Source organism: Rana temporaria, chromosome 3 (assembly GCF_905171775.1).
Source record: "Rana temporaria chromosome 3, aRanTem1.1, whole genome shotgun sequence".
Taxonomy (NCBI): Eukaryota; Metazoa; Chordata; class Amphibia; order Anura; family Ranidae; genus Rana; species Rana temporaria.
Genome location: NC_053491.1, coordinates 120,910,406 through 121,043,874, shown reverse-complemented (window position 1 = coordinate 121,043,874; position 133,469 = coordinate 120,910,406). Strand labels below are relative to the sequence as shown.

The window sequence follows — 133,469 nt, the reverse complement described above, 5'->3', positions numbered from 1 at the left end:
TTCTCCGGGCCCCCGATGGCACGGGAGAGCCCGGAGAAGCACCAGATGGCGGCGGGAGGGGGGGAAGTCCCCTCCCGCCACCTATAAGGAGAGAAGACAGCGGCTCCTCTTCATTCATTAACTGAGACATCGTAATCACAGGAGGTTTCGATGTTTCAGTTATGTGAATGGACAGAGTCAGTGAACACTAACTCTGTCCATTCAGAAAACAAAGGCTCCTACCTACGCTCTCCATCCTGAGATACAGAGGGGGACAGCAGCATGGAGGGGTAGAAGAGAGGGGGACAGATGCACGGAGGGGGGCACGGAGAAGAGAAGGGGACAGATGCACGGAAGGGGACACGGAGGAGAGAGGGGGACAGATACAGGGTGATCAGAGCTTGTAACTCCTCAACAGCACTGATCACCCTGACTGCCCAGGTATTGGGTGAAGCATCGGAGCATTTGACGGTTGGCAAATCTGACGGTTGGTTTACTAGACCGTCAGATTACTCGACCGTCGCGTTAGGCCTCGTACACACCACCGAGTTTCTCGGCAAAAACCAGCAAGTTTTTTTTTCCAAAGAAATCGGTCGTGTATACATTTTTCGACAAGGAAACTGTCGAGGAACTCGTCCAGCCAAAAAGAGAGCATGTTCTCTATTTCCTTGACGGGAATGGAGAAAATTGGCTTATCGAGTTCCTCGACAGCCTAACAAGGAACTCGACGAGCAAAACGATGTGTTTCGTTTTCGCCCGTCAAGTTCCTCGGTCGTGTGTACGAGGCCTCAGCCAACTCGACGGTTGGTTAATCTGACGGTTGGCTAAACTATTTATGAGTTAGCAAACTGTCGAGTTTAAAACCTCTTTGTTTCTTTTTTCTTTTTTTTCTTATATTATAATTATATTATATTATATTATTATGGTAATCTGTGCGATTACCTCAGCAGAAACTACTTTAAAGCAAGTAAACTTTTGTTAACGTGACAATGACATTTTCACAGGTTAGCAATTGGCTAAAATTCTGAATGACATTGTACTAGTTTACATGAACACTGGACTCTCACGCAGCAACCATCATCTGGAGCAGTGTTTCTCAACCTTTTTTTCAGTTAAAGTACCCTTTAAAATTATGGACAGTCCCGAGGCACCCCATTCTAAAATGTAAAATACTATTCTAATGGCTTTACACAATGCAGCAACAGCGACACGTAGGACACCATGGGTTAAAGGTGATTTATTCTTCCAAAGCAAATACACTTTTGCACATGTACTGACTAAGTAATCCAATGTTTCTCTTCTCCCTGAATTAATGTCACACTTAGGCCGAGTACTCACGAGCAAACATGTCCGTTCGAAATGTCCGACGGGCTGTTTCCGGCGTACAAGGCTGTTTTTTCATTTGGCCCGCTGGCTTGTACACACCAGCGGACGATATTTCCCTGCGGACCTGAACGCGTGCACGTAATCCACGTTTGACGTCACTATAAAGGGAAAGGCCAAAGTCAATGGCGACGCCCTCTGTTCCGCTTTTGCTAGTTACGGCTTTGCTCGTGTTAGTGAAGGTTTGGTTAGAGCTGATTCGCGCTTCTCGGTCTCCAGGCTTTAGCAGGTAGTATTTTCTCGTTCAGTGCGTGTGCTTGTGGGTACGTAGTTGGCATTCGGGTACAGGCGTGCAGTTCGTTCTGCTTAGCAGATTCGTACTGTGCGTTCGTATCTGTGTGTCGTGCGTTCTTTGCAGGTACCGCTGGATTTGATTGTGCTTTCTGTTGGAGTGTGTTCTTGACTGACCAGCCGGCCGGTTTGAAGCCATGATGGAGCAGCAGCGTCAATTTTCGCGAGTTGGTGCTGTTTATGGGATGGCTGCTGGATATGTTCATTATTCCAGTACTTTGGCCAGAAACAGGGGGCGGAGGCGTTTCTGGACCAAGAATTGGTTGTGCCAGCGTGACCAGTTCTCACATATGCCTCTGCTTAGGGAACTCCAGGAGAATAATCCTAATGACTATAGGAATTTTCTCCGCATGACGGACCCCGTATTCAACAGTCTGCTGGATCTTCTGTCCCCCTATATCACGAGGCAGGACACTGTGATGCGCCAAGCCATCACGGCCGAGCAGAGGCTTATTGCCACGTTGCGGTACCTGGCGACTGGGAGGAGCCTGCAGGACCTCAAGTTCTCGACAGGCATCTCTCCGCAGGCGCTTGGGGTCATCATACCGGACACGTGTGCTGCCATCATTAAAGTTATGCACGAGGAGTATATGAAGGTAAGTTTCCTCATTTTAACCTCACAATGTGTCTTTAATAATGTGGCAAACTAACTTTTTATTTTATTTCCCAGATATGCTGTGTGTTTAACTAACGTTCCCTTTTCTCACTATGCATGTTGATATCAGCTTTTACATGTTCTTTTTATTTTGGCCTACCTGCATATTTTGATCTTACCCAATATTAACCTGTCCAGCATGCTATCTTCGGGCCAACCCCCACCATGCCACTTTTTTTTTTTTTTTTCTAAAAACAGTTTTAACACCCCCCACCCCCCCTTCAAAGTGTTTTTGTCCCCATCAGAGGGCTGTGGAGTCTCTTATTAATTAAGTGGGCCTATATATTTGTGCCCCGAAATTCTCCCTTCATAATTTGCAAATGCTATTTTAAAAATGTAAAGTTGCACAAGGATGCTTGTAGGATTATGTTTGCAATGTTTATGTGCCAAAGTACTAAATCTCTTTTTTTGTTTGTCCCCACAGCTACCCTCCACACCACAGGAATGGCAGTCTGTGGCTTCCCAATTTGCCGAGCGGTGGGATTTTCCTAACTGCGGTGGAGCAATAGATGGGAAACACGTCCGCATTGTGCCCCCACCCCACTCGGGGTCCTACTATTATAATTACAAGGGTTATCATAGTATCGTGTTGATGGCGGTGGTGTCGGCACAGTATGAGTTTCTATATGTGGACGTGGGGAAGAACGGCCGGATGTCAGATGGGGGAGTGTTCGCACGGACTGATTTCTATGATCGTCTCCAAACTGGTGGTCTGGCATTGCCACCAGATGAAGATAATGTGGAAGGACTTCCGTTTGTGTTCCTAGCGGACGAGGCTTTCGGCCTTGGACCTCACCTAATGCGGCCTTTTCCCCAGAGGACCCTCACCTTAGAGAGGAGTGTGTTTAATTTTCGGTTGTCCAGGGCTCGGAGGGTAGTCGAGAATGCCTTTGGGATCCTCAGCAACCGGTTCCGCCTGTTCCTGACATCGATACATTTGGCGGAATATAAATTGAACACCATTATATTTGCCTGCTGCATTTTGCACAATTTTCTACGCAGGCACTCCCAGACGTACCTAGCCTCCATGGGCTCTGAGGCAGGACTACCCTCAGAGAACATTCCTGGCCTGGACACTGGTCGCGCTGGCTTGGCCCCCCAATCTGCTCGTGAGGTACGCGACAAATATGTTGAGTACTTCATGGGTCGGGGGGCCATTGCTATGCCAGATCATATTTCTTTCTAATTCGGCCCCCAAAGAAAGGAATATTCTCACAACTAATAAATAATTAGACCATTGGACTTTATACAGTTGTTTGTCATTACTGCTTTTTCTCTATTTTTCTGTCTTCCAGGTTATCTCCAAAAATCGTGCACTTCTAGTGCCAAATTTACTTACTCAGATGTATTAACTAACCACATTTGCACATTATTCACTCATCTACAAACTGGGTATTCAGTCTAGAAATAAGAAGCCACTCATTTTTCTGCTTTTGATGTCTCATATTTTTTTTTTTAGTTTATTCATTTTTTAACAAGAAATGTGTATTTTTAGGCAGAAAACATTTCCTGCAAATTCTTGAGACAAAATATTGGCTTTTAATTATTTATTTTTTTGTCTTTATTGACAGTGATTATCAATAATAATGATCGAAACACAATGTAAGAATAATTTCACTGAAACTATACGCAAGAATTTTTGGGCTTGTCATTTGTTTGTGTCTAATTTTTTCAACAAGATTTTAACACAACACAAAAATTTTTGAATTTTTTACCAAAATTAGTTAACTTCTTTCTTTAGGTGAGATTTATTGTTCGTTTTGTGATCTGAAACTGGAAACATTTACAAACCAAAAAAGATCAACACCAAACAAAAATTAAAAAAAATAACAGCAGTCAGTCATATGGATGGTGTGCTTTCACACTGGAACACGCCAAAATTTCTAAATGCACACATTCAGTGCAAACTCGCCAAATGTCATTGGTTAAACAGACAAATGGCCACATGTGCTATCTGACATCATGGGTGATCAATGTCTGTGTTTTGTGGGAGCAAACCCTTCCTCTCAACTACTTGAGGATCGAGGAGGGGTTTGTACCCACAAAGCACAGACAATAGATAGTCTGTGATGGCAGCTAGCACATATTGGCACACTGTGTGTGCATTTAGAAATTTTGGCGTATTATAAAGTACAAAAATTAAAAAGGGTTTTGTGGGCGGGGGATGGGCGGGGGATGGGCTTCTGTGGTTCAGTCTTTGACACGGCCCATCATGTCCATGATATTTTTGTAATTTTGGTTGATGACTAGCATCCTTTGTCGCATGTTCTCCATTTCCGTGCTACACTCTGAAATGACATTTCGCACATTCTGCTCCATGACTAGCATCCTTTCCTGCATAATGTCCATTTCCGTGCTGCACTCCATTAGTTGCTGTATAATGATAGAAGCACTTGCACGTGAAAAATGTGCTACTCCATCTTCATCCCCTAAAAAGAAACAAATTGGCATTCAAAATATGTAAATAATTTCCAGCCTATCTGCATATGTTTGGCCCTATTAATATAGGGGTGACACTGACCTGATGGCCTGATAATTTCCACATCCCCAATTTCTTCATCTTCTATCACTCCTCCTTCTTCCACCACCTCCCCATCATCTTCTATCACTCCTCCTTCTTCCACCACCTCCCCATCATCTTCGACTCCTCCTTCATCCATCAATCCACCTTCTTGCAATTCGCCAAATTGTTCTTCCGCCACTTGCCCTTCATCTGATATAAATTCTAAGTCCAAAATAACTTCTTCCTCCTCTCTTCCTTCCTCCTTTCTTCCTTCCTCTTCTCCTTCCACATCCTCTTCTCCTTCCACATCCTCTTCTCCTTCCACATCCTCTTCTCCTTCCACATCCTCTTCTCCTTCCACATCCTCCTCTCTTCCTTCCCCAGCCTCCTCCTGCTCAACATGTGGAGGTGTTTGATTTTCCGGGTGTCTGGCCCTCTCTGCCTCCTCCAATTGCTGGCGTCTTCTTTCCCCTATAAGAAATAATAAAAAACAAAAGGTATACTCATCAGCACACAGATATTGGATATCATAAATCGCACACATTGCATAGACGATACATTTATGATGATTTTTGGTTGTTTATTCTTTCAGCAATCCTCCATTTTTGGCGTAGTTCTAGGCCAAGCTCTGATCCTGCCCCTTTTTTGCAAAGAAGTGACACAAATGGATGTCACCCCAAAACATTAATTCTCGTCGACCCTCCAAATAAATATACTTAGATTTTTGAGACACAGGTGCTTTGCATTTCAAGATGTTAAAACATCAGCTTTATTTGCATTTTGGAGAATGAATCTTGTTTGCCTGTCACATTCACTCAATTTAATTTCTGTGATTTTGCTAGTCAACAATGTTGGAAAACCAAGTTTGGGGCCAGTCAGCCATGTCCAGGTGTGTTGTTCCTGGAGTAACGTCACATTTTTGCTAAACAATGTCATATTACGCGTGTTTACTATTTCACAAAATTTGTTTAAGGTTGTTATTTGACATAAACACAATACAGTATCTACACGTGTTCAAAAGTACAAGCAGGCCAAGGAGGCAGATGTGAAAAAATACATGTCAACACATTATTGCAGACATTTCCCCCCCCCCCTTAAATAATATGGACTTACTTTTACGCAGAATTTTTAGTATCTTCTTCATGTGATGTGGCTCCCTCAATTTTAAATCGGACCAACGCTTCCGTAGTTGCTCCTTTGACCTGGTGACACCAAACATTCTCCTCATTCTCCTTGCCACCTTGTCCATTATGTGTGACTTCCTACGGTTCGGTGTTTTGTAGGGCCCACATTCACCATCATAATCCTTCCTCCTCATGATGTAAACCAACTCCACCATTTCTTCGAACGCCATATTAGTGGCTTTATATCTTTTAGGCCTGGATCGGGACGGTCCAGCCTCTGTCCCTTCACTTGCGCCATGAGAGCTCCGTGCCCGCTCGTGTGACATCGCCATCTTTCCTTCCCACAGAGATTAGGGGCGTGGAAACGAGGAAATGTCCCGTCAGGGGCGGAGATGAGGGCGGGGATTATTGCATATGCGGAGTGTCGCGAATGCCAACAACGTATTGACGTACGTTACGCGGAGAATATTCGCGCGATTCCAGAACCTACACAGTTAACGCCATATTTACTTTTTCAATTGATTAGGGGCATGGCAAAGGTGACGAGGGCGGCGTTTCATACATACGCGGAGTGTATAAAAGGCGCTTGACGTGATTACGTAGGTTACGTGTTAATTCAGCGAGCGGAAGAAACGAGGATTGTGAGAGAGGCAGGTAAGAAATTTAAACATGGGATCAGCAGCGGGCTCTAAAATGTAGAGCAATGGGATGGGGGTTTGGTCTGTTGGTTGCACAGTTTTATTAAGCTATTATGTCTCTTGGATACCAGAATGTGATTTTCATACCCAAATGCTTTTGTAGACATCACAAAATAGAGAGATCAAAAATGCTGTGACTCATTATCAATTATGTAGGGTGTATTCAGATCAGGCCAAGTATTGTTCTGTGTTGGTTGGACAGAGGTCATTAGGAAGTTTCTTTCATGTAATCAATGCTGAGGGGCAGGATATCTACACATGCAATAGTGGCTTGATGAATGCTGTCATTTGTAATAATTGTGTATGGTTGTAGATTTATATTATTTCCTGCAATGTAACCAAAGGGGCGGCATGTATAAAAAAAATGTTATCTAAAACCAACCAATGGGGCAGAGCTGGCCAGCATTTTCTAAACAAGAGACACTGTGTTTGTATTTCTATATAGGTACTACTTTTTAAACAACATATTCTATCAATGTAAATGCTGAGGCTTTTTTTAATTGTGTTTTTGGTTTCTTTTTATTTTTTCAATCTAGAAAAAAAAAGAGTAAATCCTAATTTCCCAATGGATCTCCTGCAGAGCCAAGACATTATCCAGCATTTGCTGGATAAATTCAGGGAAATGCCCATCCTGTGGGATTCAAAGCAGGACCATTATCATAACAAGGACGTACGAGCGGCAGCACTTGAACAGCTAGCAGCATACATGAGGACATGGGTGCCAGAATGCAGTGCCAACATGGTGAAGGATAAACTTGCCAACCTCAGGGGCACATATAGGAGAGCGTACAAAGCTCACCAAAAGCAGCTAAGATCTGGAGCAGCAGCAAGACCACCAAAGGAACCCAAGCTGTGGTATTACAACCAGATGTCATTTTTGCGGGATCAACTGGAAGGCAGGGCATCAATGTCAAGTCTGAATCCCAATCTTTCCTCCACGCTACCTCCCAGCGGGACTTCCCCAGATCACCACAGCCCTGCAGAGTCGGATGAAGAGGGCCTGGCTGACAGAGAGGCAGATCTGCGCCTCTACGATGATGAGGTATAGTAGTTTCATAACTAGTTATGTAATAATCTTAATTATTGTTTGATTCTTGACTTGATATTGGTTAATAAAATACAAGCTGGGAAGTAAAAATCTAAAATCGTGGGCAAACAAATAGGTGTCAGGGATGACAACTGCAGGGGTCAGAGGGTGAGTCTGTTTTCAAGTTTAAATTCAAGGCAAAAAATAAGATTCAAGCATGAAAATGTGAGTGAGTATATTCCTAAATATATTACAACATGTCCCTTTTTTTTACACAGGAAGAAGAGACCAGCCAGGAGGTGGCAGATCCTCTCCTCACTGTCAGCCAGGACGAAGGGGTCAGTGGCAGCCAGGAGGAGGCCGGGCCCAGTGGCGTTCAGCAGCTCCCCAGGACAAGCACCACCAGCCAGGCTCCTCCCCTTTATATTAGGCCACCAGGCCGTAAGAAGAAATTGGGGGCAGTGGAGGAAGCCAGCCTGAAAATGATTCAGGAGGCGAGTGCCATCATGAGGGCCCCCCTCAACCCCACTGAGGCCTACAGTGCCTCCGTGGCACATGACCTCAATAAAGGCACGGAGGAGCAGAGGCAATTGGCCAAGGGCATCATCAACCAGGCCCTTTGGTGGATGCAGAGGGAGCTGCTGACCCCAGACACTGGGCTATGTGACCCGGCCCGGCTTGCTGAACATCATACTCCTGCTGCCACATCATCCCCACCTGCAAGGGCCCAGGGAAGACCCGCTGGAAGGCAGCCTGGAAGGAAGGTTGCAAGGAAGAGGAGACGTTGATGCCCTGCCTTCCATTTGATCCCCCACAAATGGCATCTTGTTTGGACTACCACAGCTTGGGTTCCTTTGGTTATGTGCTGCTGCTTCAGATTTTATTTTGTGTGCTTCCTGAGGTTGGCTAGTTTATCCTTCACCATGTTTGAAATGCAAGTTTGCATGTATGTTGCTAGCTGTTCAAGTGCTGCCATTCTGTTTTTGATCCTTTTTATAATTTGCTCAAATAAAAGCCTTTTTGTTGATTTGAAAAACGTGCCTATTGTTTGTAATACTGTGGGTATTATTTTAGGCATCAAACATTACAAACAAATAAAATGTTTAATCTAAACTATTCACTAACTCATGTGGGGGGGGGGGGGTCATTTGGTGTGCCAACATGGTAGACAATTTAAACAACCTTCAAAAAAATCATGTTAAATATACAAACAAAAGCTAAATCAAAACTATTTCCTATTAAAATATTCTAAATGGTGACATAACTATAAACACCTAAAGAAAGTGGGAAAGATAACCATTAAACATTAAAAGCAAAAAATTTGAAATGTGGAGGACCACTAAAAATATGATACGTCGGGCCAATAAAAGTTTGCAAAAATCTTACTACATCACAGCTAACAAATGTCACTTTTCAGTATGGAACAACTCAGTTGAAATAACATGAGCTAAATAACTGATTAGTTATAGCAAGAGAAGAATGAATAAAACGACGGCATCAAGCATTGGTTATTGTGTGTTTTGCTTCAGTGTTCTATTGCTAGAATTAATCTTTCTATTGACGAATGTGCCATATCCCAAAGAAACGTGAGTTTTACCTGAACGAGCGCTCCCGTGGCCTCATTTAGTCTGAGCATGCGCGGGGTTTTTGTACGTTGGTTTTGTGTACTCACCACCAAACATGTACGTTCGGACAGGATTTGAGCGGACGGTTTTAAAACAAGTTTGGAAATAAATGTCTGCTGAAAAACGGCCCGGCGGGCAAATGTACGGTGAAATTCTGTACGCTCGTAACTACACACGACCAAACATGTATGCTGAAACTGGTCCGCGGGCCAGTTTCAGCAAACATGTTTGGTCGTGAGTATGGGGCCTTAGGGAGAGGGGCACAGGAGGGTGAAACAAAGAAGCTGCGGAGGCAACAGACATCCTCCTTATTAACTGATGACGCTATTGGTTGTTAGGATGCCAGTTTCTAAAAAGTCATAACGAAAATCCGTGGCTTTGTATAACTGAAAGACAGGCTTGATCCACCTGGTGGCTTGTATACAATTTCTAAAACATTTTTAGGCATTTGGCAAGTGTCCCTTACCAGAATAAGAAAAGTGGGGGACAATACCAATATAACAAACCATGCTAAAGAAGTGTCTTTGTGAGCAGTGTATGCAGAAGAGGAGTATGGCAAGTATAACAGTAGGCGGTCTGTGCCAAAAAGTGTGGAGGGTATGACAGGGGCAGTATATTTGTAGAAGAGGAGTGTGGGAGAGTATGACAGGAGGTAGTATGTGTAAGAGAGGAGTGTGATGGGTATGACAGAGGGCATTATATGCAGTAGACGATATAGCATACATTATGACTAGGGGCAGTTTGCAGTGCCATCAATTGTCACCACTGTGCCATGCCATCAAACACAGCAACTGTGCCATCAATTGTCACCACTGTGCCATGCCATCAAACACAGCAACTGTGCCATCAATTGTCACCACTGTGCCATGCCATCAAACGCAGGCACTGTGCCATCAATTGTCACCACTGTGCCATGCCATCAAACGCAGGCACTGTGCCATCAATTGTCACCACTGTGCCATGCCATCAAACGCAGCCACTGTGCCATCAATTGTCACCACTGTGCCATGCAACACAGCAACTGTGCCATCAATTGTCACCACTGTGCCATGCCATCAAACGCAGCCACTGTGCCATCAATTGTCACCACGGTGCCATACCATCAAACGCAGTCACTGTGCCATCAATTGTCACCACTGTGCCATGCCATCAAACGCAGCCACTGTGCCCCTCAACTGTTGCCACTGTGCCAATTGTCACCACTGTGCCCTTTAATTGTCACCACTGTGCCCCATGATGCCACTGTGCCCATTGTCACCACTGTGCCCCATGATGCCACTGTGCCCATTGTCACCACTGTGCCCCATGATGCCACTGTGCCCATTGTCACTCACCACTGTGCCCCATGATGCCACTGTGCCAATTGTCACCTCTGTGCCCTTTGTCACCACTGTGCCCCATGATGCCACTGTGCCAATTGTCACCACTGTGCCCCATGATGTCACTGTGCCCCTTTCCCTGTAAAAAGCACTTACCTGAGGATTCCATGTGCTCCCTCGATGTCTTCTGCCGCTGTGGTGAAGCTTCAGCCAATCAGGTTCCTGATAACCAGAATCCGGGAACCTGATTGGCTGAAACGGCCGTTTGTCTTATACAATGAGCGCAGATTGCCTGCGCTCAGAGTATAGACAGCTGAGAGCCGGAGAAAAGCCTATCAGAGCCGCTGGCTTTGATAGGCAGTTCCCCTCAGCCAACCAGCTGCCGCTATTCGGGTAACCGGCGTCCCGCATCCGGTTATCTGAATAGACCAGGCAGCGCTGGCAACCAACAATAACATACATTTGTGCATTTATGCACGGATGTGTGTTATTTGCGAGAGGGGGTGGCGCTGCAGCGCCCTCTATAGACGGCCGCCAGAACTGCGGCTAAAATGTCAAAATGACATTTTAGCTGAATAAAAGTTCTTAAAGGGCCCGTTTTTTTTTTTTTTTTTTTTTTTGTGACTGTGGGAGGGGGGGCGGCACCCGTGCGTCCCTATGGACGGGCCGCCACTGGCAGTTTGTGTAGGAGGAGTGCGGAGGGCATGAAAATAGACAGTTTGTGAGGGGAGAGAAGTACAGAGGATTAGCCCAAGGCTAGTATGTTCAGAAGAGGTTTGTGGATTGTATGATAGGAGGCAGTGTGTGCAGTAGACAAGTGCAGTGGGTATTGCATGAGGCTATTGTATGCAGAAGGAGAATGTGCAGTGTATAACAGCAAACCCTATGTGCAGAGGGTATTGCAGGAGAGGTAAGTATATGGGGGTACAACAGTGGGCAGCATGTGCCTAAGAGGAGTTTGGAGGGTATCGGTGAGAAAAAGACGTTCATATTTTGACTCAAAAATATGGCTTACTGATCTTTCTACTGTTAATAATGAAATCACTTAAAACTATGGTCATAGCCATGTAGCCTATGTCCAGTCTAATATTCAGCGGCTGTATATCAGAAGCAGTGGGAGGAGTGGACCCCTCTCTGCGTGCACTTTGAGCTGCATCAGTCAGGGGCAGGAAAATACCAGACTCCTGAGATTTTTAAGCATAGCAGCCCTCCGCCCCCCTAGTGATATGACACCACTACTTATACAACCAACCTGTAAAAAAAATCCCATACACAGTCAACATGGTCTCCCCTTCAGCTAGTCGCGTGGCTGCTTAGTTATAGAAGTGCTCAGAGACAACAGATGCACACTCAGTGGCATCGCTAGGGGGTGGCTACCCCCTGGGTCATGGCCAGGCTTCTGTATGCTGATACAGAAGCCAGGCCATGACCCAGATGATAAAAGACTGCCACTGCCACTTACTACTGCGCTGTCTGACCCCAGGGCATCCGACTCCCTCACTGTACAGATCAATAGTGCCAATGTCAGCGTGAAGGAGGTGGGCGGGAACCAGCCGCACAGCTTCTCATATACAGCCGCTGAATATTAGACTGGCTTTTGTGTGTGGGAGGTGGTTTTCCAAGATCGCTCTGCAGGGTCTTGCTGACCCCTGCCCTAGAGACTCAGGGCTGTAGGCCCTAGATTTGGGGCTATAGCCCCAGTAGCCACCCCCTAGCGACGCCTCTGGCGCAGAGTATTGTTCACTGAGGGGTTAACGCACATGAGCTGGGGCACAGCGCTAAGGAGTTAATGTCTATATGCTGGGGGGACAGGTCACTGAGAAGGTAAAAAGTTTCTTAAAGATTGTACTTACTGTACCTGCTCTGTGCAACCTTTTACCTCCTCTTTGGTGAACCCCCCCCCCGCTGGCACTGTCCTCCCTTCCTGCAGGTGCCCCCATAGCAAGACGAGTGCTATGGGAGCACCCGTGCTGGCACTCTCCCACGCTTGGCTGTGTTCATCCATAGATACACACAGCACAGGTCAGCCGCTCCTCCCGCACCCTCCTCACAGGATTTGACTGACTGTGTATGACTGCTTGTGTCTTCTGTGAGATCAGGAAATGGAGGAGTGATGCTGCAGATGGGGACAGTTCTGGATTGTGATAGGAGGACAGATAAATGTTTAAAAATGGTAGTAAGGCCCATTTGTTGTTGTGGCCACTGGATTCCTGCAACAAGAATCTAGATTCTTGCTGCTGGAATGGCCAGGTTTTGCAATCAGCAGTTGGCGCTCAACCCATTTAAACTAATGGTGGGCTGTGCATTAGGTATAAAGCAGCTAGACTTTAGAATCACTTTAAGGTACAAACAATAAGTATATAAATATTCATCACTTAGCATTTGATACACATGCTTTTAAGAACGTCCTCAGGAGGCCTCCTGAGGACGTTCATAACGAAACGTACGTCAGGGCGGTACCCAACCACGCACGCAACTTTCGTCACTTCCTGCAACGCTGGCTCTCATCACCGTCGAGGTGGAACGCACGCTCTAAATATCAGAGCGGTACACAGCGCCCAGGTTTCGATACCCAGTTCCAATGCGACCAAGCCTCAGTGCCGGGTTCAAGGCACCACATATGGTAGGCGGCCACTTGGCTCCCTCTGTCTACATTTTTTAACTCATAATAAACGTAATACATTATGTTTGGCACCGTTCTATTTTTCATGCATTTCTCGGGTTATCCATGATTGCAACAATCATCACTGCCAGGACGTATTTAACCATACAGGTGATCCTGTCAAAAGCTTTAAATGTCCCCTTCTTTGATATCAAACTAAGGGGCACATTTATCTGGTAAGGAGCCATCTCATTTACTCACATCGGGTGATTGTTTAACTGGTGAAGGTGGAGCATCATCACATCTGTTTGGAAACATATACACTTTCTGCACATTTGAGGACTTCTCATGAGGACTCTTCCTTATTTTCATTATTTGGTTTAAGCACTAATTGGACTTATTCATAGGAGTTCAGTTTGCACTATTTGTTTGGTCCATCACTCAGAGCAACCATTACCACCACCTATTTACGGACTTTTTTTTACTAGATCATCTAGTATTGAAAGGTGTTTCAGTGATATATATATTTGTTTGTTTATTTTATAGATCCAAATATGTATTGATAGCGCACCCATCCCCCACATATTTTCATTGCACATACAGTGCAGAATGACCATTGATTATTGCACATACATTGCAGACTGGTCACTGTTGGGTTAGTGCTCTTACTCTGGTGGAGTAAAACAGGCTAGAGAGCGCTGTGGACTGCAGGGCTATCTTACAGATGGTATGGATACTGGGGGGTGTTCCATACCAGTGCACAAAAAAATCTTGAACTACACAGTGGGAAGCAATGAGAAACTGTATTTCTGCAGTATGTATGGAGTGTGACTGCAGACTGAGCAACCTTTAAATAGGAGAAGCTGGAGTGTATTATTGGCTCACTGACAGCAGCGGAGCCAATGGTACTGCGCTGCTATCTCAGCTAATGAGGAGGGAGAGTCCCAGGCAGCCAAGACTCCTGCAACATCGTTTGATCCAGATGGGCACAGATAAGTATGGGGGGGCTGCTGCATACAGAAGGTTTTTATCGTAATGCATAGAATGCATTGGGATAAAAAGAAACCAGTTTAATTGGTCTCAGGACATTCACTGTATCCTCACGGCTGAACAGTCCACATCTACTTCCAAAGTGACTTAATACTAAAGCCTGGTACACACGGGCAGAATATCAGGCGGTTCAACAGAAACTGGGCAACACTCGGCCAGTATGTACCGCAGCCTGTTTGGCTTATGTCAAACAGGCATGGTGGAGAAACTGCAGCCAACCCGCATCTGATCAGCGCCAATGGCCACCAGTGCTGACTGGGGAGTCCCCCATCAGAACACAATAGCTTAGCGGGGAGATCGCTGTACTAACATTGCCAAAGTACCGCAAGCTCCTCAGTTTGTACGGTGTGTGTTCCCCATGCCAAGCTGCATGCAGTACATTTATTTTTTTCAGTGCACACTACTGGGGCCACACTTGGAATTGCGCTGGGCAAGGTTGTCCAGTATAGTCCCATAGAATCTGGTGTGAACAAGCCCTAATGGGCAGTATTCAATTAAAGTGTATGTATAGCCAAAAGCATTAAAGAACTTATGAGTTTTGTGTTTTCCATAGGTCAAAATTAAAGATGGAAGACATCAAAGAGGTTAACAAAACTCTTAAGGTATGGTAAAAGGGCAGTACATTTTTACTTTCTGGTTTCAGTGTTAGGCAAATGGTATTTTTTTCCCCCCTAGTATTAATTTTTCAATTTTTATTTTCTATACCCCCTAGCCAGAAATATATGATCAAACTTGACTTGGTTGCACCTATTATTTTATTTGTCAAACTTTACACACTTAAAGCGGAGTTCCATTGATTTAAAAGTCAGCAGCTACAAAAAGTGTAGCTGCTGACTTTTAATAATCAGACACTCACCTGTCTCACCATGCAGGCTCACAAAGCCCCGCTCCTCTCCCCCTCCTCTCCGAGGCGCCGACACTCTAAGGCCGCATTCACACCAGAGCGTAGCGTTTTCGGTATTTTTTTCCGGCGTTTTGTCGCACGTTTTGTCGTGCATATTCACACGTATTCGCGCGTTTGCATACAGCGATGTCTGACGTTTTTGAACTTCCTATTAGCCAATAGGAAAAATGATCATCTCTTTCATCACTTGCTGCTATGTTTGTAGATTTTTTTGATCTTCTTCCTGGGTGAATGTTCTATTTCACAGAACAGATTAAAGCGACAAAACGCCCGTAGAAATGCTTGTTGTTGCGCTAGACGCTTGAATCGAGTATTTTCTATTAGTTTCTATGGGAATACAAACGTTCAAAAACGCCCAAATCCGCCCGATTCGAGCTTCAGGCGTTCTGTGTTTTGGAGTGGAGATGTGAACCATCTCCATAGGGAATAATGTATTTTTTCCCCTCGTTTAGCGTTTTATAGCTTCAGGCTTTAGGCTACAAAACGCTCAGGTGTGAATGCAGCCTAACTGTGGGCGCCCAGCTGTGGCCTTGCAGCCAGGCGCGCACTGCACATGAGCGAGCCATGTGCTGTGAATGGTCGGCAATCTTCTGAGACCTGTAACTCATTTAAGTACCACAAAGACCTCTCCAAAGGCCCCCAAAATACATAGCAGCCAGCAAAGAAGTATAATTTCCCAGCAATTTGAAACACTTTTTTTATTTTTAAATATTGCAGCAGTTTTTGTACATCACAGAGATAAACCCCATTCACAGATGGAATTAGGGCACCCCAGGCATGTTATTTAAAGAAATTGAGCATATTTAAAGTGTTACTAAACCCACAACAGTAAAATCAGTCTGTATATGCAGTACAGCATGCTTGTTATGCTCACTGTGGAACCTAAGGGGTTAATCCTCTGCATTGTGTAAAAAGGCTGTTTAATCCTGGCTTCTCTGATCCTCCCCTCCTTCCACTGTCCACTGATAATTTAATGATAACAAAGAGCCTATGGAGTCAGGCTGCACACGCTCAGTTTGGTGTGTATTGCTAGAGAGGTTTTCTTTTTATCTTGGGAGAGTGCATGTGATCAGCACAGGGCCAATCCGCACTGTCCAGGCAGAGAGTCAGGGATCTTGCAGTCTCATAGGGCAGTCAGAAAACTTCTCCTACAAGCTTTAACCAGTGCTTGGCTGGACACTGCTAGAAGTTACGATATACTGCTAATGAAAAAGGGTATTTAGCAGTTTATATTTATGAAAATAATTGCATCCCTGTGTTCTGTGTACTATGGGAGACCAGATATAGTGAATGCAGGGTCCTGGGTTAAGTAACACTTTAACACATAAAAAAAAATCACTGCTCCTAGCTAGGGTTGAGCGAACCCGAACTGTAAAGTTCGGGTTCGGTACGGACTTTGGGTTTTTCCCGAACCCGGACCCGAACCCGAATAATTGGAAAAAGTTTGGGTCCGGGATCGGAGTTCGGGAAAAAAAATGCGCGGAGGTCCCGGCAAATTCAATAACCAGACCCTTTAGGTCTGGTATGGATATTAAGGAGAACCCCGCTGTCAATTTAAAAAAAAAAATTACATGCGGTTCCCCCTAAATATCCATAACCAGACCCTTCAGGTCTGGTATGGATATTAAGGGGAATCCCGCCGTCAATTTAAAACAAAAATGACGTGCGGTTCCCCCTAAATATCCATAACCAGACCTGTTATCCGAGCACGTTGACCTGGCCGGCCGCAGAAAAGAGGGGGGGACAGAGTGCGCCCCCCCCTCTCCTGAACCGCACCAGGCCACATGCCCTCAACATGGGGAGGATGTCCCCATGTTGATGGGGACAAGGGTCTCATCCCCACAACCCTTGCCCGGTGGTTGTGGGGGTATGCGGGCGGGAGGCTTATCAGAATCTGGAAGACCCCTTTAACAAAGGGGACCCCCAGATCCTGACCCCCCCCCCCTGTGTGAAATGGTAATGGGGTACACTGTACCCCTACCATTTCACGAAGGAAGTGTAAAGTCTTGTAAAAAAAACACACACACACACACCGTAGAATAAAGTCCTTTATTAATAATTAAAAAAAAAACTCCAGAGGTGATAATCCACTCGTTCCCGGCTTCCTGCTCCAACGTTGTCCCGATCCTGCGAAGGCTGCGGGCGATCGCCAGCAATGAGAAGATCGAGCGACAGCCGGGTGATCTTCGCTCCAGCGATGAGAAGATCCACCCGGCTTCCCTCTTCCTGGGCTTCCCCAGTGACGTAGCAGAGGGTACGTCAGAGGGTGTGGGGTCACATGACGGGTGGCCCTGCCTCCTCTATATAAGTAATGTCACAGCTCCAGCACGTCATTCGCTGGGCTGTGTCCAGCGCTGAGAGGAGGTCGGGGATGCTGCGCTCCGGATGGATCTTCTCATCGCTGGAGCAGAGATCACCCGGCCTTCGCAGGATCTTCTCATCGCTGGAGATCACCCGCAGCCGTCGCAGGATCGGGACAACGTTGGAGCAGGAAGCCGGGAACGAGTGGATTATCACCGCTGGAGTTTTTTTTTTATTATTAATAAAGGACTTTATTCTACGGTGTGTGTGTTTTTTTTACAAGACTTTACACTTCCTTCGTGAAATGGTAGGGGTACAGTGTACCCCATTACCATTTCACACAGGGGGGGGGGGTCAGGATCTGGGGGTCCCCTTTGTTAAAGGGGTCTTCCAGATTCTGATAAGCCTCCCGCCTCCATACCCCCACAACCACCGGGCAAGGGTTGTGGGGATGAGACCCTTGTCCCCATCAACATGGGGACATCCTCCCCATGTTGAGGGCATGTGGCCTGGTGCGGTTCAGGAGAGGGGGGGCCGCACTCTGTCCCCCCCTCTTTTCTGCGGCCGGCCAGGTCAACGTGCTCGGATAACGGGTCTGGTTATGGATATTTAGGGGGAACCGCACGTCATTTTTTTTTTTAAATTGACGGCAGGGTTCCCCTTAATATCCATACCAGACCTAAAGGGTCTGGTTATTGAATTTGCGGGGACCTCCACACATTTTTTTTTCTAAAAGTCCGTGTCCCATTTACTACAATGGGGTTTGGAGTTCGGGTTTGGGTTTTTAAGTTCGTGTTCGGACCCGAACCCGAACATCCAGGTGTCCGCTCAACTCTACTCCTAGCCTGATTTAGTTTTTTTTTAGCCTTAGTACATGTTCCCTAGAGCAGTGTGGGAATTTCATAATATTGAAAATGTATTTCAGAGATTTATGGGGTCACAGCTGTAATACGTAATGCAGAACAAAACTAGCTGTTCAAGATGAGGTAACACTGACACTGACATTCACATTGCTCCTTTCTTGGGCGGTACAACGCTAGCCAGCTGCTTAAAATCTGTATTTAGTAAATAGGATGACATGCTCAAAGGGCTGAATTCTGTTTCAATAAATATCCATTGTCAGAAATGCAAAATACAAATTGAAACACAAAAATAGTAAAACGCAAGTGACAGTAATAAATATTTGAAATGTAGGATGATCAGCCAGGGTTGCAGACTTTTGCATAGTTTGTGCCAAAGTTTTAAAGCAGATCTGTAAAAGGCTGTACATAAATACACGGCACACACCCATGCATCCTCCTCTAGTCTGATTTCCTGGTGACTACACTTTGTTTGGGAATATTTGACGGTGCTTGTTTGGTGCAGAGAACATTGATGAGAGGCTGGGGTGAGGTGTGGGAGGGCTGGGAGTGCCTGCCTCTTTCTCCAGGCTCTTAGAGCCATCTGAGCCAGCTGCATACTGGCAGCTCACCCACCCTGCATCTACAATCCCAGCGCTGCTGGAAAGGACATCAGTCTTCCCTGGGAAAATTACATCACCCATAGGATTTAAACATGATTTTTCTCCTTGGATTCTGTTTTTGTGTTTCCACTTCCCTGGGAGATAAAATGACTGACAGCAACTTAATAGAGTTTTCATTAGTAAATGGCATAGAGGGAAAAGTGAGTACTCCACGCTTTGTTATTTCTTATCTTAACTTTTGCCATGAGAATTAAAGACCTGTTATGATACCTGTTATGATCATTCAGTCAATCATTGAATGTGACTAAGACCCAATACACTATATTAGATTTTTGTCTCCAGATTTACAAAAAACAAGGGCATGCCTGATTGCATACAAATCAAAACTCTTAAGGTTTGACCTCATATTAGATGGTTTTGGTAAATCTGAAGACAAAAATCTGCAGAAAATCTAATAGTGTGTATGGGACTTAAAGCGGGAGTTCACCCGAATTTTTTTTTTTAACCTTAGATGCTCATTTTGTCAAGGGGAATCGGGTATTTTTTTTAAAATCAAAGCCGTACTTACCGTTTTAGAGAGCGATCTTCTCCGCCGCTTCCGGGTATGGTCTTCTGGACTGGGCGTTCCTATTTGATTGACAGGCTTCCGACGGTCGCATACATCGCGTCACGAGTAGCCAAAAGAAGCCGAACGTTGGTGCGGCTCTATACGGCGCCTGCGCACCTGACGTTCGGCTACTTTCAGAAAATCGTGAGGCGATAGATGCGACCGTCGGAAGCCTGTCAATCAAATAGGAACGCCCAGTCCCGCAGCCCATACCCGCAATCGGCGGAGAAGATCGCTCTCTAAAACGGTAAGTACTGCTTCGATTTTAAAAAAAATACCCGATTCCCCTTGACAAAATGAGCATCAATCTAATGTTAAAAATTTACTTTTCGGGTGAACCTCCACTTTAAACCGATCAAATCAAATAAAAAAAATCACAAACCAAAGACCCTCTGATCAATTTGGAAACTCTTAATTGATTGTGACTCATTGATCAGCTATAGCTGACTTTTCTCAATGACTTTTGATCGCCCAAACAAATAATTCTGTGTGTGTGCTGCAAAACCAGATGCAATTTAGTTAAATTATACGATAGATTTTCATTAATTGTTACATTTATCACTTAAAAATCTTTTTTTTGGATTGATATTTTTAGCTAATCACAAGTGTGGAACAATACTGTTAGATATTTTAATTGACAATGGATTGCTTGTTTGCAATTGGTTATACCAAGATCAATTGCACATCACTATGGGGGTAATTTACAAAAGCCAAAGTCACTTTGCACTTCAAGTGCAAAGTATACTTGAAATTGAAGTGCAGTCGCTGTAAATCTGAGGGGTAGATCTGAAATGAGGGGAAGCTCTGCTGATTTTATCATACAACCATGTGCAATCTAAAATTGTTTTTTTATCATCCTTGCAAACTACAGCGACTGCACTTCCAAGCACTTGTAGTGCAAAGTGGATTTGCCTTTAGTAGATAACCCCCTATGTGTAGGGACAGCATTAAAGTTTACAGTTTAGTACCTGGCCAACCAATAATAAAAATGCAATGAGTTGAAATTCAAACTTTTTGTTGTAAGGTGTTCTGTAATGGATCAAAGCTGTGTTAGTTACTCATGAAATTACTTTGTTTCCTAAGGTGATATTTTATGATGATAAGTATTTGGAGGTGATGTTGGAAGTGGTCATTGCACAGACTTGTATGCGCTTATGTAACAGTCATGATTCATTAGAAGGAAGGAATGAATGCAGAATAATGTATTCTTTGCTGTGTGCTCTGTTGGTGTTTTACTTAGATCAAGAGCTTTCTCTGCAATGTATGGGGCAAACTTTCATCCAATGTACTTGCATACTGGACTGGGAACCTACTTATGCAAATAGTAGTAGTGGTTAACAGATGTGTCTGAATGGAAATTGTTTTTGAGTTCCATAACATATTCTTTACTTGCTTACTAGCACTAGGAATATACCTGCTGGGATGTGAAATGCAGGCTGCTATGAGCCACATAGACAGGATCCACTATTGTGCCTGGTATCAGACTCCAGAAACTGTCTAGTTTATTGCAATTATTTCCCCTTTACTAAATGTATCCTATTTTATATTGTGTACATCTGTTAATTATTTTTGCAAACCATATTACCTTATATGATGCAGCACTTAGATGTGCAATCTAGACAAACATGGAATATGTACTAAGTTGATTTGAGGAACACAACATATCTATTGCATAGCTGTCATTTTAATTTCATACCTGATTACCTGATCATTGCAGCTGCCAGTATCGTTATCCTTGTTTTCTGAGGGAAAGTGGATCTTTTTCTGAGGGAAAGTGGATCTGAGGCTGTCAAAATGCATGCATTGTGTGTACTGGTTCATGTACTGCCTTACTTTCAATTCCACCACAGTCTATCACATATAACTGAACATGAGAATCATATTAGAAGTGGCTGCACTCTGTACAGAAGCATATTTGAAAAGCTTACTGTGTGTGGCTTTTAGGCAGTGTGTATATCTATCTATCTATCTATCTATCTATCTATCTATCTATCTATCTATCTATCTATCTATCTATCTATCTATCTATCTATCTACCTATCTATCTATATATATACAGTATATATCTATAGATATATATATCTATAGATATATATATCCATATATATATATATGGACACCCACCTTTACACACATGTGAACTTTAATGGCATCCCAGTCTTAGTCCATAGGGTTTAATATTGAGTTGGCCCACCCTTTGCAGCTATAACAGCTTCAACTTTTCTGGGAAGGCTGTCCACAAGGTTTAGGCGTGTGTCTATGGGAATGTTTGACCATTCTTCCAGAAGTGCATTTGTGAGGTATGGTACTGATGTTGGACCAGAAGGCCTGGCTCGCAGTCTCTGCTCTAATTCATCCCAAAGATGTTCTATCGGGTTGAGGTTAGGTCAGTCAATTTCCTCCACCCCAAACTCGCTCATCCACGTCTTTATAGACCTTGCTTTGTGCACTGGTATGCAGTCATGTTGGAACAGGAAGGAGCCATCTCAAACTGTTCCCACAAAGTTGAGAACATGAAATTGGTATGCTGACACCTTAAGTATTCCCTTCACTGGAACTAAGGGGCCAAGCCCAACCCCTGAAAAACAACTCCACACCATAATTCCCGCCTTCACCAAATGATTTGTACCAGTGCACAAAGCAAGGTTCATAAAGACATGGATGAGCGAGTTTGGGGTGGAGGAACTTGACTGGCCTGTACACCAATTTTCTTCGGGAAGAATGGTCAAACATTCCCATAGACACACTCCTAAACCTTGTGGACAGTCTTCCCAGAAGAGTTGAAGCTGTTATAGCTGCAAAGGGTGGGCCAACTCAACCCAATATTGATCCCTATGGACTAAGACTGGGATGCCATTAAAGTGCATGTGCGTGTAAAGGCAGGCGTCCCAATACCTTTGGTAATAGTGTGTGTGTGTATATATATATATATATGCATGCTATTTTGCCTCAGCGTGGTGTGCACCATTTCAGTGCCTGGTGAGCTCTTCCCTATAATACCCTACATGTGTTTCAAACCTCTAATATATGCTTCATTAAATTACAGCAGTAAATCATCAAGGGAAAGGTAGTTTGGTCTATATGCAGTGGGATGTCAACCTGACCCATAGGCAATGTAAATGGAATATATAGAACTGAATGGCTCAGAAGAGTGACATATCCTACATCTATCTCCTTTCCAATCTGCCTGTTCACAGGCTCCCTGTGAAGTTTCAATTACAGAAAGGAAGTCTAAAAGTAAACAATTTCTGATTTCTGCTGTGATCACTCTTTGGAAACTGATAACAATGTTCTCTAAGTCCTGTGTCAAAAGTGAACCCTGTTTGTTTGTAAAATAAACACGTTTAGAGTAGATTATATACAGGCCTCATTAACATTGGTTCTGGTCAAGAATGCACCCGTGCGGGGGGGGGGGGGGCAGGTTTGCCTGCAGAGTAATGCACAGGTCTTCCTTGCATCCCGGTGCAGACAGTCCCATTTATGTCTGTTGGTACAAAGTGGTTGCATAGACACAGCTGCTGCTCCCGAACGGGCAGCCATGTGGATGTCCATGCCGGTGCTTGTCTCTAAACGTACACTGTTGGCATTTGGGGACACGCACCCGCACCATGGATGTTAGGCTGGCCAAACATTATACAATTTTCTTATTCAATTTCCTTTATATTTACCTTCAACTTTGTAGTGTTTACCTTCAACTATGTGGCTGATTGCATACAAATTTTAAGTATTTAGGATTGACCTCATTTTATATGATTTTGATAAATCTAAAGGAAAATTGGACAGGACAATTGTATAATGTATGGCCAGCCTTAGATTGGGAGCATCGGCTGTGTCCATACAGCCACTGTGTACCCACTGACATAAATGGGATTCCCTGCACAGGGAATAATGTATAATGTATGGCCAGCCTTAGATTGGGAGCATCGGCTGTGTCCATGCAGCCACTGTGTACCCACTGACATAAATGGGATTCCCTGCACAGGGATGCATGGAACACCTGTACCTCCCTGTGAGGAAAAACATGGCCCTGGCATGAGTGTATACTTATGTATGCCTGTATGAACGAGATCCTATATTATCCATTTAAAAATGTAAAAAAAAAAAATGAAATAACATATATATTTAAAATCATTACAATATCTCTGTAGTATGTAGAGGTATGGAGGCTGCCAATACAGACCTCCTGTTTTTAAATAAACTAGATTCTTGGCAGTCATTAAAGATGAGCTTCAGTCAACTCAGTCAGGCCCTTGTGTTTTTTTTTAAATCTTTATTGGTTTTCCATTTACACATGTCATAAAAACTTAATACATAACATATCAAAAAGATTATTAATATAAATGTGTCTTATAAAGTATAAAATATCCCACGTTTCCCTCCCCTCCCCGACCTCAACCTTCTTGTATATCACCGACTTCCATAATTCTCTCTTAGTTATATACTTCTCTCCTCCTACTTTCTCTTCTACCTTCTTTATTTTAGATTTATTTATAATATCCTGTGCCCTGTCAAATTATATAGATTATATGGGCAATAGAATACCCTACATTACCCTTCAATAACACTACATCATGCCGTTAAATATTAAGTTATGCTCCCATCACTTCTGCATATCCCATTGTATACTTATACCCTGTCCATTCCTTCCACTTTTCTTCAAAATCCTCCCTTTCATCTCCCTTGCTATACCCCAGGTATTCCAAATTGTAAATTTCATCTACTTTGTTGCACCACCCCCCTCAATGTAGGACTCTCCAGTTCCTGACAATGTATGGACATTTGGCTCTTTGCAGCATTCAGGAGCTGTGGGAGTAATGTCTTCAGGTAGTATTTAGTTGGCATTCGAGATCCATGTAGCACAGATACCCACGGGTCATCTGGGAGTTCAATATTTATTATTTCTCAGATTTTTTGTCTCAGTCAGGCCCTTGTCCTTATCAACATGGAAACTAGGGCCCAGATTCTCAAAGGGCTTACGACGGCGCAACACAATGTACGCCGTCGTAAGTCCTAATCTGGGCCGTAGTATCTATGCGACTGATTCTTAGAATCAGTTACGCATAGATAACCATTAGATCCGACAGGCCTAAGGCTCTTACGCTGTCGGATCTTAAATGCAATTTTTTTTTTCGCCGCTAGGTGTCGCCTCCATCGTTTTCCCTGGGCCAATGTGTTTTTCCAAGGGAGTCCCACATATTAAGGGTATGAAGCCTGGTATGGTTTTAGGGGGGGGGAGCTCCACCCCAATCTTTCCTGGTCTGTTGAACTTCATGATTGGATAAGGACCTCATTTTTTTGGGGGGGGGACCCCACTCTTTTTTCTTGCTTTTTACATGAGGATCCCCCTTTTAATTAAGACCCAAAGGGTTTGGTATGGAATTTGAGGAAGCCTATGCATTTCTTTTAGGTGGGATCCCCCTTGACATCAGTACTAGACCCTCATTGACGGTAAGGGTCTGGTATGTATTTTTAGAGGGAACCCCACTACTGTATATCAGACTCTCATCTATGATAAGGTTCTGGTATAGATGAAGAAAAGAGAAAATTACCCCTAGGGGCTTTGTGCTGCAGCAAGGAATGGAAACGTACCAAAAGATATATAAAAGTATAAATTTATTTAAATATGTTGTACGGAAAAAGCCCCAAACAGTAGGGACTCAAGATATGAACTTGGTAAAAAAACATAAGTCATACATGGCAAATAATAACACAGGGTAGAACAAGTACAGACATAGCATAACAGTACTGTAAGTATACAAATACTATGGGCGAAAAACACCCCTACGCGTTTCGACCTTTTATAAGTAGCGGTCTTCTTCAGGGAGTATTAGTTAGACGCTGCCATAGGTTCTGTAAAAAAGAAAATACATACAAAGGAAGATACATATAGATAAGTGGGACATAATAACAGAAGAACACAAAGAGGGCCCGCCACCCACAGCCATATAAGTAGATGGCAGGATGCGGGTAAACCTCCTACAAAAGTGGACTAGTGTAGAAAATCCCACTGCCACTCACCCAAGACGTCCAATGGAAGGCGTAGACCCGGACCAGATGAACCACTGCCGCACCATCAAACTCCCCCGGGGGGTACCAGAGGGGTGGAAAAAGGGGAGAGGAGCTCCCCTGGGTCAGTGTAGAAAAGGACTCCAAATTCAGGTGCACCACCAAGAGAGGTACCGCCCGGGCCTACGAGAGGTCACCAGAGCCGAGGCGGGCCGGAGGGGGGGGCGGCAGGCAAAAAGGGGGGGAAGGAGGGCAAACCGAGGTGGGGAAGGAGCACAGGGAGGGGGGGGGGGCAACGGGGCCGGGGATGGCGGATAAGGCCAAGCAGGTGGGGACGAGCACACGCGCCTGGCTGAGTCACAGGGGGGCCCGACACCACCGTGTACACCGGGATGGGTAAGTTGGGGTGCGGGGGAGCACTCCCCTCCTAAGGTTGCGGTGAAGACCCTGTAATGTAAATACACGTATATGTATAAGACTGGGAAACATGTCTAGAGAATAAAAATGGTAAATATATGAGTACACGCCAGGCTGAACAAGAAGCCTGATGTGTAGGCATGGAAATTGCGTGAGGGAGATGCACAGGGGAGAAAAAGAGATGTGGGAATGAGGGGAAACAACAAAACAACAATAGGACACAGAGTGAAAACAAACCAAAAATAATGAGCATGGTAAAAGTACATAAAACAAAACAAAGAAGGTGTGTAAGTGACTGAATGAATAACAATGAAGAATGCAGTGTGTGGTCTAGTGAGAAATGTGGAAGTGTATGTGAAAGGGATGTGGTAGAGCAGCAGTGTGAGGTGGGAAAGCAAAAGAAAATTGGAAAACAACAAGGGAAGAAGAGAAAAAGGATGACAGGGGAACAGGAAATATGGGGAATGTTACAGTGAAAAAGAGAAGAAAAAGGAATACAAATGAAAATAAAAATGATAATAAAAATGCTGATAGTAATCATGTGACTATAAGTGTATGAGTAATCTATGGGTGTGTGTGCATGTGAATGAAATTATGAAAACAAGTGAATAAGAGGAGGGTGGGAAAAGAAACTGCAAGGGAAAGGGGCTAGTATGGACACAAATGAAAAGGTGAAAAAATACCTGTGCTATCTGTAAAGCTCACAGAAGTAAGATGGTCAGATGGTAAAATGGTTGAAGCTGTAGCCTTCCTGTTAAGGAGGGATGTTGAGACACCTATTGAAGGAGGTGCTGACGTCTGTTGAAAAGTAAATGAAGTAGAAGAGTAAGATAATAATGGGGATACCGGGGTGGATGGCAGGTTTGCAGGAAATGGAAAAGAGAGCCAAGGCTCCCACTTACCTTCCTGCAGCCCAAATCTGTCATAACCACCAAACACAGTCGCCGTGGGATCTGGATTTGTCCCAATGAGGCTGGCTGCTTATATAAGGTATATCTTGAACAGGTGAGGGAGTGCACTCCCTCTACACCTGTAGCAACCCCACCCTATGATGCAGTAGGGGGCGGGCCCGGATGGACCCAACCCTGCCCGGGAACCACACCCACCGGTGTGGCAGGTGTAAACATCGCCGAAGATCCCCCCCACCACACACACCCCCCCCACCCCACAGGGAAACCCCCCCATCCACGGGAACGCCACACCCACCCCCCCCACACGGCCAAACCCCCGACACCCCCACCCACCCACCGCGCACGCAGCAATACAGCGCGCCCAGGCCGCCATGAGGCGGCAAGTGGTGGCCTCCCCGGCGTTCCAGAAGGGACTGTTGAGTCCCCGGTGTACCAACTCCATCCTCCTCGTCCAAGGACGGCAATGCGCAGGCACGCAGGTGGTGTGAGCCGCGCGCGGTCACGCGAGGCGTCGGCGCCATGACGCCATCGCGACCCCGCGCGCTCGGCAAGGGCGCGTGCTGGCCGCTAGGGACCTGGGACGCCGCCGGCAGGCGCAGAAACTCCCCCCAATGGCCAGCGGGAAGAAGGCCACCAGAGAAAAAGCACAAGAACCGGGGCCAGCCCGGATATGTGCAGAGTCCCCGCCTGCCGTGAGGCCCAGGGAAGGAAAAATCTACTGCTGGCTACCGAACCATGTGCACCCATGGAGCCCCCAGGGGAAAGATGATGATGGAAGGATGCGGATGTGGTGACGGTCCAGGCCCGGAATCCAAGGAATCGACGTCCATGGGGGGTGGTAAAAATCTGAAAAAATATTATTAAAGTATATGTTAAATGCAGATTGCTGTGCGATCATATTTGGGTAAATGCTCCGCATCAGAAACAGATGCAAAGTACATTTGTATCGTGTAAGAAATTAATATACCAAATGGACATATTAGTCTGAAACAAACAAAATAATGTATATAAGAACAGAACAAAGAAATGATAATAAAATCATAACTAAATTGGAGAGCTGAGCATATTGTAAATAAACATACACACTTGGAAAGGGGATCCAAAAGGGGAAAAAATGTATTTATTATTTTTGGTTTGTTTTCACTCTGTGTCCTATTGTTGTTTTGTTGTTTCCCCTCATTCCCACATCTCTTTTTCTCCCCTGTGCATCTCCCTCACGCAATTTCCATGCCTACACATCAGGCTTCTTGTTCAGCCTGGCGTGTACTCATATATTTACCATTTTTATTCTCTAGACATGTTTCCCAGTCTTATACATATACGTGTATTTACATTACAGGGTCTTCACCGCAACCTTAGGAGGGAAGGTTGCTCCCCCGCACACCAACTTACCCATCCCGGTGTACACGGTGGTGTCGGGCCCCCCTGTGACTCAGCCAGGCGCGTGTGCTCGTCCCCACCTGCTTGGCCTTATCCGCCATCCCTGGCCCCGTTTCCCCCCCCTCCCTGTGCTCCTTCCCCACCTCGGTTTGCCCTCCTTCCCCCCCTTTTTGCCTGCCGCCCCCCCCCTCCGGCCCGCCTCGGGGCGCGGCTTTGGCGCGCTATCTGGTGACCTCTCGTAGGCCCGGGCGGTACCTCTCTTGGTGGTGCACCTGAATTTGGAGTCCTTTTCTACACTGACCCAGGGGAGCTCCTCTCCCCTTTTTCCACCCCTCTGGTACCCCCCGGGGGAGTTTGATGGTGCGGCAGTGGTTCATCTGGTCCGGGTCTACGCCTTCCATTGGACGTCTTGGGTGAGTGGCAGTGGGATTTTCTACACTAGTCCACTTTTGTAGGAGGTTTACCCGCATCCTGCCATCTACTTATATGGCTGTGGGTGGCGGGCCCTCTTTGTGTTCTTCTGTTATTATGTCCCACTTATCTATATGTATCTCCCTTTGTATGTATTTTCTTTTTTACAGAACCTATGGCAGCGTCTAACTAATACTCCCTGAAGAAGACCGCTACTTATAAAAGGTCGAAACGCGTAGGGGTGTTTTTCGCCCATAGTATTTGTATACTTACAGTACTGTTATGCTATGTCTGTACTTGTTCTACCCTGTGTTTTTATTTGCCATGTATGACTTATGTTTTTTTACCAAGTTCATATCTTGAGTCCCTACTGTTTGGGGCTTTTTCCGTACAACATATTTAAATAAATTTATACTTTTATATATCTTTTGGTACGTTTCCATTCCTTGCTGCAGCACAAAGCCCCTAGGGGTAATTTTCTCTTTTCTCAAGACATATCAGGGGTGTGCAGCACTCTCTATCCATGGGTTCCAATACCCTTTCCTCGCTGGTATAGATGAAGGGAATCCCTGGCTATTTGTTAACAAACAGAAGTAAAGTAGCCAATGCTGTCATTTGGCAACAACTTTTTTCTTTGTCAGTTTTTCTGTGATAGGTTATATACACCGTACAGATGCTCAACTTGATCAAATATGTCCATGTTGATATTTGGTCAGTTATGTTAGCTATCCCTGCCCCATCCTTTTTTTTATATTTCAGTTGTCAGCAGAGAATCCCTGGCTGACAGCTCAATGGACAAAATGTCATGTTTTTTAGGAAGCTGGCGGCCATGCCTTCCCAGGTGCCCTGTGGAATCTGTCCTATTTAGTAGCAGGAGTAATACTGTTACTGTGGAAGCTGTCATATTTTTATTGTCAGTAAAAATCTTTATTGGGGTTGCAAACAGAATATGGGTCAAGCACAACAGAATACATTGAGTAAATATTGAAGCTGTCATATTTAGTAGCGATAATAATACCGCTTTTAGACTGGATTTTTCTGCCCAGCTGAAGGTTTGAGGCCCTGGCAAACGACAACCATCCTATTAGTTTGGCTATTTATTGAAACTTAAAACTTTTAATATTGAGAGGTGGAGACCTTTTGGAAACTCAAAATATCCCCACTATTTGAAACTTAGAGTCGGTTCACACTAGGGCGACACGACTTCCAGCGCGACTTTCAGAGGCGACTCCGACACGACTTGAGCATGAACCACAGGGCGATCTGGGGCGATTTACAACACGACTTGAAGTCGTCTCCAGGACAGGAGACTTTCCAGTGGCCAATCAAACAACAATCAGCTCTAGGGGAGGGAGAGGTTTGCCTGAGAAATGTTTGTTATCTTCCTGGAAAGTCGCTTCAGTTAAGACAGTGATCAGACTTGGATCAGACTTGGAGGTGACTTCCATTGAAATCAATGGGTACAAATCGCCTACAAGTCGGATTGAAGTAGTACAGGAACTTCTTTTGAAGTCGGAGCGACTCGAGTCGTGTGTATTAACACCGCTCCTATTCACTTGCATTGTTTTTCTCGACAGCGCGACTTGGGACGACTTGAGGCGACTTCAAGTCAGATCCCAAGTCGCCCCAGTGTGAACCGGCTCACTGTTCATAAATACTAAACTAGAAGCTTAGGAAACTGAAGAAATTAGCAATTGTTTACAAAATGGAAAAGATCCAAGGCTTACTGCAGAATTCTTATATTGTTATTATCCTGTGTTTCCATTCCCTTAGTAATATATTTAATGACAAATGATCACAATTACAATATTAATTTAATTCCATAACCTATTCAGGTGTGTTTAGGGAGGTATTGGGATTGATTTACTAAAGGCAAATAGGCTGTTCATGTTGCAAGGGAAGTTTTTTGTGTTTAAGAGATTTTTCTCTTAGCTTAGTGAATGAGGTGAAGCTCTGATGACTTTCATCATCCAATCATGTGCAAGCAAAAATACATATATATATTTTTTTCCTTGCATATAATTAAAGGATCACTAAAGATATATATATATATATATATATATATATATATATATATATATATATATATATATATTTTTTAAAAGCGTTTACCATTACAACCCCTTTAAATATTCTTTGCAGGGTGATTTTCAACGCATTCACAGAGCTAAGGGAAAATTCTATTAGAAAATGAACAGCCTTTTTGCCTTCAGGAAATCTACCCCATTATGTCTAAACGTAGTCCAGCCAATTTGGATAGTGCTGGGTGCATGGATGTCTTATCCTACAACAGTACAGTAAAAACAACTTTCTTTTGTGAACATAGTTATATTAACACTGCCAGTCCCTATAAATAGAAGAGGATCCCAGAAAGGTAGGACTGATAGGGTGCCCTTTGTGCTACCCTGCCATTGGTTGTTTCAGTAAGGACGATGACACACTAACGATTTAGGATTGCTAAGAGGTACAGAGAAGCTGTTTACCTGTTTCTATACGTTACTCCCTTACCTTACCCTGACCCAAAACACTGCAGAATGTCACTTTCCTGTGGAGATGCTTCGCTTTAAAGCAGTACCACAAATGGTGGCCGTACATGATTAGATAAACAATCAATTTTTTTTCCAACCAATCTCTTCTGATAGGAATAAATGATCTATAGTTGGCAACCCATTTGATCAATATGCCACATGCGGGAAAGTTGATTTTAATAGGATAAGATAGGATTTTCTGAAAATCTCTGTTTTTACCATGTAATCTCATAATATGAATGGTTGAAATATGATAATTTTAATGAACAAAGGGGCAGATTCACATACAAATAGATGGGCGCAGCGTATCAGAGATACGCTACGCCGCTGTAACTTACTTTTGGCCGGTTCGAATCCCCAAAGAATTTGCGACGTAAGTTACGGCGGCGTAGTGTATCTCTGGCGGCGGAATTCAAATCGCTGATTAGGGGGCGTGTTTCATTTAAATGAAGCGCGTCCCCGCGCCGAATGAACTGCGCATGCTCCGTTTCTAAATTTCCCGCCGTGCATTGCGCTAAATGACGTCGCAACGACGTCATTTTTTTAACTTAGTTGTGAATTACGTCCATCCCGATTCACGGACGACTTACGCAAAAAAAAAAAATTCAAATTTCGACACGGGAACGACGGCCATACTTAACATGGCAAATCTAACTATACACCACAAAATACCAGCTTTAACTATACGCCGGAAAAAGCCGACTAGAGACGCCGTAAAAAAAATGCGCCGGCCGCTCGTACGTTCATGGATCGACGGAAATAACTAATTTGCATACCTGACGCGGAAAACGACGTGAACGCCACCCAGCGGACGCCGAAGTATTGCATCGTAGATCCGAAAGGTGTACAAGGACGTATACCTGTCGGATCTAACCCAGATGCCGTCGTATCTTGGTTTGAGGATTCAAACCAAAGATACGACGCAGGTAATTTGAAAGTACGCCGGCGTATCAGTAGATACGCCGGCGTACTCTGTCTGTGGATCTGCCCCAAAGTATCTGCCAATCGATGTAAAACATTGTGCCAATCGAGTAAGCACATGTGCTCATGTCCCAGCATAGAAGAGCTGATATACTTACTGTACATCATCCTTTTGTAGACTGGAAAATCTTTAACTTCTGGAAACACAGGGATTCATTGAAAGTAAATCAACTTATGTGTAGACAATTTAGAATTTAACATTTTCATTTTTTAACGTAATTTTAGAACTTCTGCATAGCGTGAAAGGCTGGATGCTAAATATATAAGCTCAAGTCCTGGCATTAAACAATTATGTATATATTGTATATAATTTAGTGTTCATACACCATATTAATACAATCCCTGCTGCCATTGTGTTGAACTTCTGATACAGAGAAGATGCACATTTGTTGTTTTTTCCACTTCATTTAGTAGCAGTAGTTGGAAATCCTTTTTTTATCCGTCTGTGGTTATCCAGTGTCTATGGATAGCAAGCTGCCAAAGCTTTTATCTGCATACACAAAGACAGGTTGCTTTGGTTTGGTGCCCTTAAGTCTGATAGCAAGGTCTTAATGCTACATAAAAGAATGACATTTACCAACAAACTTCTATTATAAACTTAAATGACAATACGTGACAGTATTGAGCTCCCATTATTTCTATTTTAAAGTCTTTAATGGTTTGTTGTTTTGTTTTTATAGTATACAGAAAGATTTTAGAAGAGAAGGGTGGGAAATAACAAAAAACAAATGCACATACTTGTATGAGAAAGGCAAGGTGCGCCAAAAACTAAGTGCAGCAGAAGATGCAATGAATGGTATATTTAATAAAAATCAGCCAAATGGCTACTTACACTTTTATAAAAGTCACTAGGCATATAACAGTATAATACTGGGGTCACTCAGTGGGTCCGCGGTGGATGGTGGTGTGTAGATGTTGACATGAGAGGAGATGAACAACTGTCCAGACATCCGTCTCATCGTCTTGGAACCAGCATGGAACACACTTGCGTAACCATTTGGCTAATTTTAATTAAATATACCATTTGCATCTTCTGCTGCACTTTTGGCTCACCTTACCTTTCTCCTATTTGTATACTTCCTGGATTTTATAGACTTTTAGTTTGTTTTTAGTTGTTTAAGTGTGTTTCAGTACCCTCTTGGGCGCCATTCTGCTTTGTCTTGTCATATTCACTTTTATGGCTACAGCATCAGTCCAATGTTTCAGCTGTCCCCTGCTGGCTCTTAAGCCTCGTACACACGGCCGAGGAACTCGACGTGCCAAACACATCGAGTTCCTCGGCCAGTTCAGCCCTGAAGCCGCCGAGGAGCTCGGCGGGACGAGAGCTCCCATAGAACAACGAGGAAATAGAGAACATGTTCTCTATTTCCTCGCCGAGCTCCTCGTCGGCTTCCTCGGCCGAAAGTGTACACACGACCAGTTTCCTCGGCAGAATTCAGCCAGAAACTCAGTCGGAAGCTGAATTCTGCCGAGGAAACTGGTCGTGTGTACGGGGCCTGAGTCTGAGAACTGAGTGATAAGAGGACTGTTGACAGAGCAGCCCTGATCCTCTTCTTTTTGGGTCCCCGACTGGCGATCCTGGCTCTTCACCTCTGCTGAGTGCCCCCAATAGCAAGCATCTTCATATGGGGGCACTCAAGTAGAATTGCTGTCAAGCCACACTCCTGTGAATGAACATTGTCCATTCACACACAGTCAATGAAGAGAGAGTTAGGCCCCGTACACACGATAGAATCCATCCGCTGAAAAATCTCAGCGGATCGGTTTCAGCGGACAGATTCTATGGTGTGTACATTCCTGCGGATATTTATCCGCGGAAATTTCCCAATTCCAGCAGATAAAAATTTGTAGACATGTCTACAAATCTATCCGCTTGAATTGGCTCCCGCGGATCGATCCGGTGGTCTGTACAGACTCACCGGATCGATCCGTCCGCAGGGATCCCCCGCATGCGTCGTAATGATTCGACGCATGCGTGGAATTCCTTATATGACAGCGTCGCGCTCGTCGCCGCGTCATCATCGCGGCGACGGCGTGACACGTCATCGCGAGGGGATTTCGGCGCGGATTTCGATCCTATGGTGAGTACACTGCATCGGATCCAAATCCGCTGAAATCCTCGAGAGGATTTATCCGCGGAAACGGTCCGCTGGACCGTATCCGCGGATAAATCCTCTCGTGTGTACTAGGCCAGAGACCTGGGAAAAGCAGCTGCTCTCATGTACACCAATGGATCAAGATCAGTTAAGTATAAGGTGGGGCTGCACACAGAAGGTTTTTTTACCCTAATGCACAGAATGCATTAAGGTAAGACACTGTCTGCCTTTAGAACCCCTTTAAGTGTACGTCTGGGATTTTTTTTTAAAGCATATTCAGTATATCATTCCATGTTTTGTTTGTTTAATACCTAACAAAAAAAGAGAAATACCTGTGGATCTGACAGACGTCCAGTGTGCTCCTAAATTATTGTTTGAGCTGACAGAACAGCCTTTGCTGCACTGAATTACCAAGCAGTGTTGCAAGAACAGTTCTTTTCTTATAGGCAGGTACAGGTTTCCCTCTGTTCAGTGTTTGGCACTGTGCCATTATTACAGATGAAGTGGAGTCTCTGAGGGAATCGTCCCTTCATGGACTCCGTTCGGCTTTCTAGACTTCAGGCAGCCATCTTGGTGTGGGACCTTTTATAATAGGGTACCTGTGTCATTCGGGCACTCGAGGGAAAGTGTATAGCACAGGGAGAGATTCCTGGTGAGTAGGGACAGAGCAGGGAACAATGTCTGTCTAGAGCACATTTTAGTTTTCCGGGTTTTTCAGGGGTACCTTGGCAAAATGCCTCAAAATTGCCCCAGGTTACCCAAATATTATTAACAAACCTGCCTGTTTTTGTTACTCAAAGCTATGGATGAGCTTCGTATTCGAGTCAAACTCATGTTCGACTCGAATATCGTATTTTCGATCGTTCGTCGAATTACGCACCAAATTCGAGTGGCGTGTCATGGCCCATAATTCACTGCAGCATCGCAGTGCATTGCTGGCTGATGATTGGCCAAGCATGCACTTTGACCCGCATGCTTGGCCAATCACAGCTTGCAAAAAATGGAGAGCCAAAATTGGCCAAAGCCAGGGTGGCTTTGGCCAATTATGGCTATGGGGGTTTAGTGCTAGTTGCAGTCTTCTCACGTGGTGTACTGCCTGTGTCCTCTGCAGTGTGCACCTAAAGCTAAGTGGTGTGTGTACTGCAATTGTCCTCTGAAGTGTGCACCTAAAGCTACGTGGTGTGTGTACTGCCCGCGTCCTCTGCAGTGTGCACCTAAAGCTACATGGTGGGTACTGCCTGTGTCCTCTGCACTGTGCACCTAAAGCTACGTGGTGTGTGTGCTGCCCGTGTCCTCTGCAGTGTGCACCTAAAGCTACGTGGTGTGTGTACTGCCATTGTCCTCTGCAGTGTGCACCTAAAGCTACGTGGTGTGTACTGCCTGTGTCCTCTGCAGTGTGCACCTAAAGCTACGTGGTGTGTACTGCCTGTGTCCTCTGCAGTGTGCACCTAAAGCTACGTGGTGTGTGTACTGCCTGTGTTCTCTGCAGTGTACACCTAAAGCTACGTGGTGTGTGTACTGTCTGTGTCTGTGATATTTTTCTCAATGATTTTCATCCATATTGCAGGGACCAGACATTACATTAAAGCCGCAAGCAGTTTTAAATGACTTTTTTCTTATAGTAATCTAATTTTGTGCAGGTACAGTTCTAAACACGTGCCACTACTATAGACACCCAGCAGGTACGATATTTAAAGGAATTTTTCATTTTTTTTTTCACTTTAAGCAATAAGCATCACTAAAATCACTGTTCCAGAAAAACGACCGTTTTTAAAACTTTTTTTCCATTGATACATGTTCCCTGGGGCAAGACCCGGGTTCTCAAACCCGTTTTACGACAATAACTTGCATATTAGGCTTTAAAATGAGCACATTTGAATTCGAACGTTCGAGTCCCATAGACGTCAATGGGGTTCTAAATGTTTGCGTGAACGGTCGGTCCGTTCGAAGGTTCTGGTGCGAACCGAACGGTGGGGGGGGGGGGGTGTTCGGCTCATCCCTACTCAAAGCCATAGGTTTTATTATGCAGCATTACAACCCAGGGCACTGTAAGGGCCAGCTGCTGGTGTCCTAACAACTAAAGACATCATAGTCCTTGTTTTTCCTTCCCCTACCCTTCTCTGTCAGCGCCGGGGTCACATTAATGTTTTAAAATTTTAGAAGTTTAGAATTAGATGCACATCATTTTGGCGGGTGCCTTCATTGAAAAAAGGTTGGGAGATACTGGTCTAGAGAAAACATCCTGCCAGCCGGAATAGTACTGTGAGCCTCTCCCATCCTCTGTATAAAGGTTTAGGGTTGTAAACTCATCCTAGCTGCATGGGCACTTCAGAGTGCTGATGGAAATATTATACAGTCAATTAAAGTGTTCATGCTTCAAACGCACTATAACGTGATGCTTTTGGATATAACACTTTACAACCTGTTATACAAAACCCAAAGATGTTGAAAGTGATCCCTGTGTGATATACAGCTATCATTTGCTCCCCTGAGACTGCACTTGTCCAGTTAAACCTCATTTCAACATTTATCATTTAAATTGGTCCCCACTGATTTGTGTGCATGTAAAAGCATGGAAAGTAAAATTCAGTTGTGTACATGCATTGACATAATACAACTGGAAAATATAAATCATATTTTTAAATAATTTTTTCTTTGATTAGATAAAAACAGTAACCTCTGATGGAGGTGGGGCATGCATGAATGAGCCAGCTACAAAGGAGTAATAAATAGACTCTGTTGCTAAAAACACAAATGCTCACTTGGTTTAAGCAGTAGTAAACCACGTCCATGACAAAAAAAATCCCCGGCAAGGTAATTGCATAATGTGCTAGTATTCATCACATACTAGCACATTATCAAATACTTACCTTAGAACAAAGCCCTCCAGCGGTGCTCTGTCACCACTGATGGGTATTCCATCTTCTCCTGGTCTTCCTCCTGGGTTTGTGGGCTCCAGCAGCTTAATTGGCTCAGCCGCTATGATGTCACTCCCGTGCATGCATGCGGGAGTCCCGACCATGGCACAGTGCTCTGAAAAAATGGCACGGGTATGCCGTCCCTCAGAGTGCATGTGCCGTTGCCATCACCGGCTGCCAAAAAAGTGAATATCCCCCTAACTGGTGCACTTTTAGGAGATATTTATCTTACCTACAGGTAAGCTTTATTATAAACTTACCTGTAGGTAAAAATAACAAAGCAGACTTTACTATCGCTTTAAAGATTCCATTTCGATTCTTTGGAGAGGGAAGCAGGTAAATGCTACCAGCACCACTCAATGGGTACAAAAGCATTTGAAACAGATTAAAGCGGAGTTCTGGCCACAATTTCACTTTTTAAATATAAATACCCCTGTAATACACAAGCTTAATGTATTCTAGTAAAGTTAGTCTGTAAACTAAGGTCCGTTTTGTTAGGTTGTTACAGCATTTAGACACTTTATAAAATAGAAATTGACTGGGGCCATCTTAAGTGTGGGCATCATGAAGCCAGACTGTATGACTTCCTGGATTTCAGCCTTGCAGATCTCACACATGCTCAGTGCTGCACAAGCAGTGTCAGATCAGGTTTCAGCACCTGTGCTGTCCAAGTCACATGATTCTTTGAGACTGGGGAGTGCACAGACTCCTGGAAAGTTACACCCACTACATTCCCAGGAGTCTGTGCGGTGCATTAAGCACCTAGGTACAGGAAGTGGGAAGATTAACTATTCTGCCTAGCAACAACACTTTGAAGGCATCTAAAAAAAAAAAAAATTTCCGTAAAGGACTAATGACATTTTTTTAAAACTACTGATGTAATGTTATATTTATGGGTGGAACTCCACTTTAAGGTTGTCAACTAAATTGGGGGTCTGGTGGGTGTCTGCCAGCTCCTATAGATGTAAAATTGTCACTTCTAGTTCGAATATAGTCCAAAAGTTGGTTTCTGTTCCACCATTTCTTTTGTGTAGTTGGTGTAGAGTGAGGAATCAGACGTGCCACGGTCATTATCAGCAGTGCATTGTGGCATTGGAATGATTCATGTGTGGAAGGATGAGCAAATACAGTATATACCCACCTGTCTTACTTCACTGCCAATGTAGATAAGAGGTATCTGTAGATAAAAGGAAGCTGTGCAGCTTTGACCAAAGTTGAATAATGTCCTTGCTATAGGTGTAGGCCATTTGCGTACTCACTGATTGGCTACCTTCTAAGACATTGGTAAGGAAGGTTGCTAAGAAAGGCCTAGTGTTACTGCTCGCCTTCATCATCTCAAATGCTGAGCTCAGAGCTACTGTGTCAGGGAACAGATTTTGCATGTGAGGGAGTTTGAATCAAAAAAAGGGCTCACTTGTAATAGTGGAGGTGAGCAGTAACACTGGTCTTCTCTTAGCAACAGTCCATAGCAATGTCTTAGAAGTATTCCAGTCTGGCTTCATGAGGTACATAAATGGCCTAAAGAGTAAGGGCATTATTCAACTTTCGTCAAAGCTGCACAGCTTGTTTTTATCTGCATAGGCAGTTTTTTTTGGTAAAGGTGAACTAATCCTTTAAAATCAGCATTTTGTACTTTAATAGGTAGATTCAGGTACCTGGGTGTAAACTTGCGGCGGCGTAGCTTAGCCTGTTTAGGCTACGCCGCCGTAAGTTAGCTAGGCAAGTACATGATTCTCAATGTACTTGCCTGCCAATATACGGCGGCGTAGCCTAAAGCGGGCGGGCGTAAGGACGCCAAATTCAAATGTCTTGGAGGGGGGCGTGTTTAATGGTAATGAGGCTTGACCTCGCGTTTTTTACATTTATTTTTAACTGCGCATGCGCCGGGCGCCTACATTTCCCAGTGTGCATTGCGGCTAAGTACGCCGCACGGGCCTATTGATTTTGAGGTGGACGTAAATGACGTAAATCCCGATTTGCGGACGACTTACGCAAACAACGTAAAAAATTTGAATCTCCCGGCGGGAACGGCGGCCATACTTTAACATTGTTATTCCACCTAATAGATGGAATAACTTTAGGCCTTACGGAAACGGCGTAAATTGACTGCGGCGGCCGGGAGTACGTTCGTGAATCGGCGTATCAACTCATTTACATATTCTACGCCGACCGCAATGGAAGCGCCACCTAGCGGCCATCCAAAATATTGCAATCTAAGATAGGACGGCGCAGGCCGTCGTATCTTAGATATGTTTAAGCGTATCTCTGTTTGAGCATACGCTTAAACATAAGTCGGCGTAGATTCTGAGTTAGGTCCACTTAGCTACTGATAAGTCGGCCTAACTCTACCTGTATCTACCTATAAAACTCCAATTTTACATTTTCAGAGAGCAGAGACACTGTAGAATAAAATGATGGTAGTTCTTTTTTTTCACACAATATTTGCGCAACAGTTTATCAAATGCAAATTTTCAGGGGAAAAAAGTGTATTGAGTACAAGGATACCAAAAAAGTCTTAAAATTGTCTGAATGAATGAAGCAGAAACTGGGTAATCCTTGAACTGTAAGTACCAATCCTTCTCCAGCAAAAAAACCTGTGAGCCGCATAGTAGTGACATCACCAAATATTACTTCCAACTCATGAGCGTAGCAGGGTCTTAAATGTTACACTGCAGACATAAAGCTATAAGGCTCAAGGAACAAGACGTCCACTGCAATTTTTTCCAGAGGAATTCTAGTGAAATGATACTGCTTAGACACAATTACCATTTCTAGATGTTCCCAATAAGACAGTAGGTACCTCCTTTGGGTTAGGTCCACTTTTTATTGTAATGTAAAAATAGCTATATGGAGTTAAGTCGGCCATACATAGATGGAGATTCAGCCGGTTCAGCAGGGACCAGCCAAATTTCGATTCATGCATGGCCGTTCTACTTCTGTACATCCAGCCTGTTGGATAAATGGTGCTCGATCAGCACTGCTGGCTCCCCATCATCAGAGCAGCGTGATTCCCCTATTGACCTTGAATGAGTTATGGGGGACCGGTCAGTTTTTTTTGTTCAATCCACTGGTTGAATGAAAAAAACTGAATCATCTATGGGCTGCTTTAGGGTGGTATGCAGTTGTGTCAGAAATATGGGGAATTGTGTATATTGCAGGGGCATATTTTCTCCTGACCATTCTTCTTGCTTTGACTTGTATGTGTAAGCTAAATATATCTTACATAATAATTTAGTGAGTGAGACAGCGTTATGCCAGATGGTTTATAAACATTAAGACAGATTATAATAAGGGCTGGCTCAGACTCAGGATGATTGTGCTGTATTGGGTTTTATAACATTACTTCTACATTTCCATTGCAAGTCTAATTATACATGGCAATTTCCCGCCATCTTTTGGAGCACCATGACTGAAGTTGTGTGCTTTTTAGTTTTTAACCACTTGCTTACTGGGCACATATACCCCCTTCCTGCCCAGGCGAAATTTCAGCTTTCAGCACTGCGCGGTCGTGCGACGTGCCTCCCAAATAAAATTTACGTCCCTTTTTTCCCACAAATAGAGCTTTCTTTTGGTGGTCTTTGATCACCTCTGCAAGTTTTATTGTTTGCGCTATAAACAAAAAAAGGGTGACAATTTTGAAAAAAAAACACAATATTTTTTACTTTTTGCTATAATAAATATCGCATTTTTTAAAAAAAAAATATATATTTATTTTCTCAGTTTAGACCGATACGTATTCTACATATTTTTGGTAAAAAAAAAAAAATCGCAATAAGCGTATAGTGATTGGTTTGCACAAAAAATAGGGGATAGAATTCTGACATTTTTTTTTATTATTTTTTATTTTTTACTAGTAATACGGCGATCTGCGAATTTTGGCAGGACTGCGATATTGCGGCGGACACATCGGACACTTTGACACATTTTTGGGACCATTCATATAATACAGCGAACAGTGCTATAAAAATGCATTGATTACTGTATAAATGTGACTGGCAGGGAAGGGGTTAACACTAGGGGGCGAGGAAGGGGTTAAATGTGTATCCTGGGAGTGATTCTTACTGTGGGGGGAGGGGGACTGACTGGGGGAGGTGACCGATGCTGTGTCCCTATGTACAAGGGACACAGCATCTGTTTCCTCTTCCTGACAGGATGTGGAGCTCTGTGTTTACACACAGAGCTCAACGTCCCTGCTCTGTCATTGCCGATCGCGGGTACCTGGCGGACATCGCGGCCGCCAGGCACGCGCATCAGCATCTCGGGGACGTGCCGGGTGCGCGCGCCCCCCAGTGGCCGGAGGACGCGAGGACGTCAAAAGACGGCGTCCCGGATATATAGAGCCACCTGGTCGCCGTCTTTTGACTATATGCCGGGTCTAAAGTAGTTAAATTACACATCTTTATTCACATGGTCTCTGCCTCCTTATTAAAATGAACACCCGTCACAAAGCAGGGAAATTCAAACTAAACATATAATGAAAAAATTTAGGCAGAAGTTCCCATTAGAGAAAATCATGTGTTAAAATGTCTTGTTTTGAAATGTGCCTCACTTTGTGTAGCCATCTTGGTGGGTGCTCAGGGATTTGTTTTGCATTTCTAGACCCATACATATGGTCAGGGATGCTGTTAGAATAACCATGCCTATACCCTACCTACCCCCACGGGGTGCAGTGGTAAAGCAGCACTGACTTTATTCCCCCCGAACCCCCGAAAATGAAAAACAAAGTATTTCCTCTGCTCCCACCTCCTGGGCCCCTCTGTTAACCTGATGGGGCCTATGGAAATGTAATTTAAGCCCTGGTAAGCAAGTAGGAGTGAGGGTGTGGTCTAGTAAAATCTATTTAATTTATTTAGGCAGAAATGAACAATAAAGCTGCCCTGGGCCCTCTTGTTTAGCTACTGGGGCCTGTGCCCAGTACAACAGGACTATCAGCAGCCCTAAATATGGCGACTAAAGGGATATGCAGATTTCAGCTTTTCCTGCCTTCAGCTACTATATTTTCTGATCTCCCCTAATGGCCTGTTAAGCCATTTATTTCACTAAAGAATAAAACAAAAGCTTGCAGCAAAGTAGGGGTACGACAGATGTCAACTCTTATTGGAGATGTCACAAGTAACGTCGGCTGCACATATCTTTCAAGCTATCCATTTGTTCAAACTCTGTTTCACCTAAAACTTTTGCTTATGTGTGTTTTTTCATTATATACTCAGATTGAATTTTATAGATTTGTCTACTTTAAAGAATTGTTTTAAACCTCTTAGGCCCCATTCACACCTAGGCGTTTTTACGCCTGAAGCGCACTGCTCACAAACGCCAGAGGGGAGAATTAACATTATTCCCTATGGTGACTGTTCACACCTGAACGCCTGAACGCCCAAACGCCTGTCGCGCGAAGCTCAAACAAGTCCCGGACCTTTTTTTGTCGCGCGAATCGCGCGACAGCGGCGTTTGAGCGTTTTTTTTCCCCCATAGAAAGTAATGGGAAACGCGCGTATTGAGCGTATCGCGCGACAACGGGCGTTTGCTATGGGCGTTTCGTCGCTTTAATCAATAGAACTTGTCGCCCATGCAGAAGATAAAAAAAAATCTACCAACATAGCAACAAGTGATGAAAAGATGATAATTTTTCCTATTGGCTAAAATAAGAAACGCCGAAGTACAAAAACGTTGCACGACGCTGTATGCAAACGCGCAAATAAGCATGAATACGCGCGAAAAAAAACGCCCGAAAAAACGACCGAACGCCCTACGCTCAGGTGTGAATGCAGCCTAAAAGTGTTACTAAATCCAGGAACCCTGCATTCACCATATTTGGTCTCCCACAGTACACAGAACATGGAAACGCAGTTATTTTAGTAAAAATAAACTGCTAAATACCCTTTTCACCAGAAGTTAGAGCAGTCTTGTGACTTCAATGAGTGTGTCTGGTTAAAGCTTTTGGAGAAGTTTTCATTTTCTCACAATCATCCTATGAGAATGCAGGACCCCTGACTCTCTTTCTGGACAGTGCCGATTGGCCCTGTGCTGATCACATGCACTCTCCTCAGAAAAAATAATCAATTCTCTAGCAATACACACCAAACTGAGCATGTGCAGCCTGTCCCATGGCTCTGTAAATATCAGAAAATATATTGGAGTCAGTGGGAGAAGGAGATGATCAGAGAAGACAGGATCAAACAGCAATTTTACACATTGTAGAGGATTAACCCCTCAGGTTCCACAGTGAGTATAATAAGCATGTTTTACTGCATATACAGACTTTACTGTTGTGGTTTTAGTAACACTTTAATTGTAGATGTGGAAAGAGAAGATACCCATACCCTTGTATTACTATCTATAGTTTTGGGTAGAGTAGAGATTGATTAATTAACTACTTGCCGACCAGCCGCCGTCATTTTACGGCGGCAGGTCGGCTCCCCTGCACGAGAGCCCGTAGCTATATGTCGGCTCTCGCGCAGGCCACTAGGGGCACACGCGATCGCTCGTTACAGAGCGGGGACCGGGAGCTGTGTGTGTAAACAGGGAGTCAGGGAGAGAAATTCTGATCTTCTGTTCATACAATGTGAGGCCACCCCCCCTACAGTTAGAACACACCCAGGGAACATACTTAACCCCTTCCCTGCCCCCTAGTGTTAACCCCTTCACTGCCAGTGGCATTTTTATAGTAATCCAATGCATTTGTATAGCACTGATCGCTATAAAAATGCCAATGGTCCCAAAAATGTGTCAAAAGTGTCCGAAGTGTCCACCATAATGTCACAGTACCGAAAAAAAATCGCTGATCGCCGCCATTACTAGTAAAAAAAAAATATTAATAAAAATGCCATAAAAATACCCCCTATTTTGTAAACGCTATAACTTGTGCGCAAACCAATCAATAAACGCTTATTGCGATTTTTTTTTAACGAAAAATATGTAGAAGACTACGTATCGGCCTAAACTGAAGAAAACATTTTTTATATATATTTTTGGGGGATATTTATTACAGCAAAAAGTAAAAAATAATTATTTTTTTCAAAATTGACGCTCTATTTTTGTTTATAGCGCAAAAACTAAAAACCGCAGAGGTGATCAAATACCACCAAAAAAAAGCTCTATTTGTGCGGAAAAAAGGACGCCAATTTTGTTTGGGAGCCACGTCGCACGACAGCGCAATTGTCAGTTAAAGTGATGCAGTGCCGAATCACAAAAAGTGCTCTGGTCTTTGACCAGCAATATAATCCGGGGGTTAAGTGGTTGATAATGATAATATTTTTTTTATTTTTTTTGCTGTCTTTGTCATATTGGGGAGTTTTACAAGAACAAATTAAGTGGACGAATCTCCTTAGGGGGGGACACAGCCAGCAGTATAAATCTGGCCATACCCTAGAAATTCTTTACGAACTATTGTAAAATAAAATTTTCTGTACTTTTAATGACTTGACAAATGTTGTTTGAAAAAACTTCAAAACTGAATTTGCTTTTAAAATTCAATGTTGGAATAAATGTAATTTCCAAACAATAACTACATTCACTATTAGGAATTCCTTAGTTTGAGAGAAATTTCCCATCCGCTCCTTCAAACTTTCTCTCCATGGTGGTCAATAACAAACATCATTTAACGTTCTTAAAATTACAATTTTAAACCAAAATTCTACTAATTCCTCTACTCTATCCAAAAAACGAAAAATTTTTATTGCTACAAATATACATTTACAATAAATGCTTCTGTATTGTACAGCTTTTAGATGATATAAAAACATTATTACCATATGCAGTCATTAACAAATATATTTTTAACATTTAATGTTTTTCTTTTCTCCTGCTGTAGGTTGCATCCCGGGTTCCAAGGCAAATCCCTTTTTCTTCAAGAAGAGTAAGTGCTACAATAACTTCATTCTTATACATTCATCTATCTTCTCCTCTATCCTATATGAAATGTAATTCAAGTGAACAACTAATGTCATTATTAACAAGCCAATTACCAATACACTTTAGCCCCTAGCAAACAGAATTAGTATCAGATATCATCTTTCATTAGCTTAGACTTAACTGTTGGAAACTGAAATATAAGTAAACACTATGGATAACTGTGTGCAACAGCCCTTAGAACTCTGTTATTAAAAATAATATGTGTGCGACCGAGAAAACAATGTTAGAAATATTTAACTAAAATAAAATGAATGAATTGAGAATTTATTCATTTTATTTTAGTTAGATATAAAGGGTCAGATTCTCGTAGGAGATACGACGGCGTATCTCCAGATACGCCGTCGTATCTCTGAGTGTGAGGCGTCGTATTCTGGCGCCTGATTCAAAGTATCAGATACGCCAGAATTTCTCTAAGATACGACCAGCGTAAGTCTCTTACGCCATCGTATCTTAACTGCATATTTACGCTGGCCGCTAGGGGCGTGTACGCTGATTTACTCCTAGAATATGTAAATCAGCTAGATACGCCTATTCACGAACGTACGCCCGGTCGTCGCAGTACAGATACGCCATTTATGTAAGGCTTTTTCCGGCGTAAAGTTACCCCTGCTATATGAGGCGCAGCCAATGTTAAGTATGGACGTCGGGACTGCGTCGAATTGTACGTCGATTACGTCGTTTGCGTAAGTCGTTCGCGAATAGCGCTGTGCGTAATTTACGTTCACGTCGAAAGCACTGAATTTTTGCGGGTTCATTTGGAGCATGCGGACTGGGATACTTTCACGGACGGACCGTCATTTACGTGGGGTCACAATAAATTTACATAACACACTCCCACATCTTCCACATTTGAATTAGGCGGGCTTACGCTGGCCTATTTACGCTATGCCGCCGCAACTTTGCTTTGTGAATACTGCACTTGCCTGTCAAAGTTGCAGAGGCGTAACGTAAATAGGATACGTTACGCCCGCACAAAGATGCGCTCTCCTACGTGAATCTACCCAAAAGTGTGCATAATATTGTGCAAGGGTATTTCTGTTTACACCTAAAGCAAGCTTGGAATTTTATGTAGAATAGATCTCTCATTACATTTCTGCATAGAGTGTACCACACAACTCAGAGGTTGCATAAAATCTATCCACAAAGATTGACTGTACCCGCTGTCACTCCTCAATTGGTGCCTTTTTTCACATGTTTTGGATCTGCCCTAAGGTGGCCCAGTTCTAGACAGAGGTCTTTGACCCTATTAATACCCATCTACAACTGTCCCTCCTGGTATCCCCTGACTTAGCTTTATTAGGCATTCAGGATGATGACCAGAGACCCAGGAATACGGAATTATTGGTTTCTTACCTACTGTATTATGCCTAGGAGAAAAACCTCTGCAGGTGGGCCTCTCCCTCCCCTCCCTTGCTGGCATTGTGGGTGTCTGCAATTAATGTGGTGCTGCCTATGTACAAACTAACATATATTAGTAGAAATTCCGAAATAAACCTCTACCTTTATTGCCACAAATAATTAAGTGCAAATAATAAAATGTAAACGGTTTGCTGTATTAAATATACAAAACAAGTGGCTAATGTGAAATACTTGTGGCTGCCTATCATTTAAAAGTGTTCACACTCACTTCAATATAAATCAACAAAATATATAGTGCAGAGCAACTAGCAACAATATATCAAACACCACTGGTGAAACAGGGGTCTAAGTATAAGGTGAGGGGCCATCCATTCACTGCTGGAGGATTATTGATGAGCACATTTGTTTTCTAGCATGGAGGTTGAAGATCACAGTATTTTGTTTCATTTAACAGCACAATCAACTGTCAAGTCACTATAAGCGTTTTGGGCCAGATTCACATAGAAGAGCGGCGGCGTAACGTATCGTAGATACGTTACACCGCCGCAATTTTTCATCGCAAGTGCCTGATTCACCAAGCACTTGCGATGAAAACCTACGCCGACGGCCTCCAATTTAAATGGGCGTGTGCCATTTAAATTAGGCGCGCTCCCGCGCCGGACCTACCGCGCATGCTCCGTTTCCGAACTCCCGTCGTGCATTGCGCGCCGTGACTCATTTTTTCGAACGGCGACGTGCGTATCGTAATTCCGTATTCCCGGACTGCATACGCAAACGACGTTGATTTTTAAATTTCGACGCGGGAACGACGGCCATACTTTACACAGCAATACGCTTGCTGACTAAAGTTAGGGCACCTAAAACGACGACTAACTTTGCGACGGGAAACTAGACTAGCGGCGACGTAGCGAACGCGAAAATCCGTCGTGAATCGCCGTAACTCCTAATTTGCATACCCGACGCTGGTTTACGACGCAAACTCCCCCCAGCGGCGGCCGCGGTATTGCATCCTAAGATCCGACAGTGTAAAACAATTACACCTGTCGGATCTTCTGGCTATCTATGCGTAACTGATTCTATGAATCAGTCGCATAGATAGAAACAGAGATACGACGGCGTATCAGCATATACGCCGTTGTATCTCCACTGTGAATCTGGCCCTTTGTTTTTTGGACTGATCGTTACCGCTTTTTTTGATTGTAGCAATTTTGCCTTTAGAATATATTGATGCACAGTTATTTATATTTATTCACTTTTATGTTTGATATATTGTTGCTAGTTGCTCTGAACTTTATATTTTGTTGATTAGTAGAAATTGCCCTAACGAATATAACAGGATTTGGCAGCCATGGTTGCCGTAATGAGTAGTACTTCCCTTTTTGTTTTCCATCATCAAAGGTTTTGTGTTCTGAAATGTTGTTGACTGTTTTATGGGTAGTTCTTTTTTCAAACAGATTTCCTTTACACTACCTCTGTTTTATGGAGACCTCTATGTTCATATATTTGTATGAGAAGCCTGTATTACTGTATATAGCTGGGATGTTTGTCTTTATGCTGGTTTGTATCGGTCTGATACTTGCTATTATTGTACCACACATATGTAAAATAAAGAGCAATCCTGGTTGTAAAAAAAAATCATAATAGGCCCCTCATAAGTTTTACAGAGTAAGACGAAATCTGTACATTAAAAAAAATGAAAGCATAAAAAGTTATTAATAACATTGTAAGCTCTCACAAGCAGAGCCCCTCTTGTCTTGCAATGTATTGAAGCTGTACTGTATCCCCTTATTTTGTAAAGTGTTGGCGGTATATAAATCCTATATACTACTACAGCCCTATATACTACTACTACTATTATTATTTTAGAGGTGCACCGAAATGGAAATTTCAGAACCGAAACCGAAATAAAAAAAAAATGTCAGGCCGAAACCGAAACCGAAACCGAAAATTACTTTTCTTTTTTTCCCCTATTTCATTTTTTTTTAAATAATTGTATGTATTACATGAGACATTTTATTTAGCTTTACTGATTTATTACATCAGTTACTATGACCAGTGGTGGCAGACAGTACATTTACCACCCCCCCCCCCCCCCGCTATGCTGCATATTAAAAAAATCAAAATGACAGTCGCAGTTCATAATCTGCATACATCAAACTGCACTGTAGTCAGATGGCTGCATAACATACATTCCCTTTGCATCTCAGCCTAATATGCCTTAGTAGTGTTTGTGTCTTAATCTTACTTGTTGAACTTGCTGGCAATGGTGGTGGCACTGACTGTATCGTCTGTATAGTTGTTCTTGTTCCTCCTTGGCGGCGCTGGCTTCGCCACCTCTTGGAACTTGAACAGCCGATCTCCTTGGGCTCGGCTCCTCCCATGCTTCTCCTCCCATCCCCTCCCACCTATGGCCATGACCCCTGAGATACGTCACTCCGCTGGGAGGGGAGCAGGGCCGCTCTAAACAAATGAGGAGCCGGAGGGAAGTGTTAGTGGCACTGGCAGCCGCAGCGTGATGGCTGACGCTGCCTGGTACATGCAGATTGTGGAGGTGGCTCATTATCGGCAATTATTTAGTTGTTTCGGCATTTCCCCAAAACAGCTATTTTCTGCTATATATCGGTGCATCCCTAATTAATATTAATATAATTTTAGAGTTGTTTTTAAAAACCCATACTTTTTGTCCACATTTATTTAAGTGTATCTAAAAGCAAAACTTTTTATAAGCTTTGATAGAATAGCAAAGGGGTTAGACCCCCTGTTAGGTTTCCATTAATATTTGTGTTCCCCTTTGGGAGATTTGCTCTATTTGTCCTGGTGGCTTGCACTGAAAGTGACTAGGTCACTAGCACTGGAAGTGAAAGCCTATCCAAAATGTTTATTTTTAGTAGTTAAACTTGTTCTGGTGACATTTGTCTAAGAGAGTACTTACCTCACTTTGCAAAGATTTATTATTTCCTGATGTGTCTACAGGGTCAGGAGTAGAGAAAAAAATTCTCAAGTGGGGCACAGTTGCCCAAAAAAGTGGCTAATCATTCCTTACTCTATCCAAAAAGGTTTTGGCTTTAGATATTAAGTAATAATAATGTAATAATAATGCAACGGACCATCAGTTGGTCACAAGATTTACAAAATGGTATAACATGTAGTAGGTGTAAAATGTAGCCCCAGTCTCCAACAAATCCTTCAGCATGTCTACATTTTAACTATCTCCTATAACATGTTCTGAGCCTCTGACCATCTCTATAAGCATGTTCAGAGCCTTTGACTATATCCTGTTGCATGTTTGGAGCTATGACCATCTCCTATAACATGTTCAGAGCCTGTGACCATCTTCTGTTATATATTCAAATTCTCTGACCATATTCTGTTGCATGTTTGGAGCCTGTGACCAACTTCTGTTACATATTCAAATTCTCTGACCATATTCTGTTGCATGGTTGAAGCCGGTTACCATCTTCTGTTGCATGTTCGGAGTTTCTACCCATCTTCTGTTGCATGTATAGAGCCCTGACCATCTTCTATTGAATGTTGCTATCACTAACAATTCTTATACCAGTACATTCACTGAATATTCTGTGCAGCCCCTTTAGAGATGTCAGGGGCCACACCTGAGGCACCCTATGTCAAGAAAGTTGACCACCACTGCTATATACTATTGGATCCTCGGAGACACCTTGTCAACCCTTGTCTCTACTTCCTCTTTTGCTAGGACAATGGATCCACTTGTTTCTGGAGATGTTATATGACTTTCACAATAAACAACAATGCTTGGCTGAAAAATTATTTGGACATGACTTGATATACAACTTTTATTTTTTTCCAGGAAATCAAACCCTTGGTTTCTGAATTCACTGTGAAATCGACCATTATATCACGCTATGCATTCACTGCTGTGTCCTGCACCATGGTGAATCGGGCAGCTGAAGCTAAAGATGTTGTATTCCAGATGCAGATTCCAGCAGCAGCTTTTGTTTCCAACTTCACAATGTAGGTACCTATAAAAACAAATTAATGTTCATCGAGAAATTTATTCTATGGCTGTGTGCCCAGATGCACAGCTAAAATGAAAAATTGTGTTTCCTTTTGAGCTAATTATTACCATAAAGCATGATAAATATGGTATTGAGGCTTATGTGGAAGAGCCCACTAAAACTGATAAGAAAAAAGAAATGTATAAATAAACCTGTAAAAATAAAGTTAAAAAGTACTGACCCCCGCATGTAATGTATAGTACCATTTTTGTCAGTGATTATCTTTACTACAGCGAGTTTACAGGATAATATTAAAAGATTTCCACATTTGAGCCAAATTAACGAATCCTTCTAGACATTTAGATATCAAGGCATGGAATGAATATATAGGCTGTCATTGCTAATTTTCTTAATTTAAAGACACCATTTGCCTAGCTGATAAATGTAATTATTGACTTCAGTACTTTCTGAGTCAGTGTCCAAATTAGAAATCCAAATTAATCCAAATTAGAAAAGTAGTATAGAAGTCAGAAGCCCTTATCGGCATATTTTCTCTGGGTCAGTGACAGTATATTTAAAACCAGAGAGCGAGCATTGCATCCAGGCAATTCTAATTTTTAGAATGAGAGGTCAGCAAAGGCAACCTTCATAGCGTCATTCATAGGGGCTCAGTACCAGAGTCCCTAATAGAAAAAATATACTGTAACCTCTTCAGCATCTACCAAAAACTGACACATATATATATATATATATATATATATATATATATATATATATATATATATATATATATAATTTGTTTTGGTGGACTGACACTTCAAAGTCTACTGACAAAATTATGATTGCGAGGGACATTTAAAAAAGGGCTAGTTCTCTTTTTTTTTTTACCAAACCCTGTATGTTTAAATATGTATTTGACTAAACTGATGTGTATACAGTACTGTATAGCTATATAAAAGAAATGTGAATAACACTGCAGATAACATTATTAACAAGCCAAGTGCTGTACATATAATAGACATTGTTACGTTTCAACCAGCACAACTTATCATTAATAGTTTATTGTAGAAAAAAAATGTTGCTGCTTCTCACATACAAAAAAACTGATATATTAAAGTATATGACCATGGCTTGCTTGACAGAAATAAAATGTTTGCCCCTGTATGTGGGGGAGGTCATAAACAATAATGTAAGGTGGCATGACAGATTTCAAGTGCTGATAACATATTTGGCAAATCACAAAATGTTAATATGCAATACCATTTGAAAGAATATGTTAGCTTTAAAGTGGAAGTAAACCCTTCAATTTGATAGTTACATAAACAGTTAACATTCCCGGCATGCCGGAAATGCTAGCTGTTACATTTGTTTGTGCTCTCAACCAAACTGCCAAACCATCCAATGACTGGTTTCATAACAGGTCACATGTACAGCATCATGGCAGTTGCAGATTAAACAGAGGTCAAGATGGCCGCTTCCTTGGCTGAAAACGATAGGAGGGTTTACTTCCACTTTAAAGTAGGTGAAGTCCTCCTTAAAAAAAAACACTGTCACATTTCCTATGCAGGGAAAAGCACCCCATGCCTCCCATATAATAATAATTTTCTACATTTCCACTCAACGCCTTTGTCCCCCACAGCCAGCGACAATATCCAGCATTTCCAGGTGTTAGGAAAAAGAATTGCTGTTCTGGACAGCTTTCTGTGCATAAGCTCAGGCTAATTCATATTCCTTTACATGTACATAAAAAATGTGCATGTACTCATGCACGCATACACGTGCAGATTCGTGCACATGCGTGCACATCTGCATTAGTGCCAAGCGGGCCATTTAAACTGAGCCTGTGCTATGTTTCAGTGCAGTCTTGTCTACAGTGTTCCTGTGCATACCTGCAACCTGTTACTGTGCATCTGGCTAATTTTACTGACCCAGCTTGCCTTGACTACTCCTGAACTCCACCAGCACATGCCCCAGCTTGCCTCTGACCTTATTTCTGCCTGTGCCCCTTGCTGCTACAGAACTGTTATCGACTCAGCCTGTACCTGGACTTCACTCCTGCCTATATACGTGCACCTGATCCGCTTGCCTGTGTATGCCCTGGTTCGTCTGACTCTGTCCCAATCACTGCTGGACTGCCTGCTGCAAGCCTCTGCCTATATTCCACTGGCATCTGCTCACCACCTGTCTGCTTTTAGCCTGTACCTGTCTGCTGTCGCCAGTGCCAGCCTGCTCCTGTCTTCTGGTGTCCATCTGGCACTCCTGCCCCGATTTGGTCTACTGACAGTCTTCCCCTGCTTAATCCAGAGTGTCTGTTAAGCCTTGCTGTTAGCAAAACCAACAGGCACTTGTGCCACTCTGTACTCCTGCACCTCCTGTCTGTTCTATCAGGGCCCCCGAGTCAGAGGTGTAAGAAAGGCTTTCCCCATCATGTCGGGCTCTTCTACCAGGTACATTCTGCTCGTGAAGGCCTGCAGGAAGCAAGTTTTCAAGTTTTTCTCCACACTGTATAGTTTTCCTACATGATGGTGGGTGACCAGTTTGAGCAAAACAGAGTTTTTTTATTCTTTTGAATTATTGAGACACTGTGACCTTGCCTATGCAGGGCACAGTGACAAAGTTTGCACTTCATAGAACAAACTGGCGAATAGGCACTTCCAAGTATGGAGGAGCATGTGACCTGCCGCCCCCTGTGACAGTGCACCATCGCATAATGGGGAGAGTGACAACACTGTTTCCCTGGATTGCCAAACAAAGCTGATATCCTTTGGAAAGGATGGTATATGAAGGATTGGAGTTTGCTGGATAGCAATGCCCTACAGTTCACTATTTGGTTTTCATTGTTGTCTGGGTATTCTCTTTATACAGAGCTATTTGAAACTCAAAATTCAGTGAAATAAGTCATTCTTATTCTATAAATTGTAAAATTGGTATCTTATTCCAGGATTCTAGGAGGCAAAACATATTACAGTGAAGTCACATGGAGAAAGAAGACTGGAGACAACAATATACATGATTATGAGAAAATGAATGGCGACAGGTTGTAAGTAATAACCCTAAAAAGTAAACTGGGAATTTTGAGTAATAATAACTTGGGAGAAGTTTTTTTTGTGTTTAGATGTTCCTGTTTTAAATCAAGTTTTGCTGCTTTAACATGCATTTAGCTGCATTTATTATCAGATCCTAGAAACACAGAATTCTATTTTCTCTAAACGCAGCTACACTGACCACATCTAAATGCAAATAAATGATCAGTTTAAAGGTACCATTGAAAAATGGCTACCTGTATTTATTATGCCTTTAGAAATGTCCTCTAAATGCATATACTGTACATGCATGCTCGCCAGTGGCAGTGTGAATGAGACTTGGTCACCCAAAAATCCTGTTAACAGGTAAAAGGCATAGGCCCATACCTTCAACTTGCAATTACGAATGCTATTTTTGAAATCTTGGGTCACTCTTATCGGACACTTCCTTTTATAGTGTTGAAGGTTGCTTGCTTGCTCTTACCTTCCACACATTAATATCGATCTAGTAAGGGAAACAAGGGAATCAAGTAAGGGAAACTTTAATTAAGGAAAAGTATACGTTCTTACATAGAGGCTGTTTAGGAAAATTTGAAAAAATATGGAGAAGGTGGTTTGATATCTTGTAGGTATGACGAGAGAGGAGAGGATCAACATGTGAGAAGTGGGGCCAAGGGTGCTTTTTTTTTTTCCCCTCTCAATACGGGCTGGGGTTGTATGTCGTTTGGTAGTTTTTTGTTGTGTTTCTTTCTTGTTGTCTGTATATAAAATGAATAAAAAGATGATTTGCTTAAAGTATCGATCTATCACTATGAGGGACTGCATCATTGGCCAATAGGAATTCCCATTAGGCAGGTGGGTAACTTTAATTTCCATATTGTGTCACGCATGAAAAGCAAGAAGGTCGCTGGTTACTGTAGGCACCAGAAACAGTTCTTCATACATTTATGATGTTGCCCATTATATATTGAAGAAAGAGGAATTAGAAACTTGGATGTGGATGTTTTTGTATCTCCGTTGTGTACTGTAAGTTCACAGAAATCTCCAGCTACAAATAATGTTTTAATACTTAAAATCAAAAACGTGTAGCACTGTCAAGCCATGACCTTAATGATTAAAGTGCAAAAAAAATTTAATATAATGCAATAAAGAAGAAAATGTGAAAAAATTTAAAAAGGAAAAATAAAAATTATTATTACTAGTCCAAATGTCCCAATTCCACATCCAAGTGAACTCAAAACGTGTGCTGATGTTGAATTTGTGACGACAACCAGTGCTCCCCACAGGATAAACAGGGTAAGCTGGCTGAGCTGCTGTTGGAGAAATGTTCTCTTATTTCCTATGTGGTCAAGACCAGGGACGGACTGACAACTCATGGGGCCCCCAGGCAATAGGAGAATATGGGGCCCCCAGGCAATAGGAGATTATGGGGCCCCAGGGCAATAGGAGATTATGGGCCCCCCAGGCAATAGATTATGGGACCACACAGTATACACACATACAGTATACATACACAGTATACACACATAGTATACACACACAGTATACATACACACAGAATACACATACACACACTGAAAAGGTACTGAAGAGGCGGGGCAGCTATAATCTTGGGATTTTTTTAAAAACACAGATTTTTACATACTGTCCCTGTTTTTACTGAGGCTGGCAACCCTGATGGGTCCCCCTAGTGGCATGGGGCCCTCGGGCAGTGCCTGAGTGCCCGAATGGTCAGTCCACCCCTGGTCAAGACAGAAAATTAGCAAAATCTCTTTAATGGAGACACACATGATTAATTGTCATATTATAAAGTGGGAAGAGGAGAGGTTAGGGCCTCTGGTAATTGTTTACCTGTTCCCTATTAGGAAGATTCTCCTCACTTCCTGAATTTGTTCCTGCAACAGGAAGACAGAGAATTCTTTCCAACACTTTCCAACACACATAGACAACAATAAAAAACCTGTATGAGGTTGTATCCCTTCTCCATTGTAGTCAATACTTAAATAAAATGTTTTGATTGAAAGGGCTTTAATGATTTCAATCATGGGACTTGAGTTTCATTGTGTTTTCATGTTTATTTACAGAGAAAATGAAATGGAAACATTTAATGCATCAGCGTTCATTCCTGGAAGAGACAAAGCAGTTTTTCTGCTTATGTATGAGGAGCTGCTTCAAAGACGCCTTGGAATGTATGAGCATGTAATCAGTGTCCGCCCACAGCAGTTAGTGGGCCGCCTATTGGTGGAGGTCAATATTTTCGAGACATCTGGAATCACTGTCCTAGAGGTTTTGCCACTCCAAAACAATAAGCAGAAAAGTAAAAATGGTGAGTAACGGAATACATTCAAGGATGTAATTAACCTGTCATGTCCCTAAGGTACAAGGATCTAGGTAAACTTTTAATGCAGGAAGACATCGTCACATAAATGACATCAGAATCCTCCTATCGGGGGATGAAATAATTATCAGTTAACTACATATTGTAGGGTGTGGTGCTAAATACAATATGCCTACAATCGCCAGATGTAACTATGGAATGTATAGAGATTTTATGCATCACTTTTCTAGAGAGGACTGAGAAAATACAATTTTTAATAATATTTTATTTTAATTATTCAAGTATACAAAATATTTCATGGTAATATTTGCACTTCCCTTTGAGGCAGCGGGTTGAACTTTTATGTTCATGTTTCCAGGCTGTAGCTTTGCTTCACTGAATTAAAGTTTGTGTATACAGGACTCAGTAGCTTGAGCTGAAATTTATAGATACTAGTGAATGAATTTGATAAATCCCTTATCATAAAGCTTAATCTGAAAACAAACTAAACCTCAAAGCTAACCCATATTGCTTAACAATTTTGTATATACAAAAATTGTATATAGATTCCAATGAAACAACTCATGTATTCATTAAAAAATTTGAATAAACTTGACCCAAGAACATTATTGTGTCCTGTCAAATAACAGCAAATAAACAGTGCATTTCCATTTTAATAAAGAATACCTCATTAATAAATGAGTGTGTGGGCTGTTGATGACTTACAGTTCAGGAAATAACATCTATCCATGAGCTTTTCATAAATGTGTTTACTCTGGAAAGTCACACAATAGATAATTTCCTCTATTAATCACCTGACATTACAGAACTTCCGGGCTTTCTAACGAAAACTAAAATATAAAACACCTATATTTTGAATTGTGCCTAAAATGATCATGTTTCTATGGAAACAGTCACAGCTTCTGATACACAGTAGCCTCTTGGAAGATGATTATATGGCAGAGAAATTGTCAGCTACTATCATATCATTGTAAAAATACAGAAATCGTATATATATAGCCAGATTCACAAATAGTTACGCCGGCGTATCAGTAGATACGCCGACGTAACTCGGAATCTGCGCCGTCGTAAGTTTAAGTGTATTCTCAAACTGAGATACACTTAAACCTAGCTAAGATACGACAGCCTGCGCCGTCGTATCTTAGGGTGCAATATTTAGGCTGGCCGCTAGGTGGCGCTTCCGTTGAGTTCGGCATAGAATATGTAAATGCTTAGATACGCCGATTCACGAACGTACGTGTGCCCGTCGCAGTAAATATACGCCGTTTACGTAAGGCGTTTTCCGGCGTAAAGTTATTCCATCAAATAGCTGGCCTAGTTAATGTTAAGTATGGCCGTCGTTTCCCTCGTCGAAATTTTAAAATGTTTACGTTGTTTGCGTAAGTCGTCCGTGAATAGGGCTGGACGTAATTTACGTTCACGTCGAAACCAATACGTCCTTGCGGCGTACTTTGGAGCAATGCACACTGGGATATGTACACGGACGGCGCATGCGCCGTTCCTAAAAAACGTCAATCACGTCGGGTCACCCCCCATTGACATAAAACACGCCCCCTCATCCTCATTTGAATTATGCGCGCTTACGCCGGTCCCATTTACGCTACGCCGCCGTAAGTTAGGAGGCAAGTACTTTGTAAATACAGTACTTGCCTCTCTGACTTAAGGCGGCGTAGCGTAAATACTTTACGCTACGCCACCTTAAAGATGCGCGCCCCTACCTGAATCTGGCTAATAGTATATTACCCAAAATATAATGCATTACACCCCATGCTACACATATACAATGTTGATTTAGAGTGGAATTAAACGCTCTTATCCTTTATATCCAAGGAAGTTTCCATCTAAGCCTTTACTTAATCTGCAGTTGCCATGATGCTACACATGCAATCAATTATGACACTGGCCATTTGATGGCTTGACAGTTCGGTTGAGAGCACAAGCAACTGTGATAGTTTTTGTTAAGAAACGTCCCACACTCTGCTTTCGTCATATACCGCTTTCTCCAGTCCTCTAGTCTAGGGGATCAGAAGGAATTATTTTACTCCACTGGAGCAGTATGGGTCAAGCTTTATTAAGGTGTTTGTGCCTTCCTCTGAATGAATTATGGGTATAGGATTTCTATTTCTATTGGTTGAACTAGATAGACTTTCTGTCTTTTTTTTCAACCTGACTAACTATTTAACCATGTATACTGACCCTGGATGATGTTGGAGCAAAGATAATTTCAGTCTTTTAGGAACAAAAAAATATGGAGGCAATGTCAGGTGAAGTAGCTTTATCTAGTTTAGAGGTAAAACTGTCTGTTTAGAATTTGAATGGACTATTTAGGTAATCTCACATACCACATAGTAGGTTTGTTAAGATGACAAATCAAACTTAAGAGCTCTTTCACATGGGCTTTCCTATCAGGTCCACTTATCAGATTTTTATGGTTACATAGTCAGTCTGGTTGAAAAAAAAAACACAAGTCCATCTTGTTCAACCTATAAAAAGAAAAAAATCCCAAAAACAAAATCATGCAATCCTACATACACACACCTATACCCACTGTTGATTCAGAGGAAGGCAAAAACACAAGCAAAGCATGCTCCAATTTGCCAGCCAGACATAAACTGATCAAGTACAGTTGGCAAAAAGTTGACATCCGTGCCGTTCAGCTATGATTCAGCACAGTATTGGCCCATGAAATCCCCTGTTGAACAGAGTGGAACGGCTCTGTGTAAAAAGAGCCTTAAAGAGGATGTAACCTTCCATGGACTATTTGTACCTATAGGTAAGCCTAAGACAGGGCTTACCTATAGGTACTGAAAATATCTCCTATTTATGCACTGTTTAGGAGATATTTACTGCATATGCAGCCGATGACGTCATCCGTGCCGTTTCTTCAGAGCCCTGTGCAGTGACCGTCGGCTTCCGCGCATGCGCGGGAGTGACATCACGCGGCTCCGACCAGTCACACAGCAGGAATCCATGGACCCAGAATGGGCTAAATGTGGTAAATGTATTCTTACACATTACATATGACTTAGCATGCATACACATAACATTTAAAAAAAATGGATTCTTTATCTTCTAATTAGACCATAATTACCTTTTCAATTTAAATTCCGAACTAGAAAACAATGGAATAATTGGTAGGATTTAGAGGACTGGTGGTCATACCACTGCCTAAAAAAAAAAAAAAAAATAGGACCCATAGGCAGGGCCGTCTTAACAGCATCATGGGCCCCTGGGCAAAGTAATGCTCTGGGGCCCCTACAATTATGACAGTGCAGGTAAACAGACATTAAGTAGGTAGGAGGCAGACTGCCTCCCCTTTGCATCCATCACTCTCAGTGCCATCATGGGGCCCCCAATTTCGGGGCAGCATGGGCTCAAGGACCAGCTGCTTTGGGGAAAGTGCATGGGCCCCCCATTCAGCTGGGGCCCCTGGGCAGTGCCCAGGTGTGCCCTCTCATTAAGACAGCCCTGCCCATAGGGACATGTTATGTATAACTGACAGCTTCAAAGATAGTAGTAAATAATACAGATTCTAAAACTAATAACAACAGAAGTAAGTCAAGATATAGGCAGTACCAAATGTGTTGTAACTGTGAAGTTTGTGGGCCATTGAATAGAGTGTGTTTGTTTTATTACTTTTCTGCTTGGAATTAAAATAAAGAATACCTTTTTGTCTTGTCCAAATTCATAACTGGCAAGAAATGATTTGTATCTCTTGGTCTTTGTGTTTTCAGCGGACATCAAAAGCAGATTGAGTAAATACATCAAATAAGCAATAAGGGAACTCGTTATATCGTAACGATGATTGTTTTTTTTTATTCTTCCATGTCTGCATGATCTTTTGGCAGCCAATCAAAGACATTTAGGATTCTCATCAGAGAATTACTTTCTACAATAATAAAATTGTGTACTCTTTGGAGCAAATATGTCTTTCATGCAGGTCCAATAAGAAACATTCATAAGGAACAGATATTTTGGTTTTCTGTGAAGTAATATACTTCCTCTGTACTTATCTTGGGGAAGTAACATCACACCTTTAAATACACAGTACTGTGCCCTTCCGTACAATGGTTAGTTGTTTGGCCTTGCTATCAGTCTAAACAGAGGAACTGGACTGGAGTCCGGACATGCAGATATGTCAAGGTGTCACATAATGTAAAGTTCAGTAACTAGCTTTTTAAGTGTTTCCTAAAATAGACAGAAACGAGAGCCATGAATAACACTATGACTATCTGGAAGTTAAAGGGAAATTACAACCAAAAGACTCCTTTATAGGAGACCTGATAATGTGCTATCATAAAACTGGTTGCTTAACTTTTCCTCTTATTACAAAGTTCAGTCAAAAAAGGAAACAAGTGATAATGGACACGTTTTTGTTTCTTAGCGCCATATCATCGTGAGTATGTGAAACTGCCCATATATCAGTCTGCAGTTTAACCCCCCGAGCTCCCCTTCATGACCAGGCCATGTGTTGCTAATCAGCACTGTGCTATTTTAACTGGCAATTGCGTCCTCATGCAACACTGTACTCAAATTAAATTTATATAAAAAAAATTCACACAAATAGAGCTCTCTTTGGGTGGTATTTGATCATCACTGTTTTTTTTTTTTTGCTATATAAACAAAAAAGTCCAGAAAAAAAAAACATATTTTCTACTTTCTGTTTCTTCATTAATGTAGGCCAAAATGTATTCTGCTACATGTCTTTGGTAAAAAAGAAAAAAGAAAAAGAAAACCCCCAATAAATGTATATTATTTGATCTGAGTGAACGTTATAGGCCCGGATTCACATACATCGGTGCATATTTATGCTGCCGTAGCGTATCTCTTTTACGCTATGCCGGTGCAGAGCACAGATGCAAGCACAGTATTCACAAAGCACTCGCCCCCAGTCGCTCTCAAATCTACGCTGGGTTTCCTCAGCATAAGCCAGCGTAGGTGGAAGTGGGCGTGAGTCATGCTAATGAGGCGTGACCCCATGTAAATCAAGGACTGAGCGTCATAAAGTTACGAATAACGTATGGCGCATGCGCCGTCCCGTGGACGCATCCCAGTGCGCATGCTCAGAATCACGTCGAAACAACTGCCTAAGATACGTAGAATCACTGCCTACGACGTGAACGTAACCTACGCCTAGCCCTATTCACGTACTACGTAAACGTCGTAAAATATGACGGCTGTGTTCCCTGGTCCATACCTTTGCATGACTTGCGCCTCCTATATGGGGAATAACTTATGAGCCGGGCGCAAGTACATTCGTGAATCGGCGTATCTCCCTCATTTGCATATGTGCATAGAAAATCAATGGGAGCGGAAAATGCGCCCAGCGGAAATATGCGCCCACGATACGACGGCGTAGGCAAGTTACGTCGGTCGTAGGAAGCCTATTTTTAGGCGTATCTCAGATTGTGGGCACGGCGCACAGATACAACGTCGCATAGATAGACTTACGCGGCGTATCTCGAGATACGTCGGCGTAAGTGCTTTGTGAATCCGGGCCATAGTGTCTAAAAACTATGATATATACATATTTAAAAATGTATCAAATCCCGATGCACTGACTATCTACAGTATCACATTTCTTGACACACTTAAAATGCCAGGACAGTAAACCCCCCCCTCAAAATCCCCCCTTTTTGGAAAGTAAACAGTCTGAGGTATTTAGTGAAGGGCATGATGAGTTTTTCAAAGTTACAATTTTTTTGTCAATTAAATTTTTATATAATATATGATTTATTTCACTTTTTTTACATACTGTCAGCAGTAAGTCCCCACTCACCTTTTAATAATTTTTATGATAAGAAGTAAAATAAGATAAAAAATTTGACATTTAAACATTTGGCTATCCTACATCCGCCCTCACCCCTGGCACTTAAAAAAATGGCTAAAAACAAAGGAAAAATTACCAAAACCAGATTTTTTTATTTACTTTCCCATTGATCATTTAAATGATCATTGATCATTTAGTTCTATTACACTATTTCATTCTGCCATTTACTTAGCTGCTTTTACTAATTGAAGGGTGAGTGATTTATGCATCATGTCGGTTGTCTAAAAAATTGCCATTCAAATAACTAAATATTGGAAAAAATATAATTGTTGAACTTCTTGACAAAACACCCATGTGTGATTTATAAAAAGCTCACATCCTAAAGGCTCACAGAAAAATCTGTATTATAAAAAAATTATACTACAGATCGTGATTGTTTTTATAGAACTAGACAGGTATGACAATGAAATCAGCACAAACAGAACTGTTCATTGTGGTCACGGTGACAACAGATTTTGCCTTTGTTTTTTAATTGTGTAGCGAAGAAAGAAATTGCGCGTACATGTCATGTCAGAATGATTACGATACTAAAATTGCTAGGCTTAGTAGTACAATTTGTCACCCCCTAAAAAAAAAAGAACTTTTATGCATCTAATGTGCGTTTTTTCCCTCAATAGATGAAATCTCCCCTCCTCCATCAACGATTATTAACCAGACAGAAAATTTTGCAAGAATAACGTTTGAACCCAATGTGGTTCAACAAGCAAAGATCACTCAGAATGGGAATCTTGGTGATTTTGTGGTTCGATATGATGTAAGAAGAGAGCTTAGCATTGGTGACATTCAGGTACTGATTTATGAAACTACAATCTATATTGCATGCAAAACAGTTATTTTACAATACAATGAGTCAGGTGATAACATACCCTAAAGCAGAACTATAGGCAAAACTTTTTTATTTGTGCCCCTTGTGCCCCATTGGGGAGTTTTACTTTCACTTCCTGCCCCATAGCCAAAACAGGAAGTGAGAGGAAATCCCTGCAAATTAAGAAAATATCTTAGGGGCCCCCAGGCCAGCAGAACTAGTGTCCCCATTGGAAGATTTCCACTCTATTACTGGTCTGGTGATGACGCAAAATGTGGGGCTATCTTTTTTCTTTTCATTGCCCAAAGTAAACAGGACAAGTAGAGAGGATGAATATCCCTAATGGGGGCACAGAGAGCAATACAAATTGACAGGTGTTCTAATCCCTCTCCACTCTGTCTAAAACGAAATAAAACGTTTTGTCTTTAATTAAACTACTGTATTTATTGGCATATAACACTCACTTTTTTACAATGAAAATAGAGGGTAAACTGTGCCTGCGTGTTATACGCAGGGGGCCGTGGAAAGTTTTTTTCCTGAAACTTCCCTCTTAAAGTTAGGGTGCGTGTTATACGCCGATAAATATGGCACTTATTACTCAGACAAACTGACTTACATGAGTAAGATAATGCATTACTACAATTTTTGTGCAAGTTGTTTCTTGTTAATTTTTCTTATTGTGATTTTTTTTTTAATACAGTGTTTATACTAATGAACAGTAGTCTGCTTTCTACAACTGAGTACCAGACAATTTAGCCCAATTCTTACATACTATCTATTTATAAATTGCTAGATCAGATTAGGGGTGGGCAGTTCAGACAATGAAGAATGATGATCTCATATTGTGCACTTGTTTGTTCCACCTAGTAACTCAAAGTGGACACATTCTCAAGCATTAACAGTCTAAACTGAATAAAGAGTAATAGATAAAATTGCGATACTCACATTTTTTTTGCGACAATGTTAATTCACTGCTGACCAGCTGTCTGAAAATCATGGGTATATGGTCATGTGGCTATGCTAAACGCTGATATTCCCCTTCAGTAGAAAACCCATTATCTAGTTCTTAGACCTTTTGGTTTGTGGTCAGCACCAAAGAGGACCTAGGGCCAAATCCTCAAAAGAGATACGACGGAGTAACTGCTGTTACTCTGTCGTATCCCTGGTCCTAACTATGGAACTGATCCACAGAATCAGTTTTCCATAGTTAGGGAGAAGATCCGGCATGTGTAATTGAATTACACTGCCGGATCTTAGGATGCAGTACCGCATCCGCCGCTGGGGGCATTTTGTGTCGAAATGCCGCCTCGGGTATGCAAATTAGCACTTACGGAGATCCACAAAGCTTTTCTGCTTCGTTTTTTCTCCGTAAGTTGCATACGCAAAATTAGGGCTGCTTTTACATGGTGTAAAGTTAGTACACCATGTAAAAGCAGACCCTTCTGTCTAGCGACGCGTTTTTTTTCGAATTTGGATTTTTTTTTCGCGCCGTATCTTTTTTTTTCCCCGACGCAACTTTATTGACCCGTCGCAATCCACAAAGCCCGGCGTAACGTAATTTCGCGCTATGCACGTCGGGAAAATGACGTCGCAAGCATGCGCAGTACGGCCGGCGCAGGAGCGCGCCTCATTTAAAAGGGAATTGCCCCCATGAAATGAGGAACGCCTTGCGCCGGCGGAATTTAAGTTACACGGCCAGAAATTTCTAGGTAAGTGCTTTGTGGATCGGGCACTTAGGTAGAAATTTTAAGGCAGTGTAACTTAAATTAGAAATTCGCCGTTACGCCGGGTCTTTGTGGATTTGGCCCCTAGAGAATAATTTTCTCCGGAAAAGGGCAAATATTTTAGCCTATTGCTCTTAATTGTATAGTGAGGTGAGGGGCGCTATATCAAAATAGTGGATGCGTGTGACAATGTGCGTTTGAGTAGTACACAGTGTAACTGTGTACCCAAATCTATGTGAAAAACCAAACAGATTATAGTCTAAACTCTATAAGTACAATAGTGCCAAATGCCGTGGAAAATAAATAAAAATTGAAAAAAAAAAAAAAAAAATTTAAAACAATGTCCAGCAAATAAATAGTTAAGTGCAAAATGGATCCAGTGTTGTATCAAGTCCAGGTGCAAAATGCAAATAATCCAATCCCAAATCGCAGGGAAAAGTGCAAATGCTAAAGTGCTTGTGAATCTTCAAAATAGCCAAAGTGCGAGAAAGAAGTGATCCGCCTTCACCTATAGGTCACCAGAATAATAATGGATGGCTCCTTACCACACGGTGTTGACCAGATTACTTAAAATATGGTCAATCAGGCTTGTTTTAAATGAGGATCAGCAGGGTCTCATTGGATTCCAATGTCAGCGATTGCAGCAAATGGTGTACCAAGAAAGGAGAAGAGATACCACCATAGTGTAAAACCATTTAGTATACGAAAGTTAAAATTACAATGCCAAATGGCCTCTTACTGTTGCTGGTGCCCGTTCCCGGCACTGAGGCTGTAGGTGGTGGGGATAGTAAGACAAGATAAGAGATGGCCGCGTCCTGGTCCACTAGCGTGCGTTCCACCGCTAGTTGTCCATCAACCAGTGAGACCGGAAGTGCGTGGCTATGCTTGCGCGCCCGGATACCGCCTCGACGTCACGTTTCAGTTAAACCGTCTTCAATTGCTCTTAACTTCAGAACAATTGCTCACCTAGCTTAATATTAACATTTCAGCACAAGTCTGCTTTAACCTCCCTGGCGGTATGATTCTGTCTGGAATTACGTACCAAAAGCGGTACAATTATTTTGCAAGGAAATTTGGTGTTTTATACTGTAGGCCTGTAATTTTTAGAAATAACTCACTTAAATCTGACCAAGCAAGAGTCTTGTAGGCATCCCGGGTATGATTTTTTTTTTAAAACAAAATTATAAATTATAATATAATAAATAATTATAAATAATTTTAACAAATAATAATATAATTATAATAAAAATTATTCAATAATGTAATCAACTCAAAATCACTGAAATGTGCTCAGTTGCAGAATTGTCACTGTCATTATTTTTTTTTTTTATGACGTATTTCCCCGCAAATCGCTATCGCACATTTCTGCAAGTGATTATAATTTATTATCGCTGTTTTCTAGCTGATCTAAAACCATTTTTGACATAAAGGGACACTTTTGGACAATCTACAGTTTTTAGGCAGAAATGACATTTTTTATTTTTATAAAAGTACATGTAGGGCACTGGGCAGACCACTAGGGACAAGGGGGGGGGTGTATTTTTTACATACAGTACTGTAATCTATAAGATTACAGTATACTGTATGTAAAGTGTTTGCTTACTTTTTTGAATTTGGCGCCGTTCTCCGCTCCCATGCGTCGTAACGTCGCAGGGAACGGAGATCGGCGGCACACAGGGAGACTGTGAATCAAGCAAGGAGGTCCCGCTCGCTCACACAGCGGGGTGGCATCGCTGGATCCAGGAGAAGGTAAGTAACTTGCCTGTGGATCCAGCGAAAGGTAAGCCGCGCCGCTGTACACTCTGCACGTCCACCCCGAGTGTGACTCGGGGTTACCGATCCTAACATGAAAAACCAACCCCGAGTCACGCTCGGGTTTACCGCCAGGGAGGTTAACTGGAGAATTATTACTTTTTGCTGATACCAAAAAGTCTTCTGGGGCTCTGAAGGTTCTTGATAGTAACAGTTTATAGTGCACTAAATAATGAGAGTGTAAATTGCTTACCATATACAATATATATTGTGTTTTTTTTCTTGCAGATATTAAATGGATACTTTGTACATTATTTTGCACCCACTGACTTACCTCCTCTGCCAAAAAATGTGGTTTTTGTGATTGATACAAGTGCTTCCATGGTTGGAACTAAAATGAGACAGGTAAGAAGAAATAATAATGTTGATTGGTTGGATCACTCTTGAAGGAATGAAACATTTTATTGTTAGGTAAAGAAATTATTGTTTATTCTACCCTTAAGCATTCATTACTGATAGCTGCCTGAGCTAATGTTCACTTTTAACTTACTGCGTCTGCAGATGTGAAAAATTTAGAAGTCCAGAGGCATGGGCAATCCATTCCATCCGTCATGCAAGAAACTCCCAGACAGTCTTGTCAATCAGCTGTTGGCAAGGCGTTCTTGAACATGTGGCTTCACATCAGCTGCAGTGCTAAATTTTCTTAGGCCTTCTAAAGGGTGTATTACTGTAAAAGCACAGAAACATAGGGTGATATTTACTAAAACTGATGCACACAGAATCTGGAGCAGCTGTGTAATGTAACAAATCCGCTTTTAATTTCAGCATGTTCAATTAAGAGTGGACAATAAAACCTAAAAGCTGATTGGCTACTAAGCCCAGGTGTACCAGATTCTGTGTGCACCATTTTTAGTAAATTTCCCCCATAATGTCTGACAAAGTTCTTACATTACCTTAATTACATTTTTTCATGGGTGACATGTTTGGTTTGCAGAGTTTGGTGGAAATACTTGCTCTTCTCTATTTCCTTATAATCCATAATTAAAAATCTCTTAAATTCATTATTATTATACAGGATTTATATAGTGTCAACAGGTTACACAGCACGTTACAACATAAAAATGAGACAGTGCAGTGAAAATCCAATAAAATACAAGAGGGTTAAAAGGGTCCTGCTCATAAGAGCTTACAATCTAATAGATTGGGGCAAGTAGTACAAAAGGTTGTAACTGTGGGGGATGAGTTGATTCAAGTGATACAAGATTAGTTGGAGGCATGATAGGCTTCCCTGAAGAGTTGAGTTTTCAGGGATCGCCTAAAGGCAGCCAAACCAGGAGATAGCCGAACAGACTTAAGCCTCGTACACACGACCGAGGAACTCGACGGGCGAAACACATCGTTTTCCTCATCGAGTTCCTTGTTAGACTGTCGAGGAACTCGACAAGGCAAGTTTCTCCATTCCCGTCGAGGAAATAGAGAATTTACTCTCTTTTTGGCTCGTCGAGTTTCTCAACAGTTTCCTTGACGAAAATGTACACACGACCGGTTTCCTCGGCAAAAAATTATCTCCCAGCAAGTTTTTTGCTGGTTTTTGCCGAGAAACTCGGTCGTGTGTACGAGGCCTGAGGCAGAGAGTTTTAGAGGATGGGAGAGGCTCTGGAGAAGTCCTGGAGACCAGCATTGGAGAAGGAGACAAGAGAGCTTGAGAGCAGAAGGTCTTTAGAGGAGCGTAGAGGACGGTTTGGGTGATATTTGGAGACAATATTGATGATGTAGCTTGGAGCAGAGTTGTGCATGGCTCTGTTTGTTGGTGTTAGTATTTTGAATTTAATTAGCTGGGCGATCGGAAGTCAGTGGAGGGATTGGTGAGGAGGGGTGGCACTGATTGGTTGGTAAAGTAGATGAGTCTGGCAGCAGCATTCATGATAGACTGAAGATATTTGTGTGGGTTTGGCAAAGAAGGATTTTAACTAAAGGACTTAACAGATATATCTAGAACTTGTGAACCAGTGTTCTAAAATATGTATTTGCTATTAGTTTTTCATACCATAGATACAAATAAGTCACACAACAGCACTTATTGCGAACCTCTTATACATCATTACTGTGCATTGGTGATATCTGTTTGGGAAATAAATTAAGTATTCTTAAAGAAGAATCGGAATTAGTATTACCAAGCCCATAGGTGTAGAAGTTGCAGCCCCTGCTACCCTATTTGTAGTAGAAATCAAGGGCCAATTCACACTTTTGCAATGCCTTTTGGTGCATTAATGCATATTATGTCATGCATTAATGTACTATGCCTTAAGGAAGTCCATTTGTTATGCCAGCACACAGCAACAAACCAGAAACATACTGTATTTGCTGGCGTATAAGACTACCTTTTACACTTAAAAAAAATGGCCAAAAAGCAGGGGTCGTCTTATACGCCGGTTCAGCTGCTTGGATGCCTGCTGGATGTGCGGTACTGTATGTAGCCTTGGCCAATCCCGTTGAGCGACGTATTCAAATGAATACAGAGCCTGCTCGGATTAGAGTAACAACCTCTGCCAATCTGAGCAGGCTACATACAGTATCCTGCTCGAATTGGCTTTGAGAGTCAGAGAGGCGTGGGCTGATGATGTTACAGCCTCTGCCAATCCAAACAGGCTTTGTATTCATTAATAAAATACATTGCTTACCGTGATTGGCTCCAGCTCCAGCAAGAAGGAAGATGAATATGGCTCCAGAAGGAAGAAATATAAAGCGTTGGAAGCCTCGGAAGGGGGGTCGTCTTATACAGTGAGTACAGGCAAAAAATCTTAAAAAAACTGTAAAATTAGGGGGTCGTCTTATACGCCCGGTCGCCTTATACACCGGCAAATACGGTACATGCCTCTCATAATAATGCATGGTCTGTGTGTTTTGGTGTGCTGTGTGGTGCATTTAAACCAATTACTGTACATTGCACACATAAAGCAGATGTATTGTAATAATACAGGAATACATGCATTTGTATGTGTGTTCCCGCAATTGTAAATGGGGACTAAAATGTTTGTTGACTTAGAAATGTATCTAGTCTTTTTTTGTACAGGCTCCATTAATGTTTCTTAAAGTGATGTGAGAAAAATATAGAGACTGCCATTGCTAATCTCTCCTTTGAGAATGTTGGTTTCCTTGCTGTCATGCTGATGCTTTGGCTTCAATACTTTGAGTCTCTGACCCGGAGCAAGTATAGCAAATATTTCTGACCCTCATTTACAACATGCTTATCTCAGGCCTGTGATGCAAAAGTAATGAAGCCAGACCCAAACAGGCAACAGGAATTTTCAGAAGTGGGCCAGCAATGACAATACTATTATCATGACAGAGTCACTTTAAGCCACATGACATTACTTGGGGTTGGAAACCAAGGGCAGTGTAATGAGTGAACAGAACAATTGTTTTTGAAAAGAAAAGTGTTTTTTTTCTTGTCTTTTCTACCCAGAAATGTTTTAATATACACAGTAAAACTCATTATGTGACTCACAAGAAAGGCTGCCCTTGGAAAATTGTAATTCAATTTAGTTTATAGGAGTTGTTAGTCTTAATACTTTGCTTGTATAGCTGTAAAATGACTAAGACTGAGTTAAAAAAAATGAAAATCTATCCCCATTTAACGCTGTTTCATTTGAATACTTTCTTTAATGCAGAAAACAAAAATAGATTATTGCTTTGTAATTTGCTCTCTTTTCTTAGTAACAACCCCTTTCAAAATTAGTATATATCTGACACTTTTGAGAGTGCTGGATCCTACTATCTGCCTTCACCCCACACCACTTTCCACTATCTATATCAAGGGTCCAAACCAAGCTGACTGTGACTCTATCCAATTTTACTGCAAGAGCTGTCCATGTAAATAGTTCACTACTTTCAGGCCTCGTACACACGACCAAGTTTCTCGGCAAAAACCAGCAAGAACCTTGCTGGGAGATATTTTTTGCCGAGGAAAACGGTTGTGTGTACATTTTTGTCAAGGAAACTGTCGAGAACCTCGACGAGCCAAAAAGAGAGCAAGTTCTCTATTTTCTCGACGGGAGTCTGATTTGGCTCGTCGAGGATCTCGACGGGCTGGTTTTCAACAAGAAACTCGGACGTCTGTATGCTAAGAAACCCGCGCTTGCTCAGATTAAAGTATGAGACGGGAGTAAAAGTAGCGTTTGTAATGGAGATAACACATTTTTAAAGCTGTAACAGACTGAAAGGTGCAAATCGTCTCCTACCAAAATTTTATTTAACACGCAAACACATGAATTTAGCAAAAGCAGCCCCAAGAGTTTAGCCAGTGGAATCAAACTTCCCCTGCCGTTGTATGTGTTGTATGTTTGAGAACGAGGAAATTTTGGCTTGACTGTGTGTACGCAAAGCAAGCTTGTTGAGTTCCTCGACAAGCCTAACCATGAACTCGACGAGGAACTGGATGTGTTTCGCCCATCGAGTTTCTTTCTGTCGTGTGTACGAGGCCTCAGAGAGCATGGGGCAGGGCCAAGCTCCACTGTGTGTGTCTATAGATGCACACAGCATGGCTCAGGAGCGAGCCCACATGTACCGAAGTGGCTTCCTATGGTGATGCACGGAAGAGGCGGAGGACCCAATAAGAGGAGATTTGTGGCTGCCCTTTGCAAAACAATTGCACAGAGCAGGTACGTATAACATGTTTGTAATTTAAAAAAAATGTAGGCTTTATAACCTCATAAAAGCGATTGTAGCAGAAAATAACCTCCTTTTCTTGGGTCCCCTCCTGGCTTCTCCCCTCTGTCTAGTGCCCCCACAGGAAGCCACTTCCCATGGGGATACTCGTCCATGCTCGCTCCTGACCCCCGTTGCTGCATCCATTGACACACACAGCAGGATTTTGCCCCGGTCTCTCGTCACTGGCTTTAATTGACAGCACTGGGAGTCAATGGTTCCCATTGCCCCAGCAAAGCTAGTGAGACACGAAAGTGAGGGGAGAGAAGAGCTCCAGATAAGCACAGGGCTGGATTGAGTGAGGGCTCAGGTGGGGGGGCAAATTTGATGCCTAAACATTTTTTACCTTAAAGGGACACTAAAGGTTCTAAGTTTTATAAAAAAAATAACAAACATATCATGCTTACCTCCACTGTGCAGTTTGTTTTGCACAGAGTGGCCCCGAACGGTCTCTTCTGAGGTCCCATGGCGGCTCTCGCGGCTCCTCCCTGCAAGAGCTAACCCCCTCTGGGAAGCTCTCTCCCGAGGGGTTACCTTGCGGGCGCACTCCCGTGTGACACAGTCGGCAGCCATAGCCGCCTAGTGTATGACTCGGCCCCGCCCCCCCGGCGCACCGCGTCATTGGTTTGATTGGCAGAAGCGGGAGCCAATGGCTGCGCTGCTATCAATCATTCAATGAAGAGCCGACAAGAGCTGGGGGAAGCAATGCAGGATCCCCCCCACAGAGATTCAGGGCTCAGGTAAGTAAAACGGGGGCTGGGGGGCCGGAGAGTGCAAGGTGTTTTTTCACCTTAATGCATAGGATGCATTAAGGTGAAAAAACACAAAGCTTTACAACCCCTTTAACATCAAGGAACGCATTAAGGTAAAAAATTACTTTTAAATATTGGATTTAAAGATTACCGTTCTGATTTTAATAGTACATTACTGCTTACTATATATTTTATGACAATAGCATATGTGTAAACATGTATTACTCAATCCACTTCTACCCCATTCTTACTCATCTTTATGTGAATCCTGAATTGTTATTCTGATTACTTTAAATCTAAGGAAAGGTTTTTGTGTTTCCTTCAGAGCCAGATAAGAAGCATAGCCCTTGACCCTAAGAAAACATTCCTTAGTACTTCAGAATAGCTGGCAGAAGACTTGAGCTCTCTAATCACACAAATGGCTCTTTTCCAATGGGAACTGCTCTAAGTTGTGCCAAAGAAACTCCATGGTTTCTGCTGAGCAAACAGCGATTCTAAATTCAACATGAGCTATTCCCAAAACAGGCTTAGTCACGTACTAAATTGAAAGGTGTCGTTAAACTTTGACTCAAAGGTGTTCAGGAGCTACTAGAAGACAAACACGGGAGCTGCATTATTGTTCTATTAAAATATACCCCTCAGTGATATTCATGCATTGAGTTTATTCTCACCTGGTCTCACAACTTAAATATTAGCCTGGAATTAGCCTGGAATTGTTAATAATTAATGTTGCTGTTTATTGCTATTACCATAGGTGCCAAAAGTGATAATCTGTTTTTGTTGAGCACACTGAAAATAGAGTAAGCTGAGCTCAATGAACATCCATCGTGTTACTCGGATACCCTGAGGTGCCACTCATAGGCTGCTCTGCTTTCCCAGCCTCTGACCAGACCAGATAGCACTGCTCAAATCAGAAGTCACTGATCCCCTCAGGACCCTCCATGTCAGGCCCAGGTTCACCTCATGGTGATGCACCACTAGGCCTGCCCCTTCCTCCTTTGTCAGTGAAGCAATATGCCTCCTGGGATATGTGATGTGCATATCCCAGAAGGCACAGCAGGCATCATGTAAGTCATTCACCTAGACGAGCGATGTGCATGAAGGGTGGAGCCTGCAATTTTTACACGAAAATAAAAGGTTAAAAAAAGTATGCTCTGTGTGTACAGAAGGGGTGGAGAGGAGGGAGCTTACATTTGAGGGTGAAGATCTTCTTTAAGACCTAAAATCAGGTTAAAAGTCATTATGCCACTACTTCACTACTGAAAGCCCTGTACTGAGAATCAAATTTGAAACCCTAAAGTTGAACATTATCCCTTTCTTTGTGAAAGCTCGATTTTTGTATATAATTTAGCAGGTGATGATAGCTTTCCCTGCTAGGATGACACTGTTCACTCCTGTGTGTGTGTGTGTGTGTGCAGGGGCAACGTTGTCACCCTAGGAAACACACCTACATTTCCGATTTTGCTCTTCTCAGCATATCTTTATCTACACAACCTACCATTCTGGGGCTGCCATGTCATGAGTAGGTAGAGCACAGCCACTAGTGTACAATATGGAAACAGGCAGAAGAAGCCTGTGAGCTGTGCTGGCACATAGCGCTAAAAGCAAACAAATCATACACTTGAAAAAAAAATTGGAAGAATAAAAGGTATGCATATGCATTTTAATTGCACATTTATAAAGTACAGTTTTTTGGAAGGTTTAATTACACTTTAACATTAGACTTCTGACAAAAAAAGACAACACAGATGTCATTAACTCTCTGGTGATTTGGGGACATTGACTAAAATCTATTTTGCTCTATAGTATGCTAAAGAAAGAGGTCACTCATGCCTTACATTTTTCTTTATTACCAAAGTGCCATTTAGATGGTGGATTTGAAGCAAGTGATTTTTCCTTGTTAAAGAAGATCTGAATTTGACTACAGTTCATGGGTAGAACTGTGGAACATCAGACACTGTCTTACAAGTAATCCTTTGTGTTCACATTCAGCTTTGTAAAAAGAATATGTTAATACTTTATCTCCTGCAAGCATGCTAATCACAGGGAGAAGGGATTTCTGAAAAGTTTATAATTGCAGAAACCCACATTCTTCAGATGTTACTTTATCACACTAGTTTTTTTTTTTTTGGAACAATACCAAAGTAATTTGCAAGCCAACCTGACATCATTAGAATGCCTAATATAAATAAAGTATGCCAAACACTGTGCACAGTGCCTCAAAGCAGCCAGGTTTATAGAAAGAATCCTAGAACATTAAGAGAATGGAGACATTTTGGTTCCACTGGGTGTCCAAACTGAGCTGATTTCAAATAAGAGGTTATAAAAGGTTTGGCGGCCCACGCACAATTAAGCATTTCATTGCAGTGTGTTAATTCACATTGCCTAGTATAAATAAAGTATTCAGAACACTGTACACTGAAGGCCTCAAACCAGCCAGGTTTATAGAATCCTAGAACGTTAAAAGAATGAAGACATATTGATTCCACTGGGAGTCTGAAATTAGCTGATTTCAAATAGGAGATTATCAAAAGTTTGTAGGCCCATGCATTTAAATGAAGTGTGTTAATTAACATGCATTAATGCACATTGTGGTATGTGCTAAATTGCATTATGACAGCCTTTTTATTATGATTTCACCACAATGGGTGAAAAAAACATACACAACCCTTTTAGGCATGCAGGGCCCTTCAACACATGTTTAAGGCCTCGTACCCACGATAGGTTAACCAGAGGACAGCGGTCTGATGGACCGTTTTCATCGGTCAAAACCGATCGTGTGTGGGCCCCATAGGTTATTTAACCATCGGTTAAAAAAAAGCCAACTTGCTTTAAATTTAACCAATGGATTCCTAACCGATAGGTCAAAACCGATCGTTAGTAAGCACAACCATCGGTTAAAAATCCATGCATGCTCAGAATCAAGTCGACGCATGCTTGGAAGCATTGAACTTCATTTTTTTCAGCACGTCGTTGTGTTTTACGTCACCGCGTTCTGACACGATCGTTTTTTTAACCGATGGTGTGTAGGCGTGACGGACCATCATTCAGCTTCATCGGTTAACCGATGACAACGGTCCTTCAGACCGTTCTCATTGGATGGACTGATCGTGTGTACGAGGCTTAATGCATTTTGGTGTACTGTGGTGCTTGGTGTGTTGGGTTCCACTGTACAATGCATCGGGGGACCATTCACAGTGAATGGTCCCACACATAGAGCAGGTGTGTTGCCATGTGTTGTGGAAATGCATGTGTTTTAGTGATTCTTACTCTTAATGATTCTTACTCTGAATGGTCCAAGGTTATCAGTGGTGTACCCCAAGGTTCAGTGTTGGGATCCTTACTTTTCAATATATTTATAAATGATATTGGGTCTGAGATCAAAAGTAACATTTCTGTCTTTGCAGATGACACCAAGCTATGCAGTGGAATAATGTCCTTGCAGGATGTCTCCAATTTACAAGCCGACCTCAATGCTCTGTCTAATTGGGCGACTAAGTGGCAGATGAGGTTTAATGTAGATAAATGTAAAGTTATGCACTTGGGGGCTAAGAATATGCATGCATCATACATACTAGGGGGAGTACAACTGGGGGGATCTGTAGTGGAGAAGGATCTGGGGGTTTTAGTTGATCATAAGCTCAATAATGGCATGCAATGCCAAGCTGCGGTTTCCAAAGCGAGCAAAGTCCTTTCTTGTATTAAGAGAGGTATGGACTCCAGAGACAGAGATATAATTTTGCCCCTGTACAAATCATTAGTAAGACCTTATCTGGAATATGCAGTTCAGTTTTGGGCACCAGTTCTCAAAAAGGACATCGGAGAACTGGAGAAAGTGCAGAGAAGGGCAACCAAACTGATAAGAGGCATGGAGGAGCTCAGCTATGAGGAAAGATTAGAGGAACTGAATGTATTCACTCTTGAGAAGAGGAGATTAAGGGGGGATATGATCAACATGTACAAATATATAAGAGGTCCATACAGTGAACTTGGTGTTGAGTTATTCACTTTACGGTCAACACTGAGGACAAGGGGGCACTCTTTACGTCTAGAGGAAAAGAGATTTCACCTCCAAATACGGAAAGGTTTTTTCACAGTAAGAGCTGTGAAAATGTGGAACAGTCTCCCTCCAGAGGTGGTTCTGGCCAGCTCAGTAGATTGCTTTAAGAAAGGCCTGGATTCTTTCCTAAATGTACAGGATATAACTGAGTACTAAGATTTGTAGGTAAAGTTGATCCAGGGTAAATCCGATTGCCTCTCGGGGGATCAGGAAGGAATTTTTTCCCCTGCTGTAGCAAATTGGATCATGCTCTGCTGGGGTTTTTTGCCTTCCTCTGGATCAACTGTGGGTATGGAGTTGGGTGTATAGGATTTTACTGTGTTTTTTATTTTGTTTTTTTATTTTTTGTGGTTGAACTGGATGGACTTCTAAAAAAGCCTTTTGATTGGTTCGATATTTAATTCTTTCACAATTTTAATCATTAAACCGAACGTAATAAAAACAATAGCTATGTACTGTATATGTGACAAAAAATAGCCTTATATGCATAGTATAAAAGCTACAAATGCTAAACAAATTTCCAATTAAAATCAATCATCAGTAAGTAATTCATTTTTTTCTTTGTTATACAGCACTGTGCAAAAGTTTCAATCAGGTGTAAAGAAATGCTGTAAAGTAAGTTTTATCAATTTACAAAATGCAAAACAGAAGAAACATCTAAATAAAATAAGTATTTAGTGTGACTACCAATTGGCTTCACACCAGCATCAATTCTTACATTTGCACAAAGTCAGGGATTTCGTAGGAGCAGATGTATGATTAAATAATTATACCACGCAGGTGCAAATGATCACCCATTTCATATATAGGTTGAAACACAGTCATTAACTGAAACAGAAAAAGCTATGTAGGAAGATTAAAACTGGGTGAGGACCAGCCAAACTCTGCTAGTAAGGTAAGATTGTAGATGACAGTTTCATGGCAGAGGTCATACACCATGACAAGATTGAACACAGCAACAAGACACAAGGTAGTTATACTCCATCAGCAAGGTCTCTCACAGGCAAAGATTTTAAAGTAGACTGGAATTTTGAAATGTGCTGTTCAAGCTCATTTGAAGCAGCACGAAGAAATAGGCAACACTGGGGACCATAGACACAGTGGTCGGCCAAGGAAACTCACTGCAGCAGATGAAAGACACCTTATGCTTACTTACCTTCAACATGGGAAGACGTTCAGCAGTGCCATTAGCACAGAACTGGTTGAAATTAGTGGGACCCAGGTACACGACCTACTGTCCAGAGAAATCTAGCCAGAAGTAGCCTGCAAGGATGAATTGCGGCCAAAACCTCCGCTGGGGAAAAAAGGCCAAGCAACTGAACTATGCACAAAACATAGGAACGGGGTGCAGAAAAATGGTTTAGTGAAAATTTTAAATATTTGGATGTAGCAGGAGGCAGTTTGTTCACAAAGGGCTGCAGGCAACAGTGAAGCATGGTGGAGGTGCCTTGCAAGTTTAGGACTGCATTTCTGCAAATGTTAGAGATTTGGTCAGGATTAATGGTGTCCTCAATCCTGAGAAATCCAGGCAGATACTTATCCATCATGCCATACCATCAGGGAGGCGTGTGATTGGCCCTAAATTTATTCTGCAGCAGAACAACAACCCCAAACATTGATTAGTAACTATCTTCAGCGTAAACAAGAACAAGGAGTCCTGGAAATTATGGTTTGGCCACCACAGAGCCATGATCTCAACATCATTAAGTCTGTCTGGGATAACATGAAGAGACAGAAAGATTTGAGAAAGCCTACATCCACAGAAGATCTGCAGTATGGGCCAGATTCACAGAGCAGATACGACGGCGTATCTCCTGATACGTCGTCATATCTGTTGTTCTATCTATGCGACTGATTCATAGAATCAGTTACGCATAGATAGCCAGAAGATCCGACAGGTGAAATTGTTTTACACTGTCAGATCTTAGGATGCAATACCGCGGCCGCCGCTGGGGGGATTTTGCGTTGTAATACAGCGTCGGGTATGCAAATTAGGAGTTACAGCGATCCACAAAGATTTTTCCCGTCGTTACGTCGTCGCGAGTGTTAGATTTCCGTCGCAAAGATAGGGCACCCTTAACATTGTGTAAAAATACTCCACCATGTTAAAGTATGCCCGTCTTTCCCGCGTCGCTTTTGAATTTTTTTAAAAAAAATTCTTTTTCCCGGCGCAAGTCTTTTTTTCACGTCGCGATTCACAAAACGTCAGCGCAGCGTAATTTCGCGCAAAGCACGTCGGGAAATTTGTGACGGGAGCATGCGCAGTACGTCCGGCGCGGGAGCGCGCCTAATTTAAATGGTACCCGCCCCATTTGAATTGGGCCGCCTTGCGCCGGACCTGTTTAAGATACACCGCCGCAAATTTCCAGGTAAGTGCTTTGTGGATCGGGCACTAAATCGGGAAATTTGCGGCGGTGTAACGTAAACGGGTTACGTTACGCTGCGCCGCCGGACTGTGAATCTGGCCCTTAGTTCTCAAAGATGTTAGGAACAACCTACCTGCTTCAAAAACTGAGTGCAAGTGCACCTAGAAGAATAAATGCTGTTTTAAAGGCGGGGGGTTTCACCTAATATTGATTTAAATTTGGATTTCTCTTCTATCCATTTACTTTCCATTTTGTTACTTGATAAAAATAAACTATTAACACTTCTATTTCTGAAAGTATTCCTAATTTACAGCATTTTTTCCACACCTGCCTAAAACTTTTGCACAGAAGTGTATGTTGTCTTTTATTTTAACTGAATTTGTAATAAAATGCTGGTAAATATTTTAGAGCTAAAAGTAATCACCATGTTGTCAAAATATGTAAAAACTAAAAAGTTTCAAAATTCAGGACTTAACAGATTGGTTTTGAGCTAATATAACATGACATAATCATTTAGAAATGTTCGGCATGTTCTAAAGCTAGCCATTGTCTGGTTGCTGATAGACTTGTTCTTGTAATATTGATGTAGTGTTTTTATTCACTGTTCATTAATGACAACAGTCTCTCATTTATATCACAAAGGTCACTGATTTAGCAAAATGTAACAGCTGGAGGCAGAGGCTAGTCTCCAGCTGTCTGTTTTGGCAAAATTATTATAAATGTATGGATAAAGGAAAATGAATGATTACACAAAATGATGGCGTGTAAGTAAAGCCAGGACCTTTTTTTCCCTTTGTTTTTTTCCTTTTAGGTTAAGGGATTTTTTTATTTTATAGGTGTAGAGAAGAGTTAGAGCCCTTGTCAGATTGCTGTTGCTATAATTGGGAATATTTAATTCACCCTCTTTATGTGTCCTGGTAACCACCAATGAAAATAAGAGAAAATACAAAATTTTTTAGTTGTCAGCAGAACAGACAGACAAGAAGTGAAGGGAAATCCTCGGAATAGGAAACATGGCAAAAAAAATCACTTTAGTTTTAGTGAGTCAGGATAGACATCTGGGGGCAGATCCACATAGAAATAGATGGGCGCAGCGTATCAGAGATACGCTACGCCGCCGTACCTTACCTGGCGTAATTTCGAATCCCCAAAGAATTTGCGCTGTAAGTTACGGCGGCGTAGTGTATCTCTGGCGGCGGAATTCAAATCGGCGATTAGGGGGCGTGTTTCATTTAAATAAAGCGCGTCCCCGCGCCGAATGAACTGCGCATGCTCCGTTTCTAAATTTCCCGCCGTGCATTGCACTAAATGACGTCGCTAGGACGTCATTTTTTTTAACTTAGACGAGAGTTACGTCCATCCCGATTCACGGACGACTTACGCAAAAAAAAATCAAATTTCGACGCAGGAACGACGGATATACTTTAACATGGCAAGTCGAACTATACGCCGCAAAATAGCAGCTTTAACTATATGCCGGAAAAAGCCGACTAGAGACGACGTAAGAGAATGCGACGGCCGCGCGTACTTTCGTGGATCGACGGAAATAGCTAATTTGCATACCCGACGCGGAAAACGACGAGAACTCCACCCAGCGGGCGCCGAAGTATTGCATCTACGATCCGAAGGCGTACAAAGCCGTACGCCTGTCGGATCGAACCCAGATGCTGTCGTATCTTGGTTTGAGGATTCAAACTAAAGATACGACGTAGGTAATTTGAAAGTACGCCTGCGTATTAGTAGATACGCCGGCGTACTCGCTCTGAGGAACTGGCCCATGGTTTTAATTCAGGCAAGTTAAACCTAAAACAATGGGTCCAACATAGTGGAAGTATTGGGGCCAAAACTATTTAATACCATTAACAAAAAAGATTATAGAACTTTTGTACTCCTATAATTATAGTAATATCTTCAACTTACATGTTATGCCAGAAATAGCATTAAATATTTTCAAAAGTATTTAACTGCAATACTATGTAAGGCAATACGATTTGTATTAGCTGTAAATATTGAAGAGTCATTTACTTAAACTATTTAAATTACAGAGGTCAGAAAAGAGGTGAGAGGGCCACATGCAACCCAAAAAATAAAGGTTTAGCATAGCTTTTTTGGATCTACCCATTTGCCTGTCAGGCTGTTGTAAATGATTACAGTAAACCTTTCTTAACCACTTAAGACCCAGACCAATATGCAGGTAAAGGACCAGGCCCCTTTTTGCGATTCGGCACTGCGTCGCTTTAACTGACAATTGCACAGTCGTGCGACGTGGCTCCAAAACAAAATTGGCTTCCTTTTTTTCCCACAAACAGAACTTTCTTTTGGTGGTATTTGATCACCTCTGCGGTTTGTATTTTTTGCGCTCTAAACAAAAATAGAGCGTAAATTTTGAAAAAAATGCAATATTTTTTACTTTTTGCTATAATAAATATCCTCCAAAAATATAAAAAAAAAGCGTTTTTTTTCCTCAGTTCAGGCCGATACGTATTCTTCTACCTATTTTTGGTAAAAAAAATTGCAATAAGCGCTTATCGATTGGTTTGCGTAAAATTTATAGCGTTTACAAAATAGGGGATAGTTTTATTGCATTTTTATTAATAATTTTTTTTTTACTACTAATGGCGGCGATCAGCGTTTTTTTTCGTGACTGCTACATTATGGCGGACACATCGGACAATTTTGACACATTTTTGGGACCATTGTCATTTTCACAGCAAAAAGTGCTATAAAAATGCATTGTTTACTGTGAAAATGACAATTGCAGTTTGGGAGTTAACCACTAGGGGGCGCTGAAGGGGTTAAGTGTGATCTCATATGAGTTTCTAACTGTAGGGGGGCGAGGCTGGATGTGTGACGTCATTGATCGCCTTTCCCTATATCAGGGAACAGACGATCAATGACAGCTCCACTGTGAAGAACGGGGAAGGTGTGTTTACACACACCTCTCCCCGTTCTTCAGCTCCTGTGGCTGATCGCGGGACTCCGGCAGCAATCAGGTCTGCGGGTCCCGCGGCTGCGGCCACTGAGCTTCGGACCGGGTCGCGGGTGCGCGACCCATGGCTGGGCACTTAAAGAGGACATACAGGTACGTGCTTGTGCCCAGTCGTGCCATTCTGCCAACGTATATCGGCGTTAGGCGGTCCTTAAGTGGTTAAAGGGGTTGTAAAGGTAAAAAAGGTTTTCCCTAAATAGCTTCCTTCTGAGAAATCCTCACTTCCTGTTCTTCTGTCTGTAACTACACACAGTAATGGGAGGCTTTCTTCCTGGTGTGGAGAAAATCTCTTGAGGGGGGAGGGGCCGAGCAGGAGAGTCAGGACGCGCTCTACTTTGCTGATAGAGAAAGAAGCTGTGTGTTAGTGGGCGTCCTGACACTCCTGCTCGCCCCCTCCCTCCTCAAGATGCTTTCTCCACACCAGGGAGAAATCCTTGCATTACTGTGTGGAGTTACAGACAGAAGAACAGGAAGTGAGGATTTCTCAGAAGAAATAAGGACATTTAAAAGCAAAATGGAAGGATGAGGTACCGTATTTATCGGCGTATACCGCGCACTATTTTGCCCTGAAAATCAGGGCAAAATCGTGGGTGCGCGGTATACGCTGATACCCGCTTTTCCGCGCCGAGTTTGAATACTGCGCCGGCATATACCGAGCGCAGTACACTCGTGTATCTTCGGGCAGTCTCGGCGCCTCTCGCGCTGACGTCCTGAGCGTACAGGACATCAGCGCGAGAGTTGCCGAGCCTGCCGGACGATACACTCGGTATATGTCGGTGCAGTATTCAAACTCGGCGCGGGAAACGAGCGGGGAGGACGCGAGGACGCCACAGAAGGACGCCGGACCCGACGAAGAGGACACCCGAAGCCGCAGACGGAAGCCGGACCCGACGAGGCCGCCGATGGACGCCGCGCAAGACACCAAAACTGTAAGTACAAAAAAACTTTTTCCCACAGGAATTCGAGCAACTTTAGAGGGTGCGCGCTATACGCGGGAGCGCGCTATACCCCGATAAATACGGTAAGTGAAGGAGGACTGCACTAAGGTAAAGGAAGCTATCTAGGGAAAAAATGTTTTACTTTTACAACCCCTTTAAGAGAGATAGAGGTGTTTCCCTTGCTGACCTCCTCTTGAAGATACTAGTTGACTGGCTATTATGCAAGTCCACTGATTTTCAGAGAAATTGACCAGGAGCCAGATACAGATCTAGAGAGTTGGAAAAAATAGAGGTGTCCTTATATGCAGGTTTGTTGTGGGTCCATGATTCAAAGTATGAACTACTTGGTGAGCATGACAGTGAGGGAACATTCATTATTTAGAAAAATAAATAAAATGTAAGCCTTTATTTATGCCTACTGGCATGTGATGGAAGTCGCTCTGTTCCATTGCACAATCCAATATATCCGTATATAACACAATACAAAATAGCTGTACTTTTGTAATATACAGCGATATATACACTGATGTAGTTTGATGATACAATGTAATAATTTTACATAAAAGTAATCAGCAATTCAGTTGACCAAATGTAGTTGCAGTACTGAACCATATATAATTGATCTGGGTGGGATGATAATACATATTTGAAGGTCATTTGTAGCACATCTTCTCAGGACTATTGCCTCTCAAAGTGTGCTCCATTATCTTCCTCTGTGTGGTGCTTAGTTATCTTTCTTAGCTTATGCTCAGCTGAAAATGAATAGTGTCATTAGTAGTATTGGACAGTAGTCACCCAGAAACACAAAGTGGTAGAATGGTTTGGAGTGTGTGTTTTTACACAGCTGGAAAACAAGTGTCACCGTCCATAAGAAATTAAATTAGAACAGACCATGGAGAAAAAAAAAAGAGAACATAATCTACCAAACCAGAAGGAAAATAAAGCAGCTGAGCAGACGAAAACAAAAGTCTGAGCAAGGCAGTTGTGTAGAAATCTAACAACCTAAAGTTGTGTGCCTGGAAATCTCACACTTGCTGAAATCAAAATATGAAAATAAATATTTTGTACATGAAACCAACCTGGGACTAAGGTTGTCCAGCTTATATTCAGGTATTACTTTTTCTATGACTTAACAAAAGCAGCTTGATACTTTGTACTGAAAGGTTAAAGATAGACACAGATTACAAACGCCGCGATCGTTAGAGCGAGATAAATCATTCTAGCACTAGACCCCCTCTGTAACTCTAAACATGTAACCTGTAAAAAGATTATGGATCTGACGAAACAGCTGACGATGTGAAATGCGCTATCCGATTGGCTGGCCTGGACCCCCACGTCACTTCCGGTGCGACGACGGCACGCCGCGCCCCACAGTGGAACGCACGTCGCATCTCATCGTCTCTTCCGGTTTCCTGATCCTGGTTTGTGAAACATCTTCAGCGTTTAGCTGCCCTGGATATGGATCCCCACAGATGACCATACTACAGTGACTCCATGCTTGCATCTCATTCATTGCCCGTGCTATTTCTCCTTTTGTGAGTAGCCACCTTATTGTCTTGTATTCATTTATTTAATAAATTATGGCTTACTGCACTTAGATTGGCGCATCTTGCCTTTTGTTTCTCTGATTCCTTCAGAAGTCTGCTTCTGCTTCGGGTGCTGCCGCCAAGTGTCCCCTACAGCCACCATATATTGAAAATCAGGACTTTTTGGACATTAGCCCTCATTTATCCATTTTTTTAGATGGACTTTGTTTGACTTTTTTTTTACACCTCTCTTGTTGTACTACTTTATTATATGCTTTATTAGATCGTGCGCCATATACCATTTTTTTTCCTGTGTGTGGTTAAATGCCTGGATACAATGATATAATTTATCCTTTCCCAATTGGCTGGAATTAATGCTTCTATTGTTGACAGCTCACTTTCTTGTTGTATGGCAGTAAGCTGTCAACCAATAAAACAAATAGAATTCTAGCCAACTTGGAAAGGAGGCATGATGTCATTGTATCAGATGATACTTAAAGTGGAACTTTACCCATAACAACTTGATAAAAAAATAATGTTCTTTAGCAAGGAACATACATTTTACATTAATTATTATGCTACCAAAATTAATGTGTGCTGTAAATTTCCTCCAGCATTGTTCCTGTTTCTTCTTGTATGTGTCTGCAATTTTGCTGAAGCCCAGAGCCCCTGAACAGCAGTAAATCATAAAGCAGAACTAAACCCATCGATTTAACGGTTTCAAAAACTGTTACATTCCTGGAATGCCAGGGTTGCTAGCTGTCAAATTTGATCGTGTCCTCAACCAAACTGTCAAACCATCAAATGACTTGTGTCATAACTGATCACATGTGCAGCACCATGGCAGTTGCAGATCAAACAGAAGCAGCTTCATTGGCTGAAAAGGATATGAGGGTTTAGTTCCGCTTTAAGGCTATGAGCAGATTGGCCTCTACAAATTTGACAGTGCCTACAAATGCCTAAAAAATGGAGAGAAACTAAGCATGTGCAGAGCAGGGTAAGACTGTGTATTACTGGATTTTAAACAGCATAGGCACTTATTTTTAATGTTTTACATTTACACTTAGGGGTGTACTCACTTTTGTTGACAGCGCTTCAGACATTAATGGCTGTGTGTTGGGTTATTTTTAGGGGGCACCAAATTGACACTGTTATACAAGCTGTACACTCACTACTTTACATTGTAGCAAAGTGTAATTTCTTCAGTGTTGTCACATGAAAAAATATTATAAAATGTGTACAGAAATGTGAGGGGTGTACTTACTTTTGTGAGATACTGTATATCCAGTGCACTCCTGATGCACTCCTGAAGCATTGTAGTAGACTATAATTATGGATTTTACTTTTTTAATGTTTCCAATATACTGTAAGCTATTTTCTGGAGTGTTTATAAAAAAACATTGCTTGGTATGGGTGTGCTTTTTCATGCTTAGCTGTATTTTCTACCGATATATTAGCCTGCAGTTTTCCCATGTATTTTAAAATATATGTTAACTCACACTTCTGTTTTCAATAAAATACTAGATACAGATTTACAATGTATTCTTTGGTAAGCTGATTTGGCTTAGGACTGGGGCCTAATTCTTTTATAGTTTAATATACATGTACTGTATATTACTGGAAATGTTGCTGAACAAATAATTTCTTTGCAGACGCAGGATGCTTTATTTACTATTCTCCGAGACTTGAGACCTGATGATCATTTCAATATAATTGGGTTCTCCAACAAAATAAAAATTTGGCAGCAAAACCAACTTATGAAAGTTTCTCCGAACAACATTAGAGATGCAAAAAAGTTCATATTTGGCTTGTCACCTACAGGAGGTAATACTACTACTACTACTACTACTAATAATAATAATTACTATTAATATTAATCGTAAGTGCTATTTGGATCCATATTTAATCATAAAGGGCAAAATACGTATGATAATTGCATGTGTTACGTTTGTGATTGGAGCCTATTGATAGCTGTCATGCCCTGTACACACGATCGGTTCATCCGATGAAAACGGACTGATGGATTTTTTCATCAGATATCCGATGAAGCTGACTTTCATCAGTCGTACCTACACACCATCAGTTAAAAAACTGATCCTGTCAGAACGCGAAAAATGAAGTTCAATGCTTCCAAGCATGCGTCGACTTGATTCTGAGCATGTGTGGATTTCTGGATGTCTGCCCACAGACGATCGTTTTTTTCTATCAGTTTTTTAACCATTAGATAATTTTAAAACAAGTTCCTAGTTTTTTTACCGATGAATAAAAAAACGATGGGGCCCACACACGATCGGTTCGTCTGATGAAGACGGTCCATCAGACCGTTTTCATCAGACGAACTGATCGTGTGTACGCGGCATTAGGGAGCTTTCCTAGTGGCTGGTGATTGAGAAGAGGAGAATTAGGGGGGATATGATCCACATGTACAAATATATAAGGGGTTCATATAGTGAACTTGGTGTTGAGTTATTCACTTTACGGTCAACACTGAGGACAAGGGGGCACTCTTTACGTCTAGAGGAAAAGAGATTTCATCTCCAAATACGGAAAGGTTTCTTCACAGTAAGAGCTGTGAAAATGTGGAACAGACTCCCTCCAGAGGTGGTTCTGGCCAGCTCAGTAGATTTCTTTAAGAAAGGTCTGGATACTTTCCTAAATGTACATAATATAACTGAGTACTAAGATTTGTAGGTAAAGTTGATCCAGGGTAAATCCGATTGCCTCTCGGGGGATCAGGAAGGAATTTTTCCCCTGCTGTAGCAAATTGTATCATGCTCTGCTGTTTTTTTTTGCCTTCCTCTGGATCAACTGTGGGTATGGAGTTGGGTGTATGGGATTGTACTGTGTTTTTTATTTTGTTTGTTTATTTTTTTTGTGGTTGGACTGGATGGACTTGTGTCTTTTTTCAACCTGACTAACTATGTAACTATGTAACAAAGTTGTGTTGGCAAATGTGTTACTTTTGATTGAGATACTTTAGACTGGGATACAAATACCCTTCAGACATTTTTAATAGAACAACAATCCTCTTTTAAAATACTTTGCATTTGGCTGTTCATAACCAGGTAACAAGCTGTGTCTCAATTTCTTAAACATTTTAAGAAATATAAAACATAGTGCCCTACCTGCAATTTAGGAAACTAGCTGCTGTATGGTGGAACATTCAATATTAATATTAAATATCTGAAAACACTCTGTTGTTCCATGTATGTTATAAAATGTGTATATTAAAATAACAAAATGTAATTAATTTCAAACAATTGTTCACACAAATATTAAAGACAGGTATCTAAGTTGAACAAACAAAATTTAAGGCCCCTACCTTGTTGGATCCAGTAGAAAATAAATTAAAACCATTATAATACTATAGGTACAACTATGTTTTTTTGAGTGCTACAATAATCACATCAACAACAATTCTATAAAATGTTAAAACGTCTTCTGTACTATATAAAAAGTTGCCTAAAACATCCACAACATATAAAAAAAATCTGGCTTATACATTTTCATTATAGACAACGACCACCAAACTCCACCTGTACAAACTGTGTATTACAGTAAGGAATCTCATATATGTTGGGTTTGAAGCCTAGTGCACACGATGAGACTATCAAACAAAGATTGTCCTTTTTTTTGCATGCTAGTCTCCGTATCAAAAACGAATATGTTACTAAAATACGAAAATTCTCCTACGACAGACTAAAAATTCAGAAGTGATGTAATGTATTTGTATTGTATTTTTGGATGAAAACTGCATTGAGTAACCACTTAAGGACCGCCCACCGCATATATACTGCGGCAGGGCAGCCCTATTGCGCGAAACTATGTTCCCGTACCTCGTTTAGTGCACGAGTCACTGTGGGCGTGCGCTGCATAGCGGGGGAGAAAAGGGGGTAAAAACTGACATAAATCTATCCCTATTTTGTAGACGCTATAACTTTTGCGCAAACCAATCAATATATGCTTATTGCTTTTTTTTTTTTTTTTTTTTAATATGTAGCAGAATACGTATCGGCCTAAACTGATGAAGAAATAATTTTTTTTAAATTTTTGGGGGAATATTTATTATGGCAAAAGGTAAAAAATATTATCTTTTGTTTATAATGCAAAAAATGAAAACCGCAGAGGTGATCAAATACCACCAAAATAAAGATGTATTTGTGGGGGAAAAAAGGACATCAATTTTGTTTAGGTACAACGTCGCACAACTGCGCAATTGTCAGTTAAGCCGACGCAGTGTTGTATTGTAAAAAATGGCCTGTCATTAAGGGAGTAAATACTTCCGGTCCTTATGGGGCAGATCCTCAAAGAAATTACGCGGCGTATCTCTTGATACGCCGCGTAATTTCGAATTTTGCGCGTCGTATCTTTGTTTTGGTATCCACAAAACAAGATACGACGGCATCTGTGTTAGATCCGACAGGCGTACGTCTTCGTACGCTGTCGGATCTTAGATGCAATTTTTTGGCGTCCGCTAGGTGGCATTCGTGTCGTAATCCTTGTCGAGTATGCAAATTAGCTATTTCCAACTTTACGTTGTTTGCGTAAGTCGTCCGTGAATGGGGCTGGACGCCATTTACGTTCACGTTGAAAACAATGACGTCCATGCGCAGTTCGTTCGGCGCGGGGACGCGCTTCATTTAAATGAAACACGCCCCCTACCCGCCCAATTTGAATTCCGCCGCGAGAGATACACTACGCCGCCGTAACTTACGGCGCAAATTCGTTGAGGATTCAAACCAAAGCCAGGTAAGTTACAACGGCGTAGCTTATTTTACATCTGCGCCGGGCGCAGTGTATGTATGTGGATCTGCCCCTAAGTGTTTAAATGAAAACCTTTCGATCTGGTATCGTATGAGAATTTTTTTGATAATTTCAGATGAAAGCTGTGTACTAACGATCAGATTATCGTACGATCGCTTCGAAAACAATATTTTTTGTATGATATTCTGATCGTGTACACTAGGCTTAAGGATGGCATATGGGGAGCACCAGATGGGCAATTGAGTTATAATACTACTAATATATTATTTAACCTGGCTGGCGGTATTCCCGAGTCTGGCTCGGGTGAGATTTTTGTGCTACGATCGGTATCCCCGAGCCAGACTCGGGCTTGCCTCGCAGCATCCAAAGACAAAGTTACTTACCTTGTCCCTGGATCCTGCGATGCCTCCCCGCTGTGTGAGCGAGCGGCGTCCTAGCTCGATTCACACAGTGTCGCTGTGTGCCGCCGATCTCCGTTCCCTGCGACGTTACGACGCACGGGGGCGGAGAACGGCGCCAAATTCAAAAAAGTAAATAAACACATTGCATACAGTATACTATAATCTTATAGATTACAGTACTGTATGTAAAAAATACACCCCCCTTTGTCCCTAGTGGTCTGCCCAGTGTCCTACATGTACTTTTGTATAATAAAAACTGTTCTTTCTGCCTGCAAACTGTAGATTGTCCATAGCAACCAAAAGTGTCCCTTTATGTCAAAAGTGATTTTAGAGCAGCTAGAAAACAGCGATAATAAATTATAATCACTTGCAGAATTGAGCGATAGCGATTTGTGGGGAAATTCGTCATAAAAAAATAAAAGTAATGACAGCGACAATTCTGCAACTGAGCAAATTTCAGTGATTTTGATTTGATTACATTATTGAATAGTTTTTATTATAATTATATTATTATTTGTTATAATTATTTATAGTTATTTATTATATTATAATTTATGATTTTGTTTTTCAAACTTTATCATACCCAGGATGTCTACTAGACTCTTGTTTGGACATATTTAATTGAGTTATTCTTAAGAATTACAGGCCTACAATTTAAAACGCCAAATTTCCATGCAAAATAATTGTACCGCTTTCAGCACCTAAAATCTGAACAAAACCGCCAGGTTAATATATTATTATTTAAATTATGTATAATTAAATTATTATGGCTAGAGAGCATATGCACTGGGCTGCGCTGCATCAATTCAGCCTCCAGTGTGTATCAGGAATATCCTACAATCCCATCATACTATGTGCACTCGCTCACACACGCCACAATGGGGTCACACTGCTAGTTTGATAGCTGTGGCTCCAATCTGTGTAGACGAGCTGCTGACATTGGCTCTGTCTTCAACATTCACTATCGGTGATAACTGACAGATACATTATGATTTTTTTCATTACAATGTACAAATATTGTAATTGGTGGCAGCTGTTATATTAAGTTGACAAGCTTTTCCTATCATCTGCCCCACAGTATTTTTTTCAGCTGCAGAGTATGAAAATCAATCAAGAAATAAAATAAATATTTTTAAATGAACCTTTTATTAACTAGTTACCTTATTCCCCTTGAATGCCAATATTTTCGCACATTTTCACTTGTTTGATTTGATTTTTAGAATCCAAAATGCATACAAAAAAAAAATGTGCTCATAAATTATTTCATCAAGCTTTGTATCTGAAATATAACTTTAGTGTGATCATTACCATGGCAAATTACAAAATATAATATGTACTTCTTATCTACCATAACACCAGTTGGTTTAAATATTGAGAAAGTTGAATAAGGCTTTGAAGACAATCCTACAGAAGAAAGACGCATTTCACTTTAATATCAATGTTAATGTAATATCAATTTAAAGCGGGAGTTCACCCAATTAAGTATTTTTTTCTCTTTTCCCCTTAGATGTATGCTCGTTTTGTCTAGGGGAATCGGCTAGCTGTTTTAAAATATGAGCCGTACTTACCGTTTTCGAGATGCATCTTCTCCGTCGCTTCCGGGTATGGGTCTTCGGCAGCGGGCGTTCCTTCTTGATTGACAGTCTTCCGAGAGGCTTTCGACGGTCGCATCCATCGCGTCACTAGTAGCCGAAAGAAGTCGAACGTCGGTGCGGCTCTGTACTGCGCCTGCGCACCGACGTTCGGCTTCTTTCGGAAAATCGTGACGCGATGGATGCGACCGTCGGAAGCCTCTCGGAAGACTGTCAATCAAAATAGGAACGCCCAGTCCCGCAGCCCATACCCGGAAGCGGCGGAGAGGATGCATCTCGTAAACCGTAAGTACAGCTCATATTTTAAAACAACTAGCCGATTCCCCTAGACAAAACGAGCATCCATCTAAGGGGAAAAATAGTTATGTATGGGTGAACCTCCGCTTTAATATTATTGCTAAAACCCTAGGTTCATTGCTAATGATGCAAACATTGTATCTGTGTATCAAGACATAAAGAGAGACTTCCATGTATTGATTAGCATTCTAAATCCACAATGTACAGTATCTTAAGCTGGCTATAGACAGCTTGAATTTCAGCCAATTCCTGCTGCACCACCCAGCTAGACAAATGGTAATTTAACTTATTTAACTTGGCACTTACACCCCCTTCCTGCCCAGGTACATTTTCAGCTTTCAGCGTTGTTGCACGTTGAATGACAATTACTCATGCAACACTGTACCCAAACAACATTTTTATCTTTTTTTTTTTTTTACACACATAGAGCATCATTTTGGTGATATTTAATCACGGCCAATGTTTTTATTTTTTGCTAAAGAAACAAAAAAAAAGAAAATTAAAACATTTTTTAAAATATTTTGTCATAAAAATTTTCCAACATGTAATTTTTCTCCTTCACTGATGAGGCTGCACTGATGGGCACTGATAGGCTGAACTCATGAGCACTGGTGGGCATTAATAGGCTGAACTCATGGGCACTGATGGGCACTGATAGGCTTCACTGATGAGCACTGGTAGGCTGAACTCATGGGCACTGATGAGGAGGCACTGATAGGTGGCACTGATGGCCACTGATAGGTGGCACTGATAGGTGGAACTGAAGGGCACTGAAAGGTGGCACTGATAGGCGACAATGATGAGCACTAATAGGCAGCACTGATGAGCAATGATAGGCGTCACTGATGGACACTGATAGGTGTCACTGATGAGCACTGATAAGTGTCACTGATAGGCGTCACTGATGGGCACTGATAGGCAGTGGTAGGTGGCACTGGTAGGTGACACTGATGATGAGGCACTGATGAACACTGATTGGCAGGACTAATAGGTGGCACTTATTGGCAGCACTGATGGCATTGAAAGGTGGCACTGGTGGGCACTGATGGGCACTGATAGATGGCACTTGTGGGCACTGATAGGTGGCACATATCGGGACCGATGTTCCTGTAAACAGAAGCCGGTTACCGGCTTTATTCGTTTCTCCTCACGCTGATTGTAAGGAGAAAAAAAGTGGATAACTGGCTTCTGTTTTCTTCCTGATCAGCTGCCGTTGGCATACAGATGATCACATGGTAAAGGGCCCGCTGTGATTGGTCTTTTACCCTGTTCTGTGATCATCCATGTCCGGAGGACATTGATGCCCTTCCGGCACTGGAAGCTCGCGTGTAGCCATTCGGCTATAGCGTGGGTGGAAAGTGGTTAAAAATCAACGGAGCTGTGTGCAAAATTATTAGCCAACGGGTGATTGCATCCTATTAGATGCCATCACTGTTCAGCAGTTAGCATTTTAATCAGGCATAGAGTGCCACCGCTGCCAAATACAAAACCTAGCATTGCTCATTTCTTCATCTACATTGTTCACCCTGTATGGAAGCATTGCTTGATGGGAGTGCCTTGTTCAACTGTGTGTGGTTTGCTTTATAAAATTAGGAATAAATTAGACACCAGATATAAATTAGTGTCACAGTAATGAATGCTATAGTTGTGAACCTGTAGAATGCACTGCCAGTGCAACAATGTGACACTAGTGGTCCAAGCCATTTAACTGTCTCCTTTTCTTCACTATGAAGGATGATGGTTTTATTCCCAGAACTCATGAACTGCATTGATAGATAGAGAATAGAAAAAGAGTTAACCTTTGTATGTTGCTGTATTGGATTATAAAATGAAATATTTGATATTTTCAGGTACAAATATAAATGGAGGTATCCAGGCTTCCACAAGCCTCCTTAATGAATATTTAGTAAATATGGACAAGCTTGAAAAGACCGTATCACTGATAATATTCTTGACTGATGGAAGACCAACAATTGGGGAAGTCCAGTCTAGCAAAATCCTAATTAATACCAAGAATGCCATCAGGGAAAAGTTCTGCCTATTCAGCATTGGCATTGGCAATGATGTTGATTTCCAACTGCTGGAAAAATTATCCCTGGAAAACTGTGGCATAATGCGCCGGGTCACTGAAGACGATGATGCAGCTGTTCAGCTGAAAGGGTATGTAATTTGTAGCTTCCATATTATGGGTAAGAGATCCCTTAAGAGCCGGTTCACACAAGGGCGACCTGGGATCCGTCTTGAAGTTGCCCCAAGTCGTCCCAAGTCGTGTGGTTGAGAAAATCAATGGAAGTGAATGGAGCCGTCTTAATACTCACTACTGAAGTCGCTCCGACTTCAGAAGAGGTTCCTGTACTACTTTAATCCGACTTGTAGGCAACTTGTACCCATTGATTTCAATGGAAGTCGCCTCAGAAGTCTGATCCCTGTCTTAACTGAAGCAACAATACAGGAAGATAACATACATTTCTCAGGCAAACCCCTCCCCCTCCCTCCCACAGAGCTGATTGTTATTTGATTGGCCACTGGAAAGCCTCCTGTCCTGGAGGCGACTTGAAGTTGCCTTGTACTGTCCTGGAGGCAACTTGAAGTTGCCTTGTAAGTTGCCTGATGATTCATACTCAAGTCGTGTATAAGTTGCCTCCAAAAGTCGTGCTACCCCTGTGTGAACCGGCTCTTAAAGCTGGAATGCTTTTGTTTTGACTGTACAAGGAAAGTTCCCACGTTTACGACTTGTATTTTGAACCAACATACTGATTTGATAACAAGTTTTTAGTTTTCTAAATAGTCCTCTGCACCATCCCTGCAAACATGTGGTCAATATAAACTTCTAAGCTAGAGAAAAATAAATATTTATTGAGTAACTTTGCAAGCACTACATGTGCTTTAAAAAAGAAAAATATTACCCTGATGTTAGTTTGAAAAAAGCTAAAACTTCTTGTGTGAAAAATAAAGTTTACATTTCTGGTGCCCTCATACTTCTAACAATCAGGGCCCGGATTCACAAAGCACTTATGCCGACGTATCTCGATATACGCCGCGTAAGTGTAACTTGCGCCGTCGTATCTGTGCGCCGTGGCCCACAGAACTAGATACCCCTGAAAATAGGCTTCATCCGACCGATGTAACCTTCCTACGCTGGCGTATCGTGGGCGCATATTTATGCTGGCCGCCTCATTGCAAATATGCAAATGAGGGAGATACGTCGATTCACAAACGTAGTTGCGCCCGGCGCATAATATACGCAGTTTGCATAAGGCTTACGTCCGGCGTATAGTTATTCCCCATCTATGAGGCGCAACTCATGCAAAGGTATGGACCAGGGAACAACCGTCGTATTTTACGTTGTTTACGTAGTAGTACATGAATAGGGCTGTGCGTAGGTTACGTTCACGTCGTAGGCAGTGATTCGACGTATCTTAGGGAGTAGTTTCGATGTGATTCTGAGCATGTGCACTGGGTTGCGTCCATGGGACGGCGCATGCGCCGTTCATTTTAAGTACTTGTCTGTCACTCGGCCCATCATTAGCATGGGGTCACGCCTTATTAGCATGGCTCACGCCCACTTCCACTTACGCTGGCTTACGCCGAGGAAACCCAGCATACATTTGGGGGCGAGTGCTTTGTGAATCCAGTGCTTGCATTTGTGCGCTGCGTCGGCGTAGCGTATATTAGATACGCTACGCCCGCATAAATATGCGCCGATGTATGTGAATCCGGGCCCAGATGTATGTGACGGAATAAAAATAAATAAGAGCTGAGTTAGGCCATTTCTCCCTATACATCTTTCATAGAAACCAATGATTGACACAGGCATAGCACTCTTCCCAGACCCTGGCCTGTGCTCTTTAAGGGTATTTCCAATGTTGCAGTCAAATTTAAGGAAACCTCACTATATGTTTGTTACATGTTTCCATTCGCATACCATACCTTAAAAATGTTTGAAATATTTCCTGAGAAACATCTAAAAATGTTTCTCAGGAAAAGGTGTTATTATGGCTAACTGCAAGGCTTTTTTAACAATGTTAGAGTGAGCCTGTCCCAGGTCTGCCCTCATTACCATACAATGCAAGAAGCCTAGCCTCTAAACATGTGGCCCGCGGAGACCTCTGATGTGGCCCGCGACCTCCTGCACTGGGATGGTGGTTTGGCAAGCCCAGATCGCAGGTTGCTGACCCGTCATCCCAGGGCATCAGTGTTGTGAATGAAGCCGGCGGTAGAGAAAGCAAGCAGCTGCAGAGCAGAGCCACATAAGCTAATGCTTCCTGTATAGCGCCAGCTCCTGTCACAATCGATACCAAATGCACTCTGCCTGGGACAGCAACAGCCGGGAAAAACTGAATGGAAGATTGTTATTAAAAGGTACATTTATTACTGAAATCAGTGCGGTTAGCCATAGACTTCTGTTATTACCTGCAGGTTTGGTGAGCTTTCAGAAATTGCACTACACCTGCAGGATATAATAGAAGTCTATGACAAAGTGCAGCTAACCTGCAGGAAAGCCATAGGTGCATGTGGTGCATCAGTGTGAAAGCAGCCTTAGGACCCAATCGGACCCTCCATTCACATTCACATGTCCATTTATGGAAAAAATTGTCAGATAGCTGCAAGATTTAGCAGTGTATAGAACACAATGGCCCATGAATCCAAAATGGATAATTCTTGGTAAGGAGATGATATGATAGTAAATGAATTAATTAATAAATTAATTAATAATGGTAGTCCTTATTCCAGAAAAAAAGTCAATATAGTCCAAGGTGCTTAGCGGCAGCAATCCCAAAGCAGAAGCAAGCTCTGAAAAATGTATATAAAGAAGAACAAAGGAATGCGCCAATCTAAGTGCAGTATAAAGAGAACTTTTAATAAAATTGAGTAAACAGACAGCCAAATGGCTACTCACAAATTGTATGAAATATCAGGCATATCTATGGCTACTCAAATGGCTAAACAGACAGCCATGTCCATTTACCCCCACTTACCTCCAATCCAATCGACAAAAAAAAAACCAGAAGGGGATCCGTCCATTTCCGTCTGGGCTGATTGAATTGGAGGGCATCCAATAGAGTAGCGTAGGCTGTGTCTGTTCAGCATATGCAGCATGGACACAGACCTGTCATCCACCCATTCCACTCGTTTTGGCCCGTCACCGGTCACCAAGTCGAGTTCAACTTTAAGTTATGCTATGTGAATGGGGACATGTAACAAATATAAAAAAGGTGTTATCCCAATTTGGCTTCAAGAGTGGAAATACACTTTAAGAGGAATTGCAGTCTGTTCACATCATTTGTAATAAAAACATCTTTGCCATTAAGAAGCTTCCATCCAGCCACTTTGCATATTATTTTATATATACAGTAAAACCTTGGTTTGAGATTAACTTGGTTTGAGAGCGTTTTGAAAGACAAGCAAAATGTTTTAATACATTTTGCCTTGCTATACAAGCGATGTCTTGATATAAGAGTAACATCATGTCATAACTGAGTATAAAAAAGAAGAGAGGAGCCTCTAAGTGTAGCAATATGGTTACATTTAATGAAGGTACAACATTTAGAAACTTATTGCTACACTTAGTGGTGCCTCTCTTCTCTTTTATACCCTGTAAACAAAAAGCTTTAATATACAAGTGCTTTGGATTACAAGCATGTTTCTGGAATGAATTATGCTCACAAACCAAGGTTTTACTGTACTGTGATTCTGTACTTGACAAATATGCTGTAGAAATCTCCCTCCACTGAGTCTGGCTGCAGCCATTTTAACTGTGGGCAGCTGAAGCTGCTGCCTGTTCATTTCCTGGATTTACATAGAGGCACACCTACAGCTCTGTAAAACAAAAATAGTGCTCTACCACATAAATGAGGTGAAAATGTGTTAATAAGTGAAAAACCTTAAATGAGAGAATATCTAGAAAAAAAGATACAATGATACAATTCTAGATATTCTCTCATTTAAGGTTTTTCACTCATTAACACATTTTCACCTCATTTATGTGGTAGCACACTATTTTTGTTTTACACTTTTATGGACTGAATATTTAAGGTTTTTTAGTTGCTGCACCACTTCACTTATGTTTGTTTTTTTATACCATCTTGATCATCATTAATTTGCAACACATTTGTTCACGTGTTCATTTATTTATTCAGTTTTATAGGGTTTAGCGCAGATTTTTTTGGCCCTCTTATGACTCACCCCCCCTCCCTTCCTGGCAAATTCTCACAAGACTGAGAGCGCAAGCTGTGCATGATGTCATAAGCCTAGGCTTTTTATCAGACAAGAAACAGGAAGTGGGCTGTATAATATATTTACTGGCAGAAACAAAGTTTAGTACAGTGACAGTGTATAGTATTATCACTGATAACGGTATTAGTGTCACTGGTGATGTCAGTATCAGTTACCCAGATAGTAAAGATAACTTGCCACAAAATTGTGACAGTGTTAAATTATAAGTCTCATTAACTTGCTGCACATTTTCACTGGCAAGTTGTACACTTGCAGAGCACTTTAAGCACCTGTTCTAGTTGACACTTTTCCAAATTCAGCCACAGTGACCCCTGTGGTGGGATGACTATTGCACAACATAACGGGACTGGAATCTGCAGCGGACTTGCAGAAAGTTTGAAAAGAAAGTTGATCTGGCGTCATGCGATGCGGATTTGCTACAATTGTGCAACAAACTGGCAAGTCTAGCAAAAGCTTAGCAAGTCGTTTTCAAACGTGCAGCTCAATTGTTTGCTATCTTGGTAGTCAGTTAGTGTACCTTCCAGCCAACATCAGCTAGTGTCAGATTGCATGCTGCACTAGCAAAGGCCCACTATAAGTCGCTGATCACCGACATTAATAGTATAAAAAAAATGTAAATAAATACAAAAAAATGCCTGTATACATACCATAGTTTGCAGACGCTATAACTTTCACACAAACCAATCAATATACACTTATTGGGATTTTTTTTAACCAAAATTTTAGAAGAAATTCGATTTTTTTGTTATTATTGCATATGTTTTATAACAGGAAGTAAAAAAAAGTTGTGTTTTTTTTTGGTTCCATTCTAATGGCGCCACCCTTTGGGCTGCTAATGCTATTTTCCCCATCTCATAACTTGCTTCTAAGCATGCACGTTGTTCCCCCTCATTAAAGCTTACACATGACCTTTTTTCACGACGTGATAAACAACGAGAAAAAATAGAGCAGGTTCTACATTTTTACCGGACATTTTTCTCGTCGACAAAAATGCTCTGGAGCATAGACACGACCGTTTTTCACGACCAATTTAAAAAATTGCATTTTTCTCGTCATGAAAAACGGTCGTGTGTACGTGGCATTAGAGTAGCACAGTGCTAAATAGAAAAATGGCCTGGTTATAAGGGGGTAAATCCTTCTGGTATTTCAGTTTATGTTTTTTCCTATGGTGCCAGTTGTAATGAAAAAATCCCCTAAGGCCTCTCATTTTTAAAAAATATCTCTCCATCTTCTTTAAATTCCATTTTGTTTTGTCCTTTACATAAGCTTAGCTTTACTTCTATCTGTCTGTAATGTTCTTCTCTTCTTTGATATTTCTCTTCATACCTTCCATTTAATTCTTCCTGTTGACCCCCACAGTATCATGATGGGTTTTAATGCCCAGCTGTATACACATCTTTCATATGGCGAGCCAATGAGGCAGATTTATGGCCTTGTTGAAGCAATCTTTGCTCACTGGGTAATAATATCCATGGTCGTTACCTTGTGTCCTGTTACTCAGCACCAACGTATCCTTGTTCATATACAGATTTGTGCAGTAGCAGGCGTTATGAGTTCTTGTTGATTTTCATTTAATAAATTCTTTCAATATAATTATTAAAAGACTGAAAAACATAGGCTGAATTTTGGACAAACATGATACAATCTGTATTTGTTTAGCTGGGGTCTATTTTGTGCAGTAAGCTATGCAAGCTGTGACTTGACCAGCAGGAACTTTTTAAGTTTATTTTTTTCTTGTTGAGTTCCCATTTTAGTGTCTTGTTCTGGGAGCTGTGCTGACCCCAGTATATAAATTGGCTCCTTTTAAAGTATTCTTAATATTATTTATGGAAGCCTTTCTTCCACATATAGACTTAAAAGGCCGAAGGGAATACAGAGCCTAATATAAGTCCTTTTTAAAACATTATTTAAAAATACTGCTCTGTTCCTTGTACATTCCTGTTCATTGCAAAAATATATAAAATTAATATAAAACAGCCGTTCCTGATTTATTAAATAAGTCGTTCAGTGTAATGGGTTAGTGCTCATTCACACGGGTATTCCAATCAAGTCTGCCTTTTTTTAGGTAGACCTGATCAGAAGCTCTGTGTGGGTTAATAGACAGGTTGATGTAAACAGACTTGTGTCAGTTTGCATCGCCCTACCTCTGAATCCATCCAGAATGGCTGTAGACTGCGTCCTTTTCCATTTTTCTGGACATAAACTTGACAGATCAGAGGTAGCCTGATGTAAGAGGACACAAATCCATTTTTTCCTGCTGTCCATATTGCCATCACAGGACTGCGCTTGTCCACTGTGTAAATGCGGGCATGGATTTAAAAATATGTATATGTAAAAAAACTGACATTCATCCAATTCAGCTCTGATTCAGCAGGGGATCTGCTCATGGAACGGTGCAGCACCATGTAAAAGGGTCCTCAATGTTGTGACTTTGCAGCTCCCATGTTTTCGGTATGCTTAGTACATTGGCAGCTGTACTGTAAACCGTAAATTGTATATCAAACCCCCGAAGGAGCTGCTGATTTGATTTGGGTGGCACGTTACCTCTGTCTTCTCGCCGTCTAGGGTACTGGATGAGAGCTGTAATAAAGTCAATGTCCACAGGTGTCTTTTCTGTGCTTTTATTACCCAGCCGGGTAAAAACTATAAAAGTAGAAGTAGGTGAAGGGATCGAAGAAATGGAAATGGCAGATTCAGGGTTAACTGGTGCGGAAACAGTCCCTGCTTCCAATGAGAAAACTTCTTCACCACTCTAGCCAGAGTAGGTATAGCGCACCTGGATAGGCCTCTCTCACCAGCCTAGCAGCCAGGGTGTCACTCGGAACTTTAGGTTAAAGTCTCTGCCACAGACCCTCCTAAAGGTGGAGACAATCTCGGTCCAAAATCCCTCTCAGCTGGATTCAGCACCCGGATCTCCTTCAAATAACTTCAATTACATCAATATCTGACAGGCAGACTCTCAGGTACGAAGTGTGCTTCAATGAGCAGATAGGCCTCTCCTACGACACCAGCCTCGTGCTCGGTGTCCCTCAGACAGGTTCTCCATCGACCAGCTTCCTCCACTTTGGACGGACAGCACAGGACCACTTGTAAATCAGTAGAATCAGTCTGCTTACTGAGCCTACGAGGTAGATTAACGCTCCAGACCAACGTGGTCCTGGAGCCAGGAACACAGCAACACATACACACACCCCTGGCCACACCCCGGGGTGGTGGGACGACTGCCCAGGTGGAAGGCGCGGGGCCGCGACCCCAAACCAATGGCATCTGCCCCTAAATACCCCTCTCCAGCATGCACAGTGAGGCGATCAACCCTCCTGATTGGCTGCCGAGGAGAAGTATCCACACTACCCTGATTCTACTGCTGCCCCCTGCCATCTGGGGGTGACTGAAGTCCCCAGACAAGAGGATAGGCACACAGCACAGCCGGACTGGAACAGAAGCCTATAAAATTTGGCTAAATTAACATTGTCAGAGCCAATTAACTCTCTGACCCCCTTCTAAATTTTCAATAACACCTGCTATAAAAGTAGCCAGGCGCTACACTTAGTTTTGCAGTGAGGAAGGGTAGGAACCCCTGCTAGTTTTTTACAGATGGTCAGGGCATTGTTAGGCTCCATGCACACTTGGCTTAAAAAAATGCCAGTTTCCTTGGCAGAAAAAAATGCTCATATAGAGTTTTTTGTACATAGTTAAGGTGAGTTTAGGAGAGTTTTGCATTTTTTTCTGCCAGTAAGCTCCAATCAGAAACGCAAACCAGAAGAGGTTTTTTCCTGCCTATGAACGTTGAGCTTAAAATATGCCTGTAATCATCCTAATGTGCATGGACACATAGGATAATATTGAGCTGCTTCTACAGGCAAAACACACAACTCCTCTAGAAACAGCAATTTTTAAGCCAGTGTGCATGGAGTCTTAAGCCTCGTACACATGATCCGATTTCCATCGGACAAAGCGTAGGACTTTTGTCCGAAGGGCGTCGGCCATGAACTTGTCTTGCATACAAATGACAAAGAATTGTCAGCCAAAAAACATGAAACTATGTGTTTTTTCAGCTCTTTAACGCCACCCTTTGGGCAACTTCTGCTAATGTTGTGTTATGGTTAGCATTGCTTCCGAGAATGCTTGTTTGTACTTTGGATTTTTTTCCAACTTCTGTACACACGTTCGGATAATCCGACAACACACACTTGTTGCTGAAATTTTTTAAAGCATGCTATTCCACATTTGTTGGCGGAAATTCCAACAACAATTGTCCGATGGAGCATACAAATGGTCGTCTTTTCTGACAACAGCCTGTCATCACACAATTCCCGGTGGAAAATCTGATCGTGTGTACGGGCCTTTAGAGAGAATTTCCCTTACTTCCTGTCCTGCTGACAATCTTTTACCAAACAAGGAGTGAGGGGAACTTTTTAATAGCAAAACAGGAATATGTTTGATATTTAAGTACAGTTGAGGAAGGTCAGATCCCTACTTGTATTTCTGTCTATACTTGTGTTGCAAATTTTCACTAATTCCCTGGTAAAATTGTTGTCATTGGGGTGGGGGGTAAGGTGGAATCTCTGAAACAGAGGCCCAGATAGTTGTAAAACACAGACAGGGGTTCTAATATAATATGAAACAAAATATAGCATACATTTTCAGTGTGGTAATAGAAAATGTGATAATCATTATTATTAAAGTCCTTGGATTTTGACCACTTTACTCAAACATGTACCAAGCCTTGATATGTATCCCTTTGTTCTGATAATTACAAGCCTCTTACAGCAAATAACAAATAAAATAAAAAAATACTTTTTGTAATATAGCATTGTCTATAACTTCCCAAAAAGCCACTTTGATCATGTGTGCAATTATTTTCATTTACAGCTACACTTTATGGAACTTATAAACTGAAAAAACCTCAATGGGAATGTGATTTTTAAGGCAATAAATATAGAACAACAAGGTCATAAAAAAATTATCCTTTTTTTATGACCTTGTTGTTCTATATTTATTGCCTTAAAAATCACATTCCCATTGAGTTTTTTTCAGTTTATAATTGATTTAAGGGATGATGGCAACTACATGCCACTGTACATGAGCTAAACTTTTCTACACTTTATGGAACGGACAGGATCATAAAACAGATGAGTCTATCTGGTGTGTCCCTGCACATGTGTGGCTGAAATGGACACTGAAAGCCATTCATCAGTTTATTAGTATCAAGTACTATTCTTATTGCCCCACAGCCACCAGAACAACATCAAACAATGGGATAACAATAGTCATTCACTAGTACATTTAAACCACTGCTATAGTTACTAAACGTTGTGACATAGAGTCACCTACATAGCACCATTAATTAATGGCTTCTTACCATTTCCCATAATGGACTTTAAGACCCCTTTCACACTGGAGCGGTGCGCTAGCAGGGCATCAGAAAAAGTCCTGGCAGCAGCTTTTTTGGAGCGCTCCTGCCCATTTAAATCAATGGACAGGGCTGCCGTACCGCCAGCAATACGCTGCTGTAGCGGCGCATTGCGGGCGGTATTAACCCCTTCTCGGCCGTTAGCAGGGGTTAAAATTCGTTGTAAATCTGACGGTAAAATACCAGTGTAACAGAATGACCCGTGACACCCAGAGACTTTTGAAGGATGGGGGGTACTCCTGTGCCAGCGTCACTAATGACTCTTGGGTCTAGGGTCACCCTGTGCCCCTTTTGATAACTGATAACTGATAATTCATGTATTGCAGGAGATCTGGACATATTACAGGTGATTTCATGCTGACCCACAACAGGTCAATAGGCTCCTGAAAGACATTCCATTGTCAATTGTGTGATGCTAATACTGTGTTTTTGTCTATTGTACTGATTAAGTCTGAAAGGTCAGATGTCAGATGTCTCCTTTCAGGGGTAGGGAATTAGCATGTCAATTATGTTTAGTAAAGGAATGTGTTTTGTGAATAGCAGGTGAGAGTCATAACGTCTGACTTCGCAGGTGTAGTAATTAGGTCATGTTAATTATGTCAGACCGGTGCCAAAAAGTCTGAGGGATGTGTATTGGAGACTCGTTAGCCCCCCATTGTGTGATGTGTGGGTGGAGTGTGTCTTTGTCCCTGTGATTAACTGTAACATGCCTGTAACTGCATAAAAAGCTGAGAGTGTACCATTAAAGATTCATTCATACATTTTGAAACCAGAGAACAGAGCTGTGCGTGTCTCGTTCATTCTGGGAAATTAGATGGATCGTGTCTGATGTCTGTCGGACTGTTGGATAAGCTGTCGTAGGGCGATGGAATGGGAATATCTTAAACGGTGGTGACCGTTACAACCAGCATTTTACAGCCGACGCTATGGGCGGCACCAGTGTGATCTTAAGGGTCTTAAGCAGAACTAAACCCATCAATTTAATGGTTACATTCCCGGCCTGCTGGGATTGCTAACTGTCACAATTGCTTGTGCTCTTTACCAAACTGTCAAACTATCAGATGGTACCATAACTGATCACATCATGGCAGTTGAAGATCAAACAGAGGCCAAGATGGCTGCTTCCTTGGCTGAAAAGGATAGGGGGTTTAGTTCCTCTTTAATGCTTCAATGCTTAGGTAGAAGAGGTACAAACATTTTTTTGAAATATTTTTTGTTTTTTTAGCAAATAAGTGTGGAGATAAAATACACTTTTACCATAACTATCCATTGTAGGCATGTTACATAAAGATAATTATAGCAATCCCTTAATCAAAAACAGCTGTAACCATTCCCTGCAAATACAAAGCATGATCAAATGACCATGGTACGTAACACTAATTTGGACATTTACTACGGAAATCATCTAACATTATTTCTTCTTTTTTTATTATGCAATGTTTCATACAAGGGTTTCTCAATTTACACGAGGGCTGAGCTCCTGTAAGAGCCTGTGTAATCACTTTTCACATACTTTACTTCTCCCACTGGATATGATGGTAATTGCTGGAGCTGCATTCCAGCTGGCATCATTTTGATCCTAACTACACCCCAGAAATTTGAACTGTGAGGCTTGTCATACACTAAATACATTAACACATTTAAGCTTAGAATTAAAATAACAATAAAATGCATAAAAAAATATTTCAACCAAATTTCACTGACCATATGCCCTAAAATCACGAGACCCCATTCATCATATAGGATGAAACAGGTGTGTATTATCTCACGCTCCCTAACTTAATGCACCCTCACTTATAACTTGTGTCTGATGGCTGCAACCAAATAATTGTGTTCCCACAACTGCAAACAAAATAAAATCAAATAAGCACAGCCACAATTTTTGATTTTATTATCATAGGTCTAATATTCTATACAATGAATACCAAGGACAGTGATTGTGTAAAGGGTTATGTTCTTAAACCAATTCAAGTGGAATACACCTTGAATCATAAATGTGTTTGTAGTGAAAGGTCTTTGCTTCCAGCAACTCTTGATAGCACACAAGACATAATGACACAATTTTTTGAAAATTTGAGCCCCTTATAATAACAAGACTGTGTTTAACTAGGAAGGCACAACTTCCTCAGTTTGTGTAAATTGTGTCCCAACCCCAAAAAAACGAAAATGTAATATAAGGCAGCTTGTGAGTGCTTAATGCCCCTTCTCAGTGCTCAGCCACCACCTGCCCCTCCTATTGCAGTGAATCCGGTAGGGGTGATGATCCAGTAAGTGTCCCCCGTTTAGGTTAGGGGAGCAGGGTGTGGCCTCAAAAGTGGGCTGTTCCCATGACGCCAGGTGGAGTCGGACGGTTTACTTGTAGATCCCAAGTACCCCCATTACTCTCTCTCCGAGACGGGGTGTGGGCTATGCTGGACGTCTTCTCAGTCGGTCTGGCCTGTGGCTGGCGGTGGATTACCTGTTGCAGCACTGACTCAGCTTCTTCTGACCCACCATCCTGCTGCCCTCCTTGCTCACCCAGAGCCTCAGCTTCTCCTTCCAGGTGCAATCGCATCTCCTGCTGCCCTTGTGCCTGGATCCTTCGGGGATCCATCCACCTGCTGCAGCACAGACATGTCGGGAAAGAATAGGAGACACTGGGGCATCTGAAGGCACATGGAGAATGGGGGACACAGGGGGCATATGAAAGCACATGGAGGATGGGGGACACTAAGGGCATCTGTAGGCACATGGAAGATGGGGGACACTGGGGGCATTTGAATAAACATAAAGGATGGAGGGCATTGGGGCAACTGAAGGCACATGGAATATATAGGGAATTGGGGCATCTGAAGGCACATGGGGAACACTGGGGGCATCTGAAGTCACATGGAGGTCACTGGGGGCATCTGCAGGCATATGGAGGATGGAGGATATTGGGAGCATCTGATGACACATGGAGGATGGTGGGACTGACTGATGGGGTCTGAGGACACATGGAGGAGAGAGGAACTGACAAATGGTGGCTGAGTGAGGACACGTGGAGAATGTAGGGACTGACTAATGATAGGTGAGGACACATGGTGGATGGAGGGAGTAATGGTGGCATAGGACACACAGAGGATGGAGCAACTGACTGATGGGGTCTTAAGATATGATATACATTTTATATATATATATATATATACACATATATATATAACACTGATCTCCAATAAATATGTGTGTTTGTGTATATATATATGGCCACAGGCCAGACCGACTGAGAAGACGTCCAGCATAGCCCACACCCCGTCTCGGAGAGAGAGTAATGGGGGTACTTGGGATCTACAAGTAAACCGTCCGACTCCACCTGGCGTCATGGGAACAGCCCACTTTTGAGGCCACACCCTGCTCCCCTAACCTAAACGGGGGACACTTACTGGATCATCACCCCTACCGGATTCACTGCAATAGGAGGGGCAGGTGACTGATCTTCAATAAATATGTGTGTTTGTGTATATATATATATATATATATATATATATATATATATATATATACACACACATTTGTAAATGTTCCAATGCCGAGATTTAGATGTGGGTGCGCCTGATTTTCATCTTGCCCAGGGCAGCACAAAACCAAACTACACCACTGCATGTGCAGGGTAAGATAAAGTAAATCCCTTTTTAAGGTAAGAGCAATATGTGGCCATAACTAACGAGAATTAATCTTTTATTCATCTGACTGGAAAACGTAGAGTGTATTTCCACTTTTGCAGCTACATTGGGATAACACCTACATTATACAGTATTTATTACATGTCCCCATTCACATAGCATAGCAGCCAACATTAAAGCATATTTCCACTTTTGCAGCCTAATTGGGATAACACATAACTACTTCATATTTGTTAAATGTCCTCATTTACATAGCATAACTTAAAAAAAAAATAATGTTGCAGCTTACCTTTTTTAGTTGCTCTATTCTGGACCTGCTATATTTAACCCTGTCTATACTGTGCATGCAGATCTTTATTATCAATTTTAACCATATTTAGATGCTTTGAGGTTGATTTACTAAACCTGGAGAGGGCAAAATTTGGTGCAGCTGTGCATGGTAGGAAATCGGCTTCCAACTTCAGCTTGTTCAATTAGCCTCCCTGTCGGTTTTCCCGAGTGTGGCTCGGGGTTAAATTTCAGTACCATTAGCAGCAACCCCGAGCCACACTTGGGATTGCATTGAAGGATCCTGGTGCAGTGTACTTACCTTGTCTTCAGGATCCTGCGATGTCCCCCCCCGCTGTGCCCGCGGGCTGTGTTCTTCGCCCAATGCCTCTGCGTGCCAGGCTCCGTTCCTTGCGAGCGACGCACGGGGCGGGGCCTGGTGGCAAATTCAAAAAGTACACAAAGCATAAAACATACAGTACACTGTAATCTTACAGATTACATTACTGTATGAAATAATTTCACCTCCCTTTTGTCCCTAGTGCTTTGTCCAATGCCCTGCATCCAGTTTTATATTATATATACCGTTCTTTCTGCCTGATACTTGAGATTGTCCATGGCAACCAAAAATTGTCCCTTCATGTCAAAAGTGGTTTTAGACCAGCTAGAAAACAGCGATAATAAATTAGAATCACTTGCAGAATTAAGCGATAGTGAATCGTGGGGAAAATAATTTTATTATTATTATATTAATATTTTTTATGATTATTTATAGTTATTTATTATATTATAATTTATGATTCAGTGTTTCAAACTTTATCATACCCAGGATGTCTACTAGACTCTTGTTTGGCCAGATTTAAGTTATTACTAAGAATCACTGACCTACAATATAAAACGCAAAATTTCTATGCAAAACTATTTACCGCTTTGAGTCGCAAAAATCTGACATAATCATATCGCCAGGGTGGTTAAGCTTTGACAATGAAAAAATAAATAAAATGGTTTCAATGCAGAGCTGCACCAGATTTTGCACTCTCCAGTTTTAGTAAATCAGCCCCTTTCTGTCCAAAAAAAGGGTTAAGGTGTAGAGCCTGGGTTTCTTGCATTTTATGTTATAGAGGAAAATCCCCACAGACTTAGGACAGATCAACTCTAATATTGTTCAAAAAAACTTGCTGTCAATGACATCTTCTCCTGAGAAACATCTAAAAGGTAAGCACTATTAAAAAAAACAGGTATAGTCTGTGAATGGGAACACCTAACAAACATATAGTGGAGTTTTCTCAAATGTGACTGCAAAAGTGGAAGTACACTTTAAATCTAATTCATTACTTGGCCCTACAGAGGGTTCTTTACTGTAAGAGCTGCAAGGATGTGGAATTCCCTTCCACAGGTGGTGGTCTCAGCAGGGGGCATCGACAGTTTAAAAAAACTATTAGATAAGCACCTGAACAACTACAAAATACAGGGATATACAAGGTAATACTGACATATAAGCACACACATCGGTTGGACTTGATGGACTTGTCTTTTTTCAACCTCACCTACTATGTAACTACTATGTACTGTAACTATGTAATACTCTGAATAACTGTACTACTCATATTGTTATACCATCTGTCAGTCAAAGTGCCTATGATTGTCATAGCTCTTCAACCACTTTCTGTATTGTCTGTGCAGTATGGATCTTTTTTTCACTATGCTCACAATAAAAAGGAAGAGGAAAAAGAAAAAGTAGGAATCTGCAGCAAAGTTTGTTAAAATCCCTGCAGTGTACATAGATCACCCAGAGGGGAGTGTTTTTTCTTAACAAAAGTGGAGTTACTCTTTAAACTGAAAATTCAATTAGGCTTTAAGTTGCGTGTTCTTTTTTTTTCTTTTTTTTTACAACGTAACCCACGTAAACTAAAAATACTAATACAAAACAAAATTTGCAATGTAGTTTTGATGAGATGTATTTTTTTTACTATTGCTATTTTGTACATTATAGGTTTTATGATGAGATTGGCACACCATTATTATCTGATATTCGAATTGACTATTCACCAGATAGTGTTGAACACGTCACACAGAACATGTTTTACAACTACTTTAATGGGTCCGAAATAGTGGTGGCTGGAAAACTGATTAATAAATCCAGTGATGCTTTGCATGTGGAAATCACAGCAAGTAACAGAAACAAATATGTTGTCCTCGAAGCCGATGTAAAGATTGAAGGTGATGGACAAAAGAAGGTTTCAGGACCTCAGATTATCGAAGACAGCAAACAATACAGGACCCACGTAGAACGGCTGTGGGGGTACTTGACTTTTAAGGAACTCCTTACAGCTTGGCATAAGAGTGATAAAGACCATGAGAAGGAGGAAATAACAAGAAAGGCCAGCCAACTTGCAATGAGGTATAACTTTGTCACACCATTCACACTGCTAGAGGTAAAGGACTATGGCTTCCAGGCGGATCTTCCCAAAGAAGAGTCAGCCAGCTTTTATACAGAGGGGATTGGACAGAAACTTCTCAGTCTACAAGGAAGGAAAGTAACAAAAGGTACTTCAGTTATACAGAGTTGTAGAAATAATGTTTTGTTCTCATTTGCTATTTTGTTTGAAACCGAAGTTCAGCTTTTCTGCACATTTTCTTTCAAGGGCCTTTTTACCAGTTCCCTGACATCACAGGTCATCATTCCCACGCTGAATGGCAGGGTTGCTGATGGGGGGGGGGTACCACTGGGCCTTCTGGAGGGGGCCCAGGCATACAGGGGGGCCCAGGCAAAAGGGGATCGGTGGAGCAGAGGCAATTGCAAAACAATGCCTTGTGCAGCTCTCTGCAGCAGCTTAAGGCTGGTTTCTCCCACCCACAGACCTTCAGCTGCTGGAGGGAGAGTTACACACATGGCCAGATTCAGGGGCTGTGCCCACCCATATTTCAGTTCTGCCCCCCAGGCCGGCCCTCCCTTGGATGTTGTGCTCCTTTCCCCACCCCCGCCTGCACTCAGGACCGGGACAAGGAGACAGCAGCCTGGAGGGAAGAAGAGGCAGAGAGGATCGAGCCAGGAGGAGGTGCACTGTGTTGTGCTCTCGCCTCGTGTCAGATCAGCGCTCCTCCATACAGCACATGAGACAGGATCGCTCTTAGACTGCATTGGACTGTAGACACACACAGTTTGATTACCGACCCTACCTATATTTCCTGCCAACGAGAGATGAGCAGCCTTTGAAGGAGATAGGGGGTGGTAATCAAACTGTGTGTGTGTGTGTGTTCGTGTGTGTGTATAGTCCAATGCAATCTAAGAGTGATCCTGTCTCTTGTGCTGAATAGATGTGCACCGTTCTGACAGGAGGGGAGAGCACCTCCTTCTCCTGGCTTTGTAGTGGCTTCCCCTTGTAATTTGGGGAAATGGGGAATAATAGTTTGTTCTTGGGATGTTTGTAGAGATGGGGGGATTAGCGACCATCTGTGTTGGTAAGTGTAATGGGGTTTTGGGGAGGGAGGGATATATGCTAGAAGGAAGAATGATTGGGATATTTGGGGGTTTGGGGGGAATTTTGCCTGGAGGGGGGATGTTTGTGCTAGGAGGTGGGGGATTCATGCAGAGCGGGGATTTGGGTAGGGAGTAGGAATTTGTGCTGGGAAGGGTAATTTAGAGGGGGCTGTGCTAGGAGAGATTTAGGGGAATTTGTCCTTGGAGGGGGATTGGTGAAAGAAGATTTGTGGGAGGTGGGATGGCTGGGGTTTTGCAGCAGGACGGGGTGGGAGAATTTGGGCTAATAGGAGGGATTGTGTGCTAGGATGGGGGATTTTTGCTGGCAAGGGAAACATTTTTTTGGGGGGGGGGGAGATTTGTGCTAGGATTGAAAAATTAAGAAGAAAGTGGATGTGTGCTAGGCAGGTGATTTTTTGGGGGCGAGGGAGATTTGTGCTAGGGGGGGTGATTGAGGTGGGATTTGAGCTGGGATGCGGGATTGTAGGGCAAAGATTTGTGTTGGGAGGGGGGATTTGAACTAGGAAGAGGGGGAATATGTGCATTATTGTTTGGGGCAAATTTTGGCTTGCAGATGGAATTTATGTTTTTATGTATGATGGAATGTTTGTGTCCACTAACAATGGTTTTCATATATTTTTAGTGAAAAATTGTTTTGATATTTGCGATTTCTAACAGCAGCCCTGCTGAATGATGCACATATAATGGCATATGACCAGCCTTTATTGCTTAGTATATGCTCTGAGCCCAGGCCGATATGATGCCGTAATGCCTGGGAAAAGGGGGTCTCCATGGCAGCCTGGGCTCAGAGAAAGTGGGCTGAATGACAATGAAAGCATCTAGTAACAGAAAACTTTTTTTTGCTGTTGGGGCATGAGGGGCTCCCAGTCTTACATTTTTTACTTTTGCTGACTTATTAACAATTATTATTTTTTCCTAGAGTTCTGTTTTTAATTCTTAAATGTCTTAGTTATTATAAATGATATAACTTTCCCCATATCATGATTCTTGATTTTACTTTGTCTATATCGCCCTGTTCACCAATTTTGCCAGTTGTTAACATACTTTGTGGATTGCCTGAGAAACTATTTTCTCTTCCTGTAAAGTTGCTTCATTTAAGATGGAGATCCGACTTTGAAGGCAACTTCCATTGAAATCAATGGGTACAAGTCGCCTAGAAGTCGCCTTGAAGTAGTACAGGAACCTTTTCTGAAGTCGGAGCGACTTCAGTAGTGTGCATTAAGACGGCTCTCATTCACTTTAATGTAATTTCTCATGTCGCGCGACTTGGGGCGACGCAATTTGGATCCCAAGTCGTGGTAGTGTATACAGGCACTAAAGCTTATGTTTTTATTGTGACAGCCTGTAACAATAATAATTTGTGAAATGCAGAAATTGTGTAATGTACAAATCCGAAGGCTGATAAAACAGGCGATAAGGCTTTCAATTTTTTTTAAATACTTGAAGTCAAGCCAAGGAGGTCTAGTACAGCTTTGCTAACAATACAAGCTCAGTGTGTATTATCAACGGAAATATGTTATTATGAAGGAAACCTGACACTCTCAACTTTGTTGTTTTTAGGAGTTTTAATGAAACAGGTGTCTCATCATTTCTTTTTTTTTTTTTTTTACTAGAACCTCCATCCCAACAGATAGGCAAACAAAAACCACCGATGTCTAAAACTTCAGGTAATCTATAAGGAAGTTTCATATCTAAAAAGCTCATATGGGTATAGTGTTGCGCAATCGTCTTTCAAAGTGTGACAACAGCGCTGAAAGCTAAAAATTTGCCCGGTCAGCAAGATGGTGAAAGTGCCCTGTATTGAAGTGATTAAACTGTATAGTCTGTTTTACCAGGTAAGGATTTACATATACACCAAGGATGTGCTGGTGTAGAACTCATTCAGACTTGACCTTAAAATGGCTTAAAGCGGAGTTCCAGGCTTTTGTATGCTTATTAAAAGTCAGCAGCTACAAAAAGTGTAGCTGCTGACATTTAATAAACACACGCTTACCTGTTCTACGGTCCAGCGTCACTCCTCTCCTCCGGCGCCTCCATTGTCACTTCGGCACCCGGCCATGACAGCTTTCACCTTCACGGCCGGGCATGCACGGTGCATGCGCGAATCACGCTGGGCTTCCAGAGTAGACAGGCGTTCGTCTGGGACCTGTCACGTGTCCCAGGCGATCGTTTACAGGGAGGGGCCGCTTAAGGCAAGAGGAGGAGTCGCCTAGGCGGTCCATGGGCGGAATGAGGAAGTGGGACAGGAAGTAAGAAACGCCTCCACTCCCCCCCCCAAAAAAATTAAATGCCAAATGTGGCATGTAAGGGGGTGAGGAGTGGTTAAAGCAGAAGTTCCACTTTTGGGTGTAACTCCACTTTAAAGAAGTTCTTTCTATTCTTTCTTCAGCTACAGTCCCTTCTTAGCCATGTCTCTCTGATGCGTTTCACCCTAATTAGGCCTAGTCATTTAAAGCTATGAGTTGGGAAGCAGAATAAAGGCAGCATTTCTTGCTTTCCTAATACTAGGTGTAGTTGCAGTCACTATTTTGTACTGGCTAGGGCATAACTGCAAGTGTTCCGAGGGTGTAGGTGCTCACTGTGAGGTACCATTATCTGCCATTCATCTGGGTTTAAAGGGATTTGTCAGCAAAGAACTTGGGCCCAGATTCACAAAAGAGATACGACGGCGCATCTCCAGATACGCCATCGTATCTCTGCCTATCGCCGTCGTATCTATGCGACTGATTCATCATGAATGACATGAATCAGTTACGCATAGATATTCAGTAGATCCGACAGGCGTAAGTCTCTTACACCGTCGGATCTTAACTGCAATATTTTTTTGCCAGCTAGGTGGCGCTTCCATCGATTTCCCCGTCGAGTATGCAAATTAGCTAGATACGCGAATTCCCGAACGTACGCGCGGCCGACGCAGTAAAGTTACGACGTTTACGTTAGGCTTTTCCCGGCGTAAAGTTGCCCCTGGGTCTATGAGGCGCAGTCAATGTTAAGTATGGCCGTCGTTCCCGCGTCGAAAATTTATAAAATGACGTCGTTTGCGTAAGTCGTCCGTGAATGGAGCTGGACGTAATTTACGTCCACGTCAAAACCAATGACGTCCTTGCAACGTCATTTAGAGCAATGCACGCTGGGATATTTTAGGTTCGGCGCGGGGATGCGCATCATTTAAATGATACACGCCCCCTACCCGCCGAATTTGAATTCCGCTGTGTGATTTACGTTACGCCGCCCCAACTTTACAGGCAAGTGCTTTGTGAATAAAGCACTTGCCTGAAAAACTTGTGGCGGCGTATTGTAAATGAGATATACGTTACGCCCGCACAGAGATACGCCGATCTCTGTGAATCTGGGCCAAAGTGTTTAGAAATACAGCAGTTCAAACTTTCTGTAGTGAATGTTTAGCATCCAGAGTACATTTAATCTTCAAAAACTCCTATAGGTGAAATATATAACTTTTCTCTGTTCGGATGAAATTTCTGTTTGTATCATTTCTTTCTCCAAGTGATTTCTCAATGGTAGTGTCTGTTTTCACTGTAATCATCTGAGAAATTTCTGTGCTCTAATAAGAAAAGCTTTAGTATCTACAACCTTTTAGGTGAGAACTAGCTTTCGATAATGTATTATCGAAAATAAACTGTCACTTTAAAGGAATCCTATAATTTTGTACTTGTACTGTATCTCAGGGGAGACTTCTGGAAAAAGCGGTAAGCCAGTCACACAAATAGTAAATAATAGGTCCCCTAGGATGGACTGTGCCAAGTTACCACATTTTTTTAAATTTCCTGTCCTAGGGTGACAACACTGGACTCTGGGTGAAAATTAAGGAAAAAGTCTGGAAAAAGAAAACCAGTGCAGCCACCACAGCTGTGCATTATATGAAATTTTTATTCTTGGGTTACTTCATGCTTTAAGGGTAGCCACCTCATGTGAACAATTTTATATGATGGCTATAAATGTAAATATGAAATATTTATATGTATTGTTAAAAAGAATATATATATATATATATATATATATATATATATATATATATATATATATATATATATAGATACAAATACTATATAATCCCTAAACATTGCTTTCAAAAGGAATTACATATTAAATATATATAGTTCCTGTGCTTTTTAACTTTGTGTGGTTGTCTGAAATGAAAAATGAACAAAGCATATTCTTCTATATTGTGCACTTGCCTCAATTCAAAGTACCTAGTGTGATTTCTAGCTTTTCTCTTCTTCTGCTATCTGCATGAGTCTTTTTTTGATCATTTATCCTGACACCAAGCAATCCCGGGAGATAGCCCCACCACCCCATCAAGCACACACCAGTTGATTGACAGTCTCAGATGTATTTCCCTTTAAGACTGTGTCCATTCCCTCCACTCAGGTCTCAGATTACACTTAGCTCTCTGTTCTTATGCTGTACAGTGTGTGACATCAGACCACCACTTCTGGCCTCTGGAAGCTCAGCAATGCCGTGAAAACAGTGCACTTTGAAGTCTTGTAGAGAAGAGAGGGCAATTAAATGGGTACAATTTTTATGTAGGAGGATTTGTTTTATTTTTGTGTATCACTTGAAGCTAGTCACTTCAGTGGGTATATGTGAGGGTTCACAGCCATTTTGAGCTAGCACTGAAGTCTGCAAATATTAACCTTCCCTTTCAGCAATGTGACATCCACCATATCCCTCAAATGTGCAAACATCTTCACCCACTCCTCTTGCATGTTCAGGATCTTTGGTCACCTTGAATGGCTGGGCAAGGATGACATGATTCCCACACTTGTCCATGGGAGTGCATTCATTCCAGAACCTGACAGATATCAGCTTTCTACACAGCAGTTAAAGTGGTTGTAAAGTCAGATGTTTTTTTTTATCTTAATGCATTCTATGCATTAGAATTAGGGATGGGTTGAACTACCCCCTGTTTGGTTCACACCAGAACATTCGAACATTGGGAAAATTCTGAACCGAATAACATACCCTATTGAAGTCTATGGGACCTGAACATGAAAAATCAAAAGTGCCCATTTTGAAGTCTTATATGCAAGTAATTTGGCATACAATAGTTATGGGGTCTGGTACTGCCCTGGGGGACATGTATCAAGGAAAAAAAAGTTTGTAAAAATGAAATTTTTAAACAAGCAGTAATTTATTGAAGCTTAAAGTGAAAGTGAAAAATTATTTTCACTATAGTGCCACTTAGTCCACCTGTAAAGTGCCACATCTGCAATGTGTATAGAAGCTTCTGCAGCAATAATTGCATTTATAAAGCCCAAAAAAAAAAAAATTCCTTGCAAGCTTTCTTTATTTTGTAAGCAACGGCTTGGGGAGCCAGTCTGTATGATGAGGTCACAATGTAGTTCACGGGGAAAAAGATTTGCAAAATTGTTCTTTGGGTGCCGGTGGCGCCTTTACACTGTAACCCTATAGAGGTACTCTGGATGAAAGCAAGAATTGGCCTTGCTGTCAAAAATTGCAATGATGTGCACCTGTCAAACAGGTGTGGAAAAATTGGTCTTTGGGTGTTAATTGTGCCCATGAAACCTATATCAGAAAACATTTTTCCAGATGAAATAAACACCCACAACACTAGGCAGCCTAGAAGTCCTGCAGAGATTCCACATCCCAAAAACACCTAAGCGGCAACATCGGCATCAGGGGCTTCATAGCTGCTAGTAATCCAGGACTGATTCATTTTGATAAAAGTCAAACGGTCCACGGACAAAACCTCCAGGAGCATTAAATGCCTATTCGGAAAGCACGCTGGATGCAGGACAGCCCAATAGCATACTGGGTACGTTCTGGCCAGTGGTCTATTCTCATGACCCAGTAAGCCAGTGGATCGTCGACTGGAGAGTTCACCTTCTCTGGTTTCACCCCTAGATAATTGTCCACCATGTGATGCTGCCGATGGGATGTGGAAGATGACAGCCCTGGGCAGCTAGGACTAAATAAATCCAGAAATGCATCACTTAGGCTGCCGCCTTCTCCACTGATCCTCTCTTGACCAACAGAAGCCTCAAAACTACGTATTCCATAACACTGTAACCTACCAGAGTCAGGAAAAGCATTTGATAAACTTCTCTTTAATGTGTCCTCAAGAAATTTCATCTTCTGCACTCTCTGTGGGGACGTGATGAGTTCTGAGACTTCCCCTTACAACGGTGGTCAAGGAGGGTTGCCAACCAATAGTGATCATTTTTCATTACGCCACGTATTCTTCGGGTCTTTCGCAGGCTTTGTAGCATGAGGGATCCCATGCACCGCCTATTTGCCAAAGCATGAGAAGCAGACTCCTCTGGGTCACTGAGGATTATAGTATCTGAAACTGCCTCCCCCAGCCACGTACTATTCCCAAGGATTATGCGGATGGAAAACCATCTCTTACCGTTTAACGTAGGTCTTCCTCTGCTTTAAGGCCTCTGAAACTACCAGAATCCTCCTCCTCCTCCGTCTCCTCTCTCTCCTCTTGTGTGTTCTGTGGCATAGGAATAATGATGTCTGCATAAAGTGTGCCTTGAGAGGAAAGGCCATACTCGTGCCATACTCACACATTTACTCGTTGATGGCCCTCTGCTGCATGGCCATTGGGGCACTCAACAGGAGGGAGGGGCCAGGAGCACATAAGAGGGACCAAAGAAGAGGAGGATCTGGGCTGCTCTGTGTAAATCCACTGCACAGAGCAGGTAAGTATGACATGTTTGTTATTTTTATAGAAAAAAAAGCAAGACTTTACAATTACTTTAAACCTTTATTGCAGAAGAGACATCACAAGTAACCTTCCTGCTTGCAAATTTGGGATGATTTTTTGCTAAAGTTCAACTTTAAGCCAAAATGACTTGTGTTGAAATAAACTGTTAAAAATTTGTTTTAGCATATTTGGAATTTTTTTTTTTATATTTTGTTATTTGACATGCTCCCTTATACATTTCTATATCCTTTAAGCGGATGGAGATCCACATTTTGTTGTTGACTTCCCCCTGAGCAAGTTGACAGTGTGCTTCAATATTGACGGTGAACCTGGAGATGTACTAAGGCTGGTATCTGACCATAAATACTCTGGTAAGAGATCAGTACATTTTGTTGTCTTTGCTATTTTCATAATTACCTAAAAAAAGGTTAAAATTAAATATTTTATGTATGTAAATGTACTTCTATTTCAGAGAAAGATAATTGGCATTACAAGGCTTTTATAAGAGGGGTTGAGCCCTGGCAGCTTCTAGCTTTGTTTACTTGCATTGAAATGTAAAAAAAAAAGAAACTGAAAAATTGTATTGCTGTATTTTCAAGGTGTGACAGTAAATGGGCAGCTGATCGGTGCTCCAGCTCCTCCAAATGGACATAAGAAACAACGGACCTATTTCAGCAAAATCACTATAGTCGTCAACAAACCAAAGCGCACTTATATGGAAATTACTCCCAACAAGGTGATCCTGGACAGCAAGGATCGGCTCATTCTAGCATGTGACAAGAGTACCACAGTGAAGAGTGATGACCTTTTGGTCTCTGTTGCTGCTAAGTCCAATGTCACTGTTACCATTTACGGCACTATTACGTTTGTAATTCTGGTGCATCAGTACAAGAATCCAGCTCCCTTTCAAAGAAACCACTTGGGATTTTACATTTCTAACAGCAAAGGACTGTCCCCAAATTCTCATGGACTTTTAGGTAAGCTTGATTGCTCCTAAGAGAAATAGTAAGAAACATAAATGTAAATTGCAGGGCAGTTGCAAATAAACAAATTATATGATCTTGATCCATTACACTTTCTTTTCCGGTCAGATTTAATTTGTATAGTTTCATTTATCAATAGTTTAGTTGTTTAAACAATGTATATGGGCACACGTTTACATCAAAAAAACATAAGGATAATGAGAACTCCTAGTAACCAATGCCAACTTATCAAGGTCAGAACAGTGAAAGATAATTTCAGATGGTCAACATGGCACTGGAAATTATGTATCAACATATTCATTCTGAGAACTAAGTGTCCTTTCCTTCCAGTAACCAATCAGTAATCAATCAGCATCAGACCTGCCCTGAAAGATTAATTCTGATTGGTGTGTGTGAGGAAATAATACATTTTCTTGGTAAAATCATGTTAATGCATAAGGCTCTTAACCTTTACCAGTTTATGGGGAGGGAAAAGATGTCGAACCTCATAGACGTAAGAGATTTCAGTATTCAACAATACATTAAAAGTGCCCATAGGACTTATTTGAACAGGATAAATAAACAAATAAAGATTTGTTATTACCGTATTTATCGGCGTATAACACGCGTTGGCGTATAACACGTACCCCAAGTTTAAGAGGGAATTTTAAGGAAAAAAACTTTTAGGAGGGAAGTTAATGGAAATTTTTTTTAATTTAAATGCCCATCAATGCAGCCTTATCAGTGTCCATCTGCAGCCTTGTCCATCGTTGCAGAATGATCAGTGTCCATCTGCAGCCCTGTCCAGTGTCATTGCAGCCTTGCCCAGTGTCCATGCAGCCTTGCCCAGTGTCCATGCAGCCTTGCCCAGTGTCCATGCAGCCTTGCCCAGTGTCCATGCAGCCTTGCCCAGTGTCCTTGCAGCCTTTCCCAGTGTCCTTGGACCTTGAATGTTTAAAATTACTGCCGCGGCGCAGAGATAGACAGAACCGGATGTCCTGTGTACTCGGCTCCTCTCGCAGTCCTGCCCCTTGCCCAGGCTCCTATAATGGACATAACATAGGTCTAATGGCAGGACTGGGTGTGACTGCGAGCGGAGCCGAGCCTAGCCGAGTACACAGCACACTCGGCTATGTGTATATCGGCAGCGCTCGCTCCTCTTCCCCTCACAGGCAACAGGATTTTAAGGGGAAAAAAGTGTGTGTTATACGCCGATAAATACGATAATAAAATAATTTTTACTTGGGACATGCCTCTAAAAAACAAAAACAAAAACAAGTTGAATTACTGTGATTGTAGCTAGTATAATATTTTATTAATTCAAAATGTTCTGAATTTTGTTTCCCAATGTCTAAATACCCTGTAAGAAGCATCTAGTCCTGATGAAGTGAATTGATATGCATGAAATGCGTTGAGATTTATTTTGCTATCCAACTGTAATTTTGTGGAATGTCAATATAAATATTTGTGAATAAGAAATTAAATTAACCACAGTAAATCAGCTTGTTGTTTTCACAGAGGCATGCCCTAGGTGAATGTAGCACCCCTTTTGACACCCCAAATGCAAGATAGGATAGCAGCTTCAGAGGCAGGCTATCATTTCACTCCAGGGATGAGTCCATTGGGTGTCAGTCACTTTTGTCTTTTTTAACGTTTTATTGCAGAACAGTTAAGGAGGCGATGGTTAAGGGTCCCAGATACCATAGCAGATCACTTACAGACTCTCTAGATCCAAATCAATGTCCGGATTCACAGTGTCAGAACCTTTAGTCCAACCCAGCAACACTGCAAACCTTTAGTCTGACCCAGCAAATTTCAGTGCATCCTTCAAGTGAGTCACCAGGCCCTTCTAAGAGACCAGCCAGGCCATTTCGAAAGACCAGTCTTCTTCCTGGCTCTCTCCAGCAAGGGGCCTCCTCCTTGGCATTGCTTCGTCCAGACCAGGCAGAACAGCTTCAGGGCAACTTCAGCACATAGGTAGGGAAGCTGCCGCTCCAGGTGAGCACACTAGGATAATCAATGTCCACTCAGGAACCAATGAGTGCCGGCAATGCACTGGATGTGCAAAGAAAGGAAAATATGGACAGCCGCACTCCAAATACTTAAAAAGACGTGCCCTTTATTGGGTGAAGGAAACATGCACTACAGGTATCAGCACACAGTGGGAAAAACAGCTGACGCGTTTCGCATTGGATATCAATGCTTAGTCATAGCAACTTCAGCACATGTTAGGCCCAAAACCAGGTTATTGGGCCTAATAGCAGAGCTACATCCAGTAGCACCTTTTCAGGCCTCAGCCTGAGGGAAGAGAGAGAGAACATGGCCTGTCCCAAATATTTATATCGTCCCCCAGCATGCACCATTGGCATAAACCTCCTATCAGATAAACTGGTGGACAACAGTACAATCAGTCTGAGCTAACTCCAGCCCAGTCAAAAACTAGTTGACATATTAGCGCCTGTTTAGTACAAGAGGGCTTCATAAACATTATTTATATTCATTGATCCTGTTGTACCTAATATAAAGTCCCATGGGCACTTTTAATGTATTGTTGGATTGTATTATGAGGGATGGAGGTACATAATTTCATGTACTGTTACAGATCAAACTATATATAGGTTATAATGGATTTGAATGTTGTTCTGTACCTGGAAGCAATTTTATTTTTTACCATTAGGGGTATGTATTCCACTGATATATCTAGTGATACCAGAAGAATGTAATATATGTAAATTCACATATATATATATATTTTTCTCAATAGGTCAGTTCCTATATAATGAAGTTAAGGTCACTCAGGTGCCCCTGAGCACAAACAATGCAACAAACCAAAGCTCACATGTCATTAACATGCTGAAGGTTAGAAATCGCTCGGTCCCTGTAATCAGAAAGCAGAGGAAATTATACAATGGCCTTCACCAAGTGGACTGCTGGTTTGCAAAGAATAATGCGGAAAAACTGATTGATGGGGTGTATCAGGATTATCTTCTGTCTCATCCCTTTGACTGTGGTAAGGATTTAATAACAAACGAAGTGTAAAAAAAAAAAAACAGTATTTCAATCATTCCGCTTATATGTGCTAAAAAGCTAATTAACAAGCATTAGAAGAGGACCTCAACCAATGTATCTGGTATAGCACAGTATACCAATATTTTCAGTCTAGGTCACAGTAAATGACTGTGACATCTTTGCACAAAGTGTTCCTTGGAAACCATTATAGATGAACTTATATCTACATTTGCGGTGTTGACATCGTTTTTTTGTACATTCTTATCAGCACATAGATATATTCCTAATGTAAGAAAGTTTTTTATGAAATTGTACATTTACCATGTATGTACCATTGTTCCATCTGTTCCAGCATATGATGCATTGATTACTGAAATTGTTTGTATTACTAACATTCTTTTTACATTTTTTTATCTTTAATATGTTCTTTAAGATGAATATAGGTTCAAGACATCTGGGCTTAATTAAAGTGAACTTTTGCTCCGCCTTGAATATTTGAAATTAAAAGTGCTGCCTGCCAACAGACACCACACAGAAGAGTCTGCTATGTGCCTGTCTAAGATTATTTTAATTTTAAAAAAGAGAACTCCATAGTAAAGTTTAGTACTCCACGCAAATAGATAGGAAATTCCCATGGTGTACAGCACATGGTGTAAAGAAAAATCTTTTCTGGACAGGATAGGTAATAGCAGACTCCTTACAGTGCCTACTGTTGGGTGTGATAAGAAGGTCTCACAAGGATCAAACAGTGTTGGTAATAGTGAAATTTCAGCTTTCACTCTGTAATTTGCAGTGTGAGAAAGAAAACAATTTAAATGGAGTGAATTTATAACTATTATATTTAGTTTAATGTTATTTTACTGTATATTAGCATTCAAACTGGTGCTCCTCCATTTCATCCCAAATTTCATAAGTATACATTTATTTGCAAAATAGTTCAACAAAATAGAGCTCAATTTACATAATCCTATGATGAGCTGTTACATATGTTCCTCACTTCACTCTGCACCGTCATTTCATATTTTCCATCGATCAACTTCAGAACAACCAGCTTGTCGTTTTTTTTATGTAATCACTGTCAGCCAGCAGTGATCATTGTATTCTGCTGATGGGAAAGGCTATGCCCACTCCACATCAGCAAAACACAATAGTGCTGTGGGAGAGATTCCACCATTAACACTGACTGTGTTGAGGGGAAATCAAGCAATTTTCTTTCCTTCAACCCTTGGTTGAAGGAAAGAAAATTGCATAATCTATGGCCTGCCTATAGCCTCTTTTAGAAAGGGAGGATTTTTGATCGGCAGGAGATCTGTCCACTGATTGAAGCAGAGTGGGCACATGACAGGTTATTGCCTGCTCAGTTTCTGCAGCGCAGACATGGACAAAGCTCACTGTGCTCTATGGGTGGCCGGAATGAATGGACTCTGCTGTCTGTTTACACCTGACTGCCCTCCGATCCCACTAAACAGAAGGGGCCCCCTTTGTTTGTTTTTTAGAGGACCGGATCAGACCAGAGGTAGATGGGGTAAAACTAACACAAGTCCGTTTACACCACCCAGTCCATAGGGGTAAATAGGCCATCCATTTATGTTCAGCTGAAAAACTGGTAGGTGGACCTGATCATGCTCTTCGTGTGAAAGGAGTCTTAGGCCTCGTACATACGATAGGTTAACCAGAGGACAATAGTCTGAAGGACCGTTTTATCATTTAAAACCGATCGTGTGTGGGCCCCATAGGTTATTTAACCATAGGTTAAAAAAAGACATCTTGCTTTAAAATTAACCTATGGATTGGTAACCGATAGGTCAAAACCGATCGTTAGTAGGCACAACCATCGGTTAAAAATCCATGCATGCTCAGAATCAAGTCGACGCATGCTTGGAAGCATTGAACTTCGTTTTTTTCAGCACGTCGTGTTTTACGTCACCGCGTTCTGACACGATCGGTGTGTAGGCATGACGGACCATCAGTCAGCTTCATCGGTTAACCTATGACAACGGTCCTTCAGACCGCTGTCCTCTGGTTAACCTATCGTGTGTACGAGGCTTCAGGGCTGTATTTTCTCTTTTGAACCTCAGACTCCTACGCCAACCAGAGCCTGCATCGATCATTTAGGCCTGACACAGCTGCAGTGCTAATTTATACCCTTATCATATCCACCTTTCTTCTTGGTTGGATAAGTGAAAGTATTAAAGCCACTGAATCAGCATGACAGCAGACAATTAGCACTTGCAAAACCAAAGAAAATTCCTAGTTCAACTCGCCAGTCGGCGTGCTACCAACCGAATTAACCTCAACAGTTTGCGTTAAAAACAGGGGTTTAGTTAGCAAACATTTGAAAAATACATGCGTAAGCTACATATTATCCAATTCCAGGTTTCCTTCAAGGGCATTAACTCTCTTTTTCTCAAATCGGCTGTCAATTACACAGGGAACTCTGACCTACAAAAGTTATTTTTAACCAAGCCCCTCCATAGATTGCTTTGTTAAATTCCAGATACTGCCCCCAGCACAAACTTTACTCTGCAGATGACCCCCACCTCTTCTCCACTCTAATGATGTCATGAATGCCCGTACCTCTCTGAAATTTCCTCCTTTACTCAGCGCTCTGTAATCCTTCAAACCTTCCACTGCAAGTCACCTGTTCAGACAGGTATACAATCTGGCCTACGATTAGCGATGAGGGAATTGGTTCAACTGAATTTACATTGGTCTCATGAAGTGAGATGTTTTTGTTTAAGAGTCCTTATCCTTATATAAACCCTTACCAATCCTACAGTTTATTGCATTCAGACATTGTGGGGTGCAATCTTTCACACCTTGTCATGTAATATGCACAGTGAGGAATTACTAATTCAAAATACTAACTACTACCTACAAAGCCATCCACAACTCTGCCCCCAGCTACATCACTGACCTAGTCTCTAAATACCAACCTAATCGTTCTCTTCGTTCTTCTCAAGACCTCTTGCTCTCTAGCTCTCTCATCACCTCCTCCCATGCTCGTCTCCAGGACTTTTCCAGAGCCTATCCAAGCCTATGGAACTCCTTACCCCAATCTGTCCGTCTATCTCCTTCTCTATTAGCTTTTAGAGGATCCCTGAAAACCCTCCTCTGCAGAGAAGCCTACCCTACCCACACCTAACAACTGTATTGTAATTTTGTTCCATCTGATCACCCCCCACATCTACTACCCTTTGTTCCACTTGACCCTTACTTCTAGATTGTAAGCTCTAACGAGCAGGGCCCTCTGATCCCTCCTTTATTGAATTGTAACAGTACTGTCTTCCCTGATGTTGTAAAGCACTGTGCAAACTGTTGGCGCTATATAAATCCTGTATAATAATAATAATAATATGCTTCCTTCTCAGAGCAACACTAAATAATGTAATTTGTTAGTAATTTTGTTTGCCCGATTACATATCAAGGTTGTAAAATACTACCTTTAGTAAGTTTGTAACAGGTTTATTTGACCCATTTACTAGTTCACCATATGCTGGATAGATTGCAAGTAAAAAAAAAATCTTGCTTGATTACTTTATGGGTGCACAGGTCTTGCTGGTCTTGCCTAAATTCCTAACATGTGCTTACAAGGAGCTCTGCTATCTGCTTATATAGCAGCAAAAGGGAAGGGACAGGAGTAGGGGTTGGCATAGACAAGAATTTACACTTGCAGGAAGATTCCTTCTAAGGTTACATAGGTTACAACATAGGACATATAGTTTTTTATTATCATCTACTGCAGCAAAATTTTCATTTAAAAAGTGAGGTATGGTGACAAGGTCACTTTATCAATAATTACTAATAGGTTTGTGTCAGAACATTTGTAAAGGTGGTCTAACACACATAATATGCACAAAGATTTGACCAAATATTTTGGGTGAAGTGATGGACATAACATTTTTGGACTCTACCTTCCCTCTTCAAGTATTATTGATAACATGGAGGTGGTCATCTTACTTTATAAAGGGGTCTTTAAATTCAGCCCCCCGATATAACCAAAATGGTTGCACATAGATTTCAGTGAAGACATATGTTGGCTGCCATTGCTGACCGCTACCTTTGTAAATGCTAGTTCCCCGACTATCATGCTGAGTTAATAGCTTTAACACATTCAGAGTCACTGACCCACAAATGATATGTAGATCAGCAGTTCTGAATTTATTTTGTGCCTTTCTGGATTTACATACTTGCTGTTGGTCACTAATCCAGATGGTACTATGTCAAAGATAGACAGGCAGTTAGCACTTTCAGGGGAAGATCAAAACAAGGATGGGTTTACCTACATACTATATATATATATAAAATTAAAAAAACACAAACTACAGGGGTGCCTCTAAGAGCATTCATTGTAAAGAAGTGGTATCATACATCTGTTCTGCTATAAGAGGGTGATATGGTGATTCATTGTTGATATGTCTTGTATTATTCTCAATGAATGCAATGCATTCCCCGATTTGGAGAAGGTATAGATCATAGAGACATTCACCCCTCCTTTCAGCCTCGTCCAATAAGAGAACACCTTGCATCCATTGACTTGCCAAGCAGGCAACCCCCTGCATTCAGTATACAGAAGGCAGGCTGCTCAAGCAGACCCTGGAAGCAACAAATGATGACTGTGGCACATGCTACTACAGTGAGTGTCTGCATCCCTAGAGGCCCTCCATATACGAGCTACGAATGATTTTTTGCAACTAAGATGGATCAATGTATGTTTAAAGAGATCATTTTGTCCTGTGATACACTGTATGGAATTGCCCCAGCAACCCCCTTAGATGAGCAGGTTTGGATTTGACTTGTAACACCACTTCTTAAAAATGGATGGTCTTCGAGGTGCCCCTGTATTCTTTGGCTATTATGAAATCCCATCCATAACCTGTAAACCACGGTCAGTCTGTAAGCATTATAGTGCTGGGCCCGGCATGCTGAGACTTGTAGCTCCTGCGTTGCTTGATCTTTCCAGATTACCTACGTGCTAAATGAATGGAAACTAAATAGAGAAGGGGAATGACAAATTATATTTATTTTAGAAAAAAAAAACATTTAATTTTGTCTGAACAAGACACTGAAGTTCTAAAACTCAAGTTTTGTTTATAGCAAACAAAACAAATGCACTGATGTATGAGTTGTTTTACTTATGCTCATGATTGTTGAATTCTCTGAAATGCCAAAGATTTGACATTTTTTTTCTTAGTGTCTGTACTACTTTCACAGCAACTATGTGAACAGAGAAAAATGATTTTGGTTACAAAGTTTTAAATGTTATTTTACAAAATGTAAAGAATAAAGAGCGGCATTGGTTAAAGTGATTTTGTATGTGTTATGGTCATTTCTTCAATCGCAGATTGAATTTTCTGTTTGATATTCTTTTCCATCATGCTTTTGATAACCATATTAGGAATGATAACAGCAAGCTAAAATTATTGTTCTAAATGTAGGTCTTGTAAAAGTCAACTTTTTATCAAAGTTCATGCTCTATTCTTAACCTTAGGCAATCCATACATGGTGCAAATTTCTTTCCTGCAATTTTGCAGCGGGCTGAATGAGCAGGTTGAATGTACCAAGTTGATCAATCAATCAACTCGGGTACAACCAGCCTACCAAACTATGTTGCAATTATTGCTAGCCGCTACTATAAGGATAATCATTGTCTTCTCCTAGCGAGGACGGACATCTTTCCCCTCCCGCCCCGTGGCATTGTCTGTGTTGTTGGGGGAAATCGTACAAATTTACTTCCTGCAACCCATGATTGCAGAAAATGTATTTGCACCGTGTATGGCCTGCCTTACCCTGGGTGATAATCATTGTCTTCTTCTGGTGAGGACATCTTTCCCCGCCCGCCCCCACGGCACTGTCTGTGTTGATGGGGGAAATCGTACAAATTTACTTTCCCATGGTTGCAGAAAAAAAATTTGCACAGTGTATGGCCTGCCTTACCCTGGGTGATGGACAATATTCTCTATAATTCTAAAAGACAATTCTACACAACATACAAAACAAAAAAGGAATTTCTGAATTTATCTACAATATTTAATTGAAGTTTTTTTTGTTTTTGAACATTACATTTCATTGACCAAGAAATTTGCATAACAAATTTACGTGAGAACAAACGTTATAACAAATTTTAAATCTGAACTCTGGGCAATACTAATTTCACAGAAATCCATTGGCAATGCCTTGCCTTACCAAGGTTTATACATCATTCTTATATTATGGTGGCTTGCCCGTCTCAAAACCTTCTGAAACTGTAGTTAAATATAGTAGCAGGACATTGGCTTCCTGTTTGCATGACCGAACTTTGCTGCCCACTTTCCTTGAGTAGGTAACTTGTTATGGAACTGGCTCTTCTGTGGTCCTGGCTTACAGTTACCAAGGCATTTTGTAATCCTGGCATTGGGGGCTTGTGACCACTCCTTTCCCTTCCCATCTATGCCTATTGAGTTTGAATGACTGGCTTGTAGCTATGAAGTGGTGACAGAGTAGAGAGAACCCTCAACACTGCCTACAAAACTTCCCACCCACATCACCACATTTCTAAAGCATTATGTGTTATATAGTTCTGTGTGGCGCAAGGAGCTATGCTGTAAAGCCATCCCACTGCACCTGGAAAGAATTATGATCATGACTAGTGATTCCATAGGTATTTTAATGTGGGTTTTTTTTTTTTTTTAGATTAAGGTATGGTGCTGGAAGAGCTTTGGGCGAGGGAGGATCAGGAGGTTTATATTGGTTATTCCACAGTTCAGCTTTAAGACAGGATAAAGTAAGGGAACAAAAAACAATGAATATAAAACCCTACTGGTTAATCTTCCAAACTACTCATTTTCTGAAACTTGGGCCAGCTGGCCCATACAGATTGAAAATTAATATATTTACTTAGGTCTCTCCAGCAAAATTCTTACATCTGGCAAAATGAGTTCAGAGAGGGAGTCCCCCGTGTGTGGCCCTCATGGCCGGGGGTGCGTGTTTAAGTGTTCCTGACTCCGGGACCACGTTGGTCCGGGGTTGTGATCTACTAAGTAGGCTCAGTAGTCAGACTGGGTCTACGCTTGTGGAGTATCCTGAGCTGTCCCTCCTGAGGGAGGAAGCCACTCGATGAAGAACCTGTCTTGGAGAGCACCGAGCAAGAGGCTGGTATCTCAGGAGAGGCCTAGAACTTCATCAGAGGCGATTCAGTTCGCATGTGTTGCGCTATATAAGTTTCTCACTCACTCACTCACTCACTCACTCACTATTACTGGAAGGCTGGATGATGATTGCCTGTCAGTTCTAATTTTATCAAAATTTCTTTGGGAGAGATCCAGGTGCTTAATCCTGTGCGGAGAGGTTTTTGGACCGAATATACCTCCATCTTTGGGAAGGTCTGTTGCAGGGACTTTACCAAGTTTCCGTGCGACACCCTGGCTGCTAGGCTAGTGAGAGAGGCCTATCCAGGTGCACAATACCCACTCTGGCTAGAGTGGCGACGGAAGCTGCGTTTCTGGAAGCAGGAGAGTTTCCAAACAAAAGTTATGCACCTGAACCTTTACCTATTACCCTTCCACCTTTTCAACCACTACTTTTATTCTTCTACCACGTTTGGTAAATAAAGCAAAGAAAAAGAAGTATAAAGTGTGGACATTGAACTTTTTATCAACTTTCATCTGATACCCTAGACGGCGAAGAAATAAAGGTAACATGCTGCCCAAAACAATCCAGCAGCTCCTTCGGGGGTAGTGCAACATATGTATGGTATCTTCCGTATCCTCGATTAAAATTTTAACAAGTCACTTTTAATTAGACATCACATTTTTAACGTATACCAGATCAGTATGACTTGGAAAGCTTTTGCACACTGTCACTACAAAGAACAGCATGCCTTCATCAAGTTACAGTACTTCCATTTAAGGTCTTGTTTTCATTCAAAGCTTGGTATGGGTATCCAATATTAGGTCTCTATATAGCAGGGATTTAGCATATAGTCTATATAGCAGGGATCTCCAAACTACGGCCCTCCAGCTGTTGCAAAACGACACATCCCATGAGGCTTTGTAAAACTCTGACATTCACAAACATGACTAGGCATGATGGGAATTGTAGTTCCTGAACAACTCGAGGGCTGTAATTTAGAGACCCATGCTATATAGCATTGCAAGTTAACCTAATTTTTCCATTGCCAGGCTATACATTTTCTACAATCAACGTAGTCTGACAATTAAGCCCAACACCCTCCTATTTAAGAGACTGTCTTTGCACCTTGTCTATAGAATAACAGAGTTTCATACTTACTATGTCTTAAACAACAAAATTCTGATTGTATAATAGCCCTTGGTCGAGGGAATTGCATCAACAGCCCATGATCAGGTCTAATCAAGCTGTTATGTTTCATTTTGGGGATTGTAGCACTGACATCTTAAAGTTCAGTCAGAGAGGAACATAATCAGGTCACTAATGCTAAAAAAATGTATGGTTTTAATATGTTGATCACTTATCTTGGTCCATGGTCTTTTTACAGTATATGTATGCAACCATGCAGTACATTCATCCCAGAGAAATGAAATCACTGACACATTGTGCTGGCATGCAGCTCTATCACCCACATTAATCTTTAGTAAAGCATATATGCTACAAGATACCTTAGGCCCCATTTGCACTCTTTTTTGCCACCTTTTTTTTTTTAGTGCAATAGTGTGTTTTTGGAGTGGCGCTATTCATTAGAATGGGTCTCTCTCCACTCTAAAAACGTACTAAAGAAGCTCATGCACCAAATTATGGCACTGAGCCATGTACGTTTTGTGGTGGACATTTTTGTGCCTATTTTGCACATTATGTTGCATGGCAAAACATGACTTAAGAAGAAATAATAGCACCACAAGCAAGTCATTCATTTTAAAATGTTTTTCTCATGTTCGCTGCTGCTACTCCCAGACATGCACAGGGCAGAAGCGCCCCATTTTAATAAATCTTGCTAGGATTAAAAGAGGAATTTCCTATTGCTGGATAGAGGATTTGGAAGATGCCAGCAATACATAGCACACAGACATACTGCAATCAGGAGGAGAAAAGAAAACTTCAATCACACACCACAGGAAAAACATTTAACCACTTGCCCTACAGAAGGTTTGCCCCCTGACCAGGCCATTTTCTGCAATATGGCACTGCATTAATTTAACTGACAATTGCATAGTCATGCGGCGCTGTACCCAAATAAAATGTATGTCTTTTTTTCCCCCCACAATTAGAGCTTTTCTTTTGGTGGAATTTGATTACCTCTGCGGCTTTCATTTTTTGGGCTTTAAACTAAAAAAGACTGACAATTTTGAAAAAAAAAAAAATATATATTTCTTTCTGCTGTAAACCATATCCAATAATAAAAAAAAGCACATTTCTTCATCAATTTAAAGGACTTGTAAAGGAAAAAATTTTTTTTGCTCAAATGACTGTTTACAGGGCATAATAGTTAACTGATAAAAACGGATTAAAAATAGATAAAAATCAATCATATAATGTACCTGTAGTTTCAGTTTCGTTTTTGCATGTTATCCTTGCATGTTATCCTGCCTCTGTGCTGTATAGAGCCATAGAGTGATGGTTTGGAAAACGAAACTAGAAGCTCCCAGTACTGTAGTCCTAAGGAAACAGACAACCAGGAAGTGTCCAGAACAGAGCAGAATTACAGCAACATCAGAGCAAAAACGAACAATGAGGACATGAAAACAAGACTGCAGTATGGTAAAGGAAGCTATTTAGCTAAAAAATATTTTTCCTTTAGTGATCCTTTAAGCCAATATGTATTCTGCTACATGTTTTTGGTAAAAATCCCAATAAGCGTATATTGATTGGTTTGTGCAAAAGTTATAGCATTTAAAAACTATGGGATAGATTTATGGAATTGTTATTTATTTTTTACTAGTAATGGCAGCAATCAGCAACTTGTAGCGGGACTGCGACATTGTGTCAGTCAAATCGGACATTGAGTGACACTTTTTGGGGGAATCAGTGCTAAAAACATGTACTGTCACTGTACTAATGACACTAGCAGGGAAGGGGGTTAACATCAGGGGCAATCAAAGGGTTAAGTGTGCGCCTAGGAAGTGACTGCCAACTGTGTTGGGGTGCTTTTACTATGGGAAGGCAGAGATCCGTGTTCCTGCTTTGTAGAAACACAGCATCACAACCTTCCCTTCTCACAGAATGGCGATCTGCCTTGTTTACATAGGTAGACCACTGATCTGCCTGTGTCAAGAGCAATCGGCCGTTCCTGACATCGCATCTGCCGGACCCGCTGATTGGCTGACCGAGAAGTTCAGGATCACATACATATATGTAATCCTGCCCTGGGGAGCTGCCTTGCCGCTGTTTATTTACAGCATACGGTCGGCGAGTGGGTAAAGTAAAATAACCTATACACACTAAAAATTAGTGCATCTTTAAGAGTGATTGCAAATTTTTAAATTTGGGGAGACAAAATCTGAAGAAAAGGTTAGAGGAACGTTCATGATCCAGACAAGCGTAGGCAGGGCTGGATCATATCTTCATAAATATTTGGGAAATCGCAGTACAAGTCTGCTATTATAACAATTTTATGTTGAGGAGAGGCCAAATGTTTTAATTTGTATGCTTCACAGCAGGGATCCTTTAGGGCCATGTGTGTTATCACCAGGGCTTTTTTTCTCAGAGAATAGGTGCAGGAACTCCTCCCTTCCAAGTCACCCTTGACTCCACCCCCTACCCACCTCTGAGCACCGTTCCTTGGTTCCACCCCTTATTCACCTCTGAGTACCATCCCTTTAAGGCCCCGTACAGACGACCGAACATGTCTGCTGAAACAGGTCCCCGGACCAGTTTCAGCAGACATGTTCGGTCGTCTGTACAGCCGAGCGGACAGGATTCCAGCGTACATTTGCCTGCCGGGCCTTTTTCCAGCGGGCAAATATTTCCAAACTTGTTTAGAAACAGCCCGCTGGAATCCTGTCCGTCGGACATGTTCGGTCGTCTGTACAGACCTACCGTACATGTGCGAGCGGCCGCCATCCCTCGGATGCGTAGAATGACTTTGATGCATGCGTGGAAGCATTGAACTGGCAGGGCCGCGCACGTCGCCGCGTCATCGTCGCGGCGACGGCGCGGCCTCGTCGCCGCGTATCGAGTACGCACGGATTTCTGTATGATGGTGTGTACAGCCATCATACAGAAATCCCCGGGCAGACATGTACGCTGAAAACGGTCCGGCGGACCGTTTTCATCGTACATGTTTGCCCGTGTGTACAAGGCCTTAGAGAATGCAGAAACAAGTATCATTTTGTGGTGCCAAGTATTTTGTTTAGAATTTGTTAATGACAACAAGAAAGGCAGTCAAATAGCAACAATAGCTTCCCCAGTAACCATCATTGTTGACCCTCCAGCAGCCAGCAGATCCCTCCCAGCAAACATTGACCCCCTGCAACATAAGACACACCCCCAGCAACAATAGATTCCCCACCAGCAACAATAGATTCCCCACCAGCAACAATAGACCCCCCTCCCTTGCAAAAATAGACCCCCCCAGCAACAATAGATTCCCCAGTAGCCAGCATTAATAGACCCTCCAGCAGCAAGCAACAAAGACCCCTCCCTCAACAGTACATCTCTCCTAGCAATGACTGACCCCCCCCCCCCCCAGCAACAGATTCCCCACGAGCAACAGAAAAAAGCCCTGGTTATCACTGGGGACACTAGCCCCAAATTAGCACAGACCAGGTATAAAGTTCTCACCAAGCCTTTAAAACAATAGTGTGAATCCTAGTCTTTAAAATGCTATTAAGAGACAGAAGATTTTAGACTCCAAACATGCCAGCTTTACTGTAAAACATGGGAGAGTTATTAACTTGTTTTTTTCTTGTTTAATGTTTTTATTGAGTTTTACAAGAAAAAAAAAAAACAAACAACATATAATAAGCAACATATTATGAGATACATATATAATAAGTAGAGACATGTCTATATTTACATAACTCTATGTAACTCAAAACTTACAGGAGAGTAGAAAGAAAACTTTGTGAATAACACATAGTTGGATAATAAATGTGAGGACCCAATTATGGGTCAAAAATTTTTGAGGGTAAAATTCTGTAGAGCATGCCTCCTGGCCACTCATCCACCCCAAATGGGTTCAAACTGTGGACGAGTGGGGGCACGCACAGTAAATGTGAGAGTTATTGAGGTAATTGAGTAGTAAACCATGTGTTATAGAAAAAGGGGTATAACGCTCTCCTAACAAATTATAATCTTTATAATGGAGTTTTCATAACTAACATAACCACTGTCTTAGAACTGTGAAAACAGTAAATTGAAAATTAAGATAAAAAAAAAATAAGATATTGATCATTCAAACCATCTAAATATAATTCTACAGTGGTAGGATATGTCTCATAAAAAAGAGAGAAATAAGTATCCCTATATTATAAATATCATACAGGGAAAGAAAATAATAAAATAAAAGGAGAAAGCTTAAAAGCAAAAAATTTGTAATAGAGAGAGGGGGGAGGAAGGGGTGGGAGGGAGAGTTTCCCGAGGTGATGGCCTGGCTCCCGATTGAGAAAGACAAATAATTTAGTAAATAGACTATATAACCTAGTGAGGTGACAGCAAAGATTGGTCAAAATCAGTGGAGAGGTAGTGATTAACCCATGGTTGCCAAATCTTACGAAATTTATAAATGTTATTGTCTTCTATAGCTGCAGTCTTAGCATATACAAGTGCTCTGTTCATTCTGTGTTTAGTCTCTGCTAGGATTAGAGTTTGTGATTTCCATGCTTTGGCAATAGTTTGCTTAGCTGCTGTGGTAAGTTGGATGAGCAATTGAAATTGCGTGTGGGTAAGTATCGGGTTTTAGGTCAAGAAGTGCTGTAGCGGGATCAGGATGAATTGAGGTTTCTAAGGCTGTAGAAGCCATTAAAAAAACATTCTTCCAAAATTCCTGGGCTACTGGACATTGCCACCAAATGTGGAAATGTGTACCTGGTGTTTCACAACTTCTGAAACAATTAGTTGGGTATGTGGGGATAAATTTGGCAATTCTAGCAGGTACCAGATACCAACGTGCTAAGACTTTATAGTTCGTTTCTACGGCAAAACAATTAGGAGAAGAGGATTTAGTGGTTAACCAGATCTTAGACCAATCTTTGGTATCGAACACTCGGCCAATGTCTTGCGCCCATTTAGTAGCATATGAGGGTAACATTTCGTCAGTGGGCTCATTGAGACATTGATATATAGTAGATATTAGTCCTCTAATATGTGGATCGCTTATACAGATCCGCTCAAATTGTGTCATTTGGTTGAGAGATGAGCCTGTATTAAGTAATGGTTCGTAGAAATTTTTGATTTGCAAATAACGGAAAATTTCACTTATAGAAAGGACAAAGGTTTCACATAGAACAGGGAAGGTATGAATAGTAGTGGCAGAGGTTAGTCTGTATAAGCGAGTTAGGTTACTGG

The 133,469-nt window shown here is 41.8% G+C and overlaps 1 protein-coding gene and 1 long non-coding RNA gene across 2 annotated transcripts; one reads left to right on the top strand and one right to left on the bottom strand.

The window, feature by feature from the left end:
* The first annotated feature begins 18,814 nt into the window (after nucleotides 1-18,814).
* Nucleotides 18,815-120,804, top strand: ITIH5 (inter-alpha-trypsin inhibitor heavy chain 5). Its single transcript, XM_040343346.1, has 14 exons — nucleotides 18,815-19,123; nucleotides 44,989-45,033; nucleotides 50,275-50,438; nucleotides 53,364-53,462; nucleotides 55,530-55,771; nucleotides 62,231-62,400; nucleotides 66,183-66,299; nucleotides 84,885-85,056; nucleotides 92,137-92,446; nucleotides 107,838-108,391; nucleotides 110,960-111,013; nucleotides 116,295-116,411; nucleotides 116,640-117,017; nucleotides 119,767-120,804. The coding sequence occupies exons 1-14, from the start codon at nucleotides 19,016-19,018 to the stop codon at nucleotides 120,039-120,041; spliced, it is 2,805 nt and encodes a 934-aa protein (XP_040199280.1). The 5' UTR covers nucleotides 18,815-19,015; the 3' UTR covers nucleotides 120,042-120,804.
* LOC120931683 lies at nucleotides 25,125-25,728 on the bottom strand. The gene is made up of 2 exons (XR_005747889.1): nucleotides 25,549-25,728; nucleotides 25,125-25,380 (listed from the first exon to the last, which is right to left on the bottom strand). It is a non-coding gene; the product is annotated as an uncharacterized LOC120931683 (long non-coding RNA).
* Nucleotides 120,805-133,469: the final 12,665 nt, after the last annotated feature.

Coding starts and splice junctions, on each gene's coding strand:
- ITIH5 (XM_040343346.1), top strand. CDS start 19,016: ATGATTTTTCTCCTTGGATTCTGTTTTTGTGTTTCCACTTCCCTGGGA. Junction 66,300..84,884: donor TTGGAACTAAAATGAGACAG/GTAAGAAGAAAT, acceptor ATTTCTTTGCAG/ACGCAGGATGCTTTATTTAC. Junction 92,447..107,837: donor GCAGCTGTTCAGCTGAAAGG/GTATGTAATTTG, acceptor TGTACATTATAG/GTTTTATGATGAGATTGGCA.